The sequence below is a fragment of the Schistocerca piceifrons genome, chromosome 4 (assembly GCF_021461385.2).
Source record: "Schistocerca piceifrons isolate TAMUIC-IGC-003096 chromosome 4, iqSchPice1.1, whole genome shotgun sequence".
NCBI lineage: Eukaryota > Metazoa > Arthropoda > Insecta > Orthoptera > Acrididae > Schistocerca > Schistocerca piceifrons.
In genome coordinates this window covers 813,363,444-813,507,622 of record NC_060141.1, presented here as the reverse complement: position 1 = coordinate 813,507,622, position 144,179 = coordinate 813,363,444, and the positions used below count along the sequence as shown (strand labels likewise).

The 144,179-nt window shown below is 43.4% G+C and overlaps 1 protein-coding gene across 1 annotated transcript; it reads left to right on the top strand.

Moving 5' to 3' along the window:
• The first annotated feature begins 57,605 nt into the window (after positions 1–57,605).
• On the top strand, positions 57,606–132,211 carry LOC124796219 (vegetative cell wall protein gp1-like). The gene is made up of 2 exons (XM_047260310.1): positions 57,606–57,652; positions 131,500–132,211. Exons 1-2 carry the CDS (start codon positions 57,606–57,608, stop codon positions 132,209–132,211), a joined length of 759 nt encoding a protein of 252 aa, XP_047116266.1.
• Positions 132,212–144,179: the final 11,968 nt, after the last annotated feature.

Sequence of the window (144,179 nt, the reverse complement as noted above, 5' to 3'; positions counted from 1 at the left end):
TTTGAACTCATTGATACGAATATATTGTGTGAAGCTCTTGAAAACAGTTTGTGCTGCAAAAAATGTCATGGAAACGTTTCTCTGAAAGTAGAATCCCATGTTGGCCTGGCTGCCCAGTTTAATTTAATATGCAGTGTTTGTAAATACAGCTGTAAGTTTCCAAGTTCGGTTTCAGTAACTGTAAATAATGGATACAAGAAAACTGAACTTTATAGTGTAAATATTAGGTTAGTTTATGGATTGCGAGCAATTGGTAAGGGCAAAGCAGCTGGTGATATGCTATGTGGTGTTCTAAATCTTCCAAGTGCACCTTCAAAGTTTGAAGCTTACAATTATGTACTAGGATCTGCAGTTGAAGATGTAGCACAGAAGTCAATGCAGGTTGCTGTGGAAGAAGGAGTGGAAGAAAATGACGGCAGTCGTGACCTCACAGTGGCGTTTGATGGCACGTGGCAGAAAAGGGGCCACACCTCCAACAATGGTGTTGTAACAGCAACTAGTGTTGATACTGGCAAGGTTATTGATGTTGCAATAATGTCTAAATACTGTAGGTGCACAGGCAGGCTGAAAAATGAACACAGTGATGACTGTATTGCTAATTATTATGGTAGTAGTGGTGGCATGGAGGTTGCTGGGGTGAAGAAAATTTTTCATCGCTCTTCACAGTGGTATAATGTTCGCTATGTCAAATATCTGGGAGATGGTGACTCTAAAGCATTCAAAGAAGTTTTGGAAAGCAAACCATATGGGAACAGTGTAAATATAAGCAAACTTGAATGTATAGGACATGTGCAGAAGAGAATGGGTGCCAGGCTGAGAAGGTTAAAATCAGTTATGAAAGGGAAAAAACTAGATGATGGGAAAACCTTGGATGGCAGAGGAAGATTGACTGATTCCATAATAGACCACATTCAGAACTGCTATGGCCTTGCAATCAGGCAAAATACAGGCAATCTTGAAGAAATGAGGAGAGCTATATGGGCTTTATATTTCCACACCGCATCCACGGATGAGCATCCACAACATGGTTTGTGCCCCAAAGGTGAAAACAGCTGGTGTAAATACAATAGGGGACTAACAACAGGAGAGAAATACATTCACCACCACAGTCTACCATCAGCCATCATGGCAGAAATAAAGCCCATTTTCAGAGATCTGGCTGACAGAAGTCTTCTGATGAAATGTCTTCACGGAAAAACGCAGAACCCCAACGAGTGCTTGAATAGTGTGATATGGCATCGTCTCCCAAAAACAGTGTTTGTCGGAATTAATACACTACATTTTGGTGTGTATGATGCTGTGGCAACCTTCAATCTTGGAAATATAACTAAATGCCAGGTCCTTCAAAAGTTTGGTATGTGTGTTGGTTCCCTTACGGTACGTGCTATGTTCTTTTTAGATCAGCACAGACTAAGGCATGCTGATAATATAATCAAGACATTAGTGAAAAAAGCAAGACAGGTGCAGAGGGGTGCCAAAAGAAGACTTGAAGATGATTATGAAGACTGTGAAGGGGGTATTAGCTACGGATCAGGAATGTTTTAATCTTCTTTCTCCGTTTCCCGTAAGTTTACTTTTTACTTCATCTAGGAACATTATCTCAGGTACTGGTCAACCTAGAAGTCTGAAATTTTTATGACGTAGTGACATAGGTCCCTATTACATACTGAAACAACGATTTTTTAATTACTTGATTTACAAAAGACTTAGGGGTGATAGTCTAGTAAAAAGCGATGGAGAAAATTTACTTAAAAATAAATGTACAATATCTCTGTAAGAAAATACTTTGACAATAAACTGTTGTTTCAGTATTGTTGTAACATATGAATGCACATACAGTAAAATTTTTACCTCTCTGTCTCCAGTAGTTTGTGAGAAAATGTTCCCTATAGTAGGCATATATTAACATTGCGGGGATAGGTGATTCCGTATCCCCTTAAATAAAACAAATTTTATTAACATTCTACATATTTGTTCTTCACGTCTACGTATTTGTTTCTCAACATAGTCATCCTGGCGACGCACATACTTCTTCCGACGTGGACCAATTTGTTGATACGGTTACTGTGGAGTGGTTGACTTTGTTGACAACCTCAAGTCTGCTTGTACTGCTTCACCACTACCAAAGTCAAGTTCGCGAAGGTGTTCTCCAAGTTCTGGAAACATACAAAATCGTATGCGGCCAAGACGGGACTATATGGAGGATGGTCGATGACTGTGAGCACTAGACACCGGGCTGTTGCAGATGCAGCAGTGCTTGTGCGTCGTCTGGCATTGTCATGTTGAAGAAGGGGATTTATCACTGAGTGCAACGTTACTCAGATGAACGTAACTAAAAACTGATGCAGTTGTCGAATGGATGGCCGATAGCCTTTGTTAGGTTGTGGGTATGAGAGAGCAGAGTAATGGACGTATTATGATTACTAGTATTTATTCGCCTATCAAATGTCAGGCAATCCACAATTAATGCAAATGAGCCTTTAAATACTTATAATAAACATTTAATTATGAGGCCCTGTGGCAACGCAAATCTGATAAATCTTACATGAGAGTCGGGAGGGGAGAAGAGGGAGGGGAAATTGAGTATAATCGTGTGAGTATGTAGTGACTGTCTTCTGCACAGACCACTTTTACGACAGTTTCTCAAGGTAATACATAGGACTACAGAAGGTAATACGTCAGAGTTTTTCTATATTTTGCAGGCAAATTGTTTGCGGTGTCACACGGCAGATGTTCAGAGTGAGGCTCTGACACCGTAATATTATAAATTACCTCAAAATTCCCTACGCCTCAGACGGCAGCAGCTGTCGGCGACGGAAATGCTGCGACGTCAGTCGGTGGCGGCGTCAGCGGCCCTCGCCTGCGGCTGGCAAGGGGAAGGTCTCAGACACGGCCAACCGATTCGGCTCAGATTTGGCAGGTCGCTTGTGTACAACCTAAAACGAAAGACTAGGATATTTTGGGTCAACACCCCCGCGTTTCTGAGAAAATCACCTCTAAAGGCTATGACTAGCAGTCGACTCAAAACTGGAGGGATCGATAGATAATTGTAAGTAGAGCATTTTTCATCATCAGGTATGGGGTCCGAAAACGCATACATTTCCAGAAATAGAGGTAAGAAACATTTACAACTGCCGCATCTGTACCCACATGGTAAACGCTTTTCACCGACAGCACCGACAGCATAGCCAGCATGGTAGCTCAGCGTGTTCGGTCAGAGAGCCGTTTGGCCTCTGTAATAAAAAACTAAGTGGAAGGATCAACAAACGAACTCTAACGGGTGTCAAGTGACGTCCGCAACGACCAAAAACGATCATCAACGAACAAAAACGCAAAAAAAAATAAAGAAATAAAAGATGGCCGTTGCGCTAAGGTAACAGGCTGGGAATCGGAGAACACGGGTTCGAATCTTGATGAAACCTAGCGGATGTTTTTCTTTTCGTTTGTATTTCTCCTTATCTCAATTGATAGTGACTGGAGGGTTAATAAGGTAAGTAAATCAATAAGGAATGATGATAATAATAAGGTACGCAAATAAATTTCTCAAACCTCTTGGCATAGTAAACAACTAACATGTTACTCCTGGTTACTTTACAATGGCTCTTCCAGTCACTGTTACGTGCCCTCACTTTTCTTCTAACAACTAGATGGATGGCACTTGTCATATAAACATTCGAAACAAATATACTCACGGCACCAACAACATTTAATGAACGCCTGAAAAATCGGTGCTGAAATTTGGTTATGAATTATGCTGTGAATAGTTATTGCATCCGTGCGGTTGTGCAATTCCCGCTGGGTTTCCAGAAGCACACTGCAATTCTGAAGCCTGGAAATGTTTATTTCTATCCCCAGGTGAAAAACTATGACACGGTTGGCATACAGGTGTGCAGTTTGGCGGTATTACTTTTACTCTGCACGTCGGCTGACAATCGCTATCTATAAACATTATGTCATATTATAGTATTGCTTTGTCCACTGCAGGAATCCACTACAAGGCGAAACTTGGTTTAAAACCATACGTTTCTGACAACATTCTCAAGAAATGTTTTGTAAATCGCATTCGTCAATTTCCCGGATTTGGAGCAGGTAATGTAAACATTCATCGAGTCGGTTAAACGCTTGACCTCTTCTATAACCCGAGGACCGAATGTAAAATTCGTTTCTTGTAAACACAGGAAAACCTTAGGCAACACTTTTCCAGAGGCTCTGATGGCATATTGCGCCGTGTATGTAGGTGTTACTTTGTTTTTACTGCCAACTGCGACAAGGGTTCGTTTTTATCCCTTCTGCGATAACGTGCGTCGAATGTTCACTCGACACTCGCATCCTGTTTGATCGGTGTCGATCACGTATTCACGATTAAAACCGGTCATAAGTGACGCCGTTTGCGTGTTGAAAAGAGCTGCCACTTTCTGTATATCTTCTATATTTTGTACCTCCTTATGAGAGACGTGCCGTTGACGAATTTTATACTCCGATTTAAAATTTCTTGCCCAAGATAATGATTCAGCAAACGCAAAATCCTTGTTGGCCGTATATTGAAGCGCTGCACCTGCAGCCCACTCCTGAAGTATTCTCGTTGTTACATTCTCGTTGTTACATTGTCGTTACGACAAAGAAATTCGATAAATCGGTCGAATATCCACTTATTTATCGCCCGGTATTTGTATCTTGTCCCTCCTTTAACGATATCACTTTCCCACAATTTCAAGTCCTTCCTTTTCAGGGCTGTTGTTGCTCCATTCTTTTGCAGTTTTTGTAAGTTCCAATTTGGATGATTCCTGGCTAGCGCTACCTCCTTTACTTTTACTTCAAGGGGTGTAGCGCCGTAGTTCAATCGTTTAATAACCGGTTCGTAATACTCATCGGGAACAAATGAAGCACATATTCCCAATGACGTGGAGATTTCCAAACAGTTATCCCGACTAGTGAGTCGCAAAATGGTCATATCTTCCACTGAATCACCTGCTGCTTCGTCTTCGTGGTATACTACTTCAGTATCAAGAAAAGTCATTCCTTCGTCAGCTCCAAAGATCGCTCGAAAATAGCCGCTCCTATCAATCTGGAACGCCGAGAAACAGAACTGCCTGCTTCCGGTAGTGCATTGGTTCAAATGGCTCTGAGCACTATGGGACTTAACTTCTGAGGTCATCAGTCGCCTAGAACGTAGAACTACTTAAACCTAAGTAACCTAACGACATCACACACGTACACGCCAGAGGAAGGATTCGAACCTGCGACCATAGCGTTCGCGCGGTTCCAGACTGTAGCGCCTAGAACCGTTCGGCCACTCCGGCCGGCTACGAACCCGGGTTTTACGATTCCCAACCAGTTAGCTTGGCCGTTGCGCTAAGCTTTTTTTATTTTATTTTTTTTATTTATTTTGTTCGATACTGTTCGTTCTGTTCGGTCTGGGTGGACGTCACAAGGCATCCCTTGAAATTGATCGTTGATTCTTTGACTCAGCGTTTCGGTCAGAGGGCTGCGTGCTCTCTAAAACTGAGCTACCGTGCCGGCAGCTATCGGCGCTGTCGGCGAAAAGCGTTTACCATGTGGGTACAGAAGCGGCAGTTTTAAGAGTTTCTCACCTCGATTTCTGGAAGAGTTTGCATTTGCGGACCCCATACCTGAAGATGAAAAATGCCCTATTTACAATTATCTATCGATCCCTCCAATTTTGAGTCTATTGCTCGTCATAACCTTTAGGGGTGATTTTCTCAAAATTACGGGGGTGTTGACCCAGAATATCTTATAGTCTTTTGTTTTAGGTTGTACACAAGCGATCTGCCAAATTTGAGCAGAATCGGTTGCCCGTGTCTGAGGCCTTCCCCTTGTGAGTGTCGGACGGCCCTAACAGTTTCCAAGATCAGCTGCTGGCTGAAGCTCACCAATCTCGCGAGTCAGCAGTCGAAGCTATGAAGTAGAAGTTATAAGATGAAGTTACATCTCTCAACTAAATTTCGTGATTTCTTTCCAACAACGAAACTTGAATCTGATTGACTGGGCTCTGAAGGGTCTGAGCTCTGAATGATCACAAGCGGACGCGAGCTCTCCGACGAGAATTCTCTGGGCTACGTTTTGCTCGGTTAAGCTTACGAAGCTCGAGGTTCCGTTTCCACTTGCAAGATACGGATCTCCAGCGCCCGTCCCTACGTTTGGCGGACGATTGCGCCGCTCGCCAAAGCTTCTGCCTCACTGCAGCTCGTCAGACACTCCCCCCGCGCTAACCTCCCACCCTCTCGGAAGGACGCTGCAGGCTGGCCGCCTGTGTTGGCCACTGTGCCTCCAAAACGTTTCTCTTGTTCCCTGCTATCATGTGAATGTCAGCTGTCGTATTATCCTATAGCACAATCACTTGTAATCTACAGCTGCAATTTATTATTCAGTTCGGTTGTGGACTAATGTGAGGTTATGTGAATCTGTATATGTTGCAGGACTGTTTCTGAAAACCGTTCTGTAACACTGTACAACAAGCAAACACTGAACTGTGTTTTAAATCACAGGTATGAAAGAGCTTCGAATTAAAGAGTACTCTCCATGTAAAGTGTAGTAGTTGCCTAACGATAATGACAAACCCAATAACTCTGTATTCCAAGCAGTGAGTGGAGGCAGTCAAGTTGTTGTAGCAGGAAATTCACATGAAATTAGTCTCCTCATTCTGCTTCTGCACAGAGACAAGTAACAAGTAGGAAAGTTACTAAACCTTTTGGATAATTGCACGACCGTCAGCCGAATACACTGACACCGTACTACCGTAAAGTTCGGGTGACTTTTCTTGAGTCAATCACCTACACACTGACTAAAGAAAGCTCTGCAGGTGAATGGGACCCCATGCTCTTCAAGATATTCTGGTCGTGCGAATTAATTTCAAATACAGGGTGTTTCAGAAGTGATGGTCAATAATTCACACATTGAAAGCACAGGCAAAAACTATTCAAACGTCCCAATACACATGGGTACATGAATCAACCGTTTTAGACATATAGCACATTGACTGTTCCAGTTCATCAGTGTCAAGGAACATATGGCATCTCTAAGCGTTGAAGTAGGTGTTCAAAATGTGGTCCATGCGTCTGAATGCAACAATGAACTCGTGTCTAAAATGAGTTACGAATCCTCTCAGGCAGTTCTACGAAATCCTCTACATGCTGGAGCGCTGCTTCAATCCGCAAGTCTAGTTCCTCAAGAGAGCTGATCTCGTGGGGTCATGTCAAAAGCCAGGTCTACGCTAACCACAGCAATCCGCGAGATTTAAATCCGGAGACTTTGAAGGCCACAGCATAGGCATTACTCTTCCTAACCAATGTTGACCGTACTTCCAAATTAGAAGCCGGCGCACTCTTAGATGAAAATGTGGCTGATGCATGACGGCGCCACAGCACATGTTCAGGCGTTGGTTCAGTGGGACATCATCGTGTAAATCTGGAAGTATAGTCCGCAGAAACCGCATGCACTGCTGTCCGGTTAGTCTTTGTGGTATGAAGAGTGGTCCAGTTACAAGTTACACGGTGTCCCAGCAGTCCTGCCTTGACTGTCAACGAATAATGCTGCTGATTATGTGATATATGGGTTCCGTTAGGACTAAAATCCGGCCCAAATGTGACACTTATCGTAGTTAAAAATACCCTCACGGGTAAATGCAGCCTCATCTTTGAACAAAATACTACTTGCAGGCAGGGGATTCAGGATACAATATTGTTTCACCCATTATCAGAAATTCTCTGTAACAGGGAAGTCTGCACTGTTGAGGGCTTGCACTCGCTGGAGATGATATGGATAGATGTAAAATCCGCCACACACTGCTACGGCTCACGACACACTCTTGGCTAGCAATCCTCCTCGTTGAAGTACGCATTGTACACGTACATATGAGTAACACCCTTTCCTCAGCATCGGGTGTTATGGATGTGGATCGACCTTCTCGTACATGTGCAAAACTCCGGGTTTCTCCAAGGCGTTGATATAGCCAGCTTAATGTACGCCTGTTGGGCTGCCTGCAGAAAGAGAAAGATGCTTCATAGTATACCGTCGCGTCCGCTGTGTTGTGAGGCGCCTCGTATACCTTTTGTATATGTATACGTGTATGATATCGAAGAGGGAAAGAAGAGACGACAACGACGACAGAGCATGAGAAGAAATGTTTTTGTTTGAGTTTACCTATTTGTTGTGCACAACACAGAACTACACGGCCACGGTATCACCTGATTCCGGAATAGCTAGCTTAATATATTAAGGTAGTGGGTTTCTATGCAGCGTTATTTAAGTGTGATATTATTCTTCACTTAACCTTTGAGACTTTAAGAACCAGCTACTCTTAATCAGGCCCAATACTTGACTTGTAACGAGAGCACGTACGATCAGTCTGTCACAATATTAAAAATACGTAAGATTCTACACCACTATATGAATAAACTTCTTTATATTTTGTTATTTCATGAACAGTGATATTTTCTTATATTTTTCCACAAAAGAAATAAACATTTGAAAGCATTTGATAAAAGAAATTCCCATTTTGCGCCCACAAATCATCCACACCTCTATATAGTTTGTAAACGTGTGCATGAAAAATAGTACACTGTTTCTGCTGATCACCACGTATGAGCATTTGGGTTGCTAGGCTACTTCGATCAACAGCATTTATATTGGATTTTGGAAATGATCTTTGGATACAAACTTACGTCCTCCACAATGGCTCATCAAATATTCCACACTTTAGCGATAGTTAAAAATTCGCGTAAATTTGCTTTCGCGCCGCCGTTGGTTTGCTTTAAACTCGCAAAAATACGTCTTGATACCGCGGCACACTTGCGACGCTTACTAGCCTGTCACTAAATTGACCTGCATACATCTACAACCAATTCCAAGGTCATCATTCGCCCTACAAGATTATGTGCAATTTAACTTCGTCCAATCATTTCTGGAATCGTAATCACTGATCCCGACTTTCTATGAGTAAACGAATGACGTCACGTCATCTACATAGTTATTAAACTATTATTCCAAATGATAAACATTTATCGTCATATTTTAACGGTAATCAGAAAAAAGATATTATCGTAAAATAACACAACAGATCGCAAATCGCACGTACCGAAATGATAGCTTTACATAGCGTCGGGACTCAATGACGCAAAACTATATAAAGGAATCCCCAAATCTCAATTTCTCCATACCAACTGACCGATATAAATAAGATATTCAACACCTCAACTCATAGATCAATCCCGACTTGTAATGTTATAATAGGATCGTGCTGCCTCAAGGACACTGCCATCCGCTTTGCACCACATGAAGGCCATTCCAGCGTATTCTTCATTGGTGTAACCTCTCTCTCCATGATGCCTTCATATTCGTAACTGATTGTGAGAGCCTGTACATCAGAGTGCACGGGGAGGAAGGGGGGGGGGGGGGGGGAAGTAGTTGGGTATGCATAAACGGATAGTAGATTCCAAACCTTAGGATACCAATCTAAATATCGTGGCATCCATCGGCATTAATAGTTTGGTGCGCATATCATCCCTTGCCAAGGCATCATATTAATTAGATATGGCAACAGTGTTCATTGGATGTCTTTAGCTACTTTTGGCCCGTACTTTCCATGTGCACTACTGAAACACCCTGTATATTGGTATGAAGTAACATCGCTGCTGTGCACAACAGTGATCCTTGCCGCTTGTTACTTGAGGATAGAAACGTAGGGTTCCCTGCACGTCCCAGTGCAAACACGCATGCATGCATGCATGCATGCCCTTACACTTTACTTCAGCTGGTGGTTTTGGGTACGATCCTCACGACTATCCCCTCAGGGGCTCGCCGCTCTTTGGCAGGTTGGTGCAAGGCTACCACGGGGCCCCAGCCTTTGCAGCATCTCTTCCTTTCCCTGCTATGTGTCTATCCTCTTGCTTTTCTTTTTCCCGTCCCTTGGGGAATATGTTCTGCATATTCAGTAGCCTGACATCGTCACTTATTTTCGTTCCTTTCTTTGTTTATTCCCCTTCTCTCATCCATCCTCTGCTTCGGCGTTTGAGGTTCCTCTTTTCGTTCTTCCACCCTCTCTGCTCCCAAAGGCCGACCCACGCATCTGATGCATAACAGGTGATGTGTAACGCGTAATTCCCAGCCCCAGGTGGAAAGGTAGAGTTTGCACATACCCCTTTGTACAGGCCAGGCCCTGGGAGGGGTGATTGCCAATTGGTCCCTCTGAGATGTTACCTTATCAATTTGCTTGTCAGGTGTTGGCGAGGTGTGAACAATCACCTAAGGCGGGTAAGCCCCCTACTGAGGGGTGGCCCCCCAGTTGGAAAGAGCGCACCGTCAGAGACACTGCCTCATTGTGAGAAAATCGCCAATGATTGCCAATCATCTTCTTCACAGTCTACACCTACTACACACAAACGAAATGTGGCTAACGATTCAAAGACCCTACCAGCTGCACCACGGTTCATTGTGGTTTCCTGTACCGAGGGTGGTCAGTCCTCCATTTATTATTCAGAGAGGTGCTGATGCAATTGCTGGTCCTGTGAAATCCTGCTTTAGTTTATGCATGGCACTTTGCTTTTGGAGACTACTTCTGATTCTCAAGCACAACAACTGCTTGCTGCTTTGCTCCTCCATTGCTATCATATTCGTGTCAAGGCCCATCCGATGCTCAATTCTTCACGTTGTGGTATTTACTATAGGCTGCTCGATGGTCTAACCGAGGCAGAAATCCAAAGATACCTCTCTGAGAAGGGCGTCATTGCAGTACATCGAATGATGGAAAAGGTAGTTGCCCATAGGCTCTCTTCTCACTTTTGATAGAGTAGTGCTTCTAACAAAGACCAAAGCAGGCTATGAAGTTCTCAGTCTATCTGTACATTCTGAAACCGAGTTTTGTTGTAACAATGACATTGGTAGCAGTACCTCAAACATCCTGCCAACTCCTGGTCATATGTGTAACCTGTCGTAAGCATGCTCATGAGAGCGATTGTCTACCTCCTCCTCTCCACTGTATCAATTGCTATGGCGACTTTGCAACCTCCTCCCGAAATTTTCCTTCACCTGGAACTCCTGGATGGCCTGCTCATTGAGATAAATGGGACATAGTGCCTTACCCTGACGCTCGCAAGTTGTTGACTAGTCAGTAACCCAGCGATTTACCATCTGGCACTTACAGTACTCTATGTGGCCATGTCCTTCATGGAGCAAGATGTAGCAGAAAGACATGCAACCTCAAATTCACCACCGTATTTGTAAATGACAGCATCCCAGTCTTCTCCTCCTCCTCCTCCTCCTCCTCCTCCTCCTCCTCCTCCAGCTGCGCGGCAAGCCACGAAGCTTTCGCCTCATAGTGCGAAGTCACATGCTACACTACCAGCAGGCCGGAAAGGACAGAAGGAATACTCCTGAAAAACCTTTTTACGTCCAGCCAACAAACATCTGAATCATCTGCCACCCACAAAGGTTCCAAAAAGTCAAAGTCGCCTTCGCCGACTCAGGCTCTTTACCTGTGTCACCACTTGACACCCTCACCCAGCCGACCTCCTTGTCGCCGGTGCGCACTGCCAACAGATTTTCTTCCTTGGACTCTGCAGACCAATGGAGGGAGAATGCCGACGCCTCTGTACATCTAATGGAGCACGATCCTCGAGCCTCCTTGCTCCGTAGCAGTGAGTCTCTCAAGTTTGACTCTCGGCAAATGGTGGCTTTCTAATGCTGAGAGGAGACTTTACTCAGTGGCGGCTTTTGACGAACAGTATCTCCCCAAGACCAGGCAGAATACCTTACGAACGCTGTCATTACCACTACAGAATGTTCCATTCCTCGCACTTCATCTTTACCACGCTGTGTTCCGGTCCCTTGGTGGACTGAGGCATGCCCCGACGCAATTTGCGCATGACGACGTGCTCTCTGCGTTTTAACTGTCATCCTAAAATCGTGAACTGCACACACCACTGTTTACAACGAATACAGTGTCGTCGCGTTTCTGGGATAGCAAAAAAGCTAGCTGAATTACATTTACTAGTTCTTTCAACAGTTCCACTCCCTCTTCCGTCATGTGGGCCTACCTCCCACGGCTCTCCGTCACCAAGGTCCATTCCCCAATATCTATGCTGACAGCAGCAGATGATAGCAGTGTTATCACCAACACCTGCGATCGCTGTTTTAACCAATATTAAGAACGCTGCTAGCTTCATGCTTCCATCCACTATCACCAAGCCTTCCTCCATCGGAAACGAGTGGAGGAGGCTCAGATGATACCCATATTTTCTCTCAATCGTGAGCGCTAGGACGCCGCTTTCACCGTGACGGAGCTAGGTCATCCCAGTCCTCCACGCCAGGTCCAGAAGATGTTAACATTCAGGAGTTACAGCACCTTTCTATTGCTGGCAAGAACATTCACCGCCATACTTACAATCGCATATGGGCAGAGGGCACATTTCGCAGATGTTGACGTGAAGCCACTATCATCCCTGTACATAAGCCAGGTAAGGCTTACCCATTCTCTCTCACCAGCTGTGTTTGCAAGGTGCTGGAATGTATGATTCATGAGCGGCTGGTATGGTGGTTCAAGTCCCGCAATTTACTAACCACTACGCTATGTGGATTTTGAGCATGCCGTTCTGCAGTTGACCATTTCGTCACTTTGTCAAACGCCCCCACTCTGAATGGTTTTCTACAGAGATACCAGACTGTCACCGTGTTTTTTGATTTGGAGGAAGCCTGGAACACTTGGTAGAGAACTGGAATCCTCTGTACTACACGTGGAGCTTCCGACGTCGCCTGCCCCGTTTCTTTCTGGAATTTTTTAAGGACAAAGTTTTCAACGTACGTGTGCGTTCTGCCTTGCCTGACACGTTACCCAGTGTCCAGTTCTGAGCGTCGTCCTCTCTGCTATCGCCATTAATCCTATAATGGTCTTGTCTCCCCCCCGGGAATCACCAGCTCCCTTTTCGTTTGAAGATTTTGCCTTCTATTGCTGTTCTCCACGGACCTGTCTCATTAAGCAGCGTGATTAGTGCTTTCTCGATCGTCTTTACACATGGAGCATCGACAAAGGCTTTCGTTTTTCCTCTGACAAAACCGTTTCTTTGAGTTTCTGGCGGCCCAGTTGGTTTCTTCCAATGACTTTACATCTTTAATATGTCGCTCTTCCGTTCGTTGAAACTATAAAATTCCTGGGGCTCTTGCTCGATAGGAAACGTTCTTGGTCCTCCCACGTGTCTTATCTGGCCGCCTACTGTACGCAGTCCCTGAACGTCCTCCGCGCTACATCCAGAGGAGCGGATCGGACCACCTTACTCCGTTTGTACCTGTCTCTTGTCCATTCGAAACTAGACTACAAGTGGATGTACGAACGTGCAGATGCATAAACCATCTTATGCTGCCTCAATACAGTCCGTCACCGAGGTATTTGGCCACTGGTGCCTTATGCACTAGCCCAGTTGAGTATGCAGAAGTTGTCAAACTGCTGAAGAGAAAAACAGTGGTGTGGCAGCAGTTGATATGCATACTGTTTGTCTGCCATTCCTAGCCACCCATCCTATGCCTCCTTCTTCGATGACTCCTTTGATTACAAGTACAGGATGCATCCCTCTTCTCTGTTACCTCCTGGTGTTTGCTTTTGGCTCTTGCTCCAGCGGCCTAACTCTACATTGCCTGCCACTTTCCCAGTTGGTGGGAGCCCTTCACCACCATGGCTTAGTGCAGTGACCCGTGTTCACCTTGGACTTCATTTGATTCCTAAGGACACTACCACAGATTCGCTTTACCGCCCTATGTTTATCGACCTTCGCACGGAACGTCGCAATATTGCCTTTGATTACATTGGAGGCTCTCGGACCGATCGTTTTGTTCGGTGTGCCTTCGTCATTGGCACTGACGATATGCGGTATCGGCTTTCGAAACACTGCTCAGTATTTACAGCGGAGCTCTTCGCCCCAAATGGCTCTGAGCACTATGGGACTTAACATCTATGGTCATCAGTCCCCTAGAACTTAGAACTACTTAAACCTAACTAACCTAAAGACATCACACAACACCCAGTCATCACGAGGCACAGAAAATCCCCGACCCCGCTGGGAATCGAACCCGGGAACCCGAGCGTGGGAAGCGAGAATGCTACCGCACGACCACGAGCTGGGGACTCTTCGCCCCGTGTTGCGGCTTTTCACGGATGATGCTGTAGTATACAGAGAAGTTGCAGCATTAGAAAATTGTAGCGAAATGCAGGAAGACCTGCAACGTATGGGCACTTGATGCAGGGAGTGCAAACTGACCCTTAACATAGACAAATGTAATGTATTGCGAATACATAGAAAGAAGGATCCTTTATTGTATGATTATATGATAGCGGAACAAACACTGGTAGCAGTTACTTCTGTAAAATATCTGGGAGTATGCGTGCGGACCGATTTGAAGTGGAATCATCATATAAAATTAATTGTTGGTAAGGCGGGTACCAGGTTGAGATTCATTGGGAGAGTCCTTAGAAAATGTAGTCCATCAACAAAGGAGGTGGCTTACAAATCACTCCTTCGACCTATACTTGAGAATTGCTCATCAGTGTGGGATCCGTACCAGATCGGGTTGACGGAGGAGATAGAGAAGATCCAAAGAAGAGCAGCACGTTTTGTCACAGGGTTATTTGGTAACCGTGATAGTGTTACGGAGATGTTTAACAAACTCAAGTGGCAGACTCTGCAAGAGAGGCGCTCTGCATCGCGGTATAGCTTGCTCCCCAGGTTTCGAGAGGGTGCGTTTCTGGATGAGGCATCGAATATATTGCTTCCCCCTACTTATACCTCCCGAGGAGATTATGAATGTAAAATTAGAGAGATTCGAGTGCGCACGGAGGCTTTCAGACAGTCGTTCTTCCCGTGAACCATACGGGAGTGGAACAGGAAAGGGAGGTAATGACAGTGGCACGTAAAGTGCCCTCCGCCACACACCGTTGGGTGGCTTGCGGAGTGTAAATGTAGATGTAGATGTAGGCCATGCAGTACATCTGGCAACACAGGCTTTTCGATTGTGTCATTTGCTCCAACTCTCTCAGGGGCCTTCAAAGCCTCTGTGTGCTGTACACCATCCATCCCTTAGAGCGAAAGGATCCCTGGACCCGTTGCACAGTCACTCTATATTGTGCCCCTGCGATGCTAGTGTGGGTTCCTGGGCACGTCGGTCTGACGGGAAACACGCACATATCCATCCACACATACAGACACAAGCAGAGCGAGTGTATACCTGTCCTTTTTTCCCCCTAAGGTAAGTCTTTCCGCTCCCGCGATTGGAATGACTCCTTACCCTCTCCCTTAAAACCCACTTCCTTTCGTCTTCCCTCTCCTTCCCTCTTTCCTTATGAGGCAACAGTTTGTTGCGAAAGCTTGAATTTTGTGTGTATGTTTGTGTGTCTATCGACCTGCCAGCGCTTTCGTTCGGTAAGTCACCTCATCTTTGTTTGTATATATAACCTAGTGTTTAATTAGTCTGATACAGAAAATGGAACATTCACATGAATGCCACCAATCCTTGTTTTCTAAAGAGTTAATCTATCTTGTTACTTTCACCTACCTTCACTTTGCAAATGGAGCTGTTATTTTATTTTTTGTTTCATGCAGTTTGTCTGATGTCCTGGACTTAACATTGACTTTTCTAAATTTTTAGAATCCATGATATTACTGGCCCGAGAGTTTGATTATAAGCTTACATGGATGTCATACTTATGACTTGAATCATGATTCCTTATGTAATACATATTTTAGAGTAGGTTTATTAATTTAGACTGTGGGGAACAGACCACGCTTCCTTGTCTGTTTCAATTCCACATAACTAGCTCTGCAGACCCAGCTTTGTTATGTATGCATACTTAATGTATCTGCTATACCCCTGAACCATAATTAATTTTATACTCTACACAAGGAGAGAATCAAATGGACCATGAAATAAGGTCATTTTATATGGAAGACACCTGAGGAATAAACTACTTGTCAAGGAAAATTATTCGGGATAGGAATTTCGCTGTTGAGTCTGATACTTTCTGAAGGTAGGCTCGTCCTGTCTATTAATGTCTGGACATGAGGAATAACTTTTTTTACTCAACTCTTCATTTCATCCCCCAGACACAATGTCAGTTTGTGTCCTTCAAATAGATCTGGTAGCCCGTATCTCACTCCAGCTGGCTTACAACCAATGTTTAGATTTCTGTGGGTGCATAATGACCACCAAACTTCACATTAGAATGAGTGTCTGGTGCATCTATCGTTTGATTTCAATGTGTACAACATCTAAGAACCACAACTGTAAAACAACTGTCTCTACAGCATGAGATTTGTCACCTAAATCTCTTCTTGGTTTCCTCCACTTCCATGAGATTCCCACTCCATGACATCCTTCAACCGCCCTGCATCCCCTCTGCCTCTTTATCCCATGTGTTTCATGTTGGGAAAAGTCTCTTCTAGTTCTATGTTATAATTATTTGTTCCCCATTTGGTATCTTGCTCTATCTTTTTTCTGATGACTCTGCACTTTTCTGTATATTGACAAGACACTCTACTGGGGTGGAATTCCTGCAGGGCACATTTTACATGGTTCATTCACTGATATGTTTATTAGTGAGGCATAGTGGACTACTCAGCATTTTTTTTTTCTCTTTAGTTTTGTTAGATTGTGGGCTGCTTAATCAGAAAATATTTGAAGCTGGTGCTTTTGGTCTCTTCTTGAGCAACTAAGGAGGGATGACAGTTTAAAGTTCAGTAGGCATGTCTGTTGTGACTGAAATCTGACAGTTGCCTTTCCAGCCCCCCACCTCCACACTATCCTCCTCCCCTTCACCACCCCATTACCAAACACAAGCACACACTAGAATAGAAAGACTTAGTAATTATTAATACAGGCAACTTTCTAAAATTAAAACAGTGAATACTTGCAAATAGTGTCACAGAACATGTTCTTTATTTCAAGTGTACTTTTAAGGTTTTATTATTTAAAATGTAATTACATTTGAATCACATTTCAGTTACCTATTTGGTTTTTTTACACATCAGCTGTGTTACCGGTGCATTACTTTTATTTTTCAGAATTGTTTGTTATACATGTGAATTAATTTACATTTTTTATTTTTATCATAAATAAACTCATAACTAAGTAACAGTACACTAAAAAGAACATTTATGCAGAATGTGCCTTTGTCTTATAGCAAATGCCAGCAGTGTTTTGGACGAGGCAACACTGCAAGCTGCTGGCATCAGAACAAGCAAACGTGGCCGTCCACAGATCAGGTGCTTGAAACACTGGCTAGCTAGTAACAGTATACTAATTTACATCTCTTTGTTAATTGTAAACAACTCTGACAGATATTCAGAGTTATGTCATAGGTTTTACAAAAATTACTCCTCAGATTCAAATTTTGTTGACTTGTGGTAAGTGTTCAATACCTGTGGCTTAGGAAGCTATGATAAATGTCCCCATAGTGAATATTTCACTCTCCAGTAGTGTGTGCTGTGATATGAAAATTGGTGGCAGATTACAACTGTGTGGAGCTCTCCAACTTGCACTGTGAACCTTTGCCTTTAGCTTGCATATGCTCTGTTGACTGAGCTACCCAAGTAAAAGTCATTTCTCCCAATAAATTTCTTTCAGAAATGTTCTCATCTGTTTCTGTCCACATTTCAGCTATTCTACATACATCTGTTCTTATACATAATGTTCTTTGTGCAGGTGAGGATAGTGCGACATATATAGAGCAGAGGGTGAAGAGGTTGAGACAAACAGAGGAGCAGAACATACTATAGAGGTATGAAGTAGATTATTAAAATATCCTTAAAATAATGCAAAGTAATTTGGCCAAAATTTGTTGTTTAAAGCAGAAGTTCTCATTAATCTGTCCAACTCTCAAAGCTCTCTTTCTCCTGGCTTACTTTCAGGACGGTAACTTGATTTTTAGGATCTGTTCAATATCATAAACATGCAGGAACTTTTTACATTTTACACTAGTAAAGTTTTGTCCATTATCAGAAATGATTACTTCTTGATGCCCAACATGTGGAGTGTAATTTTTAATCGCCTTTCATATTGTCACTGCACTAGTGGCACTTTTCAAGATATGTAAGTTGACATATTTGGAAGATAGCTCTCATATTCCAACAATGTTTAACACGTGCACAGCACCAGGAAAGGGGACCACCTTAAGTGAATGGAAACTATTTGCGGGGATTTCTTGGTAATGATTAGGTGTAGCTCACCTTTGGAACCATGGTTCAAAGATTCAACATTGTGACAGACTAGGCATTTCTGGATAATCCATTACATGCTGCTTTGGAGGAAAGGAAAATAGCAATAGTCATTGATGTTCTCAGCACATTTAGCCACTCCAGGATCCCCAGTGCTCTATGGGTGCACAAGCTTAGCTTTTACCAGTTATCATACCTCATGTGACAGCAATAATGTAATACACTATTGTGAAGCACACAGTATGTAACTAGTGCCTCAGGTGGGTTTAGGGTAAATTGTATTCAGATCTCTCTCTCCACCTGGGATCTCCGTCACGGAGATGAGACACGTAACTAAAGATATTTAATGCAGATGAGAAATGTTATCTGGCATCAATAAGACTTTATATTTAGTACTTTATCCCTCGGATCCCAAGTTACTACATCATTCTCTCCTTTTACGTAAACTATTTCAAAACCGTATTGTAGAACTGAACCAGTGTTCCATGCAGTAATTTTCAATTGAGAAGGAAGCTTAAAGGCTGGTTATCACAGTATACTTTGGTGTGATTACCAACAAAACAGTGATGGAATTTCCCAAAAGTGCATATAATTGTGAGAACTTCTAACCCAGTGGCCGTGTAGGCTCACTAGCAAAGAGTATGGCACAGACAGTTCATGTACTGTAAATGCCTCTGATTTGGAAGAGACAAGCTCCCAACCTGGTACTTATCCAGATGGTACAATTATTGTGAATTAGCTAGTGCATTTTTTATTTTACTGAAAGCAGATTGGCATACTTCTGACCAAATCTATGATATCTGTTTGTGTAGAAAGTTCAGTAATAGTTCTGCATTTAATAATTGCTCTGGAATGAAGTTACACTAGAAGTAGGATAAATCTAACGGTATTTTTAATTGCCTCTTTGTCTGGGATACTGGAAAGTAATGAAATGGTTGTATTTTTGTTGTCAGTTAGGACACTAAGGCATAATAATGTGCTCCAAGAAATTCATTTTTCTCACCACCAAATTTCATTTTTTGAAATTGCCTGTAACATCATGTTGCTGAAATTGATATAAAACTTTCTCTACCATTTCCTCATGCTCTTCCAAAGGTAGTGTGGCAGTCAACAAATCATCCACAAATAAAGTAATTCTTTTTAGTAATTCCAGGCCTAATAAATAATCCATTGGTGCTATAATCAAACCACCACTCACATTGAGAGAAAATGAAATCATTCTAAACTGCTAGGTATGACCTGTAAAGATAAAAGCATGGTCTTTCTAGAAGTATCTGCGAGTATGACAAACTCAAATTAATGGAAATGAAGTACTTGATCCCTTGGATCCACTGGATTTGTTCATTTAAAATTTTCTGGTCAGATTCACACAGGATTACCATTTTATTGATTTCCCTCAGGGGAAACACCAGCCTAATACTTTTCACAGCCTTAGCTGCAGCTAACAAGAGGTTACAGATTGGGCTGTTTTATGGCCCAATTGCTTCCCAATGTGTGTACCTCTTTCACTACAGCTGTCCATTTCAAACAAGGAATGGGCAGAAAGGTAGACAGAATGGTTCATGTGCTAGAATATTCAGATAAAACTAGATTTTTCTCCAAATATCTCAGCTCATTTCCCTGAAATATTAACTAAACCTTTTCTCTGAATTTATTTAGACACTGAGATTCTCATAACTTCAATTTAATTTTCTGTTCAGTATTCAGTCGAGTGAGTATTTCGGTATGCTGGTGTCAAAATCACAGTTTGTTGACAGATAAAAAAACAAATCTTATCACCTGGCAATTTTCATCCCAATGAGATGAAACTGTGCTTCACATTTGTGAAACTAATATAGAATTTCCTCCATGTAGGCATCTACTATAGCCTCCTTCTCACAAGACAAATGAACATCTATTAGGCAGTCCATGATTATCGCCTTTATTATGAGCAACATGCCTATCATTGCTACATTCCCTATCACCAGCAGAACACAGGTCTGCCATTTAATTATCTGAGATTGTGTGCTATGCTATAGCTACTAAAATCCTGCCATAAATTAGGCAGGTTAATCAGATGACACTATTTTCCAAACAGGCCTTGGGAAATAACACTTGCTGCATCACCCGTGTCAATTGTCACTATCGTAAGTAAGCCTCCCACCACAGCATGTATGGCAGCCTGCAACAGAGTTTGTGATAGTGTGACACTTTATGTTTCCATTAGATAGATAAAAAAATCTGCTCAGCAGGGCAGGAGGGGTCACACACTTTTGGAGCCACTGTTTCCATCCTCAGAGAAGGGTTGAAAGAAGGAAGAGGGATGAAGGGAAAGGAACTGGAGAAGTTTAGGAAAAGGGATAGAGTTTGGAAAAGTCACCTAGAGCCTTGGGTTAGGGAAGACTTACCAGACAGGATGAGAAGGGAAGACTGACTGACTGGGGCTGTACTGGATGAGATTCAAAAACCTGAGAACTTTGAGGTGGAACACAGAGTAATCGGCAAGAAAGAGGTTAGTGCTAAAACATTGCACACGGGTTAATAAGAGCAAAAAATTGAGTGCATTGTATATACCAACAACAGATGGGACAAGGACGGGGACAGTGGAAAATAGCTCAGAAAATGAAAAATGTAGAAAACTAAAACTGAGTGAAGGAAGTAGTAATTAGTGTGAAGAAATGCTGAGATGCAAGACACTGATGTGTACTCACGAACTGTGTTTAACTTTCCTGGCTGTGGCCTGTTCAGTAGCATACACTCATTGTATAGTTGGAGTTGTCTGCTAAGCAGCAGCAGTTATGACAACTTGCCTTTGTCTCACCTAAATGTTAGTCAGCCAATTTTACCCTTATTCACCTTTTGCCATCTACACTTCTAGTATTTTAATTTATCTATTTGTCTTGGTTGATACAATTTCATTGGTAGCAGCAAGACATGAGGCGGCCATAGACATCTGTTGTTGTTGTTGTGGTCTAGTCCTGAGACTAGTTTGATGCAGCTCTCCATGCTACTCTATCCTGTGCAAGCTGAATCATCTCCCAGTACGTACTGCAGCCTACATCCTTCTGAATCTGCTTAGGGTATTCACCTCTTGGTCTCCATCTATAATTTTTACCCTCCATGCTGCCCTCCAATACTAAATTGGTGATCCCTTGATGCCTCAAAACATGTCCTACCAACTGATCCCTTCTTCTAGTCAAGTTGTGCCACAAACTTCTCTTCTCCCCAGTTCTACTCAATACCACCTCATTAGTTACATGATCTACCCATCTAATCTTCAGCATTCTTCTGTAGCACCACATTTCTAAAGCTTCTATTCTCTTCTTGTCCAAACTATTAATTGTCCAGGTTTCACTTACATACATGGCTACAATGGATACAATACTTTCAGATACGACTTGCTGACAAATTTATACTTAATGTTAACAAATTTCTCTTCTTCAGAAACGCTTTCCTTGCCATTACCAGTGTACATTTTATATCCTCTCTACTTCGACCATCATCAGTTACTTTGCTCCCCAAATAGCAAAACTCTTACTGCTACTAAGTGGCTCATTTCCTAATGTAATTCCCTCAGCATCACCCGATTTAATTCAACTACATTCCATTACCCTCGTTTTGATTTTGTTGATGATCATCTTCTATTCTCCTTTCAAGACACTGTCCATTCTGTTCAACTGCTCTTCCTAGTCCTTTGCTGTCTGACTGAATTACAATGTCATTGGTGAACCTCAAAGTTTTTATTTCTTCTCCCTAGAATTTCATACTACTCCGAATCTTTCGTTTGTTTCCTTTACTGCTTGCGCAATATACAGATTGAATAACATCAGGGAGAGGCTACAACCCTGTCTCACTCCCTTCCCAAACACTGGTTCCCTTTCGTGCCCCTCAACTCTTATAATTGCCATCTGGTTTCTGTACAAATTGTAAATAGCCTTTCGCTCCCATTTGCCACCTTTATAATCATATTGAGAAGTAAACATATGATCTATTGGATTAGACAGCTTTTTGGATTCTGTCATTTAGGAAAATGTCTACTGGTTTGTTCTTTTGTTGGTAAGGGATTTATTAGTAACCCGATTGCAGAATTTTGAGTTGTGCTGAGGTTCTGCCAAAAGTCTGCCGAGTTTCTAGGATTGACACTGATTCCATTGCTTTTTCAAAGACCAAGCAGCAGGACCCAAAGCAACAAAATCCAGAGTCTGATTGAGAGTTGTTTTGTACAGTGTATCGATATGTGTTTTTTGTTTAATGATTGCCAAAACGTTTCTAGGGATTAGAGTTTCACCTTTTCTTACTTCTTTAATGTAAGCACTGACGATCATTGTGGTACTTATTGTGTTTGTAATTTAGGTATTTTGTTTCTCTAGAACATTTACGTTACGTGCTTTTTCAGTTACAGGCTGTATCGTATGTAACGGATGAAGTTTTTTTGCAAAGTTTTTTGTGGCGTCTTAATTTTTCCTTAAATCTATGATAAGTGCTGATGTTAGGAAGATTGGGAGATGATGTCCGACAGTGCTCATTGAACTCGTGGAAGGTAATGGGCTCATAAACTGATGAAATTACTTTAAGAATTTTAACTACTAGCTGCTTAATGTGTATTTTTATTTATACCAATCTGTGTTTGACTTTTGACCATTTTAATTTGATGGAACACACATTAGTCTTCAGTTAGCACAGTGTTAAAAAACAACAACTATTCTGTATGTTATACATCATTTATAATCGTGGAAAATGGGAGTAACAACACATTTTCTTCACTCTGTTGCCAACTGATATGTTTGTTAACATTGGAAAATTATGTCCACAGTCAGTTACATATTGTGTACAGGTCCTGAAGGTATTGCTGACGTCAGTTCTGTGTATGCATTAAATTTTTTTATTTTAATATTAAATGTGTGAATCATGGGGAAAAAGTACTTAAAAGACATTTTCCTGGAGAGCTACTACGAGCTGACAGTCCAAGCATTGGATCGAATGTCACGAAAATTCCAATGAAGAAGTGCCATTGTGAGAAAAAGAAAAAGGAGAAGCAAGAAGGGGTCCCCTCTGAGGCCGCCAAGGGCCTGGCTTCGAGCGAGCACTGCTGCCGCTATCAATAGGCAGAGCGTCATCATCAATTTTTTCAATAGGTTCGTCAACTACCATGTTAAGTTGGTCGGGAGTGGGAGCTTCCTCCGCTGGTGAACCACATGTCCGGCTACCCCCGGTGTGGCCAGGCAAAATGGATGACGGCAACTGCTGTGTGGCACAGGAGAAGAAACGCACAGGGGCAGAGAACGAGAACTTTGCTTCCTATGAGCCCTCTTGTAAGGTCGTTTGGTCAAAGTACTGGTCGATGGCTGGGTGTATGTAAGGAGTCTTCACGGGACGGTTCCTTCTTGAAGGCCCGTGAATATGACTTCTGGGTCTTAGTCTTGGCAGAAGCTGATGAAGGTGTTTGTGGGCTAGGGGTGACAGGATGAAGAGGAGACGTTGACCAGGCGATCTTAGCACTGGCCAAACGGACGACCATACCGCTAAAGGTCAGATTGCATGTCTGCATCGACACCACCTTGGTCGTCCGAGGAGAGGCGAGGACAGTACTGTATTTCCCCACTGGGAGCAGCGTGGGCTTCCTACTAGCAAACAGCTTGTGAGCAGCCGAGGTGGACACTCTCTCTTTGACCCGAATTTCCTGTATACAGTGTTCATCCTTTTACATGGGGGCAGTTGCAACAAGGAGACTGAGGCGGACAGTTGCCTTCATGGGCGTCCCTGCCACAAGTGATGCATTTAGTCGCATTAGAACAAGACTGGCGGGTGTGCTTAAAATGCTGATACTGGTAGCAGCGTGTAGGTGTCGGGACTTAGGGGCGAACACAAATAACCTCACAGCCCGCTTTGATGCGCAAAAGCAGCTGAACACTATCAAAGGTCCAAAACCATGTCCGGGTCGGTACAAGGTCATTGTTGACCTTTTTCATGACCCTGTGGATAGCCGTCACGCCCTGCTCAGCAAGGAGAGACTGAATCTTCTCGTCAATCCACTGAGTGATCTATTAGATACCACACCACGCGACCAATTCAAAGTGCGGTGAGCCTCCACCTGGACAGGCAACGTGTACAGGAGTGTGGCCCGAAGGAGTCCAACAACAAGGTACCGTTACGCATCCTGGTACAAGACTTGACAGATGCATCTATGCCCTTCTGAATAACCGAAGGGTTGACAGATGAAAAATCCTTTCCATCTTCAGATGTAGAAACTACGAGGAGCTTTGGGGCAGGCTGTAGTACATTTATCACTGGTGGCTGGTAAAGTTTGTTTTTTGGGCAGAAGTCGAGGAGGAGGAGGAGGAGGAGGAGGAAAATCCATTGTGGATGTATCCCCATGATTGCCAGCATCTCCGATGGCGCGCTCCTTCCTTGTGGGGACTCTCCCAGAGGGCACTCCCACCTCAGGTGAATGTTTACACCTCAGGTCACACCTCCCGAGAAACGGACGGAGGGCCAATCGGCATGGTCTGAAAGTGTCAGCTCGGGCAATCACCCCTCCCCAGGCCTGGCCTCTACCATAGGGTATGCACTGGCCCTACTTGTCTACCCAGGGTGGGGAATTACGCTTTACCCCGTCACCAGCAACGCATGCAAATGCATGGGTCAGCCTTCAGGCATGCACAGGGAGGAAAGAAGAGGAAAAAAGAAGGGAGAGAGGGAGACCAGGGAGAGGGTGGACAAGCAGGCAAGGAGGACAAGGCAAGGTAAAAAGTAGGGAAGACAGCGAGAGAGGGAGAAGGACAAAGAAAGGAAACAGGAAGGAAGAAACCAGAATAGGCGAGAAACCAAGATGACCACAAATGTAAGTCGTTGAACCGTCTGTCTCTGGACGCAGGAGCGAACTACCCCCTTTGAGGGGGAGGGACTCCTTTCAGCCGCCTCATACGACAGGCAGGAATACCTCAGGCTTATTCTTACCCCGGACCCGCAGGGGCAGTCTCTCATTCAGTGTGTATTCTACTACATGCTACTGTGTTTTTATTATATTGTGGAAAGGAAAGTTGCAACTCACCATATAGCGGAGATGCTGAATGGCAGATAGGCGCAACAAGAAGAATGTCTCAAATATAGCTGATAATAGTAGACTACTGGCCATTAAAATGGCTATACGAACAAGAAATTCAGATAAACAGGTATTCATTGGACAAATATATTATACTAGAACTGACATGATTACATCTTCATGCAATTTGGGTGCATAGACCCTGAGAAATGAGTACCCAGAACAACCACCTCTGGCCATAATAACGGCCTTGATATGCCTGCGCGTTGGGTCAAATGGAGCTTGGATGGCGTGTACAGGTACAGCTGCCCATGCAAGTTCAACACGATACCACAGTTCGAGAGTAGTGACTGGTGTATTGTGACGAGCCAGTTGCTCGGCCACCATTGACCAGACATTTTCAATTGGTGAGAGATCTGGAGAATTTCCTGGCCATGGCAGCAGTCTAGCATTTTCTGTATCCAGAAAGGCTCGTACAGGACCTGCAACATGCGGTCGTGCATTATCCTGCTGAAATATAGGGTTTTGCAGGGATCGAATGATGGGTAGAGCCACGGGTGGTAAGACATCTGAAATGTAATGTCAATGCGAACAAGAGGTGACCGAGACGTGACCAATGGCACCGCATACCATCACGCCGGGTGATACGCCAGTGTGGCGATGACGAATACACATTTCCAATGTGCGCTCACAGTGATGTTGTGAAACACAGATGCGACCATCATGATGCTATAAACAGAACCTGGATTCATCCGAAAAAATGACGTTTTGCCATTCGTGCACCCAGGTTCGTTGTTGAGTATACCATCGCAGGCGCTCCTGTCTGTGACGCAGCGTCAAGCGTAACTGCAGCCATAGTCTCCGAGCTGATAGTCGATGCTGCTGCAAACGTTGTCAAACTGTTCGTGCAGATGGTGGTTGTCTTGCAAACGTCCCCATCTGTTGGCTCAGGGATCGAGATGTGGCTGCATGATCTGCTACAGCCATGCGAGTAAGATGCCTGTCATCTCGACTGCTAGTGATACGAGTCCGTTGGGATCCACTATGACGTTCCTGATTACCCTCCTGAACCCAGCAATTCCATGTTCTGCGAACAGTAATTGGATCCCTACCAACACAAGCAGCAATGTCACAATACGATAAACTGCAATCGCGATAGGCTTGGTATGCTTTTCTCCTCGCCACACAAGGCATCACAAAAAAGTTCCACCAGTCAACATCGGTCAACCGCTGTTTGCGTATGAGAAATAGGTTGGAAATGTTCCTCATGTCAGCACATTGTAGGTGTCGCCACCGGCTCCTACCTTGTGTGAATGCCGTGACAAGCTAATCATTTGCTTATCACAGCATCATCTTTCTGCCTGTAATTTCATGTCTGTAGCACATCATCTTCATGGTGCAGAGATTTTAACAGCCAGTAGTGTAGTTCCCGGTACTCCTTTTAGGGTATGCAGTATTTTAGTGCAGTGTAACATAATTGAATACTGACAGTTACCACAGATTTGTGTTTGCTTGTACTTCCAGTTCCAAGAACATCCGCCAGCCAGGGCAAGTAGTTGCTTTTTATGCTGCAAAGTGGTGGGAACGACAGGGGCACCCATGACTGTCCTCACCAGCACCAACAGAATCAGCCTCAGCCAGAGGCTGGCCGAAATTATATACATGTGGAATGTGGAAATTGACAGGAAAGGAATGCTCTGTTAAGTGTGCTGTTCACAAAGTAATGAGGTAGACAAAAAGGAAATGTGGGTAAAGCAGCTGAAGAAATTAATTATACTCTGTGTGCTCCCCAGCGACCCTGATTTCGGTAAGCATAGCAGACACTCCACAAATGAGTCACATTACCTGATTTTTAGTATTTATGACAAATTTGTCTTTAAACGAATTGTGATTTCAGCACAACATGGGAAAAAGGGAGGGGGGATGGTGTGATCATTCTAGTTGAGAGTAGTTTATGGCTGTTATGGAACACAGAGATCCCTGCTATTTCAGTAGACCACCTTGCTTATTTTGAATGTTACTAAATGTAAAAGACTGAGGATCCTGTTTTATTCAGGGAGTGGAACGTTTGGCAACGCTGCTCTACGAGTATAATCTAAGCTTTCATTGTTGTATAAAAACTCAATGCATTGTTGAAGCTGTTGTAAGGTTGTGACAGTCAGTCGACAAGTTACTATGGAAGTGTGATGTGATTATGTAGTGTACTATGTGCAGTCTTTGTCAGTTTATAACATAAAAAGAAGTGTTAGTGCCAAAACACAATGTCGAAACAACAAACCTTAATTTCTTTCTTTTCTAATAAAGACAGTGTATTGCAAAAGACAGATGAGTGTGGCTACTGAAAAGTGCTAGTGATTGTGATGAACTGCATAGGTCTACCAAGTCATCAGTTTCCCTTCCACAGTTTTCAAACAATACATGTGCTATTTCTGGCACATCCATGAATTGCAATTCTAAACGAAGTATTGAATGCGAAATTAAGTATCAGCAAAAATGGGAGTGTAAGTACAATTGGTTGTACTTTGCAGAAAGCCCCACCCCGCTCATGATCAAATTGTGTGAAATGCATTTAAAAAACTATATTGAAGCTCTACAGAATACAGGAGGAGTGTTCATTTCTGTAGCTTTCACTAAATTTAGAAAAGCTACTGGAAGCACGGGAAAACCAGAAAATCATACCGACCCAGAAAAACATACAATTTTCAATTGCAATGGCTCTTGCATATTACAGGGATAAAATGCTCCAATTCAATTCATACACATATTTAAACAAAATGGAACTTTAAAGATTTAAATTGCAAAGCATTGTAATCATTAACTCGAAGTCTGTATTTCCTTAGTAAGGAAGAAATACCCCACACAACAAAATATGAATCTCTAATTAGTAAGGTAGTACTCAAAAGCGACATTAACCGTGAAAAGTGGTTAAAATTTCAGAGCAAAAGCTCCACATATTTTAGTAAGTATACTGCATCAGAATTTTTGACTTGTTTGGGAGAGTCTTTACACTTTGAAGATGAGATACTGCTCCACGACAAATTTTTCATTAATGGCAGACAAATCAACAAATGTATCCAACCAAAGTCCATTGTCTTTAGTAGTCTGATATGTTGCACCGTCTCCATCGTTTGAAGTGAGGAAAACATTTTTATGTATCGTTGAGTTGGAAAGCACATCAGCCAAATCCATATATACAGCAATTGATACTGAACTAAAGTAAAGAAAACTTTCTTATGACAGATTATTTTCTTGTTATTTCGACAGTGCTATTAATTTTAGTGGTTCTATCTCAGGAGTCAACGCTCAATTGTCAGAGAGGAAGGGCCATAAGCTGCGATACATTCACTTTAGAGCACATGTTTTATCAATTGCTGCCACTAACTCTAGGAATAAACACCATTATAAAACGCACATTACATGTTATTCAAGACAAATTTTTTCATGGTTCTTCCAAATGAGAAGATGTTTTGCATGAAATGCAGTATGCATTAGAGCAACCTCTTAAAAATACCCAAAGCTGTTGACATCTGATGTTTTAGTACCTATCCCATAGTTCACATGCCATTGTAATGGACTTTTAGGTTAGGAAAATAGCGTGAACATATACAAAAAGATGGCACGGATTTACCAAGTATAGCTGGAGGAATCTTGTTAGAAATGATGAATTCCAATTTCATTGTAGGTGTAGTGATATTAGACGATAAGTTAAATGCAGTCTCAAACTCCCGTAAAGTTTTGTAGAGACAGTCACTTAAAATTTAGCGAATCCCTCTACTTGTTTTTTGAACTCTCGAACATTTAAGACACATTGACTGTCTTTGTGACTGCAATGGACACAGTGCAGAAAATGAAACTCTTAATGAAATTAAGAAACTGCAGGAGGATGCAACAGAAGTTAAGGGTGTGCTATTCATGAATGTAGAGGAGCAGATTCAAGCTATGAGAAGTGCAAGGAAATTTGTTGAAAGTATGATTGATGAAATTGAGCAACAGTTTGATGAGAAGGCAAAACTGATATAACTAAGAGCATATTTTGAAAGTTTTAAAGAATTTCTGGATTTTAGTAATAATGATTGTAAAGAACTGTGCTTGATTTTGGGGCTTACAAACATCAACACTGTTACTAGACGATACGACTTCTCATGTTGCTTCATTCATTCTGAGAGCCGACATCAGCTACAAAGCACTACGGACACCCACTGAATGTGTACTGTGCATTCCAGTTTCAACTTGCCATGTGGAAAGGTCATTTAGTACTATGAATAGGGTGATGACAAAATTAAGGAATAGGATGGGTCGGGAAACTCTCCAAGCTTGTGTGAAGATTTCATCTTCAGGGGACAACAAGCCAACAGGAAGTTTTATTGATGACATCATCTAGAGAGATGATGTAAAAAAAGCCTCTACATATTAGTTTGATGTAAATGTCAGTTTTTGCATGCAATAAAATTATTCTATCATTTAATACAATTAACTTAGGCTTAGCCCAACAGCTTAGTATTTAACCTACATATTCTTTAATTGTATATTAGCTACTCATGAAAAATTGAAACTATTAATAGTGCTGCAATGTCTTTAGAAGGCCATCACTTAAATTTTAAGCCTATAATTTTGTCCTGTTTTTACTAACTTATTTCTGTCTCAAGAATGGAGGAACATACGACAACTCAGAAATATTTGTTTCAGGAAATAACATTAACAAATTATATACAAAGTCCATGCACTTCTGCGTGGTCCAATTAACTGATATTAAAAATGGAAGTTATAAAACATAACTTGATGAAATAGAAACTGAAGAAAATCTATGTGTAGTTCGGCATGCTAAAGTTTGTTAGAGATTCAGGAGCTTGAGTGAATGTCGCAAGTAATGATTGTCAATCACAAATTGTGCAGGGTAGGTCATTGTATCCTATTTTGTACTGCTTCAAACTGCTGGTAATAGTAGTTACAGGTACTCCTTTTAGGGTATGCAGTATTATAGTTCACTGTAACAAACGCATATTGAGAAATACTTAACACAACCATGTATTTGCTTTTACTTCCAGTTACAAGGATGTCTGTCAAACAAGTGTGTGGTGTGCGGTGGAGCAGTTGGTGCAACAGGCTCACCCCTGATGGCCTGTACTGGAACCACAAAAATGCGGCTGTATCAGAGGCTGGCAAAAATAAGACATTCTGGACATCGCCATAGAGCAAGCCGGAATGCTGTGTCAAGTGTGCTGTGCCAGAATTAATAAAATAGATGAGCAGGAAACCTGGCTGAAGCGAAAAAAAAATTATAATCCTCCTCACGTTTCCCCGGGACCGTGGTTATTGTAATCACAGCAAACACTCCAAAAATTAGTCGCATTATCTGATTTTTAGTCTTTGGCACTACTGAACACACATGTTATACTGTTGTTTATTACTTCCAGTATCCCTGAAAGAGCTGTGTCAGTGTGGTTTTCTTACAAATGTGGTGCTTTAAATGAGTGATTCCCGACTGGAAACAATAATAAAAAGTAGCTTATGTGCAGTATGTACCAAGTAGACCTGATGTTCCCATCCACAACCATTCAAAATTTGTTCTACGCTTCCGTGATTAAACTTGCCACAGCGAATTAAGCATGTGACCGAAGGTAAGTCTACGTCAAACAGCAGCTGTCCAACATGGACATTAATGTAATGAAGTGGCTGTGACTGCTTACATGAACACAATGGAAAATGTGTGTGGAAGTAGCACGAACACTGTCAGAGAACTGGCTGTGAAACAAACCATTTATAGCTCATGTTCTTTGGGATTGATTTTTGACACCTCCGAGGAAGTTGCCTCTTCTGACAGACGCATCCAATGCCTCACAGATTCGGCACCAGGGTGCACGACTGAAGTTGGAAATAATGGAGCATTCTGGATAAAAAATTAAGGCACTGAAAACGTTTTACTTTTTCTTTCTTCCTTTGGCCCGCTGCACAGTTTTCTGTCAGTGACAGCAAGCACATAATATCGAAGATGAGAAGAAAATTTGAGATAGTTGTAATTGACATTACCCTTGTAACTGAAATTTATTTCAATTTAATATTTTGAGTATTACGATCTCTTACTTTCTTTATGTCTATACACACAATACACTGAATGAATCAAGAGTGCCCCTTTTTAACACTATTTCTTTTTACTTAAAATTTATCTCTGTTACCATCTGTTGCCACCCATCGGGCTGCCAAAAAATGTGCAAAACATATCTTCTGATTATATATATAAAATCAGTAGGATGACTTGTTTATATATTGAAATTGGTCTGTGCTGCATTTATTTGCTAGAGTGCACGTGTTTTCTCATGGTGGAAATAGAACAAGAAACAATGACATTTCATTTGTGTTGGACAGAATGTGTGTTTGTCTGAAGCACTTTTTCCAGTGATCATTCTTCCTATAATGGAGGAAAAATGCAACTGCGGACACTGCATCATGTAATTTCCCATTGCATCCTCCACAGTTACACAAATAACAGCTTTGATAGAGACCATCTGATCAACAATTGGTCATTTGGCCCAATCAGTGCTACCTAATAATAGCAAGACCATGCACTGAAATTACTTACGAAGTCACAATCTACCTTACATCACTGCACACTTCAGAAATAGCTATGGACTCCAGTTATCGTTATCTTCAGTCTGAAGGTGGGTTTGACTTCAGTGCCGTCACTCGTAACATTGCGCGTGCGCTAGTATGTGGCATTGCTGCTTTGTTTGGACTACAACATTCCTTTCTATTATTTCCCTTACATTAGCATGAAGACAAATTTTCTAGTCATCAGTAATGATATAAGACAGAAATGATACAGGATAGAAATGCTCAGTAGCGTTCACATACTAATTGGTGCAAGTGAGTAATGCACATACGGCCAACAATTGATTTTTATGGTTTAGCATGTGGTACCTAAATGTTTTATTGTTGAACCTTCTCCGTTGTATTCAAATGCTGCACAATGATGATATGATCATACTTCATCACATTGTCAGGTTCCTGAGTGCAGTGATTTGGATCATCATGAATTAATGCATTTAGATGATCATCAAATGCTGAAGGTCTTTCCGAAAACGGAAGGTCATTAATGTCAAAACAATCATGCTTTAAATGAGAAACACATTTTCTTGTCATGCTCTGTCCCATTGCATTATCCCCATTCATGGTGAGAATGTTACCATTGAAAACACTTATTCATATACACCACTATTCTCATTTTGTCCATTTAGCAATTTTAAATTTAAATTTACCAGTGCTTCGCGTCAACCCAATATTCATGGATTGACTCTTTACCTAAAGATGTGTCCATATTAAGTGGGAACAAGGTAATGTACTTTATAAAAATGTTGAAAAAGCACACTGTATCCTTTGGGCCCTAGGCATAAGAAGGTAAGACAGTTCACAGCATTTGCCATGAAAATGGGAATGAATTAATATTGAAATACATGGCCTGTTTCATTTTGATTGTAACTGGAATGAGTATGTCCACATTATGATATGAAAATCAACTCCAGCTTGAACTACACTCTGCAGGTTGAACACTCCATTTGGCCACTGTTGCAATGTATGACTCAGTACTTTGAAAAAGAGGCTGAATTGTGTCTCATGTTGTGCTACATGCCTCCAATGAGCTAAGTTTCCGTTTCATTGTTTGGCCTACTGATAATGTGCAGCCATATGTGCCACTGTGACCAATAGCCCTTTGCAAGGTACAAGACTGATCTTACATTTTATGCAGCTCGCAAGGGAACAGGTTAAGACAGATTAGCATTCACTGACAGCACTAGTATTTGTGGAGTATGGAACACATTGTCATAAGAAAAGTGAGACACCCATGTCTGGTACCTTTCAGGTAGAACATTTTTATGATACCTCTTCCTATATTGTCTGAAATGGCTGCGAGTTGAACGTTTTAGTCATGTTACGTAGCCCATGTCGACACAAATTGGGGAATTTCTTCATGGTGTAGTCACGTTCATCTCCAAACATGATACCTCCTTTATGCCATTCTCTTGCACCTCCCATGAACTGGTTCCTCTGTGGTGATTCCATATGTACCACAAGACTCACCAGCTCTGGGGATAAGAGCAGAACTGGTAACAGTTCTAAATTATGTCAAACATGTTATTTTAAGAGTGTGACATTTTCCTTGTACGAGCTTAGCTGGAAGTAAGCATCTATTTCTAATGGCAAATCTTATTTGTAGAGCATTGGAGCACCAAGTGATTCCAGGTGACGAAAGCTGCACATGATGTATCCTTTCAAGAACATTTGCTGCGAAGACTAATCTGACATCAGTACGTTTTAGAATTGTGGAATATTTTTTTGCACATGTGTTATGACCTCCTTGGGGACATGTGACCTCAGTAGGTATCAACACAGTGCAAAATGTAAATGAGCAAATACCAAAGAAATTGTAAATGTCAACTCATTCTGTTCATAAGATATCCAGATGGTACAAGACACTGGCATCCAGGTTTATGGTATGTCCCTTGCCTTCAAGAAGGCTTTTGGTACACACAATGACAAACTGAACAAAATACAAGCTTACAAGATTATTAGATAAGCTTTGTCGTCGTTTGATACTTCTTAGCGTGTACGAGTCAACAATATGTTCTTGGTAAGTAGTACTTGTGATCTGTATGAAATTAAATTTCGTTGCATCCCAAGAAAGTATGACAGCCATTGTTCACGATACAGAAATTTCTGTACCTATTCTGGAAATATGTACTATTGTTTCTCAGCCAGCTGAACAGCCTCCAGTTTGAATCAGTCCTGAAAGAGCACTAACTGTAGGAACCACAGACATTCTGCATGGCCTCATGCAAGTATCTGAAACTTATCTTTTTATGGTATAAACTGCCAAATTAAGTAATGAAGGATCTATGTTGGCTGTTTCTGAGCTTTGTATACATATTTTGATATTCACCCTAATGCATATGACATACAAAAGACAGTATCATGCTTTTACTACTTTGAAAAAACACTGACGGCAGCACTTGTTCGTCTTGACAAGAAAGGCATACAGACAATGTTTGCTACTTGCTTCACAATGTTCACATTCCCATTGTTGCCATGAACTATACTATGCAACGCCATGTGCAGTCCGAAGACCATTATTTTCTGCATTATGTCACATGTTTATTTTCTAGCTGGCCTTACAGCATAGAACTGAATAATAGGACTAGCTAAAGCTCTAATTGCCCAAAAGGTGAAAAGTGAACTTTCATTTCACAGAAAAAGAACCTTTGCAGGTTGTGAACTGGAAAGAGACTAAGAATTACTGCATCCAGGAACAAGGTTAGGCAAATGATAGGGGAGATGAAATCTGTAATTTGCAATATTGTAAGAACAAGAATGGGTGGCTCACCGTGACCACCAGCTAACCCCTTTCAGAGGAAGTAACTGATGGGGAAAAAATATTGTGGATTCCCATGTTTTCTGTAAAAATCTGAGCTGTACTAGCAAACAACTAGCTTAATTCGTTACTGATGTAGCACAAAGACTGTATTCAGTCAGAAATGCGCAAAGTAGGATGTACTTTGCAGCTGAACCACCAGCAGGTGGGCACTTATTATGCCTTACAGAAACACTACAGACATTGTGCACCAAGCTAGCCAGGCAACCTGTGGAAATAGTTGCCACAGCTGCACCTAAGCAGAAGGAATCCCTTCCACACCAGCAACTGCAAAAGCATTTAGCAGATGTGCCACAAAAAAGTGCAACCTGTGAGCATATACATTGATCAGCCAGAACATTTACCACCATGCATCCAGGTGATAGCAACACCACCCGGTGAGGAATGACAGTCACATAGACGCACAGCGCATGTAGAATCAGTGACCGTGCTGTCCAAATGTAGAATGGGAAGGTGCGTGAACTGATAATGTGAAATCCCAACTAGTGTCTCCTGACAGTAGTGTGAAAAAGGGCAATGATTCAATATTAGAGATCCCTATAGTAAAGCAAAAATCAGAAAGTGTTAAGTTATTGGATGATAGTTTCCCTGATGAATTAAAAATGAAACAGTCATCTGAGATGATAGAGTTTAAAAAGGGGAAGTTAGATATGACTGAGCAATCAGAAGTTTCACTTAATTTTGATGATTCTGGTGTTCGAGCTAGTTTTTCGTCATCTGAGTGTGATAAAAAGCCAGCTAGTGAGCAACCCAAAAGATACTGGGGCTATTGATTTAAATGTAATGTTGCAAGCAATAGCTGCCAGTAATGCAAAAATGTCAGCCAGTAATGTTAGAATGACAGCTGAGTTAAAATCTGATACGATTGAGGTAAATAACAGGATTGTGGCCAGCCAAACCGATTTTAATAAACAGTTTGAGGCAATGAACAATAAATTAGAATCCAATAAAGCTGAATTAGAAACTTCCTTCAAGACTGGCTGCAATAAGTTGAAAGAGGATCTGAACAGTTTAAATTATAAAACTGATTACAACCATGAGGATATTAAGAAAAGGTTGCTCAACAGTTATCCGAGATGTATGAAACAGTAAAATCCGAAGTTGCTGAGGTTTGCAACGACTTCCAAATGGAAGATGCGAAGCTGGAGCACAAGTTAACAGAAAAGATCGAGGCGGAATCTGAACTGTGCTCAGATAGGTTTGAAGACGTTAATATAAAAGTAAACATATGTCAAGCAGAAGTAGACGCAATCAAAACTATCTACTCTTTGCACAATATGAGTAGTATCAATGTTGAAATGAGAGTAGAAATATTAGTACTAACATTGCTAACCTTGAGAGTAAAGTAGCTACAGTAACTTCTGGTAATGGTAGTATACAACAAGTTGTAGCTGCAAATGCCGCATTTATCGAATGTCAGCAGTTCTTGCGGTTCGATCCAGATAAAAATATCCACCCGCTACATTTCTGGAACAATTTTGAAGATGTGATTCCACCAACTTGGCCTGAACAAGAGAAAATCTCATTTATCAGAAGCCATTTAGCAGGTGACTCCATGCGTTGGTCAGCTGATGTTATGTCTATGTGTAAAACATTAGCGGAATTTAAAACAGCTTTCATTATTTAGTATTGGTCTAGCAATAAGCAAAATGAAGTGTTGAGAGAATTTTGGAGTGGAAAACGATTCAATGCAGGCAAGGAATCTATTAAAGAGTTTGCCAGGTCATGTATCTCACATTTGTCACATATGGCTGAAAAGCTAAAACCTGGAATGATAATACTAGGTCTTGAATCCAAACTGCCATGGTATTGGCAAACTAGAATTATATCTGCCCCTAGAGACAATCTGGATCATTTCATTGAATATTTTGAACGTGTAGAGCGTGTGGCTGCCAATGAGGAGCAAGCACGTAATAACAGAAATGGTAATAACACTACTAGTAATTTTAAGAACGAGCAGAATGGCAATATAAACATCAGAACAGTAGGTGTTCGCCATATTAAGAGAGGTAGGAATTGGAGAAATAATCATCAGAACCAACAATGGCATCCAAATGATAGTAATTTTGTTCCGAACAAAATTATGCAGGTAAACGGAAGTGCGGAAAGCAATGCTGTGCCAGTTAACTGTAATGGAAATAAAGGAAACAGTAGTAGGTCGAGGCAGGAAAACTAGTTCCTGTCTATGAGGACACTGGCATTCACCAGGTGGTTACTTTTCCTAAGCCAGTAATTACAGTAATTGGTAAGACACATCACAATACTCAGACTGAACATGTGGATGAGGGGTCAGTAGCATCTAAGGATACAGCAGAAATATTAAACCACTCACAGTATTTGATAGATACCATGTTAGAGACGCTTTCTAAGTGGGAAGAGAAAGAGAAGGCGCAGCAGTGTAACAGTAGGGAACAGTTACAAAATACTGAATTGTCGTGTGAAGAAGCAGAAGAAGCAGAAGAAATTCATGCTTATATTTACGATGAGGATGATGTGCTCTTATCTAAAGTGCCTGTGTAGGATGTTGATACTGTACTAATAGATTTAGGACAGGAGGTAAGTGAGAATGTAGAGGGTAGCCTGTTGGGGGTTTATGAACCCAGTAGCTGTGACCAGTTGTCACTTGAGAAGGAACCCGATGGTAATAGTGGAAGTGGTTTAGCTGTAACTCATGTTATGTCCGGTTTGGAGGCGCAGTATATCTCAGACTAAATTAATTTGGGTCACGTTCGGCAAACTAAATGTAATGAAGTCGTGCGGTGCTTCGATTTGGAATTAATAGACCGACTGGAAAAGGCAGCTGAAAATGTAATTCAGGAAACCCCTACACACTTTGACCTAAATGTAATGAACACAGATGTTTATCACTTTAGTTGGAGACAAATACAAAAGGAACTATTGGACGAGTTTGATGAACCACCTGTACAAACAAGAATAAGCCACCCTATAATAATAGTGAATATGTTGGGTATGAATGTACATTGTCTCTTAGACAGTGGAAGTGAGGTGAGTGCGATATCTCTGTCCTCCTTTGATGCAGTGCCTAGTAAAGACAAGCTTATCGTAATGATGGTATCAGGACTAAGAATAATTGGTGCTACTGGCAAGGCGTCACAAACAGTAAAGCAAGAGGCTTTACTGCCCTTTGTTTACAATTTAGCATGGATGATCAATTAAATTACCATTAATATCAATCTCGGTATTGAGGTTTTAATTGGTATAGATTTCTTGTCAAAATATCAGTGTTGTTGACTTGGAAAGAAGCCAGTTAAAATTGGTCTTGCCAACAACCAGAGTAATTACGGTACCTTTTATAGATAAACATGTAACTAATGATGAAACCTGGGAGCTGCCTATATGAGTTCTGGAAAATAGGAGATATTGGGACAAAGGTGTTAATCTTAGTAAAAGTAAGCTAAATGCAGAAGAAGCAGCAATTATTTTGGACAAAATACAAGCTAAATTGCAGGAAATCGATAAAATTTCAGCTAATCGGAAGGAAGAACAGACGGGTTTTAAAAAGGCATCATAAGGTATTTTCAAATCGACCTAGCGTGGTCAAAGGTTATGAATGTCAATTAAAGGGGAAACCTGGCAAAGTGTTTTCCAGGAAGCCATACCAAATACATGTAGCTAGGAAGGAGGCGGTTCGAAAGGAGATACAGAGAATGCTAGAGTGGAGTGTGATTGAAAAAGCGGTCAGTGAGTACAATAATCCTCTTGTTGTACCAAAAAGAGACGGGAATATCAGATTGGTTTTGGATGGTCGTTGGTTGAATGAAATAGTGGTTAGGGAAAGTGATAGACTGCAGAACATGGATGAGTTATTGCAAAAATTCCGGGGAGTAAAATTCTTAACCTCTATGGACATCACGTGTGAATATTGGAATTTGCCACTGGCGGAAAGTTCAAGGAAGTACACAGCTTTCTTGTACGAAGGAGTTTGTTACCAATACCATGTGGTACCTTTCGGACTTTATATCTGTTTGTGCCTTCGTACGTGTGATGTGCCATATTTTAGGACCAGCCTTAAGTAATAAAATAACAGTGTATGTAGATGATGTGTTAATAGCAACTCTTACCTGGGAAGAACACAGTTTTATTAGAGGAAGTGTTAGAGGCTATTGAGAGAGGTGGCGTGAAACTAAAGATTGAAAAGAGAGTGTGTCAAAGAGGAAATAAGTTTCTTGGGATATATGATACGTGGAAAAGGTATTCTGTCTGACCCAGGCAAACTAGCAGTCATTGAAAAATTTGAGGCTCCCAGAAACAAGAAGTAGTTGAGATCGATGTTCGGTCTTTTCGGCTTCTATAGGTGTTTTTTTAGTGATCAGGCTTTTAATGCACCCTGTCTTCAACTCCTGCTGAAAAAGAATACCCCTTGGGTTTGGACAGCAGAATGCCAACAGGCGTTCAAGGTGCTTAAAGAATCTGTAATTAATAGTCCTATTTTACATCATCCTGATTTTGAAAAACCATTCTGTATGTCTGTTGATGCTAGTGGCTATGGTATAGCTGTGGAGATATTCCTAGTAGAAATAGAGAATGAACAAGAAGTGCACAGGACTATAGCTTTCGCAAGTCGATCTTTACAGGCAGCAGAGGGAAATTATGGCATCTCAGAACTGGAAGCTTTGGCAATTGTATTTGGGGTGCAGCAATTTGAGCAGTATCTATTAGGTCACAAGATAATTGTTTACAGCGACCATAAGGCGTTGACCTTTTTAAAGACCTGTAAGTTGAGGAATGCTCGTTTGGTAAGATGGTCATTGTATCTCCAACAGTTTGACCTTGAGGTTAGATATATTCAAGGGAAAGACAATCTGGTAGCTGATGGGTTATCTAGAAGTGTGGAGCTTGTGATGACACGGGAATTATAGCAACTGATCTAAGTGAAGTACGAATGTTTGCATTGCACAAAGTAAAGAAAGAAAGTGCATTAAAGAGGATGGTTAAGAACTTGAGACATGAGCAGAATGCAGATGAGCAGCTGAAATTAGTGGAAAGCTATTTAGAAAATATGAACTATCCTTAGGTTTTGCAATACTATTGTCTGCATAAAGGCATTCTATTTAGAAGGAAAAATGTAGGAGTTTCAGAGTGGAAGCTGTGCTTTCCCTCACAACGTGTAGACTTACTAATCGACTATGTACACCTGAGGTATGGGCACTATGGTGCAAAGAAGTGCATTGCCAAATTAAAAGAGAAGGTCGTGTCTGACAACATGTACTGCCGTGTTGCCAAGCGTCTAGCATCTTGTGTAGTGTGCCAGAAAGTCCGTGCTGCCAACACCAGAATACAAGGGGATATGCATTCAGTAGAGCCAACTGAAACCCCACAATTACTGGCTTGTGATTTGTTTGGCCCTCTTCCTGCTTCGAGAGGTGGGTGTACCCATGTTTTTGTTGTGGATGGATTTAGTAAATATGTTAAGCTATACCCAATTGAACGAGCAAATGCAACAACGTTGATAGGAAAATTTCTTCGTGAACGTTGGCGTTCCGAAGAATTTGCTGTCAGACTATGGGCCTCAATTTACTTCTGATAGATTTAAAGAATGTCTGTATAAGGCCGGAGTGAAACATCTGAAAACATCTGCGTGAACGTATTATGAGAGAATTGAATAGGCTTTGCAGGACTTATTGTGATCGGGAACACTCAAGTTGGGCAGAGCAAATTGAGTATTTTGAGAATGTAATTAACAACTTAAGGCATGATGCAACTGGTTTTGAGACTTGCAAATTTATGTTTGGCCAGGAACCACACAATGTGATTGCAGGTATAGTAGAATTCCCTAATCTAACGCAAATATCTACAGACAAAAAGACATGAAGGGGTAGGGCAAATATAAGGGAAAGAACATTAGATAGAAAGAAGCGTCATGACAGAAAAGTTGTACCCACCAGTTTTGAAATAGGGCAGTTAGTCCTTGTCAAAACCAAGGAAAAATCAAAGAAAATAAATGCAGAAACAAAGAAATTCATTTTCGTGTACTAAGGACCTTTCAGGATCATAGGGTTCTCTGGCCTATATGCATTGGCATGTAGTTTTCGTAAGAGTAAAAAGCTATTCGGCTTCAGGAACATGATCGACCGAAAGAAGTTCGTAGGTAGTGAATGAATTCTGTAGGGAGGAGGTTGTTCTGTAACCTCTACACAGTGTGGCAGCTGTGCAGTCCCAGCTGTGTGAGATCTTATTTCCTTTTCAGGTCTCACTCATTCTTCATCTTTCCTCTTTTGTTTGTTCTACAGGACAAACCAGATAGTGGCAGCCTGGTAGCTACATGAAAGCGTGGAGTGACTGACAACTCACAGTGACCCCTCCCATTTACCCACGTAATTTAGAGTGAACATGAAGGACGCACACCACAGCAACTTCCCCTCCTCTACCCTTGTGAATGGAAGTGAAGAACGCCAGCCAAAGCGGCTACAACCACATGTGTAAAAATGAAATCGTCATGATTTGTCAAATTTTCTTTCAGGTTTAGAGAATACTGCTAAGATATAATTATCTGTTTGTGTATCATGAATAACTGTGTTATTTTCTTTGAATTTGTGTAAGTAAGAATATTTACAGACAATTTAATGGATTTAAGATTTTCATAATTTGACATTTTTGTGTGTTTGGCATACATATTGCCTTAGACAGACAAAGTGTCATTGATTTTGCTTACATTTTGTGTGATAATGTTGCTTAAAAGACAGTGAACATGCCAGCAATTTAAATAATTGAAGTACGTAATAAGTTCTCTTAATATTTCTATATGTTTACATTTCAATTTTAATTTTCATAGGGAGTTAAGCTGTACTCTCACTTGCCTTTTTGTAATTAATTTTTTCATTTACAGTCAACAAAATTAAGTAGAGGGTGTTTTGGGGAAGCAGCATACTCACACCTTATAAAATTCACATCAGTCTTTCCATTGTGTGCCAGCCTAGTCTGCTGTAACTAGCTCTGACGTCATAAATATTGCGCAATACTTTAAAATTAAGTAAATAACCTGAAACGTTTCTAGAATGTCAGGAGTAATACAAAATAAATGTGTGTTGAATAACCATTTTCGAAATTTGGATGTTTTGCTGTCTAAATCATTGGCGCAGCAGAAAAGAGCTAGAAACTTAAAAATTTGTATTTAGATACCTTTTGCATAATAATTTAGTAGAAACAATATTCGGGATCTCACAAATTAAAATTTTAGTTAAGATTCATGATTTTCTGGTTTTTGTCTTAGAAATTAAGGAAGTAAGATAGATTAAGTAGGCGAATAAATAAAGCTAGGATGTTTGAATTTAAGTAGAAGGGAGATCCATTATAATGATAATGATGTGAGAAGTTTTAATTGAATAACTATGAAACTATAGCGATAGCGTATCTCCAAAGGGCAAGTTCAGAGCTCGTCTACTGCATGTAGTGTAATTAAATTAATTTGCTCGCCCAAAATATTTGACTTAGCCACGTCAGACTTATGATTACTTACCTGTGTGCTCAATGCACATTTAAATTGAAAGCTTCATTAGCCATCAGCAAAGGAAGCGATGATTTATTCAATATCTTTAAGTGGTACATTACTAGCCCAGCGGCTAGTCGGGAGAGCAGATTTGATCAGGTGTTCCTCAGCCCTCCGCACCGCGGCTTTATATGTAAGAACACTGCGCGCGCGCGTGTGCGCGCGCGCGTGTGCGCGCGCGCGTGTGCGCGCGCGCGTGTGCGCGCGCGCGTGTGCGCGCGCGCGTGTGCGCGCGCGCGTGTGCGCGCGCGCGTGTGCGCGCGCGCGTGTGCGCGCGCGCGTGTGCGCGCGCGCGTGTGCGCGCGCGCGTGTGCGCGCGCGCGTGTGCGCGCGCGCGTGTGCGCGCGCGCGTGTGCGCGCGCGTGTGTGCGCGCGCGTGTGTGTGCGCGCGCGTGTGTGTGCGCGCGCGTGTGTGCGCGCGCGTGTGTGCGCGCGCGTGTGTGCGCGCGCGTGTGTGCGCGCGCGTGTGTGCGCGCGCGTGTGTGCGCGCGCGTGTGTGTGCGCGCGCGTGTGTGTGCGCGCGCGTGTGTGTGCGCGCGCGTGTGTGTGCGCGCGCGTGTGTGTGCGCGCGCGTGTGTGCGCGCGCGTGTGTGCGCGCGCGTGTGTGCGCGCGCGTGTGTGCGCGCGCGTGTGTGCGCGCGCGTGTGTGCGCGCGCGTGTGTGCGCGCGCGTGTGTGCGCGCGCGTGTGTGCGCGCGCGTGTGTGCGCGCGCGTGTGTGCGCGCGCGTGTGTGCGTGTGTCATAGGCTGGGCAGACTGGTAAAACAGGACAGGTGGCAAACTGACAAAACTACAATCGTTCTGTAGTGCTGGGAAGAGTACAAGTTTGAGAGACCACAGTGCACTGAGCACTCCTAGCAATGGGCCTCCACAACCAACGAACCATGCATTTGCTAATGTTACCACAGCATCGGCAACTACAACAAATGGGCATGTGACCCTCGGTACTGGAGATTGGTGCATTAGCGGAGCATTGGTTGGTCTGACGAATCCTGACACCACCTCTACCATGCCGATGGAAGCACTGCAGGACAGAGACAAGCCCTGGGACACAGTGCACCTGATTCAGTACTACTGCTTTGCGTTACTGCTGCCAAAGCACCAGAGGCATCGGCAAAGTCTCAACCACCAAGCAGGGAGAACATCGCAAACAGAAGTACTAGTGTTACAGTATCCCAGTGGAGAGCCATAATAATGGAATTTGAAAGCAGAACACAAATCTTCCAACTAGTCCTTTTTAAATGTGGTGGCAATGTCTTTAAGAAGCAAAGGAGGCATTACTGAAGTAAATTTCGGTTGAAATAGTGCTTCCATCAGCAGAGTCAGTGGAACAGATGTTCCTTAACTTATTTCAGCTACAGTGATGTCAAAATGGTAGAGTAGTAATTGTGTGTAAAGCAGAGCAAATCTGATTTAAAATGTAATGAAATCTTTCAAGGGAATTCAGCATCACAAGTGTGACAGATGGTGTTATTTCATAGTTTTGTCACAGAGGAAGTCATTTAAGAAATCAAAGGGTGGAAAGGTTGAGTTAAATGGGAGAACACAGTTATTGGGATATGCAGCCAACACTGCAGATCTAGTAGAGAGAGAAAGCAATTGTCGGAACAGCAAGATATTTAGCTAAGAAACCATTATATTAGGCTGTGGGTTAATGTGGAGAATGCTGTTATGGAAGTAGAAACATATGTGAAACTTTTCAACAAGCTTAATCAGAAATTAACATATTTCAAGACGTCAAATTTACTTCATCCACTAACTTATCAGAAAGTCTGCCAAGTAAGATCAAACTTTTATCCTATAATCCAGTGATCTGTTTAATATGGGACAGGAATCTGAAGCATTGCAAGATATAGATGAAGAGAACTTTTAGATGTTTGAACAGAAAAATACAATGAACAGCTTTGGGTGCAATCCCTGAATAAAACACCTGGACATATAGAAAAAAAAAATAGTACAACCTGGTTGTACACTGAATGTCATGCTGAAAATGACCATGCAGAGGTTAAGGCTGGCAGTGCACATTGTGAGGAGGAAAGACACTTGCCAGGCCAAAGCTGTGCTTGTGAAAAATCCTGGTGGATGTGTCCGATTACAAGACCAAGCAGGCAGTGCAGACATGAGCTGCAGAATGATTTTCAGCAATTGGTGGGTCTATGAGAACTGGATCCAAAATGCTGAGCTGCGTATCTATGGAGAAGAATTGTAAACCCTGTGCACCATCTTAAGGGTCGACAACCACCCAAATCTGCATGCATGTCCATGTGCCTATCTGTACAGGGTGTTCCAAAATTACACTAACCTAGAGGGGATTTGGAGAGTGCCTTAAGGAAGAAAATGAGAATATGAATCCATTTCCAGAAATATCATCCAATGCCATAAGCAAAGCCAGGCTGGATTATCTTGTCAACATGTGGGTGAAGCAGTCATTAAAGGTGTAAGACCGTTCCTGCACATGTGATTTCAAATCTAAAGATTTGGGAGTTTTTTCATGGAGAACTTATATTAAGTAGAGTGACTCCACATTCCATCCAGGAAACCAATGCTCCAACGGTCTAACTTAACTGCTTTGATCCAGGTGTCTTAATATCATTGAAGATCATGCTATACAAAACATTGATCCTACCTATGGTACTGTATTGCTGAGACATCTAGTATTGATTGGAGACAATGGACAAGGGAACTTTTAGCTGCATAGAGTCCATTGGGTTTGACTGCATGGAAGCAAATTAAGGAAAAACTTATTCACTTGTTTTTGCTGAAAGAGTGTTGTGTGCATGTGTGTGGGGGTGGGGGATATTGTCAGTTTCCCTAAATCTGCTATAGCCAGATTCATTTTTGTTCACATAATAGGGGCATATGAATACTTAACTGTAGAGAGGTGGGGGTGAAAGACTGTAGAATGTTCGATACCTGAACAGCATAAGTTCACATACCAAAATTTTTTTGAAGAAAGGGGAATGAGGATTGAGCAGTTGGTTCCTCACTTTTCTCGTATTGTTTTACAGAGGAACATATTCACCTTTTTTCACTCTGACAGGAGAATTCTTACAGTGCTTGCGTAGTACTTTAACATGAATACAGACATCTGAAGGGAAATCTGTAGCCAATAATTGGTGTACTAAAAACATAGAAGAAAAAATGAAAATGCATGGACATTAATAACTCAACATTTATTATGTTTATGTCACTATGCAGCCAGAATACTGTAATTCTAACTTTGCATTCTTATGTCATCAAGTATTTGGCAACCACTGTTCCACTAACTGGTATTCAGTTCTATCTTCCATGTCCCTGTATGTGACTGTGTAAGATTTGGTCAGTAAGTAACTAGCCCAGAGCCACTACCAGCCGCAGATTACTTATCTCACAACTTTTAAGGACAATGAAAAATTCATAATGATTATTTCCCCAAATTGACAAAATTCTGAAATTTAGAATGCCCTAATTTACTCTTTAAGATGTGCAACATAGTAGAAGTTCGAGTGAATAAGTCAAATAGTACTGTTAGGATCTGGAGAAAGTGAGTGCTTGCCTTAGCATGGATTGCACCCATCTACCTTGACTTTATCCAGCCAGTGTTGTTGAGAGAGCACTTACCAACTTCCAACAAACTTTATGCTTAACATCAAACCTTTCCTAAATTACTAACACATGAACTAATATACAGAGCAATTAGTCTGCAGCTCTTAAACATGGGTGATGAATTCTTTAGACAATACGGATTTACCAGTACATTTGTAAACTTGTAGAAGGCATAGAATTTTCAGATACAGTACAGAAACATGGTAATATCATTGCAGTAATATGTCTGCATTCAAAATAACAATGCAAGCACACTGCGTAGTAACTTCCAACAAACTTTGTTCCTCATGAGTGTCACTTGCAAACCAATATGTACATAATACTTTACTTCATTCATAAACATTATCTGACTGCTAATACTAATATGAAAAATGGCAAATGTTTTGTTCACATTCATAAGCAATGAAGTCATCAGTTTAATTCATATGGGGAACTATGTTATACATTTTACAGACTTGAGGTTTCATTGTAGAAATGTTATCAACAGACAGTTCTATGAGCATTACAGATTAACAACATATTTATATTACTGCATAGTAATATTCATTAAGGAAGACTGAATGAAAGCTGGTGACATGCAAGCACATTTTTACACTGACAAATAATTTGCTCCCAAGCTTGGTTAATTAGATCAGCATCTATGTCAGCTTTTCAATAAACAACATACTTGCATTGAACCCAATTGACAACACAGGAAGAAATAAGGAAATTAGATGTTAACATTATGCATAAATTTATGTGTAGTAATTGCACACGATTCCACTATCTGTATAGTAGCAGATGTTTGAAAACTAGATATGCAAGATGCTGTATTACTGAGGCACAATAATGTATGCGAACCATTTTCTCTTAATCTGGTAACTAACAAAAACAGGGTATTTCACAATTCCTATCACACATTTGTAGAACAAGTTTAGTAGATGAGGTTTTGGTAAGGAGGCAATGTCGACAAATATACAAAGTCTCCTGTACAATCTGTGAAAGCCTGGAATAGGAATTGTGCAACACCCTGCACACTGAGGAGAACAGTGAGAGCGAACAACAGATTATGTCTTTTGGTTGCGGTGGTGAGGTGAGGATTCCTTCACATTACCTTCACTGCATCCCAACAGTGAACAGTAAGACATCCTTGATGAACAGGTGAAACTGCCTAACTGTCTTTCTCAACTTTTTCAGGAGAGTTCACAGTATACTTCAATTTAACTTTTGTATTAACACAAAATTACAACTGCTCTTCAGTTCTTGTACAACTAGGCAGTCTTTTAGCTTTAACTGCAGTGCCACAACCAACAAGTGCATTACAGCAGGTATAGTTCAAATTCTGGGACATTATTTTAATAATTAAAAACCGAGTGGTAAACTTGACTTTACAATGTTTATACAAGTGTCTGAATTTTCATGATGTAAAGAGGTATTACATAACTTTAATAATAATTTGTGAAACATAATATGAATGTAAAGAAACTTATTATTCCACTATCATCTGTTGAGCCAATCACTTAATTCACAAATATGACAGTGGAAAACATAGCATCCTATATAAAAATTGTGCAGCACAGCTTGCATGGAACTCATTTTGGTGTGAAATATCTATACAAAGCTATCTGCAGAGTAATAAAACATTTAACAGCTTGGTGTGGTTTTTTAACTGCAAAATACACCTCTCTTTCACATATCTATCAGCACTGAACATAAGCTGAGCATCAAACTGGTACAGCATTTTTTACTATATAATAAATGGCAAATATAGTGACATTGTGATTTCTTTCAGTACATTTAATTTTAATGATCAAAATAATTTGTCATATCTCTAAAATATTTGTAGGTTTCTGTTACTGTATATTATAGATGCCAATTAACTTCATTTACTTGGTACATTCATTTAAATCTGCTTATTACATACAACAGAAGTTATGTTACTTGATACATTGCAGGCAGTAGTGTTAACATTTCATCACCTGTGTCAGTTGGGGCTTCCACAGCTTCTGTCCTGCACTATTGGTGCAGAACAGAGGCAGGTAATTCTCAAGTAACAAATATATATGTACACAATATTTATCGTTAAATATAATTGACGAGAAAAACAGCAAAGCTTCAGGAAAGGTACATACATAAATATGTTAGGAATATCTCAAGCGAAACTAAACCCAGGTTTATTTTATCCCAGTGACACTGCCTGTGCTAGTAAATTGTTTTTGTCCTGCTCCTGGTCACAACTGATTTCATGGCACATACGTCACACCAGTGGTAACTGTGGCTGATATTACACTGAAGACAGGGTAACAGCAGTGACTAGGATGCAATTTACTCCTCATAACAGGTTACTTTGTACCCTTTTACCTCATATCACAAATTCTGGATAGTATTTTTGTGAATGTAGTTCACTGCAAAGTCTACACAGATCTTGGAAGACAGGTGGTAGTTTCTTGTGCCACACAACATGCTGCATTCTTCTGGTTATCCTGTCTCCCTCAAGAAATATCGTGATATAAATCCTCAGCCGGGCCAACTTAGAAACAGCCACTCAGAGGTACCACTATTCTTTGAACTTTTTCAAGAACACTCACTCACAGTTCCACCACATCTCACTGATTGGTCCGTGAAACATCAGAATGGGACTTCCACTAAGACTGGCATCTCTCACTGTATTTATTATAAGCTGTCCATTTTCTCACCAGACGAAATTAGCCGTCCACTGGTATGTAAGACTGCATTCAGCTGAATATTCTTTGAGATATGACGATGTGTTAAAAGTGACTGATACACTTCTACATCAGAAAATCCACAGCATGCAGACACAGCAGTCATTGTTTACTGTTCGTTCCTTGGTTTCTTGGCTCTAATGGTAAACATGTCAGCAAAGGTGAAGGAAATGCACGACAGGAGGAAACGTGCTGGCTGGTTAGCAGGTAGAGCTACTTTGTCACAATTTTAACATTTTTGTGAAACTGTGTTGGCATACAGGTAGTTCATGTCCCTCTCCCAAATGGAAGATTGCAGGTGAAGGTGCTTCAGATCTCTTGACAAGCTGACCGAACATCATGTCTTCCTGTTAAATGTCCAGAAACATCTTCAGTAACCGTCATATTTCTCGTAGTGTGGTCACCAAAATACAAATGAAGACTATTAGTGCAGATGTCCATGAGGTATGGGATGACAGTCAACTCTGGAATCTTTTATCATCTGAGAGGCTATGTAATGTGTGTTTTGAGATGAAGTACATTGGTTCATCATTACAGCAACAGTCCCTCACAATGTTTAATTATTTTCACTTCAGGCTTCTCTTCACATTAGGCACCAGTAACATTACTTTCATTCTGTCCCTCAGCAATATCCAACCTGTGCATATCACGACATGTATTTTCGAACACCAGCCTCCTCTGTTGCGCTTTGTCACTTGCCTCAGTGCAGTGGTGAAGTGCTGTGCTTCTCTTCAGGATTGTCCTTGTAGGGACTGCACCAGCATGGGGTTACAAGTTTACATTATTCCTCATTACTTCTTATGATGATAATTCTTTGAAAATCTGGAACAGTTCCCATTTTATGTGGTCACCTACTTTATTTTCCATGCAGAGCAATGTCTGCGACTGCAGACCACATTGTTCCCAAATGAGTGTCATTGTGGGTGAATGATGGTAGGAACACTCCTGTCTACACACCCATTATGGTCTATTCTGTTCTCGCCATCTCTTTGCTCTTTGTCAGCCTTCATACCCAGGGCTTATTCTGAAGCTTGTGAGCACTAAGACCCTTGCAAGGATGGATTACCAGCTATCACATAACTCACAGTTTGGAGGGCCACATTTTCCTTACAGGTTCACACCCCTAGGAGGACTGGCTTCACTCCATCTATGGAGGCCCTCCTCCCCATGGAATGTAAGATTAGAAAGAGAAAATGAATGACACCCTCAGGCCTCGCAACCTAATACCGTCGGGGTCGAAAAAATCAAGAGTTGGCCAAGGGAGGCCGACAGGAGAGAGAGAGAGAGAGAGAGAGAGAGAGAGAGAGAGAGAGAGAGAGAGAGAGAGAGAGAGAGAGAGAACCAGATGTCTGCAAGTAAGCAGAAACATTGTCAGAGCAGTTAGACATGTGATTATCTTTTGAAAGATTGTCTATGGTTATTTGACACACAGAAGCAAGATTCTTGCAATAAGGGTTAGACTCCAACTATTACTTATATTTTTCTTACATGGATTGTTGAGTAACAGTTTTTCCCGCCAGTGCATAGAAAAAATAAAGATTAACATCTAGATTAACAGTGCTGCTATCCAATAGCATTAATTTTTACAACATGCATACACTTTACAGAGACTTTTTACATGTTGCATCGAATTAACATTGAAAAGTTTATGTTTACCTGCTACAAGCAGGTTACTCCTTGGCTAAAAATAGAAACTACTACACATGAAAGATTTTCTCATTTTAATAATAGTTGAAATAGCTACACTGTATGTTTGATGTGGTAATACAAAATATGATATTCATCATAACCAAATTGAAATCATTCGATAGAAATGTTACAATCTTTCTAAATTACATATTCAATGTGTATCTATAGAAAAGCATCGTACAGCAGTAATACGCTGCATGTTTAGCACAAAGCTGGGAGACTTTACAGATGAGTCACCATCAATTGAAACAAAATGTTTTGTCATGATTTTAGCTCCTGCATGTTTGGATAATGACTGATTTCAACTAAGACAATTTATAGATTTTTTACATACCTAGGTTATAGAACACAGGTAAACATGAAAGGAACTCCTAAAAATGTTGTTTACTAATACTTAGAGGCAGTGTAGGTTTCCCTAAATAAAGTTTAAATAATGACATTTAGAAGCTCTAACACAGTGTACACCATCTTAGCTAACAATTTTTTCATCTACAGTTTACCAATTTTGAGTAACATTTGTTATATGTGAGGACACAGTCTTCAAATATTCCACAAAAGGAAACTTTTTTAGCCTGTACATTTATCATATTACTGGCCAGTTTGGACTACCTCACTGCTGTCAAGTGCCTATAAAAAGATATACCGCCACAGAGCAATACGTAATTTCTACCGTCGAGGTATGTCAAAAATGTATTAATGACAATTCAAATTTCAATTTTCATTATCAGCCATTAGTTAAAACTACATGAATAGTGTACACTGTGTCCCACATGATGTGGCACACAAATTATCAATCTACATATGAAGCCATGTATGCATAATAGTACACTTCTTATGAAATACCTACTGAAGGGCATGAAGAAGCTGAAGATCTGTAAGGCAACGTGACTTACAAATATTCTGTCCTTTCACTTCAGAACAACATTGTATCATGTGCAAATTACAACAAATCTACTCTTAACATCAACATACAGAGTCAAGTTCTAGTTAGCTGTCTTAACTTCTGCCAAAGATACAAAGACAACATACAGGTCTGTCGATAATATATGAACGCGTGGCTGATGGTATAATATACATCTTTAATGCAAACAAAGCATGTCTTACATCTAGCTGGGTAAGAGTTTCTAGTAACTGAGGAATATCATTTTAAATATTTTCGTATTATGGAACATGCAACCTAAATACTGGATGTTACATTAAGGGTAGAATACATTTTCTACATCAGTGCTTTACAACTTCCTGTAGTTCATAAATCTCCAGATACTGTAATGTATGTTGGAAGTACAAAATATGACATTGTGTCGTTTAATTGAACTTCATGAAGCTCCAATTGTTGCAAATATTTGTACCAGACATTTTACAATGCTTGCAAGAATCAACAGTAATGTAGGAGCTTCAGTAATGGCAATATGAAATACTTTTGCTTCCTTTCAAAGAGACGCAATTTAAATGTCTAATAGTTACAAATGTGAATAATGATACATTTTTGGAACACAAAATGTTTTGAAGGGTGCTTCTGGATAACAGTCCAAGCACAGAAATTCTGATTTCAGTAACTACTTTGACAAATGCAAATTTATACTACTAATTTAACAATGTAAACTTACATGAAATCTATTTTATTTTTACACACTTAAATACATATCATACAACTGTAATAGAGGGTGAACAAGTCACATCAGAACAGTGGAGATGTCAACAGAAATGTTTAAGTGAGGAAACTATGGCTTCTTGAGCTAATTATTCTTTCCTCAGACAGGTGAGATTAGTGAGAGGTTACTTTATTACAACTGGTTTCAGTCATTTACCATCTTCACAGTACCAGTATTGGGTAAAAAATAGAACTGAAGAAAACTGAATAAAAAAGGGCACACACATTCTTGACGTATATATGCCATAACGAAAAAAGCAGTGTACCAACCGTAACTTACGTAAACACACAAAACTGCCATGCCATAAGCAGCTCACTCGCTAAAGCTAGTCAAGTCCAATATAATTACATCATGTCAAGGAACGTAAGCTTATTATTATGTCTTATTGATGAAGTCTAATATTATGAAGAGATGGTAATCTGTGTGTCAGTCAATCTTAAATAAGTGGCCACCCCTAAGCTTATACATAATCACATTAAATTGCCAGACAAAACATACAATAAGTGCTTTGTAATGTAACCATACATCAACCTAGTTATTAGTCTGTTTAGGACAAGACATGGGATGTCAACATTAACTGGCACTCAGTATTTCAGATCATATTAGGAGTGCGTCTAATATTTCTATATGCACAGTTGTTCACTTCAAAGGAAACAATTTGCAACTGAATTACAGTAGTATGCACAAATGTATATTTACAGGAAAATATATCATAAAAAGCCCACAAATTTGTGATTTAAGTTCTCCTAGAGAGATTAAAATGCACAGGAGTAACAATACAATCTTGTATAGCTGTCCATGAAGATCAGAGCATATTTTTCTACTATGTATGTCTACAAACTACCATGTCATGTACTTAATATAACCTATTTAACAGCATGACAGGAACTAGAGTCATATCACATTACAATTATTTCTATGTTCTTAAAGCTTCAACAGTATGCAATAAAAACCTTGGATGGTGAAAAGGCTAAAGGACACAAAGCAGGAATGTAATACATATGTTGCTTTAAGTCTTAATTTCAAAAGCATGTGACAGAATTCAAAGGAAAGTGAAGTGTGGTAAACTCACATTTGTAATATAGTTTTCATAAACCTGAATTTATTGTAGCTCAAGCAAACCTTGAAAATGTTATGGCAGGCCACAAACAAACTAAGGGAAAACGTTTGCTATTGGCTTTCTAATTGCTATTATTGCTTCTAATAACTAAACTTCAAATTGTTTGGAGTTGTTTTACACACTGCAGTTTCTTTGAACTTCTGTTACTTTGCAAATGATGATTTAAATGTCTGCTATTAAGACTTTTGAAAAGGTTTGAATTTATAATCAATGTTCGTTGGAAGCAGTTGAGTGCTCTCATTATTAAACACTGGATGAATATAGTGTGTGTTTTTTTTGTGCATCTTTATCTGCACTGGCTGAAGACTTCCACACCCTTTCTTAATACTTCTCTTCCTATGTTTAACCTCTGCTTCAAGATCATACCTCTTACTGACTAAATTCTGACAACAGTTTCATTTTCAGTATTTTTGTAATTACTGGCTGCATTTAAAAAAAAAATATTTCTGTTGACCCAGGACACTGTCAGATAAGCAATATGAAACTGGTGCTGCATGTCATGAAGTTAGTCTTTTAGTAATATCAATGGAACAGGGTTTCATGGGAAAAAATGCGTTCTGTGGCTGTCCTCTGATTTCTGGTAAACATCTGCCTGCTATTGTGAATGGTGTTGAGTACAAATTTACCATGTTTGCAGATGGCAGCAGTATTCTAACGGAATATCTGTTTGAGGACAAGTGGCGCATCTGAATTATAGCCTCCTTGAGCTGTACTGCTGGTGCCATGGGAATCAAAGGAGTGCAATGTGGAATGAAGTGAAGGAGGCCAGTTCAGCAGGACAATGTCTGCAGTATATAAGCAGTGCTGGCTTGTTTTGAGTAAATGGCACTGGTTTTACTTTGCTGATATACCAGTGCTTACCCAGAATGATGTTCTTACTTGCATGGTAAGACTTCTTACAATTGAGACTGAGACCAAGATTCCTTAAGATTATTAAACTTCCTTCTGGAGTAATATGGTGTCATTTGTGGCTGATGAAGGACTAATTCTGTAGCTCAGCTTGTACATTCCAAGACATTTCTTTAAGGTAAGAGGAAGAAGTAGTTAGCCAAGCCACGAAGAGGTTTAATTCCCTGGAGCTTTTTCCATGAAGGGAAGACCTGTATTAATCCAAAGGCGATACCACTTCCTGACAGCAACACAAAGAGCTGAAGGAATGGAAGAACTAGCAGGCCAAGGTATGAGGACAGCTGCCTCAGCAGCAGTATCAGCAGCCTCATTTCCTATCAGATTGTTGTGACCTGGGACCCACAAATATATCACAGTGGCTCCATAAAGGGTTAGCAAGTGAAAGCTCTCTTGGATCTGTTTCACTAAGGGATGGACAACATACAGCACAGACTCTGAATGGCATAGAGAGAGCAGACGATGCAACTGAAAAGCCTGTGTCACTATGTGGCCTGATACACAACAAAGAACACTGCTGTAAATACTGAGGAATGTTTCGACAGCTGATGCTGGAAATAGTCTGTGCCAATGAAGAATAGACACCCAACACCACAGCCTGAGCCATCCATGTAGACAAAGGTACTACTGCTAATTTCTGCATGAAGGTCAAGAAAGAGGTTTAAAAAAAATCAGCCAGCAAGTCGCAAATAAAAGTTGTGAGTAAAAGTTTATTATCTCTTCACCATGGTTTTGCTATTTTTACAAATATTCAGAATAGCCCAAAAGGGATGGTGCACATTGAAGTGCAAAAAGTGAGGAAGTTTCCCAATAAGCTGAAGGACGTCTGCACTGGTAACACCCAATGATGGAGAGACGTGGACAATAGAAACAGGAAAGATGAAGTGATGACTGCAACAGCTTCAGTCTGGTGTTCAGTGAGACAGAGTGACAATGAATGTCATTGCAGATGAGCAGTGTGACTCCTCAGATGGAATGCCATCCCCAGGAGGAAGGTCAAAGAGGACTGGAAAGAATACCGAGAGGTTTGAAGCAGTTGTGAGGACAATTTGGTTTCCTGGAGAGAGAAAACAAGTGGACACTGCAATTGCAAGAGCAGCCATAATTCCTCCTTGTTGGATCTAGTGCTGTGACTGTTCCACTGAAGGGAAGTCACGGTGGAGAAATGGGAAGAGGGAAAGAAATGACGGGTCATCACCTCTGTCACCTGTAGTAGTGAGTCTTCGAAGGCTGGCACTTGGCAGCTACAGTCACTGTAGGGTCCTGTTCCATGTGAGCTACATGTGTGTCAGCATTCTATCAGAGTCAGCGTGGAGATTCCAGGGTAGCCAAATGGTTAGCAGTGTGCACTGGCAAAACGGAGGTTGGGCACGTGAGGGTATTATTCGGTGACCCTGCTGAAAAGGACCTGTGAGTCAGTGAAGGAGAAGACTGTTTGCCTTTGTTTGGTTTCTTGCAAGCACTGGGCAATTTTACAGCTGTAGTGCTGAATTTGAGGTCACACGTCTGCATGGCTATGTCCTTTGTGGAGCAAGGCGTATCAAGAACAGTACTGCAAGTGCTGGATGGTAAAATGCAGGGCTTTCAACTAGCCAATAACTTGCAAGCCTTCACTCAGATCTGCTGGATGACTTTCTGATCTCGGGATGAAGCTGCATGGTCGCCACTGCAATTTATGCAGGAGGGAGGAGAAGGCAGGCAATCACTCATGAGCATCCCTACCAGAAGTAACATTTGGCTGTGTTGCGACAGGAGGGTGGTTGTTACAGTAGCAGTGGTAACAGCTCATCTGGTTTCAAATGTGTGGTTGGACTTTGTCAAAGATAGAGCAAGTTATGAAGTCATCAGAGGCACTACTCTGTCAGAAGTGAGAGTATGTATGAACAAAGGTTGCATCAACCTGTTTCATTATCCAATGGACTGCAGTGACACACTGATCAGAAAGGTACATTTGGATTTGTCCTTCATTCTGACCATTGAGCAGTCTGGTGTAAATACCACTACATAAATTCAGGATTCGATGCGCCTTAACACTAATGTGATAGCTTTGGAGGAGTGAAGCTGCAAGCAGTTGTTGCGCTTGAGGACCACACTTGGTCTCCAAAAGCAAACTGCCATTACATAAATGAGAGCAGGATTTCACAGGGCTGGCAATTGTTTCAACACCTTTCTCAATAATAAATGGGTTAACTGTAGCAAAGAAATGAATGTAAAGTATGTGGTATGAGCAACCAATGTGCAAGCCAGAAGAGTGAGTCTACTAAATGTAATGGGAATGAGGCTAAACATTCAGATTGGAATTGCCTCATTGTGACAGAATCCCAAGACCGCATATTCCTTCCTGCTGAGGGACCCTTCCTCAGAAGGGAGCTCACACTCATTAGGCGATTGTCTACACCTCCCAAACTTCTGACAGAGGAACTAAATGGCAACCAGGGAGCATGCTATAATACCATATAGCACACACCAATTGTGATGTCTGTTCAAGTTATCTTTGTCTGTGTACAAATTGAAACAGCAAGAACTACTGGATTTTAGCCATATGAGGTGGTATATGGTCATAACATGCATTCAATTATTGACATAGGAAAACAAGAAGGGAAAGACAATAGGTTAAGGCATTTGTGAGGGTGGCAAGAGAAGAATTGAAAAGGTTGCTTAAGGCAAATAGGCTGGCACTGTAAAAGCAAGAGGAAGCAGTGACTCACAGAGAAAGATCACCCCAAGACAATGATGGCCAATTTGTAATCTATCGACTTCACACACTGCAAATGGGAAGACACTACTTTTTATGCAGTGTCAAGGCCAATATCAGGTTCTGAAGCTGTCACCAGTGACTCTCAAAATGCAGTTATCTATGAGAATTCTGCCTGTGGACGTATGAAACTTTTGTGACAAGTCCTTGGATTAACCCAAGAATTGGAGGGCTGAGCCAGAAAGAAAGTGGGAAACAAATGTTGAGTAGCGAGCAAGAAGTTTTAAGTGAAACAGCAGTAGTAGGTCTACATGGGAAGACTTAGGAGGTAAGGGAGTTTTCTTTGAATGTCTGGTACAAGGAAGATTACCTGCTGTGCAGTAGCAGTGGATTTTCGCACGAGAGATGCATAGTAGGTAGTTCTGTCCTCAGATTAGCTATGCCAGGAGAGAAGATAAATCCAGTCTCAAGTGGACTACGGCTTGTCACTGCAGTGGGAAGCATTGCTGAATGACCATGTTAACAGTGAGCACTGTTCACCAAGCACATCAACAAAATGAGGTTATCACTGGGTGATACAGGTGTTATTTAATGCAGGATAGGCATAGAATGAGGTAACATGGTTAGAAGAAGCCCTCTAATTTTGAACTGATGGTATATCATCAAAGAATGTTTGAAGGAGTTTCCAGGGTGTGTAGGAGGAAACATGGGAGGAATTGAGGGATGAGGTGACTCAGGCTTTGGGGAATATACCACATACCAGAAGCAGAGGTTGGATCACTGTGTTAGGATGACATGTGGAAACAGTGGGACAGCTGATGAGGGTGATAGAGTGAATGATATAGTAGAATAAAACAATGGGTGGAATAAGTAAGGTAGTAAGTGAGTGCTACAACACAAAAACTAGTGTCTGCAGAAAGATACGCTCTTACTGCACCAGCTGAATGGAAGTGTTTTTTTACACAACTACGGAAGAAATGGTGGATCTTAACTTAGATGTTGCTAACTGAAGCACAAAATTGGATAAAGAACTAATATACAGTAATCTATGGAACAAGTGAGATAAGCCAGCTAGGAGTGAAATTCCTATCACCAGACAATGCCTGGAGGTGCAACATCAAGTGCAAAAGGAGCCACCACCGGAGAGTGAGTTTGCCCTTTAGCATCATTGTAACAGCTAACCTTTTCGTTATAGCCTAGCCACAGCAGAGGAAATGACCAACAGGTGAAGTATAGATTTCAATTTCCTTTCCAGGAGCAGTAAGTATGCATGGTACCTACATTATGCAGTTCACATTTATCCTCATAAGTGTGAGATGCTGAAGAAATTTCTTGAAGTAAAGGAATAATAGTCATTGGTTACGGAAGACAAACACAGGTTTGTCTATATGGAACAAGGGGTTAATGAAGTATTACAGGGTCAGAAATCCCGTGCAGTTAATGTTAAAGTAAGACAGGGGAAATTATAAATGAACAGGACACCATGTAAAACAGTATTTATTTTTGCTCCACCTGCCACAATTTCAGGCACAATCCTCAAATTGTATAGGCCAGGGGGAACACATGGAAGTGCTAACAGCCACTAATTTGACTGTGTTAAACAGAACTTTGGGGCCCGAGCTTATATAGTCCACAGACAAATTCATTAGCCGGAAGGCTGGGCCCATCTCCATGGAGACACTGGTGCATCATGCAAGTCAGTACAGGGAGAGTCAGAACCAGAGGGAAATAGCATTGACCAAAGTAATACCAGTTACTGCTGTGACACTACTAACTATAATTCTTGTTTACACATACTGGAAGTGGATCACTAGACAAAGCCTGGATCCAGCTGTAGATAAGGAGCCTACTCACGCCTTATAAAATTCTCATCAGTCTTTCCATTGTGTGCCATCCTAGTCCGCTGTAACTAGCTCTGACATCATAAATGTTGCACAATACTTTAAAAAATCAAGTAAATAACCTGAAATGGTTCTAGCATGTCAGGAGTAATACTAAATCAATAAGTTTTGAATGTCAGTTCAATAACTTTAACCATTTTCAAAATTTGGACGTTTTTCTGTAAAAATCATCGGCGTAACAGAAAAGAGCTAGAAACTTAAAATTTTATATTTAGATTCCTTTTTCACAATAATTTAGTAGAAACAGTATTCTGGATCTCACAAATTAAAATTTTAATTGAAATTCATTATTTTCTGGTTTTTGTCTTAGAAATTAAGGAAGCAAGAGATTAAGTAGGCGAATAAATAAAGCTAGGATGTTTAAATTTAAGTAGAGGGGAGATCCGCTATAATCTTAACGATGTGAGAAGTTTCAATTGCGTAACTATAAAACTATAGCGATAGCATATCTCCAAAGGGCAACTTCAGAGCTCGTCTACTGCGTGTAGTGTAATTAAATTAATTCTCTCGCCCAAAATAATTGACTTAGCCACGTCAGATTTTTATTATGATTACTTACCTGTGTGCTCAATGCACATTTAAATTGAAAGCTTCATTAGCCATCAGCAAAGGAAGCGATGATTTATTCAATATCTTTAAGTGGTACATTACTAGCCCAGCGGCTAGTCGGGAGAGCAATTTTGATCAGGCGTTCCCTCAGCCGTCCGCAGCGCGGCTTTATATATAAGAACGCTGTGCGAGAGAAGAAGGCCCCAGTTCTCTCCAGACGCTGATTAGCGCACCACCTGTGTTGGAAGTCGCGTCGTGTTGGTATCATTGCTAAAAACAGCCTCTGATACCATAATAAGTTACTCGAGATACGCGTAACAACGAAAACTTTTTCGAGTTAAGTGCTAATTCTGGGATGACTTTAATGATCTATCTTCAGTTTGCATATGTCGTATTTTCACGTGCCGTCGCGGGACAGACATTCTACCATTATTTAGCGTGGTGTTTGATGAACATTATCATCAAATTATGGCGAACATTCACTTAAACCTTTAATTTGAACAGATAGTTGCATCAGCGCATTAGACTCTGAACTGCCCTAGTAGTTGGATTGTGTGGATTCTTTTTGGTCCGTGACTTTCAGAATATAGTGAACATTTTTTGAAACTCGGTTTTGATTATGAATCCCAGACAATCTCCCAATTCCTCAGAAATATAAGCTGTAGCTATAAGTATATTTCTCAGATGAAGTGGGCACTAGAAATTCTAATTACAGGCATCACGTTTTGCTAATCACTTTCTGGTTGCCAATATTGTAGTTAGAGAGCCAGTGTTGAGAAAGGCAAAAGACAGCATAAATAATAGGAACAACATTTTATATAACAAATTCCACCCGCCGCCCCACATATGGTGCATTGGCCGGGAAATGCATCTCTTCTACATTACATTCTACATTTAAATAAATTCCACCAGCTGCCCCACACAGCCAATGTTTCATCTCTTGTGGACTGGATTCCCAGAGACTAGGAAGCAGCAGAGGGAGGGCTGTAGCAATAAACTGAATCATGAAACAAAGACCTCATATGAGTAGTGTTTAAGGGAACACTGTGGCGAAAGTAATCCTTAAAAAGCTGACTGGAGCCATTTGTGGCAGCCAACAGGATCAGTCATTTTGGTGTAATGAAGTCCTAACTATGAGGATCCAAGAGGCCAGGTCTTGTCAAGGAGGAGGGCACTGCAGCACAGTAATCATATACTGTCTTCCAAAACACGCGAAGTAAGAAGTAGGTCACAACTGAGCCTTCCACTGGTGAACACACACGTTATGCCTTATGTAACAGCCATTGGGTGTTGTGAGGTGAGCTGGTCAGGCACAGTGTTGAAATAGTTGACATAGCAGCATGTAACCTGAAATAAGAGACATCCTAACAGATATCCTTCCCACACCTCCTGAAGTAGTCTTCCATGCCCGCACAACCTCCACAGGATTCTAATCACCCCTTTGACACTCCTAATCCATCACCTCTCCACAGGGGTATTATCTCCATGCGGGAACTAGGTGCATAGCCTCTCCAATCGACGAAAACCATGTTTCTAGGTCTGTCACAGGATTATCCCAACCTATCAGAGGAAACGCTACATGTGAAAACAGCTTTATCAGATACCAGCTCTCAGATGAACCAGACAGACTGACTATGATTTACTGAGGGCAAATATTAAATTTGAAGGATCTCTGGGTCCACACACATTTCCCAAAGATACAGAGAGTGTCGTGGGTATCTTAAAAAGATCTTTCCCAATATATAATTCTAACACTCATAGGTTTCATTGCTAATATACTCACAGTCAACATTGCAATAGAAGGAAACTGGACTTTAAAAAATGCCAAATTTGTCAACATTATAGGATCCGAACTTATAAAATGGTTAGGGCTTGCTATCCTTATGGGAATTTTCGAAACAAGGATCTATGATTACTGATCAACAAATCCATTGATAGACACCGATATTTCGCGAAACTATGTCTGCAACCAATTCAGACAAATATTTTTACATTTTTCTGACAACAACAAACCAGATAATGCTCACTGGCTGTTCGACGTGCAATTTCCAATTGCTAATTTTTTCAAAAAGTTTAAAGAAATGTTTAATCTAAGTCGAAACATCTCAACTGATTAAGGAATGAAACCACGGCATGGACAGTTAAATTTTAAAGTTTACAATCCATCAAAAATTACCAAATAAAGCATACTCATTCGGATGCTGTGTGATTCGAGTACGGGATACATTTCTTCATTCAAGATACATTTCGGCACTGGACAACCTTTAGCAAAAACATTGATAGAACTATTGAGATCATCTTATGGAAAGTGGCATCACCTCTACATTGATAATTATAACAGTGTAGAACTTGCAGAGAAGCGACTCAAAAAGAAAATTCGACTTTGTGGAGCAATATGGCAAAATAGAGGATTTCTGGAAAAATTAAAGTGCACAAAGGTCAATATGTTTGAAGCTTGTTATCAACAGAAAGGTGACAAGCAGCCGGCGACAAGCAAAGTAATTGAATTAGTGCTGCCGGCACCAAGCAAATAACACTTTGCTGTCCACACGTCTCGCACAAATTTAAGTGCTACTTCAAAGGAAGTGTCGTGTCCCAAGGTATTCTCGTTGCATGTTATGATAGTCTCCCTCAAAATTGAGATCAAGGGTTCTGTGTGTCAGTCTGTTAGACACATCAAAAAATGCAATTTCAATTTTAGCTGTGGTAGTTTGTAAGCACCCTTTATAGAAGTACAGGGTGAAGATGTCTATCAGAAGTTGTTGCCAACTTCTGTGTTGCATAGATGTTGACCAATCATCTGCATAGCCAAAGTATATGGGCTGTACTGGATAAATATCACCTACATTTAAATTTAAAAAAAAAGACAGAAATGAGGACTGATCTGTGTGGTAAGACATTATGCAATACTTCTGTTCAGATACTGTCATTCATTTTAGTTACAGAAAATGTCTTTCCAAGAGAGCACTATATAATGGACACAACAAACCAAGTCTAAAACAGAACTTGTACCAGGTACAGAGACGTGCACAATAACAATGAGGTAACACGCATGTCAAGGTAAACATGACTGAGCTAGAGGTGGCTCGTCCTATATCTAAAAGATGTCAGCTGGACAGCAGAGTGCATGGATGAGAGGCTGTGTGCATCCACAAGCAGCAACCTCTATTGTTTACATTCTAACCATCTGACTTGCACAGTGCACACTGCAACTGCTTACAAAGATTTTGGGTGTGGATGTGTGGGTCAGTACAGTGGACAGTTCAGTAATAAGATTATTCGCATCAAAATTGACACCAAAAAGCGAACGGTTATGTTTCAGGTATATCCACCAATGTCACAATCTGATGAAGAGGGAGTAAACGTTTATGACAAAATGTGTATGTAATGAGGATGTAAATCTAATAATCATGAGCGACTGGAATGCTGTAACAGGCAATGTAATATGTGGCAGAGTTTAAGAGTATGAACTTGATAATAGAAGTGATGAGTATAAACAAATTCGATTGTTCTCTAAGTCTGTTATTAATTATGAATATGCTATTTTAAAATTACTAGAGGAAGCGGTATATTTGGGGAAAGTGAGGGACATGTGGAGATTCTAGCTGGATTACATCATTTTGAGACATTTTGTAAAATCTGGTATTGGATTGAAAGGTACACTCAGGAACAGATATAGATTTATATCACAAGTTAGTAATGATGAAGAGCAGACAGGTTTAAGAGAATAGTCAATAACTGTTAGTGGTGAAGTAAGTGGGGTACTGAGAAGAATGGTGTGTGTTTAAAGTTCTCTGAAGCAATAAATAGTGTGGTAATGAATACTGCAACACACAGGTCATTTGAAGAGGGAGGGATTTATCTAAAAACGGCAGTCACATAAGTTGGAGAGAAAAATTTAAGTATGCACGAGGTAACTGTAAAAAATCTTGTTACAGAATAAATACTGAAATTGATTCGTAAAGTAAGGAAGTACAAAATGTGCAATAGGAGACAGAAATACATCAATGTAAGTCACTTATGTGTGGAACAGGAAAGCAGAGAAGGCAAAGTGAAATGATGCGAAAGTAATTCCACTGTTGAACTCTGAGGAATGAGCTGACATGTGGTAAGAGTACATTAAGGCTTCTATGTGGGGTAGGATCTGTTTGATGACGTGACACATAGGTGATACAATGAAAATTAGGAGTTGAACAAATTATTGGGAGACCTGCAAGCAAATAATGCTGGAGACACACAAAGTAATGTTTGAAGTCCTAAAACCCCTAGCAGAGGAGGGGGTGAAGCAGGTGAGGAGGGAAATTTTACTTTTGGAACACAGAATTATATTTCTTTATGTGTAATTCTCTCAATCACTTTAATTAGACTACATTCCATTACACTTTTTTTACTTTTGTTGCTCATCTTATGACCTCTCAAAGACACTATCCACTGTGTTCAACTGCTGTTCCAAGTAATTTGCCATCTGACAATTCACAGCCAAAGTTTTCCTTTTATCTTTTTTAACTTCTTTGTTCAATGTACAGACTGAATAGCATTGTTGGTAAACTCCAGTCCTCTCTCCCTTCCTTAACACTATTCCCCTTATGCGTCTTTCAGTACTTAACTGCTGTGTGTCATCCATACAATTTCTTAACTTTTCTCTTCATGTACAGAATGTCAAACCAAACACCTTTTAAGCATCTAAATTTCCAAATTGCTTTGTTATTGAGGAAACAGTTTTGGTGATATATTATGCTGTCTTCAGGCCCCATGCCCAATGTGCTTGAAGTTTTCCCACCTCTAGCCCAGTCACAATAGGGGCCAGTATTCAATGACCGGCATCTAGATTTTTGATACGATGCTGCTCACTACAAACATCACCTGCCGACTACTCAGTTGTCCTAAAACAGTCTGTACCGAAAAGCCAAGGTCCCACAATCATCTGTGAGAAGATGGGTCATTTGAGCTCAATAAAACACATGGAGCGAAATATGTCCATCTTGTGTGTTATGTATATGCCATTCTTTACGTGGCTAGTTTTCGAAATAGCACTATAATGCCTACTTATTGTTTTTCACTGCAGTATATTTGTCCTATTCTCTGAGTAGGAAGTCATGTTTGTCAGTAACTGTATCTATTTAAAATTGGACCTCTCCCTACCACGTACATCTTTGTAAAATATTCTGCATGCCTCCATTAGTGTGGTGAAGGCCTTCAAGATAGGCACCTTTAACTAGACTGACTTCGGTACTTTCCACATATTACTTTTATCATATTCTAAAGATGCTCTGTCTGGCCAACATTTTACAGTATATGCCCCTGTGTGTATAGTATTCATCACGTCTTTTCCTCATTTCTTTAATTAACCTGGCGTCTAACTAGGCTGACAGAGAAAATTGAACCTGCAGATGAATGTCACCAATTCTTGTTTTCTAAGGAGTTAACCTACCTCATTTTTACCTATCTTCACTTTGCAAATGGAGGTTTTTTTCTTTGTGTTATGCAGTTTCTCTGATGTCTGACTTAGTGGGCTGTTCTAGATTTTTAGAATTGATGGAATTACTGGGCTGCAGGTTTGATTTATACGCTTACATGGATGTCATACTTATGACCTGATTCACGATTCCGTATGTATTTTAATGTACATTAATGTAGACTGGGCAACAGACCATGCTTCCTTGCCTCTCCCAATTCTACATAACTATGTCTGTGATCCAGCTTTATTTTGTATGCATACTTCCTGTATCTGAAATTTATTATGATACAGGAGTCTAGCATACTACACACAAGTAGAGAATCAAATGAACCATGAAAAAAGGTAGTTTTGTATGGAAAACACCTGAGGAACTACTTGTCAAACAAAATTATTCGAGACAGCCAAGTCTGATACTTGCTGAAGGTAGGCTCATCCTGACAATTCATGTCTGGCCACAAAAAGTAACTTTCTTGTTGACCTCTTCCATTCACCAGGCAGACCTGACAGCAGTTCGTGTCCTCCAAATGGATCTGGTAGCCCGTATTTCATTCCAGCCATAATGATCACTAAACTTCAGATTAAAATGGGTGCCTGGTGCATCTTGTGGGCAATTTGAATGTGTACAACATCTTAGAACCACAATTGTAAAGAAACACTATTACGTTGAACTGTCACCTAAATCTCTCCTTTGTTTCCTTCACTTCCATGAGATTACCACTCCGTGACATTCCCCCTGCCACTATCATGTGTGTTTCATGTTTGTTATACATCTGAAATAATTTACATTTTTTTTATTTTTACCATAAACTCATAACTAAGTAACAGTACACTATTAAAAAGTACCATTAAGCAGAATGTGCCTTTGTCTTGTAGCAAATGACAGCATTGTTTTGGACAAGGCGACACTGCAAGCTGCTGGCATTAGAATAAGCAAACGTGGCCGTCCCCAGATCCGGTGCATGAAACACTGGCTAGGTAGTAACATTATACTAATTTACATCTATTTGTTGGTTGTAAACAACTCTGATAGATATTCAGAGTTACGGCATAGTTTGTACAAAAATTACTACTCAGCTTGTGAAAGAGGAAGATCAAGAAATTTCGCCAAAATATTACGTTGAATTACGTCAATTGAGGCATTACATTGTATTCTGCAGCTAGAAGGAAATTAATAATAGAGTAATATTTCTGGTAATATTGATATTTACATCTATCGTTTCCTGCGGTTGTTGCAAGTAAGACTGATATTTACCTGCAAGATTCTGTAATTGCTTTTCCTCGAACATAGCTCGTACAAAAGCACTGCCTTCTAGAGGTGGCAAAAAATAACGTAACTGATATAAATAACCGGTTACTGAGAAGTAACGGTGACTGCGATAACCGTTCCTCTGATTCTGGCAGTTATTTCAATAACTGTTTAGTGTCAACAGTGCCTCGCGCCATCTGTTGACCGAAGATCGTACTGCGCATTTGGAAGGCGTTCTATAGGCCATGGGAATAACAGACTGCGCGCCATCTGTTGATAAGAACTGTGTACTATTTCGTGGGCCTTTGTTACTTTTAGCATAAACAATTAAATAAAGTTAATGTCCGAGCCGTGGCTGATAGGAGCTGCAGTACAGCCATTAACAAGTACGGTCGTTCCCTTAAGCCACCGCCTTACGTGTTAATTTAGCTTGGACGGGAAGTACCAGGAAAGTTACTAAGGAATTCGAGCGACTATGGAAATAACTGTCAGAGAGCGGTATTCTCCTCTGACAGTTATCGTTATTGGCTCTTAGTTCTAGTTCTCTGGTAGTTATCGGGGTACCACCACAGATAACCTGGAAGCTGGTAACGGAATAACTGTGTCTAGACGTTCCTGACTCGGTGCCTCCAGTTTAAGGTCGTAGTTCCAGGTGATATTTCTAGAGAGGATAGTAACTGGAGCGAAAAAATATTTTCGTACTGCTACGGAAATAGCCGCTGGCCATCGCGAATGACAAATAACATGTCAGAAAGTATAACATAATACAGTGGAATATAATAATTATTATCCTCATCATTTGTCAGGAGATTGTCAAAATATGTGAATATATCACAGTAACTGCTAATATTTACATAATTGGTACACTGACAAAATAAAGCACTGTTACGTACTTTTAATAAATTTATCGTACACAGAATACCTGATCTTGACTGTTGCAACCAAGTGCTGTCAAAACTGAAATATAGCAGAATTTTTACCGAAGCTGGTCTATCAGTCTCTGTTACGGTATTCATCTACAGGGTAGAAAGAGGGGTCAATGGAAGAGTCTGATTTCACCCGTTTGCTTCGACGTAAAGGTGTTGTGGTGTGTGAATGTCATTAAAGCACGGTGTTTACGAGTTGGTTCGTGTGTGTGTGTGTGTGTGTGTGTGTGTGTGTGTGTGTGGGGGGGGGGGGGGGGGGGGGGGAGGGGGCTGTCGATCTAGGTTGCAGTGCCAGAATTTGCCGGTGGTAATTTCTTTTTTTCTAGCTGTGATGTTTTGTGTATTTATAAAGTATTGAATGTGATTTAATTTATGTAGGGATGATTGATTTGTGGACTTTTGGGATTGTGGTTTTATTTTTCGCAGTTGTAGGTGTTGGTTTTTTGGCATCAGTAGCTGTGGTGGACCTATATAGGTCACCAGAAATGACCTATTCCCATTTTCATAGTTGTGTGTGGATGTTTTAGTATCGTCATCTAAGGTTGACCTATGTAGGTCAAGGGAAATGTCTGATTCCAATTTTCGTACTTTTAGTTGTGGGTATTGGTGTTTTGGTATGGTCACCTATAGTTGACCTATATTGTTCAAGGGAAGTGTCCGATTCCTGCAGATTTTTGTTGGTGTAGCAGAATGCTGTATTTATTTTCTTTTTGTTCATTTTGTTTTGGGATCATGGTGTGTTTTTTTTACTAGCTTGTCCTCACCCTAAAACCCCCAACTTCCCGCAGTTGTCCCATTGGTTTGATTGTATTTTTGGTGGGAAATGTTATTTTATTATTTATATGTATCTTCGTGTTTGTTGCCATGTGTATGTAGTGACGTCATACACACTTAAAATAGCCATTTCCGGCATATTGACGATGGGTGGAATCAGACACTTCTGTATCAAATAGTCTTTCAAACACACTGTAAACCGTGCCTTATCTGAAATCAAGTTTTTAATGGTTGCTGACTTGCTGGCAGTTTATTGAAAATGCATGTTCCTGAATATTGGACCCCTTTTGGACCAAGGTAAGTAATTTTAGGTCTTTATGTAGATTGCTGTTCCCATTTATAGTACTGATATGTATTAAGCTATTGGTTGGAAATACTTTTAACAAATTTCATTAAGGAATAAATATACTAGGAAGCAGTAGTTAGAATACAAAGTTCCTTGAACAGGTTCCTACATGATGTTCTTGAATTGATACCACAAACGATTTTTATTACACGCTTTTACATGCGAAAAACTTTTGCTACGTTTGGTAAGTTACCACAGAATATGCTCCCTTATGAAATAATAGAATGAAAAAATGTGGTATGCCCTTCCCAACTGAATTTATTATCGATTTGTAGTCCCAGAAATGTAACACTGTCAACCTTTTCGATCTGCATGTCTTCATATGTTATAAACATGCTGTCGCTGGAGAAATCTAGCAGTTTGCAAATCTGACATAAAACTTGGATTAGCGTACTCACACTTTCCCCAATAGGACTAGCTTTTACAGCACAGGAGTAAACGAATCTGTCACATTACGTATATTTTTTTGTTGTATTACAAGGCTGTACACTTTATTCTATTATGTGAGCAGCACAAGAAATTAAGCTTCGAATTTAACCTACAGTACTCCGTCTACATATTACTTCATACTTAAAAACGCACGTTGTTAACATTTTACTTAAACAGTGCTTTCGCGAAGTTCCGCGTACTTTCTGTCGCAGCTGCGAAGATAATATTTCTAATAGCGACCGATAACCTACAAACATATAATATGGAACACTAATAATCGTTCCAACATCAACTAAAATGTACCCGGAGTTAATAAGCTAAGGTTATGACACGATTCATACGACATTCCTGCTATTTCACACTACTCGCAGTTATACTGATAACTAAAACAGATGGATTCCAACTATGTCGTTATTTAACTGTGAGTATTCGGTATTCGCTAGCGAAAAATAACTTGGCAGTTATTAATAACGGTTAACGATAATGGTTATCAAAGAATAACGAACTGTGATAACGGTTACTCCAGAATAACCGTTTGGCCCACCTCTACTGCCTTCTCGAAATTACAGAGATTGTCTTCACCTTATTTCCACCGTAATCTGTAGTACTATTCTTCTTTTGGAGCCATAGTAGTACAACCAACTGCCGCACAATGAGCATTAAGTGACTGTTAGTGCCACAACAAAGGAATTGGATGTAAACTATTGAAGGAAAACAGGCTGTGTGCAGGAACGAGCAGCATCTGTTTAAACGAAATAAGTCAGTGACTTATTTGGTTTCACCAACAAACAGCGTAAAATGCACTACTTTTTCTACCATTTGTAGAAGTACGACTTGTTTCAACACCAAACGACACGCTACACTCTTAAATGACTTCAGTGAAAAAACGAAAATTGAAAATTGACAATTTGCGAACCAGTTTCTTGCCTCGCTGTTTTCGGTCAAAAATCCATGATCTTAAACTTACAAGATACATCCTGGGAGATGATGGAACAGGCTTTACTGATTTTGAAAGTTTCATTGAGGTGACCTAAGAGATGTCTTCAAAACTGTCACATTCAAGAACGAGAATCTTGCCAAGATTAATGGAACGACAATTGATATCTTAAGGACAGAAAGAATGTCGTCAAAAACGAGTCACTGGTTTATAATTTCCTCAAAGGGTTATCTGAGTGCTTTGGCGTTATCTCCGGGAACGAACTGGTCAGGCAACGTTACTGGACCTCCGATTCAAACAAGGATTTTCAGCATGAGGGCTATTGAAGGGAAGTAAGCGTTGGTTGTTCAACAACACAGCCCATTTCTGAACCATTTACCACTGTAATGCCAGAGCAACCTGGAAGGAGTTTGGTGAAACCAAGAAATGCACCACGTGCAAAGTGCGGCAATTGTAGACTCGGATAAATATTTAGCGGAGGGATATTTGCCTAGAAACATCGATCCCGTGAACTAGTGAGAAACAAAATTACAGTGGCCGACGCTGTATCAATTTGTTCCATAAGTGTTATGCATCAGAGGAACATCAGTGCCCTGTTAATGAATACTTTTAAAAGCAAGACAAATATCCCTGTGAAGAGAGACATCGACTAAAGAGCGTCAAATTTTAATTATAAATTTCTGTTTGAATACACATATGGTAATACTGACTAAATGAAAGCAGAAACACTAATTACGGTTTTAATTTATATACTGTATTTTTCCAATTAAAATATCAAAACATAAGAAGGATCACTTGATAAATATTTAGTATTATTTTGCAACATTTGTAACTTTTACAGCAGACGATGTTTAAAGCTTTAATATCTCACCATTAATAGGGCAGTAGCAATTACTATTTTTAAGTTCTTTAGAACTAGGATCAAACCAGATAAAAATACAGGTTTAGTGACCTGAATTAAAAAGGCAATGTGACTTCCTTTCACTTATTTTGTGAGTGGTGAGTCATGAAAAAGAAATAGTTCCTCCCAGTGGTTGACCAGTTCTGATCCGATTTCTGAGAAGTTTTGTCCATCTCTAAATCTACCGCAGCCATTTCCTTGGCTGGAAGAAGGGGGGGGGGGGGGGGGGGAAGTCTAACAGTAGCGAATTACTAGGCGACGGATGCAGTATTTGTTTCACGCGCACGGGCAGGAACAGGGGAGTTAATTCTTCTTACCTAATTATTGAAACAGTCACTAGAAATGTCGGCTGACCATTGCTGTCTCAGACGATCAGCTTATGGAATTGATATCCGAACAGCGTATTCTGTGGAACATAGCTAACGCTGAGTTGAAAAACGAAATACAGGAGTTGAATTGGATACAAATCAATAAAACTGAATGAAACATAAGCAGTAATTTCTTTTGTCCAAAGCACTGGGCGTGTGAACCCATTTGTTCGGAGGGGTAGACCAACGCAGTCCGCCCGTTTTCTACTGGTCAGCAACACGCTGCAATGACGGAATCCAGACACGCCCTGCAATCTTTCTCAAACGACTTTACAGAAAACATTCGGCAAAAAATTTCTTTACTTTTATCTCTTATTATGCTAATGTTCCATTTAGGTTCATAGTTATAGTCATATTTACGAGGAATTAAGGCACTGCGCGAAATTCGAAGAGTTTGAAATGAAAACTATAGCTTGCTATAATTTTTTGTCTATTGAATATTACATAATGTTACTGCACATGGAACTTACCTGATGCACTTTTCAGGAGACTTGAGCGGACGTCTGTCACCAATCTTGAGGAAATTTATCTGGGGCAGCACACTCATTTAGTATCGCACCGCGCCAGCGATAAAGTCGGAGTGAAATATCGAAAACATCTCCCATATTTCATAAACGGTTTGTGATATCTAAACGAGGTTTTGGCAAATGATACACACAGGATTTTGCCTTACGATTATTATGCAAAACATTGCCGTGTTGTTCCACTAACTACAGACTTTTCGATGAAAGTCATTTTTTAAGGCAATCGATGGCTGGTGAAACGATAAATGCTACGGATTTTGTGCAACTTAAGTGAAGACGTTACATGTTTTGTACTGAGGATGTGCTTTTCCATAAGCTACTGACCTTGCTTTTCCTCAGTTCCTAACTTCATGAACTTACGAAGCCACTGTTTTAGAATTCTGTCACAGTGATGTCTGTAACGTGTTACAGGGATGATACTGTTGAAAGAAGCTAATTTCAACATCGAAACCAGTTAATTGTGATTAGTTTACTCAATATTCGCCATTCATGGCGTTTCTCTAACCGTTTCGTACGGTCAACAAACCAGGCTGCATTTTCGGCGAAGTTATTTTTACGTACTAACCAAAGCAGGTGACAGATCTTATTGACCGTCCACCTATCGAGTGTGGGTGTAGAGGGGCCCCACTTCGTATTTACAGAAATGTAAGCGTAGGTTTCAGATCGGAACGGCACTTCCCCTACAGCGCCTGCCCTCAACCTCCACCACTACTGCTCTCCTCACACGTACCCTGCCATCTACCGGCCACTGTATTCTGCGCGGACTACCGAGCCTTTAACCAGTTATTTTGAGTTGAGTGCTTTGTGGGCAATACTATGAACGACGATTAAAACTCAGCCTGTTGAAATCTGTGAACTTTCTTCTCATAGTCAATCCTGTAAGGGTCTACGGATTGTGCACAACCGTACGGTACGTAACGTGTGCTCGCCAGTCGACCTATCTGGAATGCTGACAGTTTGCTTGGTCAATAGACGCGCATCCGGCCGCAGTGCGACGCAGAGTACGCCACTGGCCACTGTCTGTCCACAGCGCGTGGTATTAACTAGCGCGGCCTGAGGCGCGAGTATGTCTCTTCGTAGCTCACCATGGAGCCTTTCGATATGACCGCATTACCCACTGTTAGGATGTCTGACACAGTGACGATGGGCACGCGTAGCGTGCGTGTTTTATAATCCGCCTTCACTAATAGAACTGTTTAAACTTCCTTCTCGGTGTTCGCATATTGCTGTACCCCATGGACCGACTGCTTAAAAATCCTGACAACTATTTCGTCTAATTATCATCTTGGGCAACAACACAAACTACCTCCCTTATAGAAGTGGCAGCATGAGGATAATTCTGGAAAATCTACAGTTCTGAAGATGGGCAGCACAACGTGAACTTCGAGGAGCAGCAGCAACATAAACATCTTTCAACTACGCGGGGACATCCAACGCTGGAACTCGGGTTGGTCTCCTCCAGTTTGGCTAGAATACGAACGGCAGTGATCTATTTTTATTCTACATTTGAGTGACTCACTGGCGTTTAGTTAGACGAAATGTCGCAATCCAGTCAGAGTAACATTGTCGATCTACAAACACATTATGAACTCAAGAGAAGATTCGGCAGTTAAAAGCAGAAAGAAGCGAGGGTAACATTCCGAGAGACCTGGCAAATGATAGTTCATGCAGTACAGGTAGAACTACAATGAATTTATTATTGCTATCAGCATCACTGTTTAGCGGGAAACCCGAACGTGATGTGTAGGAGTTTTTTCGGAAACTTGAAGGTGCCGCCCTGTTAGGATCATGGACAGATTCCGGTAAGCCAGTGGTTGCCAAATTAAGAATTCAGGGAGCAGCACAAGATTTCATTAGCACAGAGCCTACTTGAGTGAAAACAGAAGATTACAATGAGTTTAGAACGACTTTTGTTCAGAGATTTAAACGTTTTTACAGAGAGCAGCTTTGCAGTCTGCAAATGCGACGAGACGAATCTATTGAGCAGTTTGCCGACAGAATTCGAAACATCAACGCTCTAACGTACGAGTTAGAAGATGAAAGTCGCATTCAGTTGTTCAAAGCTGACCAGAGAGCCTTGGACACATTCATTCATGGATAAGCAAAGCTGTTCGATTGGCACGATGTAAAACGTTTCAGAAAGCAGTAGAATCAGCTGTTTGTTTCGTTGAAGAACTAAGACGATCGAAAGAGATGCAGAAACAAGAATGCAGTTTTGCAACACAGCAGTACAATGCTACAGGTGCAATAAGCTGGGTCACAAGCGTAGTGATTGTAAAGAGAATCTAATTTATCAATTGCGGGATGCAGGGTCAGGTTTTGAGAGATTGTCGCAACAAGAAGAAAGGTAATGCGAAGAACAGACAATCTGCGAGATATTTAAACGCGTACGGGGATATACGGACCACCACTCCGTCTGCCCCTTGCCAGGGACTGTTCCTGTTAGTTCCAGCGAAAATCAGGCCGAAAATGACTTCGATGTTTTTCCCGCGATATACAGCACCTATCACGAACTACTTATTGACACAGGACCACAGACAATGTGGTGTGCCATAGATGAAGGGGGTAAATTGAAACTGCCGCTATTAAAAGTGCGTTGGTTAAACGCATGGAAACTACGTAACTATGGAGAAGTTGACGTAGGATTAATTCTTGGCCAAGGCCAAGATTAAGGCGAAAATAAAGATAAATACACAGCAAGGGTGCAAGTAGTTTCAAATAACGAAACGCGTTACGATGGTGTACTTGGATTTGAGTTCTTGTCCGCTAACGAGGCTGAGATTGTCGCAGGAGAAAGAGCAGACTAGGCCGTAGCAACAACCCAGAAATTCGCTCTTCAGATCGTACTCAAAGGAGCAGCAATACTGACGTCATGAGAATGGACCACCCAAACGATGCATCAGTTCACAGTCCGGGTCCATGTTCAGATTGATCAACCTCAGCAAATTCCCAGTGGAGCAGGAAAGACAATCGACGTTGAAGTTCAGTCACCCCGATGCAAGGAACTAACTTATTGAGGATCCGAGAAGAGTGAGTTACTGGATAGAATGCATTGTCATGTTGCTAGAAGTGTAGGTGAGAGAATGTCGCAAAAGTCCTGGTTACAATAGCGAATATGAGCAATGAGGATGTTTTTGCCAGGAGGAACGAAAGTTGCTGAAGAGTCGAGCGTAAGTAAAAGTGATGCAATACAGATTCCGGATGAGGTAACAAACGTTGCAGTTATGAACACATTTTTGTGACAGTACTGCAAAATTGCTACGAGGAGATGAAGTTAATATTGAACTGAAGTCCAAGATTTGGGAGAAGATACATTTGACAACTGATATACAGAAGATTTTAGCACCTGTTTTGTTGGAGTATGCAGATTTATTCACAGAACGTGCAAATTTACCTGTCACTCGATTCAGCATCGTATTCATACAGGGAATGTGTCATAGAAACCTTACCGAATACCATTTAGTCAAAGATAGTTGATAGAAGACATCGGTAAAGAACAATTAGAAGCCGGAATTATAAAACAAAGAGATCCTTCAGACCCACCGTGGTGTTCACCTGTTGTAATTGTAAAGAAGAAATCAATTTCTGGAAAACAACAGTTCCGTTTTTGTGTTCATTACTGTTCTTTGAATGCTGTGACCACACCCGACGTTTACCCCTAAACTGGAAACGGCGGGCTAGAGCCCATGAGTGGGCCTTGTGAATGGCTCCCTGGAGGCGCCGCTCGGCCAAAGTAGTACTAGAGCAGCAGTACGAAATGCAGAAGTGATCTGCATACAGAGAAGGTGAGCCAGAGGGCCGAACAGCTGCTGCTAGATTATTAATGGCCACTACAAAGAGACAATACAGAACCCTGTGGAACTTCTCCTGGGTATGGAAGGAACTATGAGAGGCACCAACTTGGACATGTAAAGTATGGAGCGACAGGAAGTTTTTGATAAAAAATGGGGGTGGGCCCCGGAGACACTACTCATACAATGTGCTAAGCATATGATATCGCCAGTTTTTTTTTTTTTGTTTTAGGGCGCAAAACTGCTATGGAACTGCTATGGTCATTAGCGCCAGGTCCGTTACTTAGGAAACAGTAAAAAACCGAAAATGGAAACCAGCAGCAATGGGAACGAAACTCAAAAAATTGGATAAACTAAAAGCAGAAGGAAGGCTTAAAAATTCACTACAGAAAGGGGTTGATTGTCCCCAAAAAAGCTTCAAATGACTGACGTCATTTCACTGGCACTAATAAACTCGAGAACGCGATCGGCCGAGCGCGTGTCATCTGCTAGAATGGACGATATATCGGGCGACAGCTGTAGACGGGCGCGTAACGGAGTAAAATAGGGGCACTCAAAAGGTGTCTTACCGTCCACAGCTGAGAGCAGTGGGGACAGAGTGGGGGAGGATCGCCGATTAAAAGATGTCGATGGCTAAAACGACAGTGTCCTATCCGAAGTCTAGTTAAAATTACCTCCTCCCGACGACGCGTTCAGGAGGAAGAGGTCCAAGCACAGGGAAGAGCTTTCACGTCACGCAGTTTATTATGCTTAAGTGCCGACCAATGTGCGTACCATAGAAGAACACGACGACATAAAACGCTCCGTAGATCGGCGAAGGGAATCGATCGAATAGCTGGCCGAAGAAGAGAGACTGCAGCCTTGGCCGCTATATCGGCCGCCTCATTTCCAGATACCAACGTGTCCTGCGAGCCAGAGGAACGCCACCGAGACGCCCCCCAGGTGGAGCAAGCGCAAACAATCCTGAATCCGGTGGACCAGAGGGTGAACAGGGTAGAGAGCTTGGAGACTGAGGAGAGAGCTGAGAGAATCTGAACAGATAACATACTGTACCCGCTGATGGCGGCGGATGTAGTGGACAGCCTGGAGAACAGCGTAAAGTTGGTTGGTTTGGGGAAGGAGACCAGACAGCGAGGTCATCGGTCTCATCGGATTAGGGAAGGAAGTCGGCCGTGCCCTTTGAAAGGAACCATCCCGGCATTTGCCTGGAGCGATTTAGAGAAATCACGGAAAACCAAAATCAGGATGGCCGGACGCGGGATTAAACCGTCGTCTTCCCGAATGCGAGTCCAGTGTCTAACCATTGCGCCACCTCGCTCGGTGAAACAGCGTAAAGCTCCGCAGTATACACCGAAATCGATTTGGAGTGTCGCCAAACAATATAGGCACTCCCTACACCTAACGATGTTTTCGAGCTGTCGGTGTAAATAAATGTGGCGTCCGTCATTTGTGCACATAGAGCAGCAAATGCCCGACGATAAACAAGTGAAGGGGTACCATCCTTGGGAAATCGACAAAGGTCACGGAGCAGGCAGATACGGGGGCGGAGCCAAAGCGGTGCTGTACCCCAAGTTGTCAAGAGGGTTTTAGGAAAGCGGAAGGAAAGAGAATGGAGCAGTTGACGGAAGCGGACTCCCGGTGGTAGTAGGGAGGAGGGGCGGCCTGCAAACCCTACATCAAAGGGGGCGTCGAAAAAAATGTCATGGGCTGGATTAGCAGGCATGGAAGACAGATGGCTAGCATAACGACTCAGAAGGACTGCTCGCCAATTGGACAGTGGAGGTTCAGCAGTCTCAGCATAAAGGCTTTCCACAGGGCTGGTGTAAAAAGCTCCAGACACTAAACGTAATCCACGGTGGTGGATAGAGTCGAGACGCCGAAGAATAGACGGCCGAGCAGAGGAGTAGACTATGCTTCCATAGTCCAATTTCGAGCGCACTAAGGCGCGATAGAGGTGGAGAAGGACCACTCGGTCCGCTCCCCAGGAGGTACCATTCAGGACACAGAGGGTGTTAAGGGATCACAGGCAGCGAGCCGAAAGATAGGAAACGTGGGAGGACCAGCTCAGTTTTCTGTCAAACATGAGACCCAAAAATTTAGCCACGTCCGAAAAAGGAAGGTTGACCGGTCCTGGATGTAAGGAGGGTGGAAGAAACGCCTTACATCACCTAAATTAACACAAACCGTGTTACTGGGAGAAAAACGGAAGCCGGTTTCGATGCTCCAAGAGTGGAGGCGATCGAGACATCCTTGAAGACGTTCAAGAAGGCTGGTCCGTTGAGAGCTGCAGTAGATCGCAAAATCGTCCACAAAGAGGGAGTCCGAGACATCAGGAACGAGACAATCCATAATTGGATTTATGGCAATGGCAAACAGTACAACACTCAGCACCGAGCCCTGGGGTACCCCGTTTTCTTCGGAGAAAGTACAGGAGAGAGTAGCGTTCACCCGCACTCTGAACGTGCGCTCTGCCATAAATTCGCGAAGAAAAAGGGGCAGCCGACCTCGAAAGCCCCAAGAGAACAGTGTGCGGAGGATGCCTCTCCTCCAACAGGTATCGTATGCTCTCTCCAGATCAAAAAATATTGCTATTGTTTGGCGTTTCCGGAGAAAATTGTTCATGATAAAAGTGGAGAGAGCAACAAGATGGTCAACTGCAGAACGATGCTTTCGGAATCCGCATTGGGCAGGTGTTAGAAGACAGCGGGACTCCAGCCACCAAGCTAAACGGCAATTCACCATATGCTCCAAAACCTTACAGACAGTACTCGTGAGAGAAATGGGGCGATAGCTAGAGGGGAGATGTTTGTCCTTTCCAGGTTTCGGAACAGGAACGACGAAAGCTACCCGCCATCGTCTGGGAAAAGTACTGTTGGTCCAAATTCGATTATAAAGGCGACGGAGGGAACACAGACTATGGGTTGATAAATACAGCAACATTTGGACGTGGATACCATCCGGTCCTGGGGCGGAGAAGCGAAAAGAGTGCACGTTGGAGTTCCCACATGGAGAAAACCGTATTATAGCTTTCGCGACTTTGAGAGAAGAAGCAAGTGGTTGCACTTCCGCTGCACGTTTCTTCGGGAGAAACGCTGGCGGGTAATTTGAAGAGCTCGAAATCTCAGCAAAGTGTTGACCCAATGAGTTAGAAATTGCGACAGGGTCCACTAACATGTCATGCGCGACAGTGAGCCCAGAGACCGGGGAGAAACTAGGCGCGCCAGATAACCGTCGAATCAGACTCCAAACTTCCGAGGAGGGAGTGAAGTTGTTAAACGAGCTAGTAAAGAATTTCCAGCTTGCCTTCTTGCTATCGGGGATGACGCGCGGCATCGCGCACGGAACTGCTTATGGCGGATACAGTTGGCCAAAGTAGGATTGTGGCAGAAAACGCGAAGAGCAGCACGACGCTCACGTATTGCGAACACGGCATGCCTCGTTCCACTAAGGAATTGGGGGGCGCTGGGGCAATTTGGAGGTGCGTGGTATTGAACGTTCCGCAGCTGTAAGAATAACGTCTGTAATATGTGTGACCATCGTCGACGCTAGGAAAGTGACGGTCATCGAATGTCGCTAGATACGAGAAGTGTCCAATCGGCTTGGGCAAACTTCCAGCGTCGCAGGCGCACATACGGTAGTTTTTTTTGTGGTTTTAGGGCGCCCTGACTACTCTAAGAATGCACCGCGAGGCACAAGTTGACCACAACAACTAAAAGGGAAAACACGATAAAAGACAGACTGACAGGCATAGGATTAAAAAACAGCATCATCAAATGTCCTTAGCGAGGTTTGTCAAATTGATAAAACGAAGAACACGAGCAGCTGCTCGTGGGTCATCCGCTAAAATGGCATCGAAAGTATTTGGCAGGTTATGATCGAGGCGCAGTGTGTTAAGATCTGGACAGGACATTAAAATGTGTCTAACCGTCAGCAAGTGCCCACATGGGCAGAACGGCGCCGGCGCAGCCGTCAGCAGATGGCGATGGCTGAACCGGCAGTGTCCAATTCTTAACTGGGCTAAAACGACCTCCTCCCGCCGAGAAGGGCGTGAGGAGGACGTCCAAGCCACGGGAAGAGGTTTTAAGGCCCGAAGCTTGTTGTCGGTAAGTGCAGCCCAATCGGCATGCCACAGAGATAAGATGCGCCGACAAATCACCCTGCTAAAATCGGACGAAGGGACACAACAAGAAGCTGTCCGAGGCTGGAGGACCGCAGCCTTGGCCGCGGCATCTGCAGCTTCGTTCCCAGGGATACCGACATGGCCAGGAACCCACATAAAGCTAACTGGAGAACCGACGTCCACCAGCTGCTGAAGAGAGCGTTGGATCCGGTGTACGAAAGGGTGAACCGGGTACGGATCACTGAGGCTCTGGATGGCGCTCAGGGAATCTGAGCAGATGACATAAGCAGAATGTCGGTGGCGGCAGATGTAAAGAACAGCCTGGTAGAGGGCAAAGAGCTCAGCTGTGAAGACCGAACAATGGCCATCGAGCCGGTATTTGAAACTTTGTGCCCCGACAATAAAGGAACACCCGACCCCGTCATTGGTCTTAGAGCCATCTGTATAAATGAAAGTCATGTCGAACTTCGAACGAAGTTACAAAAAACGGGAGTGGTAGACCGAACCGGGGGTGACCTCTTTTGGGAGCGAGCTGAGGTCAAGGTGAACGCGGACCTGAGCCTGGAGCCAAGGTGGAGTAAGGCTCTCGCCCACTCGAAAGGTTGCAGGAAGTGAAAAATTAAGGTGTTGAAGGGGGCGACGAAAGCGAACTCCAGGGGGTAGCAGGGCAGAGACATACAACCCATATTGACGGTCAAGAGAGTCGTCAAAAAAGGAACGATAAGACGGATGGTCGGGCATTGACAGTAGCCGACAGGCATACCGACAAAGCAGCATATCGCGCCGGCAGGTGAGTGGCAATTCGCCAGCATCAGCATGAAGATTCTCTACGGGACTGGTATAAAATGCTCCGATCGCAAGTCGTAAACCCCGATGTTGTATGGAGTTGAGGCAGCGTAAGATGGATGGCCGTGCAGAGGAGTATACGAAGCTCCCATAATCCAGCTTGGAGCGGACGATCGACCTATATAGACGAAGTAGGACGGTTCGATCCGCTCCCCGAGACATACCACTGAGAACACGGAGGACATTTAAAGAACGGGTACAACGGGCGGCCAAATATGACATGTGGAGACCAGCTAAGTTTCCTGTCAAATGTAAGGCCTAAAAATTTGGTTGTCTCCACGATTGGGAGAGCAACGGGACCGAGTCGTAAGGACAGTGGGAGAAACTCTTTGTAGCGCCAGAAGTTAATACAGACCGTCTTCTCGGCAGAAAAACGGAAGCCATTGGCGACACTCCAGGAGTAAAGACGGTCAAGAGAACGCTGAAGACAGCGCTCCAGGACACGTGTACACTGCGCGCTGCAATAGATGGTAAAATCATCCACGAAAAGGGAGCCTGATACATCAGCTGGGAGGCAATCCATTATTGGATTGATCGCGATGGCGAAGAGAGCGACGCTCAAAACTGAGCCCTGTGGCACCCCATTCTCCTGGCGAAAGGTGTCGGACAGGACAGAACCCACACGTACCCTGAACTGTCGATCCATTAAAAAGGAACGAATAAAAACAGGGAGGCGACCGCGAAGGCCCCATGTATGCATGGTGCGGAGAATGCCCGCCCTCCAACAGGTGTCGTAAGCCTTCTCCAAATCAAAGAACACAGCCGCGGTCGGGCGCTTCCGCAAGAAGATATTCATAATGAAGGTCGACAAGGTAACCAGATGGTCAACAGCAGAGCGGCGCCTACGAAATCCACATTGTACATTGGTAAGTAGGCGTCGAGACTCGAGCAGCCAAACCAATCGAGAGTTAACCATTCGCTCCATCACTCTACAGACACAGCTGGTAAGCGAGATAGGTCGATAACTGGAAGGCAAGTGCTTGTCCTTCCCCGGCTTAGGAATCGGGACAACAATAGACTCGCGCCAGCATGTGGGAACATGTCCCTCAATCCAGATGCGATTGTATGTACTAAGAAGAAAACCTTTACCCGCAGGAGAAAGGTTCTTCAGCATCTGAATATGAATAGAATCTGGCCCTGGAGCGGAGGACCGTGATCGGCCAAGTGCGTTTTCGAGTTCCCGCATGGTGAATGGGGCATTATAACTTTCACAATTCGAGGAGCGGAAGTTAGGTGGCCTAGCCTCCTCTGCCTGTTTGCGGGGGAGGAAGGCAGGGTGGTAATGAGCGGAGCTCGAAACCTCTGCCAAAAAGCGGCCGAAGGCATTGGAGACAGCCTCAGGGGCCACAAGGACGTCATTCGCGACCTTCAAGCCAGAAACTGGTGAGTGGACCTTAGTGCCAGATAGCCGGCGCAGGCTACCCCAAACAACAGAAGGAGTAAAACTGTTGAAGGTGCTTGTGAAAGCAGCCCAGCTGGCTTTCTTGCTTTCTTTGATAATACGACGACACTGAGCACGTAATCGTTTATAATTGATACAATTCGCCACTGTAGGGTGGCGTTTAAATGTGCGTAAAGCACGTCGACGAGCACGTAAAGCGTCTCTACATGCTGCGGTCCACCAGGGGACCGGTACGCGACGTGGAGAAGGAGGGTGAGGGATGGAATATTCAGCAGCAGCGAGAATGACTTCCGTGAGGTGTGCGACCTGACGATCGCAGCTTGTGAAGGTTTGATCCTGAAAGGTCGCCCTGGAAGAGAAGAGCCCCCAGTCTGCCTTGGAGATGGTCCAATTAGAGAAGCACGGAGAGGGGGTATGCTGCAGGAGATGGATAACACACGGGAAGTGGTCGCTCGAATATGTATCAGAAAGCACATACCATTCAAACCGGCGTGCAAGTTGGGGAGTACATATAGAGAGGTCTAAATGGGAATAGGTGTAAGATGTGTCCGAAAGAAAGGTAGGGGCGCCAGTATTGAGGCAGACAAGGTTGAGCTGGTTGAAAAGGTCTGCTAACAGGGAGCCCCTCGGGCAGGATGCTGGAGAGCCCCAAAGGGGATGGTGGGCATTGAAGTCTCCAGTTAACAAAAATGGTGCAGGTAGCTGAGCAATAAGTTGCATCATGTCTGCCCTGGTAACGGCAGATGACTGAGTGTAAACGGTACAAAAGGAAAACGTAAAAGTGGGGAGAGTAATGCGGATGGCAACTGCCTGCAGGCCGGTGTGCAACATGATGGGATCTTAGTAAATATCATCCCGGACCAGCAACATAACCCCTCCATGAGCTGGGATACCTATCACAGGGGGTAGGTCAAAATGCACAGAGGTGTAGTGTGCCAAGGCAATTTGATCGCATGGGCGTAGCTTCGTTTCCTGGAGGGCTACAACGAGCGGACGGTGCAAGTGGAGCAGCAACTTCAAGTCCTCTCGGTTGGAGCGAATGCTGCGAATATTCCAGTGAATAAGTGCCATCGTAAGAAAAGGAAGATGATAGAAGTGGTCACCTCGAAGGCCGCTTAGGGCCTGGCTTCGAGCGAGCACTGCCGCCGCTATCAGTAGGCGGACAGTCATCGTCCATTGGGTCTATAGGGTCTTCGGCCATCTCGGGAGGATGGCCGGGAGGGGGAGCTTCCTCCGCCGGTGAACGGCCAGATGTATGGCTACCAGCGGTGCGGCCAGGCGAAACGGATGACGGCCTGGGGCGGCAACCGCTGGGTGGTGCAGGAGAAGAAATGCGCCGTGGCGGAGAAGGAGAACTGTGCTGCCTATGCGCCTTTTTGGAAGGACGTTTAGTGGAAGTACCGGTCGAAGGCTGGGAGGTCGAGGTACGGAGGAGTCTGCACGGGATGGTTCCTTCTTGAAGGCCCGTGCATCTGACTTCGATGTCTTCGTCTTAGCAGAAGCTGAGGAAGGGGCTGGTGTCTGTGGGGTGATGGGAGGAAGAGGAGACGTCGACCGCGCGATCTTAGCACTGGCCGAACGGACGACCGTGGTGCTGAAGGTCAGATCGCATGTCTGGGTTGCTAACTCCCGGGTAGTCCGAGGAGAGGCGAGGACAGTACTGTATTTCCCTGCTGGGAGCAGCGTGGGCTTCCTACTAGCCAATAGCTTGCGAGCAGCCGAGGTGGACACTTTCTCTTTGACCCGAATTTCTTGGATACAGCGTTCTTCCTTATAGACAGGACAGTCGCGGGAGGATGCGGCATGGTCACCCTGACAGTTCACACAACGAGGAGACGGAGGTGGACAGTCACCCTCATGGGCATCCCTGCCACAGGTGACACATTTAGCCGCATTGGAACAAGACTGTCGAGTGTGATTGAAACGCTGACACTGGTAGCAGCGCGTAGGTGTCGGGATATAGGGGCGAACAGAAATAACCTCGTAGCCCGCCTTGATGCGCGATGGCAGCTTAACACTATCGAAGGTCAAGAAAATTGTCCGGGTCGGTACAAGGTCATTGTTGACCTTTTTCATGACCCTATGGACAGCCGTCACGCCCTGCTCAGCGAGGAATGATTGAAGCTCCTCGTCAGTCAATCCGTCGAGGGAGCCAGTATAGACCACACCACGAGACGAATTCAAAGTTCGGTGGGCCTCCACCCGGACAGGGAACGTGTACAGGAGGGTGGCCCGAAGCAGTTTTTGTGCCTGAAAGGCATTCTCAGTTTCTAGTAATAAGGTGCCGTTACGCAACCTGGTACAGGATTTGACAGATCCGGCTATGGCATCTACACCCTTCTGAATAACGAAAGGGTTGACAGAGGAAAAATCCTTTCCGTCCTCAGTTCGAGAAACTACGAGGAACTGTGGGGCAGGCGGTAGTACTTTTGTCACTGTTGGCTGGTCACGTTTCCGTTTTTGGGTCGAAGTCGAAAGAGATGGAGTAGAATCCATTGCGGAGGAATCCCCCATGATTGCCAGCGTCTCCGATGGCGCGCTCCTTCCTTGTGGGGACCCTCTCAGAGGGCACTCCCGCCTTAGGTGAATGTTTACACCTCAGGTCACACCTCCCGAGAAACAGACGGAGGGACCAATCGGCATGGTCAGAAGGTATCAGCTCAGGCAATCACCCCTCCCCGGGCCTGGCCTTTACCAGGGGGTACGCGCGTGCCTTACATGTCTACCCAGGGCGGGGACTTACGCGTTACCCCGTCACCGGCTACGCGTGCGAACGCGTGGGTCGGCCTTCAGGCACGCACAGGGAGGAAGGAAGAAGAGGAAAAAGAAGAGAGAGAGGGAGAAAGAGGACAGACTGTCTCAAACGCCGAGGCGGAGACCAGAGAAGGCAAGGAGAAGAAGGCAATGAGAAAGCAAGGGGAAGAAGGCAATGAGAAGGCAAGGAGAAGAAGGCAATGAGAAGGCAATGAGAAAAAGGCAATGAGAAGAAGGCAATGAGAAAAAGGCAATGAGAAAAAGGCAATGAGAAGAAGGCAATGAGAAAAAGGCAATGAGAAGAAGGCAATGAGAAAAAGGCAATGAGAAGGCAAGGAGAAAAAGGCAATGAGAAGGCAAGGAGAAAAAGGCAATGAGAAGGCAAGGAGAAAAAGGCAATGAGAAGGCAAGGAGAAAAAGGCAATGAGAAGGCAAGGAGAAAAAGGCAATGAGAAGGCAAGGAGAAAAAGGCAATGAGAAGGCAAGGAGAAAAAGGCAATGAGAAGGCAAGGAGAAAAAGGCAATGAGAAGGCAAGGAGAAAAAGGCAATGAGAAGGCAAGGAGAAGTCAAGGGAAAGAGTAAGGAAGACAGTGAGGTGGAGAAGAGCAAAGAAAGGAACCAACAAAAGGAAGGAAGAAACGAGAAGTGAAAAACCAAAAGGACCACGATTATAGGTCGTGGAACCGTCCGTCTCCGGATGCAGGCGCTAACTACCCCCATGAGGGGGATGGACTCCTTTTAGTCGCCTCTTACGACAGGCAGGAATACCGCGGGCCTATTCTAATCCCCGGACCCGCAGGGGGACATACGGTAGTTGAGGCTGCAGTCTAAGGACACATGGAAAGTGGTCACTCGAGTGTGTATCATCAAGGGCGAACCATTGGAAGCGCCGAGCTAGCGGAACAGTACCGACCGAAAGGTCCAAATGAGAGAAATTTGCCGTGGAGGCAGACAAAAATGTAGGGACCCCAGTGTTGAGGCAAACTAGATCTGCTCGGTGGAAGACGCCTAGCAATAGTGAGCCACATGGACAAGGATGTGGAGATCCCCAAAGCGGGTGGTGGGCATTGAAGTCCCCAACAAGCAAATAGGGGGGTGGAAGCTGACCAAGATGGAGATCAGCTTGTGCCATTGGTTTAGACGATGAAATGTATACGGTACAAAGAGAAAAGTTATATCCAGAAAGGGAAACACGGACAGTGACAGCTTGGAAGGAAGTATTCAAGGGGATTGGGTGATAATGGAGAGTATCATGGAGAAGAATCTTGAGTCCTCCATGTGCTGGAGTGCCTTCAACAGAGGGGAGATCAAATCGGACAGACTGAAAATGGGGGAGAACACAGCGGTCATGGGGACGCAGCTTTGTTTCCTCAAGGCAGAAGATGACCGGCGAGTTGAATTGTAAGAGGATCGACCATTCATCCTGATTGGCTCGAATGCCGTGGGTATTCCAGTGGATAATGGACATAATGAACAGAAAATGGAGGAATGTGACCAAGGTTGCCGTCAACTCAGCGACTGCTCAGAGCTTGAAACCGACAGCTTGGAAAGGCAGTCAGCCGAAGGCAGAAGATCCTGATCCATAGGTTGTTCAGGAGCAGCTCCTGCCACCAGCGATCGGCTGGTTGATCGGCCACCAGCAGTGCGCCTCGGCGATACAGAAAACGGCCGAGGGCTATTTCCGCCAGGTGGTGCTGTAGATGAGACACGCCTTGGCGGAGAAGGAGATGAACTGGGTTTCTTACTAGCCTTCTTTTAAACGATGTTTAGATGGAGGAGTAACTGATGGTTGTGAAGTTGGGGTATGTAAAAAATCTTCACAAGTATGCACTTTTTTCGAAGTCTTGGTGTCTGACTTTTGGGCTCGAGATTTAGCAGAACTCGACGAAGGGTGAGCCATAGAGTGCGCAGGCGAAAGTGGGGATGTTGAACGGGCGATCTTTGCGCTGGCGGATCTGATGACCGTGGCACTAAAGGTGAGGTCGCAAGTCTGCGTGGCCACCTCCTTTGTTGGACAAGGAGAAGCGAGAACAGTGCTGTATTTTCCTGCCTGAGGCACGGTGGGCTGTCGACTGGCGAATAACTTTCGAGCAGCAAAGGTCGACACCTTTTCCTTCACTGTGATTTCTTGGATGAGCTTTTCGTCTTTAAAAATGGGGCAATCTCGAGAGGAAGCAGCGTGGTCACCCATACAGTTGATGCAGCGAGGGGATGGAGGTGGACGAGCACCCTCATGGGCATCCTTGCCACACTTAACACACTTGGCCGGATTGGAAAAGGATTGGCTGGTGTGATTGAACCGCTGACACCAATAGCAACGCGTAGGGTTTGGGACGTAAGGGCGAACGCAAATTATCTCATGGCCTGCTTTGATTTTCGATGGGAGTTGAACTTTGTCAAATGTCAAGAAGACAGTGCGGGTTGGAATGAGGTTCGTGTCAACCCTTTTCATAACTCTATGAACAGCTGTTACGCCCTGGTCAGACAGGTAGTGCTGAATTTCGCCTTCAGACAATCCATCGAGGGAGCATGTATAAACGACTCCACGCGAGGAATTTGAAGTACGGTGCGGTTCCACCCGGACAGGGAAGGTGTGGAGAAGTGAAGTACGCAGCAATTTTTGTGCCTGGAGGGCACTGACCGTTTCTAACAAGGTGCCATTTCGTAATCTGGAACTAGTCTTTACAGGACCTGCAATTGCGTCGACACGTTTCTGGATAATGAAAGGGTTGACCGTGGAGAAGTCGTGACCATCAGACAGAGGAACAACAAGGAACTGTGGCAACGATGGAAGAACTGACTGGCTGAGACGCAGTGAACTTACGCTTGTGAGCTGACGTAGTGGAAGGTGAGGAAACCATTGCGGAAGAATCCCCATGATTACCGGCGTCTCCGATGGCGCGCTCCTCCCTTGTGGGGGCCCTCACTGAGGGCACTCCCGCCTTAGGTGATTGTTCACACCTCGTGTCACACCTTCCAACAAACGGATGGAGGGACCAATCGGCACTTTCGGAAGGTATCAGATCGGGTAATCGCCCCTCCCTGGGCCTGGCCGTTACCAGTGGTACGTACGTGTCCTACCTGTCTACCCAGGGCGGGAATTACGCGTTACCCCGTCAACGGCTACCCATGGAAATGCGTGGGTCTGCCTTCAGACACGCACAGGGAGGAAAAAAGAGAAAGGGAATGGAAAGAAGAGAGGTCTCAAACGCCGTAGCGGAGAAAAGGGCAAAGAGAAGAGGTAAGGAAAAGAGAAGGACAGAGAAAGGACTAAGACTTGCAAGCAGAGAAAGCAAGGAATTGGTAACAGTTCGGAGCATCCGTCTCCGGACGTAGGCTCAAACCATACTCCCAGAGGGGGAGAAAGGGAAGGAAAGAGCCAGAGGTGAGGGTGGGGGGGGGGGCGAAGATGGGAGATGGGAAAGTATGCGGAAAGGGAAGTATGCAGCCCAGAAGGGAAGGAAGGCCACATTAGCTTGGGGTGCCATGCTCGCTACCCACATATCCACAAAAGAGTTGTGGACCCCCTGGGGGGTCGTCCGGTTGTGTGGTATGCTTTATGTAAGTCAAAAACGACGGCAACCAGGTGTTGCCGTTTGGAAAAGGCTGTTTGGACGGCAGACTATGGACAGAAGACCATCAGTGGTAGAGCTACCCTGGCGGAAGCCACGCTTACTTGGAGCCAGCAAGCCACATGACTCCAGGACCCAATCCAACATCTGACATACCATACATTCCAGCAGCTTGTAAAGAACGTTTGTGAGGCTGTTGGCCGATAGTTATCTACATCAAGTAGGTTTTTACCGGGTTTGAGCACCGGAATAACTGTGCTCTGCCACCATTGCAATGGAAAGGTGCCATCACGCCAGATTCAGTTTAAGATAGTGAGGAGAAGTCACTTGTTAGATGAGAGATGTTTAATCATCTGAGCATGGATCTGATCCAGCCCAGGAGCTGTGTTGGGGCAATATGCAAGGACACTGAGGAGCTCCCACTCTGTAAATGGGGCGTTATAGGATTCACTGGGGCATGTAGTGAATGAGAGGATGTTCTCTTCCAGCTGCCGTTTGAGAGTGTAAAAAGCTAGGATGTAATTCTCCGACACAGAGGCTTGAGCAAAATGGTCGGCAATCGCGTTTGCGTCCATAAATAACACGCCATTCATGCTAACACTGAACATCTGTTGGGGTCTGGTTTGATCTTTGCCCAGACTTGGTAAGGTGACACATGGAACCCATTGGTCGAGACTTATCTCTCCCAACACACCTGCTTCCATCATTTGGTAAGTTGCTGAACGAGGGCACAGAGCTGTTGTAAAGGCTATGAGTTGCTCCAGGGAAGGGTGCTGCTCATGCATTGTAGAGCTCGCCGACGCTCCGTAACTGCTTCAGCGACTTTGGCGACCACCAAGGGACTACCTTACACCTCTAGCACCCTGAAGAGCGAGGGTCCACGTTTTCTGCCGATAAACAATTTTAGTCACCTGCTCAACCATCAGATCGATGTTACCGTGTGGGGGGAGCGTCAACAGTAACAGCAGAGGTTCAAGTTTCCCAGTCTGCCTAGTTTAAAGCCCATCTGTGCAGGCGTCCGTATGTCTGATGCTGGGGCAGTAACACTAAGATGGGGATGTGGTCACTACCATACAGGTCGTTATGTGCTCTCTTCATCGGATTAGGGAAGGGCGGGGAAGGAAGTCGGCCATGGCCTTTCAATGGAATCATCCTGGCATTTGCCTGGAGCGATTTAGGGAAATCACAGAAAACCTAAATCTGGATGGCCGGATGCAGGATTGAACCTTCGTCCTCCCGAATGCGAGTCCAGTGTGCTAGCCACTGCGCTAGCCACTGCGCCACCTCGCTCTGTCGTTAAGTGATCACCAGTGGATAAATGGGTAAGTCCTGGGCTGCAAATTGATAAATCAATGGCCGAGTAACTACCTAGAGCCACATTGAAATGGGTGGCGGCCCCAGTATTTAAGAGGTAGAGGTCGAACTGAGAATGTTTCGGTATCTGACTGCCAGTAAGCACACTGCCACCTCAAGGGGTTATGGGCGTTAAAATCTCCTAGTTGTAGGAAGGTTTGGGGAGTTGATGAATCAGTGCAGCTAATACAATCAGGGGTACTGCACCATCTGGAGGAAGATATACACTGCACACAGTTATTTCCTGTGTCGTCCTCATTCTGACAGCAACAGCTTCAAGAGGAGTTTGAAAGGGCACAGGTTCACTACAGAGTTTAGGACAAACATGAACACAACCCGACACTTATAGACGCTAAGGTTGCTGTAACTGCGTATAGCAGGGGTCCACATTGCTGGAAACCAGGTTTCCTGGAGGGCAATGCTGATAGCAGGTGTAAAGCTTAACAGTTACCGTAGCCCAGCCAGGCGATGGAAACAACTGCCACAGTTCCACTGGAGGATGACATCGTGAGACTGGGAAGGCATGAAACATTCAGTGAGGTAGTTTACGCCTCAGTGTCACCTGCTGCCACCGATTTATTGCCTGAGCAGTCTATATCCATTTTGTTTTAGGGTCTGGCGAAATCTAGGTCCTCAGCAGATGCCAAAATCTGCCACTCCATCTTCAAACACAGCTTGTAGGTAGCAGTGTTGTGGGTGCGACCACAATTTCTTTGGTCTTAGGGGTTTTCTTTTTGAATTTGTCTCGCTGTTCCTTGGGCTTCCCTGGCTGGGAGGTCTTCACAGGCTCAAGTGTTCGGATGAGCGTGAAGCCCTACGACCAGCTGATTTTGGGCTCTTCAGCCATTGGCAGGTGTCATCTTTCCCACTAGCAGAAACCTGGGAGGAGAGTGACCCAAATGACTCCGTCCTAGCAAGAGGAGCCAAAGAAGCCTTGGCTCAGAAGTGGGGACTGAAATCCCATATGGTTTTGGGTGGGGGTGTTGCTCCTGAAGTAGGTGGTGCAGGGAGGGAAGTGCTCCCACCATCAGGGGGACAGGTGTAGCCTCAGATCTGGGAAGCGACAGGAATTCGAGGAACTGCTAGGGCGACAACTGTTCTTGTAGCAGTAGCATATGACGTGGTCATAGCCACAGGACGTAGGCGCTCAAATTTCCTCTTAGCCTCCGTGTAGGTAAGTCAGACCAGGGTCTTATATTCCACGATTTTCATGTTTCTCTGTAAAATCCTGCAATCTGACGAGCAAGGTGAATGATGCTCTCCACAGTTGGGACGCGGGGCTCATGGAGTATTGGGATGCATGGATGGATGGATGGATGGATTGATGTCCACAACCTTGACAGGTGGGCAGGAAGTACAGTGGGAAGACATGGCTGAACTTCCAGCACTTAAAGCACCCTATCAGATGAGGGATATATGGTTTGGCGTCACAGTGGTAGACCATCACCTTGACCTCCTTGGGTAATGGGTCACCCTCAAGAGACAAGATGAAGGCACCCGAGGCAACCTGGTTATCCCTTGGACCCCAATGGATGCGCCAGAGGAAATAAACACCTCGCCACTCTAAATTGGCGCACAGTTTGTCATCTGACTGCAATAGAAGTTTCATGTGGAATATAATAACCTGGACCATATTTGAGCTCTTATCAGGTCTGATTGCAACAAACATCCCCAGCTTGTTTCAAGTGGGTAATGCCTGTGACTGGGCAGAAGATGCTATTTTTATCAAAACTGACCCTAAGCGCATTTTGGACAACCATCCTTCTCCACTAACTTGTCCACCAAATGCTCCACATAGAACCGAGGCTTCATGGACAACAAAGATTCACCATTAACTCTTGTACATACGAGGTACTGGCGCAAGTAAGCTTCAGTGCCATCGCTAGCCTAGCATTCCTGCCATGGAGTGGCCATGGAAGGGAACGACATGGTCTCATATTTCTTAGCATTGAAATTTGACTTTGCCCACTTAAAGACTGCTGGCGGCTGACCACCAGCAAGGGATGATGTCTTATGCTTCATGGTGTGCCATCCACCTTTATGCCACCCACTGACAAGGGGGTCCTCCACACAAGTGCCACCCAGCCACAGCAAAGGCCACCTGGCGGGATGGCCATTACCAGGAGTCCCAATGCCCCAGGTGGACTCCTTGGCATATGTATAGAGTTAATGGCACAGGCATCAGCAGAGATATTGCTGCCTTGTCAAGGAGCTACAACCAACAGGGTACATGGCGACCCCACCGCAACAGACTGGATACCGTGCTGGATATGAGGAACAAAGAAGTCCATGGTCATCATCAGCACAAAGTTACACTGGATAGAGTGTGGTGGAAAATGCACCCAGGAAGGTTTCCTCGCCCAAGAGAGAACAGGTGGGACTGCAATGTGATGATAAAGTGGGCTAAAGATCTCAGTGCATGATGGACACTGATGCACCATGTAAGGCGCCCTTCCCCAATTGGCTAACTTCAGGAAAGCATTGAAAAATTGAGGTCAAACCCTATAGGGCACCATCACATGAAGGCCAAAAAGTATGACTCCTTTTCGTCACCACCTATGACAGGCTGAAATACCTCGGGCCTATTCTAAGCCCCAGACCTGGAAGGGGTCTTATGTTGCAAAAATTTCTACAAAGCTGCTGCCACAAAAAAGAACAATGCAACATGAAGGACTGTCTTGTTAAATTTACAAGTTTTCCAAGTTTTCAAACCAGAAGCAGGGCTCTCACAATTTCAGGAGCTGTTTCCCAACACTAATGCCTCTTATTGAAGTGATTCCACTTATAATTACACCAGATTATGATACAAAAGAAGTAAGTAGACGATCAATGGAGACAGCTGTCGAATAAACAAGCTCAGTATCCTGAAGGATTGAATGAAATTGGTGAGCCTGATATGTTTTGGGATCTTCTACTGAAAACTGAATATTTTTCTGAGCTGGCTCTTTCTGCTTTGACTGCACCGTCCTTACCTCATGCAAATGCTAACTATGAGCTATTTTCAGTAAGGTTAATTTGATAAAAACAGACATAAGAAACCGGCTAACTGTGAGAATTGTGAGCGGTACACTGCATGCTGCAAAGAGCATACGGAAAATACGTCAATTTTGAACCGACAAAACCTGTACAGCCGTATGACTAGAGAAAAATTATACGGCAACATAAATAAGAACGATGTCAGTGGGCTGAGGATATACCTGATATTTGGAGACTAGAAAATACCACTAGAAATTTAATACTCTTATGCAAATGTGGGTTATATGGCGCCACAGTTTAGTGTTCTGTGGTGGTGTCGTGGCCTGAGTCGCACATCTAATGGCAGACAAGGAACGAAAAACGTTCCAGTGTCTTCAACGATTTTCCAAAGCAACGAAGAGGTTTTTTCCCGCCAATGACAGGGCAATATATTCCCGTCAGCTAACAACACAGTTAAGTAAAGTGCCTTACAGATCGAATATTATGTACCTATGTAATTTTAGTAACTACTATATTATCACCTGATTGTTATATCACGTTGTGAAATTTATTAATGTGCATTCTCATTTAATACCAATGAGTAATTCGCTTTTGTGAATCCTTGGTACTGCCGAGAGTAAAATATAGTTTTAGCCTATCGTAGTTGTTACTGGAATGCGTGAACGCTTAATATCTAATTTCTTTTCACTGCCTCTAACCCCTCCTAACCACCCTCCCATTTCAGAATAATTTCCTCCCATCTTAAGTGTTTCGCCTGTCTTAATGCTGTTTTCAATTTCAAGCTCACGGCGTCTTCTGTCCACAGTTTTACGTTGCAAAATGTAAAACACGATATTTGTAATGGAGGGAAATCTAATTGTACATCTGCAGTAGAAAAAGAAGTCTGGTCATCGAGAACCTTTAGCCCAATTGCTCGATGTAAGAAATTGTCCCACCCTTCATTGTCTATCGCATCATTAAATGCTGATCACGTCTATAGTGAATAATCGTTTGTATAGCGCGTGAATGAAAATACCTTGTTTCACATGAACCTGGTAGTTCAAATCCCTATTCCTCAGTAGTTCACTTTTTACTGTAATGGCTAAAAATGCGTGAAATCCTGGTTTGCCACAAAAATGTTTAATCTATTAATTTTTACAAGCACAGAGGAGGGTTTAACTGATGTGCATAGCAGTGGACAGAGAGCGCATGAGGATACGCTTGTTTCACGATAGAATGGACAATTTTTCCGTGCCACTGCACTGCAGCCGCCGTATGTTTGCGATACTTTTTTATCGGTATTGTAACTGCTTAACACTTGCAACGAAACAGTGGCTATGCCTTGTGCACTCCGGTTTATGGATAAGTCATAAAATCTTATCTCCTGATTCATTATCTGCAGAACGATAATTCACATTTGACTTCCAGTTGAGACATCCGTTGTTTCGTCGGTTTGTACGCTGCCACTTAACCACCGTTTTGAATTGTACCTTTGTGTTTGGAACCATCTAACAAATTTTCCTGGAGATTTTCTAGTGAAATGAGATGTCCTGTGGCTAGGGTCTCCCGTCAGACCGGTCGCCTGGTTCAAGTGGACGCCACTTCGGGGACTGGCGTGTCGATGAGGATGCAATGAAGAAAATACCCAGTCCCTGCGTGGAGAAAATCACCGGCCCAGCCGAGAATCGAACCCGAGTCCCTTTGCGAGGCATGCAGTCGCGCTGACCTCTCAGCTATGGAGGCGGACAGAGTTTTAAATAGACAAACTTTACATCAGCTTTTATTCTTCCACCATTTTATTTTCCAAAGAAAGGGGAGGGAAAAATGCAGGATTTTCAATTGGAAAATTCTGTGGGTCCTGTGATGAAATAAATGCGTGCATGGGAGTTGTCGGAAATACTATGCCTTGCGACAGATTGATTTAAATATTAGACATCGTACCGTTTTCCTTTCGACAACAGAGTCAAGACATAGATGACACCTGAGGTGACTGGGCACACCGGAACATCACTAGTCAGTCACTATCACTACTTACATTTTAACTACTTAATGTTACAGCTTTCACCATAAGCATGTCTACGTTAATTTCCGATTTACCCTGTATTGCTCGAAATATCTGCATTCGTTAAAATTCAGGAAAGAGCTTAATTTATTCCTCTATAGCGACACTCCTCAGGCGACGTGTCCCACAAACATCTGCAGATTTCTCCAGAAACACCGACTGAAACTATGACAGGTGGTTGGCACAACCGCCCAACATCCCGACATGGAAAGTTGGTCGGTTGGCCAAAACGCCTACACGCGTTCAATATGTCGCTTGGTCGGTGCGTGTGCAAGCTGATTCTCTCACATCTATTACCTTTGCCAACTCATCTTTCAACCTAATCTAAACCTCTAGCTATGCTACAGGTCAATCGGAAGCCATTACAATGATTTCAGGGTGGCGGTAGGATGGAGGGTTCGCAATATCACAGTCTGCACTTCATACATGGTAACAATTTCTCAGGCAACAGTTGTCACCGAAACCACCACTCCCACCTATAGTTCAGACGCCAAAAGAGGCAGATTGTCGCGAGCGTAAAAGTGAATTTAATGCTTCCAACAAATGTAGGGGAGGAACGAGATAGACCATGGCGCACATCCACTTCGTGGCGTTGGCTGCCTACAGCCTTGTTCTGCGCTTCTGCGATAGCTGAATGAGTCATTGTCACATGGAAATCCGATCCCCTGTGCTGGAAGTTAAGCCCTCATAAACGACCAAACTTTAACGAATCCTCAAACAATGGCAAATTTGACAACCAAACCCGTACAGAAACGAAGTTTGTCACTTTACTCTCACTTTGAAGTATACACTGCTCGTATTTTGACACTGAGAATGGCACTAATGCAGATGAAGCAGTTGTGGCTTTCACTTCGACGCTGTTTAGTGATGAGAAAACTGGCACTTATCGAGATTTTGGGGACAATTTTCGAAAATCTCACTTTTTGATCAGTTAGACTATGTTGATCTAAGATGTCTGTTTTCATCCCCGATTAATACTTTATAATATATCGAGAAAAAATTTTAATGAAAAATCTCATTTTTTGACCGGACCACGATTATGTTATTTGCAAACATCAATCGAACTAAATCGTAGCACATGAAAGCACTAGGATAAAATCGCCTCATTCAGTTTACACTGAAGTCAAGTAACAGTGTATTTTAGTGTTAGTTCGATGTTTCTTCTGTGGGTTTGTTCTAGCTCGCAACGATTAGAATTTTCTCTGATTTGGCCGAATTTCGTATGGCAAATTTGTTCGACGTTTGCCGTGATAGTGATTCAGCTATTGAATAGGCCTTTGGTCATGGTTTGCTTAAATGTGAGAGATTCAGTGAAGATGGACAATGCCTTGGCGGTGCGAATAAAATGTTCTTAGAACGCAAGCAATCTGCCGACGGGGGTACTTTGAGACGCATTTGCCGGAAGATTTCAATTTGCAAAGATTCTTTTTTTACAAGTAGTCATCGGTCTATCGAATGCATTATAAAAACGGTTTACTTCTGTAGCTTCGAACTGTATAAACAGGAATTTTTGATGAGTGAACTGCAAATCTCTGCTAATACGGCTGTGGATTGGAAACAGTTCTGCAGAGACATTTTCCACGAGTATTTCGTGCAAGAACCGATTGTTTTAGGCGCTCAAGGGCGTACAGTTGAGGTCGGCGAAAGCTGTTTTGTCCGAAAATACTATCGAGGTGACAAGGTTAAGAAACAGTGGTTATTCGGCGGATACATGCTGCAACTCTGCTGCCGATTCTACAACAATATGTGCGGCCTGGGACCACTATTGTTTGCGATTTGTGGGGAGCGTTAACAGTCCAGAATCTAGGTTATCAGTATTTGACTGTTAATCATTCCATACATTTCGTTGATACAATTATTCACGCAGCTACTAATCATATGGAAAGCGTATGGCAGAAAGCAAAACAGAAAAACAAGCGCATGTTTGGTACTCATCGCAATATGCTGTCCAACTATTTGGCCGAGTTCCTATTGCGGCAACGCTTTGGATCACACCAATTTCACAATTTTATTAATCACATCGGGCGCGTTTATCCGAATGCTGCGATTTAGGTTGTTGCAATTTAACTTTAGTGATGTTTACGCATTGTTATATTTCGATTACATGAGAATGTTTTATTGTTTCAATCACATTGTTACGTTGTATCGTTACATTTTGATTAAATGGCAATAGGTTACTTTACTGTTTCAAAACTGATGACAACATGTCATTCGTGACCAGCATAGTGAAAGTGACTAACCCGTAAAAAAATCAAAGATTTCATGGGTATCCCCTAAACTCGATAAGTGTCTAAAAACGTTCAGGGAATGGGTTAAAATTGGAAAAAGGTTTATCAACGACACTCCCAGTATACATAAATGGTAGAAACTGGTGGAAAAAAATTCTCAAAAGCATCAGTGACATTTTCTGCCAGTAGTTTCACCCTGAATTTCACGTTCATTTCCCAAAAAACTTGCTGTAAGAATAGTATGTGGCGCTCACCCGCGATCATCTTTTAGAAATCTGTTTAAGGAGCTGGGCACCGACTTCTACAGAGTCTACTAATTCCTAATGAAGTTAACAAAGAGCTACATAATTACAATACCAGAAGAAAAAATGACGTTCATTAATCAGCATTAAGATTGTCTTTAGCACAGAAAGGTGTGCACAACACTGCAACAAATCTTTGCCCACTTACCCAATGATTTGAAATGTCTGATAGCAAGGTAAACTGAAATTGAAAAAGTTTATCCTTGACAACTATTTCGTACAAGAATTCCTGTGTTTGTAATGTGTAAAAGCCGGTCGGTTGGAATTGCTAACTCAATCTGTATATCTTCATTTCGGGAAAGGGGGGGGGGGGGGTGGAATTATATGGTAATGTTTATAATACAAATTTGCAATGTGAATGTAAAATGACTCGTTCCACATGATGATTTATCGTGCGAAATGATCCGTGAACATTTAAAGCACTAACTCTCCGAAATGAAATAATTTTCTTAAAACCTGAATACACGAACTTTCTTCGAATTGTTGATGAAACCGTTAATAACTGTTTACGCTGCTTCGTCCTCACAGTGCAAGAGGCACACTGATGCGAAGATTTATCCCCATATTTGGTCCTCTTATGGCAGTTCCTTAAAATACAACGTAAGAAAAATACAGCCCACATTGTCCGTAGACGAACCAGAGAATAATATTACTATTTCACTGCGCTTCCACTTTTATACTGTGGGTGGAATACATTCCCATCTTCATCTCTTCATGAAAGATGCGACATCAGTCCCCTTTTGGTTATTAAGAGTGATACTTTCTTTTTACCTTTGTAGTTTTTACAGTTGTGGAAACTCGTGACACGCTGGGTTAAATTGTAATAAAACTATTTTCATTGAACATAAGCAGCGAAACTTCGATAACTGCTGGCATCTTGTTAAGCTTTTATCGAAAAGCTCTCGCCAACACGATCTATGCTTGACAAGTTGCACAGCACGGTAAAAATATAGTTACGTTTATTAATTGTAGTGAAATGTTTAATAGTGTACGAGGGAGGGGGATCTTCAAGCTACCCTAGTGTACCCGCCATAAACTAAAACGTTCTAGCAGCCACGCTATTTGTAGAAGCGGTGACCGGCTCAACGCGTTACGCAACATTATTTCCTTGTAATTACGGGACACCCTTTGTGCTCGTCTTCCAACACCGTTGCCAACTGTGGTTAATCTTTCCAGTAAGTATTCTATGCAATGAAAATTCTGCGACATTTCGCTACAGAGCGCAACTACGAAGTGAAATGTCCCTAAGCAATTATTGCACAAATCGTCAAAAATCCCGAATTAACATTTATTCAAACAAGTTTCACTAAGAGTGTGCTGAAGCAACTAACTTTTGACCTTTTTCCTAAGTATCAGTGGAAGTGAAAATTCTCTAAGGAATTAAAGTAAACCAAAGTTCGCTAACACAGCAAACACTGACATCACGCATTAGCTTCTTCGTCGCCCGCAGATAAACAGGGAATGTTCTCTAACAGCTGCGCTGTGAGGCGTATCAGCAAAGAATGATCCGTACTTACCGAGAAATGCGCAGTCAGACAGCAGACAGCAGAGAGATACAGACCCAGGAGACACTGCTCGCGAAATACGGACAATCGCCTTCGTAGCTGTCGTCCTCGTCTCCATTTCGTTATCTACGTGCAAGTCGCCGAACTGCGGTAAAATAAAAAATATTCGCGGCAGGCGGCCGAACACCCAGAAACGGAACTCCCGTCCAGAATACGCACATTTTACCATAAACTCTGGTACTACTCACACTCTCCACGCAAACGGACGCCTCGCGCCGTAAGGCAGAACTGCGGCACTCAACGTCAACACAGACGGAGTTAATGGGGTACTACCGCTTGCACAGACACCAAGTGAATCGACCCTAGCGCCTTCAGTACCAGCAATCGACACGAATCACATGTCGATATCAGACACAAGTCGCAATCTACAAATTGGTAGATAACTCTCAGAGCAGGTTTTCCAGTCATGATTGTCGATACCGGATGTATATTTTAATATGAAGAGTCTTGGTTTCTGGCACTGTGCAGCGTATTAAGTTATGGATGAGGTGTTACCTGTAGTAATTCGCTGGGCTATGGAAAATAGTTTCAGTTAACCGCTGAAGGAAATTTAATCAACGCGATATTCGACTTTAGTAGGGAAGAGGGCACACTAGCTTCCACCGCAACGTTTCTTTCCTTATTGGGAGGTAAAACTGAGAGAAATATTCAAAGTAATAAAAAATATTCTTCGCATGGTTATGAGTTTGCCACGGGAAAGACGCTTCACAAATACAATGCCATGATGTGGTTAGTAACATTACGCATACCTAGGCAAATATAATTAAACCTTTCAGCATACTGAGTCGTTACTATGTATTTTAACCTTCAAGCCGTCGATGTTACATTCTTTCGGTGTATTAGACCCTGGTTGTTACTGCGCATAATCGACCATCGCTGTTTGAAGGCTCGTTGACCGTAAAACACTACTCTGCATTCCACGTAAAAAGTAAATATTCCATCGGACTTCGTAAAAATAGATCTTCAGGTCCGACCTGTGGAGAATAATATGCGCAAAAGGCACGTCGCAATAAGCAATCGTTCGTTTCGCCTTCAAATAACGTGACCACAATTCCGTGATACATCTACCTGGAAAATATAAAACCATTAAAGAAATTCAATACGGTAACGCTAAAAGGTTCACTACAATAATTGCAGACTCCGATATTTATGAATCATAACCTTATGTTCCAGAAAAATTACGTAACATACGGATTTCGGCAACCTACCTTTTAGTACATCGAATGTCACAACAGAAGTGAATCATAAGAAGAGAAAGTCTCCGTTTCTTCCCAAAATCACTTGTTTCTTTCGAAAAATTAACGTAGTTTTTACTACAGAGGTTTCCTTTTTAATTTTTTAAAATTTTCGTTAATATCTGTTAGTTAATCATTGACATTATATGTACTACTCGTGAGGCAGGAGGTTTAACGATTTGAAAGTTTCTGCGTAAAGGAGCGACTGAAACGTCTTTTTTTTCTTTTCGCTTCACTGACCTCCTGAATTCTGCATGTTTCCGTGTAAGAGCACCTCACATCTAGGATTTGGCTGGAATTATTAAAATGGAAATTTGGGGTGGTTACTTGAGTAGAGTACACGGAGTTTCCTACGTTCACACAATCTTACAAGATAACAAAAACTGATTATTCTCCGCAAAACATTTGAGCATTTAATGACTCATTCAGGAAGTGTGGAAACATTTTGTCCTTCGTCTGGACAGATATTTTGGTTTTTTAACCCGTTTGGCTGCGTATTGAGGAAATCGGACTAAAAACACCAATCAGAATCTTCAGACTTCCTTATTTTCAATATTTTTGATTACATGACTTTCAGTGACTGGTACATTTTTGTAACTTGGGAAACGCCATGGAATAAATGCTCGGTTTGTAAAAAGGCAAAGAATAACTTTAGTATTTTTAGTTGCAAGATAAGTAGAATTAATTTTTGAGTAGGTTTTCATGATGTTTTGCAACAGTACTTTGAAATTAAGAGTTCATTTGCGTTAAGGAAGTGAATTTAAAGGTATTTTCTAGAACGACTTTTCTTTATGTTTCATTGTGATCGTATAATACAGTTTTGATTTCAGTTTGCAGATTAGATAAGTATGTTTTACAGAAGCGGGTTTAATAGTGAATAAGAAAATAGGAATGCAGGTAAGCTACTGTGAACATCATAGTGAACGTTTTACCATAGCCAAAATAGACACGAAGCCCATACTTACTACCTAGTACAAGTTTATATGCCAGTTAGCTCCGGGGATGATGATGAGAATGAAGAAATGTATGGTGAGATGAAAGAAATTATTCAGGTAGCTAAAGAAGACGAAGATTTAATTGTGTTGAGGACCGGTTTTTGCCAGCAGGTAAAGAAAGCGAAGAAAGAATAGATGGTGAAAATGGACTGGGAGATAGGAATGAAAGAGAAAGCTGGCTGGAAGAATATTGCACACAGCATAACTTCATGATCGTTGATACGTGGTTTAAGAATCATAAAAGAAGGGCATATAAGTGGAGACATCGGAAAGTTTCATGTTAATTCTATAGTAGTAAGAGAGATCTAGGGGCTAAATACTGAATTGCAAGATTTTTCCAGGGGCAGATGTGCACTCTGGCATTTTATTGGTTATGAAATGTCGATTAAAACTGAAGAAATTGGAAGAAGACAGGAAATTAAGGTGATGGGACGTGAATAACGTAAAGAAAATTAATAATTTTTTATTACTGATGTACAGATTAATAATTATTCAACACTCATACCAAAGATCAATTTGAAAAGGATTTTACACTGGCAGACAAAGGAAGATTTACGCTCTTCGTTTATTAGTTTTAGTAACCGTTACCATTCGTAGTTCGTATGTCCTGGTAATTATACGTATAAACGAAGTGCTCGGTATTGTCAAGTGAAATTGTGCTAAATAATGAAAGCAACTTCTGAAACAATATGAGTTTCTCATTTACGATACCATGGATACAGCTCCTGTAATTATTATTAACTTAATTTTGGATGGGGAATTTAGATGATGGCGACGATCTTCATGACGGCGCTGCTCAATTACAGAGGTACGTGAATGTATTCATCCCTTTCCCTTCGTGCCCAATTTCAATATTTAGGTCATATTTGCCGCGACATTCAGAACATGCAATCTTTCTTTTCATTTAATTACGAAGTCCGATCATTTTCTTACTCAGGCGAATAAAAGCATTTTAACCACAATTCTCTTTACGCACGCCACGGGGAATGATGGTACCTAGAATGTACGTGCCTCTATCCCGATCGTGCGTTCGCGTACAACTGAGTATGTACCAACGTAACTATACTTATGACCCATTTCCCTTACAGTATTAATTCTTATTTTGAAGCACTCGCTCGCGAATGTACGTGCCCTTTTGTTTTGTGTAGTCCGCCCTTAATAACGTTACTTTTAATATTCAGTGGCTTAGTTTCCACAATTGACCTTTGCCTATGTCGCAACGGCGCTTCAAGCGAAACATTTACTACGCGATATTCGTACTAACTCTTATTTCAAAATTACGACACCGGCTGACTGCGTTTCTAACAATTTAACAGGGCGGTTACAGTAAGTTAACAGAACCAGAGGTTGCTGTAAGTGTCAGAGGCAGCATTAAGCAACAGTTGACTAGAACAGGAGAAAACAACGCGTAGCTTTAAGAGATAAAATAGTGACCAGGCAGCCGAGGATCAGATAGGTAAAGAGATAATGTCTAGTAGAAATCCTTGGATAGCACGAGATACATTCAGTTTAATTGATGAAAGGAGAAAATATAAAAATGCAGCGAATGAAGCAGGCGAAACGGAATACAAACGTTTAAAAAATCAAATTGACGGGAAGTGCGAAATGGCGAAGCAAGACTGGCTAGAGGACAAATGTAAGGGCCAAGGGAACTAGAACCAATCAGATAGGCCATTCCGGCGTGTCGTGCTGCTACTGGCTAACGCGAATGACGTCAGCAGGTATACTGCTCTAACGCGGTACTGATGCACATTTTTAAGCATCGCTTGAATCTAAAATTATAATAAATGAACACCTCCATGTCACAATAACAGCCACCTTGAAAGGCTTAAAATTAAGAGCTAGAACTCACCGTAACACACACTAATTCAGGAAGATCACGAAGCAACTCACTAAAGATTTTACTTCATGGGGAATTTTAAAGTTCCCTGTTTTAGTTTGTGTGTACATATGCCTTTTTCTAAAGAAGGTTCTTTGTCTTACGTAGAGAGAAACCATTTTATGATGCATTTCGGTAAACTTTGAAGATATTGTAGAAATAATGTTTTCCATCAGTCCGTCACACTTAGCAATATGTCGCCCATGAAAACTGCAAAAATCACTTAAAACTCCATTAATTTATTGAACCGATCAATTGAAGGAGAAGAGAGCTTATACCAGTCATTAATGGTGATGTAGTCTGAATCCGGAATATGTTTCTCTGAGAGTGAACCCAAGAAACTGTCAGTGTAAGATCGAATCTGGCCTGGTCTGAAAAACTGTCTAATTTGTTGTTTTATTGCAGAAAAAACTGACGATTGACTCTAAATAACTGAAAGTATGAAGTCATCCAGGTGAGTACTAAATGAAATCCTCTAAATTCCCGTTACACGATAAATCACGCAAATCTAAAGGCTGTAAATTCAAGTAAACACTTAGAGACTACAATTACGAATAACATAAATTGGAACGATCACATAGATAACGTTGTTGGGAAAGCAAACCAAAGACTGCAATTTATTGACGCAACTCTTAGAAAACGCAACAGGTCTATTAAAGAGACTGCTTACATTACGCCTATCCGCCCTCTTCTGGAGTATTGCTGTGTGGCGTGCGATCCGCTTCAGACAGGATTGACGGAGGACTTCGAAAAAGTTTGAAGAAAGGCAGTTCGTTTTGCACTATCGAAAAATAGGGGAGAGAGTGCCTTGCATATGATACGTGAACTGGAATGGCTATCATTAAAACAAAGGCTTGTTTCGTTGCAGTAGAATCGTCTCGTGAAATTTCCAACACTAACTTTTTCCACCGAATTGGAAAATATTTTACTTGGCGCCCATCTACATAGGGAGAAATGAGCAGCGTAATAAAATAAGAGAAATCAGAGTTCTCACGGAAGTATTTACGAGCTCGTTTCTCCCGCGATCTGTTTGAGAGTGGAATAATAGAGGAATAGCTTGAAGGTGATAGGATGTGTGGTGTCACCGCCAGACACCACACTTGCTAGGTGGTAGCTTTTAAATCGGCCGCGGTCCGCTAGTATACGTCGGACCCGCGTGTCGTCACTGTCAGTGATAGCAGACCGAGCGCCACCACACGGCAGGTATAGAGAGACGTCCTGGCACTCGCCCCAGTTGTACAGCCGACTTTGCTAACGATGCTACACTGACGAAGACTCTCTCATTTGCCGAGAAGATACACTCCTGGAAATGGAAAAAAGAACACATTGACACCGGTGTGTCAGACCCACCATACTTGCTCCGGACACTGCGAGAGGGCTGTACAAGCAACGATCACACGCACGGCACAGCGGACACTCCAGGAACCGCGGTGTTGGCCGTCGAATGGCGCTAGCTGCGCAGCATTTGTGCACCGCCGCCGTCACTGTCAGCCAGTTTGCCGTGGCATACGGAGCTCCATCGCAGTCTTTAACACTGGTAGCATGCCGCGACAGCGTGGACGTGAACCGTATGTGCAGTTGACGGACTTTGAGCGAGGGCGTATAGTGGGCATGCGGGAGGCCGGGTGGACGTACCGCCGAATTGCTCAACACGTGGGGCGTGAGGTCTCCACAGTACATCGATGTTGTCGCCAGTGGTCGGCGGAAGGTGCACGTGCCCGTCGACCTGGGACCGGACCGCACCGACGCACGGATGCACGCGAAGACCGTAGGATACTACACAGTGCCGTAGGGGACCGCACCGCCACTTCCCAGCAAATTAGGGACACTGTTGCTCCTGGGGTATCGGCGAGGACCATTCGCAACCGTCTCCATGAAGCTGGGCTACGGTCCCGCACACCGTTAGGCCGTCTTCCGCTCACGCCCCAACATCGTGCAGCCCGCCTCCAGTGGTGTCGCGACAGGCGTGAATGGAGGGACGAATGGAGACGTGTCGTCTTCAGCGATGAGAGTCGCTTCTGCCTTGGTGCCAATGATGGTCGTATTCGTGTTTGGCGCCGTGCAGGTGAGCGCCACAATCAGGACTGCATACGACCGAGGCGCACAGGGCCAACACCCGGCATCATGGTGTGGGGAGCGATCTCCTACACTGGCCGTACACCACTGGTGATCGTCGAGGGGACACTGAATAGTGCACGGTACATCCAAACCGTCATCGAACCCATCGTTCTACCATTCCTAGACCGCAAGGGAACTTGCTGTTCCAACAGGACATTGCACGTCCGCATGTATCCCGTGCCACCCAACGTGCTCTAGAAGGTGTAAGTCAACTACCCTGGCCAGCAAGATCTCCGGATCTGTCCCCCATTGAGCATGTTTGGGACTGGATGAAGCGTCGTCTCACGCGGTCTGCACGTCCAGCACGAACGCTGGTCCAACTGAGGCGCCAGGTGGAGATGGCATGGCAAGCCGTTCCACAGGACTACATCCAGCATCTCTACGATCGTCTCCATGGGAGAATAGCAGCCTGCATTGCTGCGAAAGGTGGATATACACTGTACTAGTGCCGACATTGTGCATGCTCTGTTGCCTGTGTCTATGTGCCTGTGGTTCTGTCAGTGTGATCATGTGATGTATCTGACCCCAGGAATGTGTCAAAGTTTCCCCTTCCTGGGACAATGATTTCATGGTGTTCTTATTTCAATTTCCAGGAGTGTAGTTAGCATAGCCTTCAGCTAAGTCAATTGCTGCGACCTAGCAAGGCGCCGTATTCAATTGATATTTATTATATGAAGCATGTATCATCAAGAGCGATGTTATACAATTATGGATTAAAGTTAAGTATTCCAGAAGCTACGTACTTTTCTTTATAGCATTCATTACGTATCCTGTTTCAGACCTCACGCCAGCCTGCGTGAGTTTAAGCGCGTGCCTTTCGGCTTCCTCTCATTGTGTCTAGGCTGTCTTGTCTAGACACAACAGGATGAACCGTCAGCTTCTTAATTACGAAATGCAGTGTAGTCACGTAGATGTAAAAGCACGTCTCTCTACTTCCACAACATACTTCGAATACTTTGCTTGCAGGCCCTTCTTTCTTCTTTCAAAAAATGGCTCTAAGCACAATGGGACTTATTATCTGAAGTCATCAGTCCCCTAGACTTAGAACTACTTAAACGTAACTAACCTAAGGACATCACATACATCCATGCCCGAAGCAGGATTCAAACCTGCGACCGTAGCAGCAGCGCGGTTCCGGACTGAAGCGCCTAGAACCACTCGGCCACAGCGGCCGGCCTTTACTTCTTTTCAGAGTGTAGTTTTCTCTCTTCTACAGTTGTATCTCAGTTTTTAAACTGCCAATTTCGTGTTTAACAGCAACGTCTAGGTCAAGAACTACCTCTGTACCGGTCAACTGATCTAATTTAGGTTTCTTCGGAGATAAAGCTTTCAAGGCAGGCATCGTATGCTTCTCTTTTCACATCGGCGATCCCTTGCCCATGATACTTATTAATACACAATATTTTAGAACAGCATTGTCATTGGTATAGAAATTAAACTGCAACGCTATGAAGAATCAATTCGCGAATAATTCTATAAGCGATAAAACACAAACGTTTTCTAAACAGGCAGTTACCTGTACGTTGTCCTTGCCGGTGCTTGCGACAGCCTCGAATGAATCTCCATGACAACTTGGAATTTTTTGTAATGGCAAAAAGGCACCCTGTAATTATCGTTTCATATGAAACCCCCCAAACTCATTCTCTGATTCCCGTTCATAATTCTGGTAAGGAAATTATTTTAACAAATCCGTGCGTTATTCACATTAACAAGATTAGTTCTTTTAAAGCAAGGCACCCATTTGCGCTGAAGTTACCTTACCTTTTGGAAATTGGTTGTAAACGACGTAAGCAGTTTTATGCGAAACATTTTAGTATTCAGCAATAGCACAATGTCTTCTACTTTCGCTCATAACGCGACAAAACGACCACCAAGAAGAACAGCACATCAAAACGACCACCAAGAAGAACATCAAATAAGCAGTTACTGCATTCCATCTATTTCAACGCAGGGATCTGGGAATTTGCATTAGCAATGCTCGTGCAGTGTTCACGCATAGCGCTTCTCGCTTCCTATATTCCTTATAACGTCACGGCGTTTCACCAGCAGTCTGCACGGGAAGCCGATACGGTATGCGCTGTGTAAGGATTTAGAAGCTTATTTCACTAGGGGAAAGATAGATACCGCCTACAGGAAAATTAAAGTGGCCTTTCGGGAAAAGAGAAGCAACTGTATGAATATCAACAGTTCAGATGGAATGACAGTCCTAAGCAAGGAAGGGAAAGCTGAAAGGCGGAAGGAGTATACAGAGACTCGTTACACGGGAGATGAATTGGAAGGCAATATTATTGAAATGGAAGAGGATATAGATAAAGATAAGATGCAAGATATGACACTACGAGACGCATTTGACGGTACTCTGAAAGGTCTAAGTCGAAACAAGGCCCTGGGTGTAGACGATATTCCATCAGAACTACTGGTAGCCTTGGGAGAGCCAGCCGTATTAAACTCTTTGATCTGGTGTGCAAGATATGAGACAGGCGAAATAGCCTCAGACTTCAAGAAAAAGGTAATAATTCGAATTCTAAAGAAATCTGTTACTGACAGATGTGAATATTACCGAACTATCAGTTTAATGAGTCATAATTGCAAAATAATAACATGAATTCCTTGCACAAGACTGGAAAGACTGGTAGAACCTCACCTTGGACAAGATTAACTTGGATTAGGAGCGCGCGAGTCAGCACTGACCCTACAACTTATTTTAGAATAAAGGTCAAGGAAAAGAAAACTTATCTTAATAGCATTTGTAGACTTTTGACAATGTTGACTGGAATTTTCTCTTTGATATTCTGAAGGTAGCAGGTGTGAAACACAGGGAGCGAAATGCTATTTACAAATTGTACAGAAACCAGAGGACAGTGTAGTGGGTGGTGGTGGGATCACTCATGGAAAAATTCCTATATAGTTGGTGTTAGAGCTGCACCTTCTTTAGATTGAAGTCAGCTGATAGCCATCTCTGCTTAAAGGAAGTTCCTCTAACGAAGGAATCGCTGATAAGTCAGATATATGTACAGTTTTTAACAATCAATTTCTGAGCATTGCTGATGCATTAAATAAAAACTTAGTTCCTGTAGAGAATCATATAAGTGTCTTGGCAAATTCCTTTCCGAGATGGATGTCTGAAATACTCCTCTGTCATACTGACTAGGGGGAGACTGAATCAATAACCACATCACTGAAGACTAAGGACTCATGGATATGATTCAGTGCCTAGCAGAATATTAAAGTACTGTGCCGCACATGTTAGCCCTGTGCTTAGCTGTATTTGTAATTTTTCTTTAGGAATGGTCAGTTTCCTGAACAATTGAAGTACTAAGTGGTAAAGCCATTTTATAAAAAGGGAGAAAGGGATAATGTAGACAATTATAGACCTATTTCTGTGCCATCAATGTTTGCTGAAGCTATTGAAAAAATGGTTCAAACGGCTCTGAGCACTATGGGACTCAACCGCTGAGGTCATTAGTCCTCTAGAACTTAGAACTAGTTAAACCTAACTAACCTAAGGACATCACAAACATCCATGCCCAAGGCAGGATTCGAACCTGCGACTGTAGCGGTCTTGCGGTTCCAGACTGCAGCGCCTTTAACCGCACGGCCACTTCGGCCGGCAAAGCTATTGAAAAGGCTGCATATGTAAGGATAATTAGGCATCCTATGGCACAATTTGCTGTCAAATGTACAGTTCGTCTTTAGAAGTTGTTTAACAATTTAAAATGATGTATTCTCTTTTCTCTGTGAGGTACTGGATGGATTTAACAAACGCTTTCGAACGCTTGGCATATTTTTTGATTTTACTAAGGCGTTTGATTGTGTTGATCACAAAATATTTCTCCAAAAGTTGGAGCATTATGAAATATAGGCAGTAGCTCACAATTGATTCACCTCTTACTTTAACAACAGACAGCAAAAGGTCATTATTTACGGTGTTGAGAATGGCTGTGATGTCGGGCCTGAATGGGGCACAGTCAAATGGGATCAGTGTCGGGGCCACTCCTGTTCCTTATTTATATAAATGATGTGCCCTCTAGTATTACAGGTAACTCTAAAATATTTCTGTTTGCTGATCCTTGGTAGTAAATGATGTGTCCAACATTGGCCTGTTTCAAATAGTGTAGTTCATGATGTGAGGGTCTACGGATTGCGCGCAGCCGTACGGTACGTAACAAGTGCTCTCAAGCCGACCTGTCTGGCATGCTGACAATTTGCTTGGTCAGTAGACGTGCGTCGCGCCACACTGCGATGCAGATCACGGATGGCCGCCGTCCGCAGCGGGCAGTATTAACTGGCGAGGCCTCGGGAGCGAATATGTCTCTCTCTCTTAGCTCGCCATGGAGCTTTTCGATGCGACCGTAATTAGGATGTAGGACCCAGTGATGATGGGTGCGCATAGCATGCGTGTTTTATAATCCGCCTTTGTTAATAAAACTGTTTAAACTTACTTCTCGGTGTTTGCGTATTGCCGTGCCTCGAGGACCCACCACATTCAAATCCTGAGAAATATTCGTGTAATCAGCAGCAGGGGCACCAACACAAACAATCCACCTTATAATGACATAAGTTTATGGCTTGTACAAAATAAACTAATGCTAAATCACAGTAAGACTCAGTTTTTATAGTTTCTAACGCACAATTCAACAAAACCCGACGTTTTAATCTCACAGAATGGGTATACGATTAATGAAACTGAACAGTTCAATTTTCTAGGTCTTTACAAGATAGTGAACTGTTGTGGAAAGCCCACTTTGGGATCTTGTTCACAGATTTAATGCTGCCATTTTTACTATTCGAACAGTATTTGAAGTACGTGATCGTTCGACACGAAAATTAGTCTACTTTGCTTATTTTGATTGTCACACTGTATTATATTTTGGGTAACTCTTCCGATTCTCAAAGGATATTTTTGGCTCAGAAATGGGAAGTTCAGCCAATGAGTTACGTAGGTTTGCGAACCTCTTGTCGACCCCTGTCCACTAGTCTGGGTATTCTGACATTGCCTCGCTCTAACTCTTGTGCAGAAAGGTGTCCAGTATACTGCTGCATCCATTTTCAATAAGCCACCAAAAGAAATCAAAAATCTTAGCAGTAATCCACGCGCTTTCAAATCTACACTGAAGAGATTCCTCATGGGTCACTTCTATTCTGTCGAGGAGTTGCTTGAAAAATTAAGCTGCGTCTTGTGTTATATTGCTCAATGTGTTAACTAAATTAATTGTTTGTCGATTCAAAAACATTTTATTTTATCTCTTATTTTTGTGTTTTAGTTTCATGTAATGACGCGTTCCATTACCTTTAAGATTTGCTCCTCAATTTGGTCCAGCGAAACTAGTCGTGTAAATAAAAATAAATAAAATAAGAGTCGAGCGACATGAAGGAGATGCAGTGGTTGCGAAGGGAGTAAGATAGGGCTGTAGCCTATTCCAGATGTTATAAAATCCGTACATTGAACAAGCACTAAATGAAATCAAAGAAAAATTTGGAGTAGGAATTAAAGTTCAGGGAGAAGAAATAAAAACTTCGAGATTTGCCTATGAGATTGTAATTCTATTAGTGACAGCAAAGGACTTGAAAGAGCAGTTGAACGGAAAGAACAGTGTCTTAAAATGGGGTTATAAAACGAACATCAACAAAAGCAAAACATTGATAATGGGATGTAGTCGAATTAAATCATGTGATGCTAAGGGAATTAGATAAGAAAACAAGACATTCGACGTCATAGATAAGTTTTGTCGTTTGGGCAGCAAGAAACTGATGATGGTGGAAGTAGAGGGGATATACACTGAGCAGCCAGAACATTATGACCACCTACCTAACGGCCGGTATGGCCACTTTTGGCACGGATAACAGTGGTGACACATCGTGGTATGGAAGCAATGAGGCCTCGGTAAGTCGCTGGAGGCAGATGGTACCATATCCGCACACAAAGGCCACCCAATTCCCGTAAATATTGGGGAGCGGGGCAATAAGCTCTGGCACCACGTTCAATGACATCTCATATGTTTTCGATCGGGTTCAGATCTGGCGAGTGGGGGGGGGGGGGGGGGGGGGCTGCACATGAACTGGAACTCACCGCTGTGTTCCCCGAACCACTCCATCACACTTCTGGGATTCTGACATGGCGCATTCCCTTGTTGAAAAATGCCACTGCCGTCGGGAAACACGATCGTCACGAATGGGTGTACGTGGTCTGCAACCAGTGTGTCACACTCCTTGGCCGTTATGGTGCCTTGCATGTGCTCCACTGGATCCACGGATGCCCACGAGAATGGTCCCCAGAGCGTAATGGAGCCGTCGACAGCTTGTATCCGTCCTGCTGTACAGGTGTCAAGGAGCTGTGCTCGTGGAAGACGAAGAATTTGCTCCTTCCCATCGGCCTGCTGAAGAAGGTGTTGGAATTCACGAGAGCATGCAACTCTCTCGACTGCGGAAATGTCCAATGCCGATGGTCACGAGCCCATTTCAGTCGTAGTAGCCAATGTCGTGGCATTAACATTGGCACATGCACGGGTCATCGGTGTGGAGGCAGACTGTTAGAAGTGTTCAATGCTCTGTGTGTTCAGATACACTTGTACTCCGCCCAGCATTAAAGACTTGTGTTAGTTTAGCCACAGTTCGTCGCCTGTCCTGTTTTACCAGTCTGCCCAGCCTACAATGTCCGAAATCTGTAATGAGGGGTAGGCGCCCAATCCCAGAATGTCTGGACGAGGTTTCACCTCGGTTTTGTCTTGTTTTGAAGACACTCACCACAGCACTTCTCGAACACCCTACAAGTCGTGCAGTTTCCCAAACGCTCATGTCAAGTCTCTGGACCATCACAACCTTCCCTCGATCAAACTCAGATAGATCGCGCGCCTTCCCCATTCTACACACGGTCAGGATGCTTACTGATACAACGTGGACTGTGCGTGTGTCTGACTAGCAGTCATTCCTTTCCAAGTGATGTTGCTATAGCCTGGAAGGGTTTATACCGATAGTAGGCCGGTATTCATAATGTTATGACTGATCAGTGTAAAATGTAGATTGGCAATGGGAAGAAAAGTATATCTGAATACAGATTTGTTAACATCCAATACAGATTTAAGTTTTAGGTAGTCTTTTTTAAGGCATTTGTCTGGAGTGTAGCCATGTATGGAAGCGAAACATGGACGATAAACAGTTTATACAAAAAGAGAATAGAAGCTTTTGAAGTGTGATTTTGCAGAAGAACGTTGAAGATTAAATGGGTAGATCACGTAACTAAGCAAGAGGTGCCGAATAGAAATGGGCAGACAAGAAATTAGTGACACAGCTTGACCAAAAGAGTGGATCCGTTGATAGGATTCATTCTGAGACACGAAGGGATCGCCAGTATAGTAGTGCAGGGAAGTGTGGGAGGTAAGTAAGCAGATTCAGAACGATTCAGGTTGCAGTTGTTATTAAGAGATGAAGAGGCTCGCACAGGATAGTGAAGCATGGAGGGCTGCATCAAACCAGTCTTCAGACTGAAGACCACAACAATAACAATTTACAAAACAAGATTTTGTTGTATTTCTATGTCGGAAGGTTGAAATCGTTATTATGTGATGGATGGCGCGTGTGCGTGGAATTCTGTGAAATCAGGCAGGCAGGAATCGCGGCGTTCAGGCGATCGCTGTTGCTACTATGCTGCCCCTTTTGCGGGGTCGTCATCCGTTGAAGTCATTATCGCTCAGCTGTTCTTCATTGGTAAGAACAGTCGCTCATCCGGGTTTGTATGCAGTTCACTAGTAGGCTTCTGGTCGTGCGTCTAGCAGTACCTGAGGGGAGAAAAGACCCGGAAAGTCCTGTTCCGCACACATGATATTACAATATTTCCTGACTGGGAGAGGACTATAGTGGGCAGACTGACTGTCCAGTTCGCAAAATGCGGCTACATGGCACTAAGAGTGGCAAGTCAGTTATGGAACACACCATATTCCGACTCTAAATTGAGTTCTCATTTCACAAGATAAACACGAATTTGACACATAACAAAGTGAAAACGTAAATTCCAAACAAGAAAAAATTTAACTAGTGACAATATCAAGGCATATAAAAATTAAATAATATAACAATTATAATACACACACCAACAAAATATTACTATCACATTTCATATGAAACGTGAAGGGTACTAACGTGTAACACATAAAAAAACAATATCAGTGACATATTGCATAAGAGACATTAAAGGTACTAACATTTAAGAAATAAAAGCAACAAAAGTATTACTTTCACACAGCACATGAAATTTAGGAAATCAATATTGACAACAGATTTTGCTATATGCAGTTTTCACCACAACTACACGGACACACTTGTCAGGTCCAGGGAACAGCTGCCTGACGATACCCAACCCAGCCCCCATACCAAGGGAGCACATGATCGCCGATCTGGTGCTACCACGCGTCTTCCTATGCCGATCTACTGTGTTGCTGCAGCTGATGCACGTACTCAGTGAACCACCTCTTCAAAAAGGGCTGATGCAGCTGCTGTACAAGTTGTCACCTGTGAAACCTGTTCACAGAAATCTCAAGGATACGTCATGAGAGCGAGCCCACAACGGCATTGAATTTAGGCATGCTTCTGCCTGTCAGTTCTTTAGATGTCAGTACTGTATTGCCAATAACACGCTTGAGATGTGACTATACATTTGACTACTGATTCCCACAATCGGCCAAAGTGGGTGACACGAGGTGGAGTAAAATATTAAATTATACTCTGAGGCCGAGAAGTTCACCACACTTTCATCTGTAGCCTCTTCACAGAGGAAGCACCTACAAATGTGGTACCATTATCACTATACTTGTGAGAAGGATTTCCTCTTCTCGCAATTAATCCCGTGAGAGCAGCCAGAAATGATCTGGTTACCAAGTCGCTAACTAGCTATAGGTGAATGGCTTTGTTTCCCACGTAAATAAGCCGGCCGGAGTGGCCGTGCGGTTGTAAGCGCTACAGTCTGGAGCCGAGCGACCGCTACGGTCGCAGGTTCGAATCCTGCCTCGGGCATGGATGTGTGTGATGTCCTTAGGTTAGTTAGGTTTAATTAGTTCTAAGTTCTACGGGACTGATGACCTCAGAAGTTAAGTCGCATAGTGCTCAGAGCCATTTGAAACAAGCCCACATAAATAAAGCAATATAGGCTTTGGTAGTAATATTAATCCGCCGTCCTCCATGCTTCACCGTAACACGGCCTGCATATTCCACTCCACTGGAATGGACAAGACTGGTTTACTGTAGATGCTGGTAGGTGGCCCATAAGTTGAACTGCAGCCTGGGACTTCAAGCATTTCAGTCATTTCCCGGTAACTCCTTTGACTGTGTTGCGACCGAGGGAATTCAAAACATCCTACGCAACATAGGAAGTTAAAACTATGGCACAGCATACAACAAACGTTCATATACATACACGATGAGAATTTATGATGCTTACGTGGTGTGAAGTCGCTCATCATACGGTGCGTTGGCACTCATCAGCCTCCCTCCCACTCGTTAAATAGCTTCTGGATCAACTGATGGATGCATACCTCTTAATTAGATATTATGAGGAATAGAATAACTGGCCTTCAACAATGCGATCTCACTAGCGTAATCACCATGTTGAACTATGCCAAAGGCTCTTTTGATAGCGTTTTGGTATTCCTGTGGGGCGAGTGTCCCAGTTATCCTCTGTTTGTTGCAGCCTTTTATTGTTAAACCTCAGTGCATAAGCCAAAACCCTGTACGTTTCCTTGAAATAGGAATACTTACACTACAATTCAGCATCAAGCTTAATAACGGACATCAAAGACACCTACACACCTTTCTGGCGCATCTTCTATCACACGTGAAGGACAAGTGCTGTAGTCCAGGTCACAGCTGAATAGCCATGATGGGGCAGAGCACCACTGCAAAAGTGAATCCATTTGTGCTGCGCTGATGCCACGTGATAAGCAATCAGTGGGAGTGTCTTCTGATTTGACGTGTCTCCAGTTGGAAACAACTCAGTTCCTGAATTTCAGAGACTCTGTTGACAACAAAGGTTTTCCAATGACAGACCACGTTGCAGCCAGCTGAGAACTATTGGAGAATCCGTCCAAATATGGATATCACTAATGTTTACAATGTCTAAGTCAGTGGCCAAATTATGAATGAGTCGAGCAAGAAGAAGAGTATCTCATAATTCCAGTCACGGAAGAGATTGTTCTTTGACAGGGGCTAAACGAGATTCGGCCACAGCCAATGAAATTACAATCTTTTTGTTGGGAAGAAAACATGTGATGTATGCCAACTATGAAACATCACAGAAACATGAAATTTCGAATTTAACGTATTGAACACAGGGAATTACATGCCTCCTAACAAAAATATCAGTTCGAGAAGGCAGTTACATATAAAGGACATTCCATTCATCAGCTAGGTTGGATAGAAGGACTTCATCCAAATGAAGGCTTAGTTGACACGAGTGCTGCAAGAACAGTTCCATCTTGTGACTAGTGGGTCCAAAAGGCCTAGTGGGTCAAAAATGAATGCTATTGTAGACAGGCAATCTTTGAGCACCGATTATTCTTCAGCTGTGCGTGGCACTGAAATGGATCAGAGCTGTAGTACCGTAAGATTACCAACGTTTTTATTGCTTCTCCATTAATGAGATTACAATGTACAAACGTTTCTGTGTGCCGCACTGGAATTTGTTCCACAACCTTGTGGCTACTGGAGTTCCATTACCTCAGTGAAAACCAATCAGAAGCAGATAGCTGAGTCACCTGGGTTTGAAGTTTCTGAGTTTCAGATTCCATATCTGACTCGCCTAGGAAGTCGTCCACATAGAAACTAGACAACAAAGTTCATGCTGCCACTGGAAACCTGTCTTGATTTTCGAAGCCCAGCTGTTGGAGACATCTAGTCGCAATAAAGGCAGCAGCAGGAGCAGTTCCATAAGTGGCTGTGGACAATCCATATTCTTGTATCAGCTCACACAGTGATTCTCACCACAGAATTCTCCGAAAGTTACTACTATCAGGATGGAGAGACAGTTAGTGATACATGGCCTCGTAACTGAATGAGAGAAAGAGCTCGAAAATCTTGATTTTGCAGCAGCAGATTCCGACATCTCATCTCATAACATGCTTCTGACTTAAGTGTTTCAATACTATACCTTACCATATATGTAGTATATCGATGCGAAAAGTACGACAGATCACTGGCGACATCCAATGGGGAGTTACTGGCAATGCTTGAGGGAAGTTCGGTTGAGTGGCTGACCAAGATTTCTCGCGGAGGTTTGTTTGTAAGCTCAGGATCGTTCCTTGAAACTAGTATGAAATTATCGAGCAAGGTAACGCAGTAGTTACCACAATGTACTCGCATTCGGGAGGTTGACAGTGCAAACCTGCGTCCTGCCAGTTAGGTATAGGTTTTCCGTGATTTCCCTTAACTATTTACTGCGAAAGCCATGATGGGACTCTTGAAAGGGCACGGCCGAATTCCTACTCCATCCTTCCATATTCCGAGCTTGTGCTCCGCCTCGTTGTCGACAGGACGTTAAACTATAACCTCCTACTCCTCCAGCTACGAAATAGGAGTTAATATTTGCCCAGATCTGAGGGAATTAGATTAGGAAATGAGACGCTTAAAGTAGTAAATGAGGTTTGCTATTTGGGGAGCAAAATAACTGATGATGGTCGAAGTAGAGAGGATATAAAATGTAGACTGGCAATGGCAAGGAATGCGTTTCTGAAGAAGAGGAATTTGTTAACATCAAGTATAGATTTAAATGTCAGGAAGTCGTTTCTGAAAGTATTTGTATGGAGTGTAGCCATGTATGAAAGTGAAACATGGACGATAAATAATTTGGACAGGAAGAGAACAGAAGCTTTCGAAATGTGGTGCTACAGAAGAATGCTGTAGATTGGATGGGTAGATCACGTAACTAATGAGCAGGTATTGAATAGAATAGGGGAGAAGAGGAGTTTGTGGCACAACTTGACAAGAAGAAGGGACCGGTTGGTAGGGCATGTTCTGAGGCATCAAGGGATCACAAATTTAGCATTGGAGGGCAGCGTGGAGGGTAAAAATCGTAGAGGAAGACCAAGAGATGAATACATTAAGCAGATTCAGAAGGATGTAGGTTGCAGTATGTACTGGGAGATGAAGCTTGCACAGGATAGAGTAGCATGGAGAGCTGCATCAAACCAGTCTTAGGACTGAAGACCACAACAACAACAACAACAACAACATGGATACCACAATTTTCCCACGGAACGTGGTGTCACTAAAAACCTGTGCGCCATATTTTGCGAACGATTCTCCGCTGTTCATCAGGAAGTAATTAAAGTTTGTGCCAGAACGAAAACATTTATCCGGCTGTGTTGGCTATCATCAGAGACCAGGTAAAGGAAACAGAGGCAGCTCAGCGCCGGAAAGCAGGGAAGCCTCATTTTTCATTGGTTTAAGTATAAACGAACAATATTTGCGTACATTAGGGCGTATGTAACACCCCTTCACACGCACCAATTTACTGGCTGACAGACGACCAATTCCCTGACAGCCTACACACGTCCCGACCGACTGAACTCAGCGATTACAGTTCGGGCCTGCTGTCGTAATTTGTTTATTTTATGTTTAGTTCATTGTGTTTGCCCTATGGGATCCCGCTCGGTTTTTCACAAAAGCAAAAACGGGTGAATCGTGCATTACGGAACTGCTGAACATCATAAAACCATTCTTAAGGGAAAATACTGCAGTCCTGGCATAGGTTGTAAACTCCGAGGAGAGAGTGTTAGCTACGTACATTACGATTTCTCGCCAATGGCAGCAGACGTAATATTCAGTGCTCTTCTGCCGCCACAATTATTAACTAAAATTGTTCCTGAAATGTGCAACTTGATTTATAGTTGACTGAGAAAATACATCGTGGTAAAGCAAAATAAATACAACAAAAGACGTTCGTGAAATCATTTATTTATGGATGTAGCAGAACAAGATGACCCGTAAATTTCAGAGACTCTTATTCGAAGAAGAAAGATTACACATGGTGGCGGCGTGCGTCATCTAATAAATACAACAGATGCGTAAGAAATGAAGCATTTGGCGACTGTTAGAATTGAAAAAAAAAAACTACATAGTTGATGGCTGGAATTTTTCAGTACTTACAATAGTGAAGCAAGTACATTTTATTAATTAATGTCCATGGAATGTCGATAGTTCCGTTTTTAGATTTCATTTCCGATAAGTGTCGGAAATAAAACCTAAAAACAGAAAGAAGATCGACGGACTTAACCTCGTGTTGCACATAGAGAAACCAATATGTATTCGGTAAAAAATGGAACAGGTGCTTCATTTCTTGCACCTCTATTGTTAATACTCCTCGCACGACGTGCCACGAATACATCAGCATTCTTTAAATTTCTTTAAAAACTCTGTCTTTAAAGTTTCATCCGCCTCGGACGTCGACATGTATATTAGAATAGTATTTAATTCCGTCAGCTGTGACAAAACACGAATTTTAGTCGGGCGGTTGGCACGATTGCACTACACTCGACACAATCTGTTGCGTCGGCTGTCGAGTGGTGGGACGCGCCCGACAGTGAAAGTTCGTCGGTCGGTCAAAACACGGACACGCAGCCAATTTGTCAGACGATCTGTGGTTGAGGCATCACGTGAGGCGCTGCTGGCGAGTCCTGTGATCAGGCTGACGGCTGCGACAGACGAAAGGAAGAGCTGTGAATCATTCGTCCTGCTTTGCTCGTAGAGATAAAGTTCGAAATTCTTTGTTGAGTTGTTTGGTGGAGTTGGTGGAGTAGTTGTTGTTGGAGTAGTTTTCGCTGTTGGAGTTTTTCAATAACGTGACCAGATCTATGTGTGTAATGATGTACAAGCTTTAATTCCTTCTGAACAGAGACCGAAAGCCATGAGAAGGTGTTTGTTGGAGATAAATCTTGTGCAGAATTAAGCACAATTTGAGGTGGCTTGAAGAGCTACCCTGACTACTCTGAGAAGAGCAAAGGGGAAGTATATCAAGGACATCATCGTGGAGGCAGAAACAGATGAGAGCAGACAGTGTCAGTAATGCTTATAACGGTGAAGGGTTTTATTAAAGGGTCAGAGGCTACAAAGTATTTTGTCAAAGAGGTTGCAAAATAGTTGCAAACGACTGAAATCGCCAGAAGATGGAAGGAGTACTTCTACCATCCCCAATTGTAATGAAACCAAAGTAGGATTCTATTTCCAGTCTAACCACGGCTGACCCACACCACTTTCGTCTCTCCCCCCCCCCCCCGCCCCCCCCGGTCCCCCTCCCCCCCCCCCCCACACACACACACAATCCAAACGAATCAAATAGCTTAAGAAGGGTGGAAACAATACAAGCCAAGTTGATCCAGACGGGAGGTGAGAAACTTGCAGCAGACTACACCAGCAGATAATTGTAAGGACCAAAGAAGAAATACCAGAAGGGAAAACGCTGCTAATCTATGCAGTCCATAAACGAGGATGACAGACAAATGTGTGCGTTATTGTTGAGTGGCCCGGCTTAGTCAAAGGCACGTCATCCTGTCCAACTGCCCGTATACAGAATTGAAATCTTGAAAATTAGTAATTGGTGAATTCTGGGAGATTTGCAGCCAGGGTTCTGAACAGTAGATCAGATCTTCGTTCTCTGATAATTCACCGTAAAACAGATGACACAGTAAGGAACCAGAGTTAATCTGTCGACTTCACGAAGTTCTATGATTGCGTACACCACAGAAGCCTGTTCATTAGCACTCGTCGACAAGGTCAATATACTGGTCAAGTAGTTACTGTGGGTGGAAGACCGGTCCCGCAACTGCGTTTCTCAATGGGAACCCTTCATATTAAGTAGAGATCAGCATCATCCATGCAGGGAACCACTCCTCCTACAGCCCAATGGAACTGTTTTGGCCGAGGTGAATGTCAAGACCGTTAAGGATTCAGATATAAAAAAATATTGATCCTACAAATAGTACTATATTCCTGAGACAAGTCGAGTATCGACTGGACACAGTGGAGAAGGTAACTCTTAGCCACATGCTGTCCTTTGCGTCTGACTGCATGGAACTGAATTAAGGAAGAACATATTCGCATTTTTGGATTGAGAGACAGTAGCAGAGAGACTGTGGAACAGAGGCGACAGTGGCAGTGGTAGACAACAGGTGGAGACAGCTGCAGCGAGTGAGTGGAGCCTAGATTTTCTCCCGTCATCGTCACTACTTTCATGTGGTGGGGGGGGGAGGGGAGGTGGTAGGGGGAACTATTTTCCTCTCTTCCACATCCCTATAGCCATGTTTTTGTTCCCCATTCTACCGGAGTATGAATACTTAGAGAGATTGGATGAAAGGATGTACAATGTTCCATGTTAAAACAGCGTACGTTCATGTGCCAAAATGTTTGGTGAAGAAACGAGAATGAGACTGAGCAGTTACGTCCCCACTTTTCTGTCATTGTTTTACAGAGAAACATATTCACCTGTTTGTGCTCAGGGGAGCATTTTTAAACTGCTGGTATACTACACAAATGTCAGTGTAGTGGGGACACCCTCTTACATGAATGAATACGTACATCTGACTGGGGGGAGGGGGGGGTGACATCTGTAGCCAGTAGCTGGTGTAATAAAAACGTTGAAGTAACACAAGAGAACATGCAGTGCCAGTAACTCAGGGTTCAATATGTTAAAGTCACTATGCAGGCAGTCAGAGCATACTGTAAATCTAACTTTGTCTTCTTGTTATGTGAGTACTTTGATTACAACGATTATAATAACTGTTCCAATAACTGGTATTCAATCATGTCTTCCATGTCCCTGTATATCACTAAGATGGTGACACTAATAACAATCCCAGAGCCTGATACCAGTTTCAGGTTGCCTACATTACAGCTTCCAAGGACAACAGAATTTTTATAATTATTATTTCACATAATTGACCAAATTCAGACATTCAGAAAGCCGTAATTTACTCATTAAGATGTGTAATATAGTGGAAGTTCAACAGAATAACACAAATAGTTAGGAACTTGAGGAACCGAACGCTTTTCGACTCTCCGTAGATTGCGTGCGTATACCTGGACTTTATCCATTCACTGTTGCTTCCATCAAACTTGACACAACTTCAGACCTTTCCTGAACTTTTTCTTGATTACATGTTTCAAGTCAATTAACACAATTTACAGAGCGATGAGTCTGCTACTCTCATGCGTAAGAATCTTTAGGAAATCAAGTTTTACTGGTACACTTAAGACCTGTGTAAGGCACAAAATTTTCAGATACATTACACAAGCACGGTAATATCACTGCAGTAATAAGTTTGCATTCAAAATTACATAAGCGCGCATACTAACTTTTAACAAACTTCTTTGTTCTTTATGAGAGAATTAAAGTGTCTTGCAAACCAGTATTTCCATAACTCATTACTTCATTCATAAACATTATCTGAGTGTTAATACTACCATGAAGAAACTAATTGTATTGTTCACATCCATAAGCCGTAAAGTCATTGGTTTAATTCATATGGGGAACTTTGCTATAAATTTTACAGACTGGTAATATTTCTACAATGAAACCTGGCCAGAGAATTTTATGGGCATCACAGAATAACAAGGTGTTTTTATTACTGCATACTGATGTTCATTAAGGAAGATTGAAGGAAAGCTTGTGAAGTGGAAGGACGTTTATTCGCCGCAAAATTTCTCTCCAACAAAAACTCCATCATTTACAACTTAGTTCATTACGTTAGCTATGTTTGCTTTCCAATGAACAATCAACTTCCAAAGATCTCAACTGGTAACAATGGAAGAAATATAGCAATTAGACGTTAACTTCGTAATTTTGTGTGTAATAATTGGACGTAGTTCCACTTGCTACATAGTAGCAGATGCTGCAAAACTAGATATACAAGACACTGTAATACTGAGGCTCAGTAATCTATGCAAAGCATCTGTCGTCAGTCTCATCACTAATAAATGCAGGGCATTTCACGATTCTTGTTACAGGTTTTGATAGAAAGCTCAGTAGACGAAGTTTTGGTAATGCGCTCATGTCCAGAAATGTACGCAGTCTCCTCTACAAACCGTGAAGGCCTGTATTAGGAATTGTGAAACACACTGTACACAGACAACAGCGAGAGCAAACTGCAGATTTTGTATCTTGCCTGCGGTGGCGTGGAGACAAAGTTAATTCACATCACCTTCAGTGCATCCAAACAATGAGCAGTAAGAAATGCTTAATGAACAGATGCAACATCCAAATTGGTAGTCTCAATTTATCAGAAGTTGTTCATAGTATACTTCAATGTACCCGATTTGTAGACACTAAACTGCAACTCTTCAGTTCTTGTATAGCTTGGCATAATAGCAAGTCTCTTGACTGTAGTGCCAAAACTAACGAGTGCATTACAGCGGATGTTCACATTCACGGAGATACAGAGGACATTAATGAGATGAGGCTGCATGGCCGCCATTGTAATTTATGCAGCAGGGAGAAGGTGGTGGGCAATTGCACTCATGAGCATCCCTACACATTCGGCTGTGCTTCGACAAGATGTTTGAGTACGGTTGCAATGTAGACACCAGCAACGGCTCATTGGGCTTGTCATGTGGCACGTGATGAACTACTTAGCTTGGCCTGATCTGACAGAAGCACTACTATATCGGACATGGAATAGTGTGTGTAGGCACTATGGTTTCATCAACCTGTTTCATTGCCTGATGGTCTTCATCCACCCAGGTAACACTCGCTGCAGGAAAACCAGAAATATCCGTGGAAGATCGAAAAAATGCCTCCCACAGGTGAGAGTATTAAAATCCTAACGGTAAACTTCATTTTCAACTAAGTGCCAGAGTTTGAGGTGCTCATCAAAAGCAGTGATGCTCACATTATGGTAGGTACAGAAACCTGGTTCAAACCCAAAATTGTAGATTTTAGGGAAAATTTAGGTGTACATCGAAAGTATAGCCAAATGACAAATGGAGGACGTGTATTTGTCGCAGTACAGTAACTCAAATACACAGAGAGAAATTGAAGTTGCATTTGAGTGACTGTGCAAGACTGAGTATCATGAGTGGGTATCACGGGTGGGTATAAAACGATCCTATCGCCCAACAGACTCCTCTCCTGATGTAACCAAACACTTTAACAAAACTAATTTTCCCAATTAATTGTTGGATGATTAAAGTCTCCACCAATGATTATAGCATGATTGGGGAACTTGTTGAGAAGTGAACTGAGGTTTCGTCTAGTGGTGGGTGTGGTAGGCCGTCCTGTGAAAGTTCACTAACAATTATGTATAACTGACAGTTAAGAACCCCAGTGATGATGGAAATATATTGGATTAAAATGCAACGAACATACCTGAACTCTGAGGATATCTACATCGAAACTGGGATCAGTGACCATGGTGGTGTTCTGGCAACAATGATTATTGAAGAACAGAGGTCAACTAAAGCAGAAAGATATGTATGTTCTGTAAACTAGATAAAAATGAATGTTGTCATATGTCAATGAGGAAGTTTCAACAAGGCAGGAGCATGTAGAGGAAATATGGGTCAAATTTGAAAGGGTAATTGACCACATGTTGGATAGATGTATGTCCCACAGAACAGTTCATAATGGGAGATAACCTCCATGATATAGAATCGCTGTAACGGAACTTGTAAAGGAACATTACTGCATAATAGGTCTGAAAGCGTAGGTCTATAGATAGATGCTGAATGAAATGTTTGCCTGTCAACAGAGCAACGCGTGATCCCTTCAGTGACTACCGTAGCAAAATATGTGAATGTAGCCTTTCCCGGCGTATACTCCTGATGAAATCTTCTCGGGCTTCCATCCGGGTATCTGCGTCGAAAACCCTCGACGTTTCGATGAGTGTCATTCTCAAAATCTTCTGGCGAAATTTCGATGGACCCCGGCCGTCCTCTGTAGGTTGTCAGCGGCCTGCAGCCTGCAGTGGCCCACTATAGGTTTTACGAGGAAGCGAGGCTACATGCTTTGCTACTGCGTATGTAGATGCATTAATGTTGCTCACTATTGGGCAAAGAGGCACCCTATCGTTGTGAACCATGGGCAGTCCATGTAGCCGTGGAGGTGCTGGGGCCCTGGGCTAGAGTCGTCTCATCATCTTTTGTTAGATCCGCTTGGTTCAGCAAGGCTATGGTTTTCCTTGTTATCTTCGGTGTGGGATCTTACTTTAGCTTCTTGTAGACCGAGTCCAGCAGCTAAGCATTTACCTTACGGTGATAGTCTTCAAACAGACAATAGAACTGTAGCATATCTTTTATCAGCATTAAGGACTAAGGTGTTTTCATCATCTCTTAGCGCCCTTAGTGCTTTCCGTTCTGCTAACTTCATATTCCGTTTCGGAAGCCGGGATTTGTCAATTATTCTGCATGTTTCACAAATGATTTCTTCCGCTTTTTCCGCAGGCAATCCACGGATGGCTTCTTCCACGCCGACTATAATGTCCTGTTTCGGTATTGTCTTCGGAACAGGAGGGCAACTCAGCCCTTTGCACAGGGCAGAGGTTGTAGCAGCGTCAACGCAGAAAGAACCGAGGGTGGGGAGGCACGGCCGCCCCGTGCCGCTGATCAGTCATATATAGAGGACAGTCGTGGTCCATCGACACTTCGCCAGAAGATGATGAGAATGACACTCACCGAAACGTCGCGGATTTTCGTTGCAGCTACCTCATGGAATCCCAAGAAGATTTCATCTACCGTAGCAAAATATTGTCAAATGGCATTTTACAAAATCCAAAGAAATTCTGGTCATATGTATGTCAGTGGTGCCAGAGTTAGGGTCCAGTCCGTGGAGAAAGAGAGAGACTGAAAATGAGGATAGCATAGCAAAAGTTTAAATGCGTTACTCCGTTTCCAAATCTCCTGTACAACGGAAAACCTAGGAGAATTTCGGGATCGTTTAAATTTAACGAACCTTCAGGCTCGCATGTTATCTCTGACTGCTTCGATACTGAATTTGCGGCTGAGTTAACCCTCTTCTTATGATTATCAGTCAGATCCCTTGAACACGAAACTACCTAGTTCTTGGAATAAGGCACAGGTCATACCCATCTACAAGGAGCGTAATAGAAATGAACCACAGAACTACCGTCCACTACCCTTGAAATCTATTTTTCGTAGAATCTTAGATGATGTTCCGAGCTCAAAGATAATGGGTACTTCGTTTTGAACAGAATGGCCTTAGTTCCAACTAGCATGGCTTTTGAAAAATCTCTCGTGTGTGACCCAACTTTCACTTCTCAGATGACATACCGAGCTTTTGATCAAGGCGACAATTTTTTTTTTTTTTGGTTTTAGGGCGCAAAACTGCTATGGTCATTAGCGCCTGGTCCGTGACTTAGGAAACAGTAAAAAACCGAAAATGGAAACCAGCACAATGGGAACGAAAGTCATAAAATTGGAGAAACTAAAAGCAGAAGGAAGGCTTAAAAATCTACTACAGAAAGGGGTTGGTTGTCCCCAAAAAAAGCTTCAAATGACTGACGTCATTTCTCTGGCACTAATAAACTCGAGAACGCGATCGGCTGAGCTCGTGTCATCTGCTAAAATCGACGATATATCAGGCGATAGCTGTAGACGGGCGCGTAACGGATTAAAAGAGGGGCACTCAATTAAAAGGTGTCTTACCGTCCACAGCTGAGAGCAGTGGGGACAGAGTGGGGGAGGATCGCCGCTTAAAAGATGTCGATGGCTAAAAAGACAGTGCCCTATCCGGAGTCTAGTTAAAATTACCTCCTCCCGACGACGCGTTAGGGAGGAAGAGGTCCAAGCACAAGGGAGAGCTTTCACGTCCCGCAATTTATTATGGGAAAGTGTCGACCAATGCGCGTTCCATAAATGAACAACACGACGACATAAAACGCTCCGTAGATCGGCGAAGGGAATCGATTGAATAGCTGGCCGAAGAAGAGAGACTGCAGCCTTGGCTGCAATATCGGCCGCCTCATTTCCACAGATACCAACGTGTCCCGGGAGCGAGAGGAACGCCACAGAGACGCCCCCCAGGTGGAGCAAGCGCAGACAGTCCTGAATCCGGTGGACCAGACGGTGCACAGTGTAAAGAGCTTGGAGACTGAGGAGAGAATCTGAGCAGATTACGTACTGTATCCGCTGATGGCGCCGGATGTAGTGGATAGCCTGGAGAACAGCGCAAAACTCCGCAGTATAAACCGAACTCTGGTCGGGAAGCCGAAATTGATTTGGGGTGTCGCCAACAATATAGGCACTCCCTACACCTAACGATGTTTTCGAGCCGTCGGTGTAAATAAATGTGGCGCCCGTCATTTGTGCACATAGAGCAGCAAATGCCCGACGATAAACAAGTGAAGGGGTACCATCCTTGGGAAATCGACAAAGGTCACGAAGCAGGCAGATCCGGGGACGGAGCCAAGGTGGTGCTGTACCCCAAGTTGTCAAGAAGGTTTTAGGAAAGCGGAAGGAAAGAATGGAGCAGTTGACGGAAGCGGACTCGCGGTGGTAGTAGGGAGGAGGGGCGGCCTGCATACCCTGCATCAAAGGAGGCGTCGAAAAAATGTCATGGGCTGGATTAGCAGGCATGGAAGACAGATGGCTAGCATAACGACTCGGAAGGACTGCTCGCCGATTGGACAGCGGAGGTTCAGCAGTCCCAGCATAAAGGCTTTCCACAGGGCTGGTGTAAAAAGCTCCAGACACTAAATGTAATCCACGGTGGTGGATAGAGTCGAGACGCCGAAGAATAGACGGCCGAGCAGAGGAGTAGACTATGCTTCCATAGTCCAATTTCGAGCGCACTAAGGCGCGATAGAGGCGGAGAAGGACCACTCGGTCCGCTCCCCAGGAGGTACCATTCAGGACACGGAGGGTGTTGAGGGATCGCAGACAGCGAGCCGAAAGATAGGAAACGTGGGAGGACCAGCACAGTTTTCTGTCAAACATAAGAACCAAGAATTTAGTGAACTCTGAAAACGGAAGGTTGACAGGTCCTAGATGTAAGGAGGGTGGAAGCAACTCCTTACGTCGCCAAAAATTAACACAACCGGTCTTACTGGGAGAAAAACGGAAGCCGGTTTCGATGCTCCAAGAGTGGAGTTGATCGAGACATCCTTGAAGACGTCGTTCAAGAAGGCTGGTCCGTTGAGAGCTGTAGTAGATCGCAAAATCGTCCACAAAGAGGGAGCCCGAGACATCAGGAAGGAGACAATCCATAATTGGATTTATGGGAATGGCAAACAGTACCACACTCACACGGAGCCCTGGGGCACCCCGTTTTATAGGGAGACAGTATGGGAGAGATTAGTGTTCACCTGCACCCTAAATGTGCGCTCTGCCATAAATTCGCGAAGGAAAAGGGGCAGCCGGCCTCGAAAGCCCCCCAAAGTGAACAGTGTGCGGAGGATGCCTGTCCTCCAACAGGTATCGTATGGTCTCTCCAGATCAAAAAATATTGCTACCGTTTGGCGTTTCCGGAGAAAATTGTTCATGACAAAAGTGGAGAGAGCAACAAGATGGTCAACTGCAGAACGATGCTTTCGGAATCCGCATTGGGCAGGTGTTAAAAGACTGCAAGATTCCAGCCACCAAGCTAAACGGTAATTCACCATCCCCTCCAAAACCTTACAGACACTACTCGTGAGAGAAATGGGGCGATAGCTAGAGGGGAGATGTTTGTCCTTTCCAGGTTTCGGAACGGGAACGACGATAGCTTCTCGCCATCGTCTGGGAAAAGTACTGTCGGTCCGAATTCGATTATAAAGGCGAAAGAGGTAACGCGGACTATGGGTTGATAAATGCAGCAACATTTGGACGTGGATACCATCCGGTCCTGGCGCGGAGGAGCGAGAAGAAGAAAGTGCATGTTGGAGTTCCCGCATGGAGAAAACAGTGTTGTAGCTTTCGCGATTTTGAGAGGAGAAAGCAAGATGTCGCACTTCCGCTGCACGTTTCTTCGGGAGAAACGCTGGCGGGTAATTTGAAGATATCGAAATCTCAGCAAAGTGCTGACCCAATGAGTTAGAAATTGCGACGGGGTCCACTAATGTATCATGCGCGGCAGTGAGCCCAGAGACCGGGGAGAAACTAGGCGCGCCTGAGATCCATCGGGGCCGACTCGAAACTTCCGAGGAGGGAGTGAAGGTGTTAAATGAGCTAATAAAGAATTTCCAGCTTGCCTTCTTGCTATCGCGGACGACGCGACGGCATCGTGCACGGAACTGCTTATAGCGGATACAGTTGGCCAAAGTAGGATGGTGGCGGAAAACGCGGAGATCACATCGCCGCTCACGTGTTGCATCACGGCATGCCTCGTTCCACCAAGGAACTGGGGGGCGCCGGGGCAATTCGGAGGTGCGTGGTACTGAATGTTCCGCAGCTGTAAGAATAACGTCGGTAATATGTGTGACCTCATCGACGACGCTGGGAAAGTGACGGTCATCGAATGTTGCTAGAGACGAAAGTGTCCAATCAGCTTGGGCAAACTTCCAGCGTCGCGGGCACATATATGGGAGTTGAGGCTGCAGTCTAAGGACACATGGAAAGTGGTCACTCGAGTGTGTATCATCAAGGACGAACCATTCGAAGCGCCGAGCTAGCGGAACAGTACCGACCGCAAGGTCCAAATGAGATAAATTTGTCGTGGAGGCAGACGAAAATGTAGGGACCCCAGTGTTGAGGCAAACTAGATCCGCCTGGTGGAAGACGTCTAGCAATAGTGAGCCACGTGGACAAGGATGTGGATATCCCCAAAGCAGGTGGTGGGCATTGAAGTCCCCAACCAGGAAATAGGGGGGTGGAAGCTGACCAAGAAGATGAAGGAGATCAGCTCCTGCCATTGGTGTGGACGATGGAATGTATACAGTACAAAGAGAGAACGTGTATCCGGAAAGGGAAAGACGGATGGCGACAGCTTGGAAGGAAGTGTTTAAATGGATTGGGTGATAATGGAGAGTTTCATGGAGAAGAATCATGAGTCCTCCATGTGCTGGAGTGCCTTCAAAAGAGGGGAGATCATATCGGACGGACTGAAAATGAGGGAGAACAAAGCGGTCATGGGGACGCAGCTTTGTTTCCTGAAGACAGAAGATGACCGGCGAGTATGATCGCAAGAGGATCGACAATTCATCCCGATTGGCTCGAATACCGCGGATATTCCAATGGATAATGGACATAGGGTGAACAGAAAATGGAGGAATGTGACCAAGGTCGCTGTCAACTCAACGACTGCTCAGAGCTTGCGACCGACAGCATGGAATGACATTCAGCCGAAGGCAGAAGATCCTCATCCATAGGTTGGTCAGGAGCAGCTCCTGCCACCAGCTATCGGCCGGTTGATAGTCCGCCAGCAGTGCGCCTCGGCGACACAGAAGACGGTCGAGGTTCCGCTAGGTGATGCTGTAGATGGGACACGCCTTGGCGGAGAAGGAGGGGAACTGGGTTTCTTTGTATCCTTCTTGGAAGTATGATGTTTAGATGAAGGAGGAACCGATGGTTGGGAAATTGCGGTATGTAAAAACTCTTCACGAGTATGCTCTTTTTTCGAAGTCTTGGTGTCTGACTTATGGGCTCGAGATTTAGCAGATCCTGACGAAGGGTGAGCCAGACAGTGGGCAGGCGAAAGTGGTGAGGTTGAACGGGCGATCTTTGCGCTGGCCGATCTGACGACCGTGGTACTAAAGGTGAGGTCGCAAGTCTGTGTGGCCGCCTCCTTTGTTGGCCGAGGAGAAGCAAGGACAGTGCTGTATTTTCCTGTCTGAGGCATGGTGGGCTGTCGACTGGCGAATAACTTTCGAGCAGCAAAGGTCGACACCTTTTCCTTCACTCTAATTTCCTGGATGAGCTTTTTGTCCTTAAAAATGGGGCAATCTCGAGAGGAAGCAGCGTGGTCACCCATACAGGTGATGGAGGTGGACAAGCACCCTCATGGGAATCCTTGCCACACTTAACACATTTGGCCGGATTGGAACAGGACTGGCTGGTGTGATTGAACCGCTGACACCGATAGCAACGCGTAGGGTTTGGGACGTAAGGGCGAACGGAAATTATCTCATAGCCTGTTTGATTTTCGATGGGAGCTGAACTTTGTCAAATGTCAAGAAAGTGCGGGTTGGAATGAGGTTCGTGTCAACCCTTTTCATAACTCTATGAACAGCCGTTACGCCCTGGTCAGACAGGTAGTGCTTAATTTCTTCGTCAGACAATCCATCGAGGGGGCGTGTATAAACGACTCCACGCGAGGAATTTAAAGTGCGGTGCGGTTCAACCCGGACAGGGAAGGTGTGGAGCAGTGAAGTACACAGCAATTTTTGTGCCTGGAGGGCACTGAATGTTTCTAACAACAAGGTGCCATTCCGTAATCTGGAACAAGACTTTACAGGACCTGCAACTGCGTCAACACCTTTCTGAATAATGAAAGGGTTGACCGTGGAAAAGTCGTGACCTTCGTCAGACCGAGAAACAACAAGGAACTGTGGCAACGATGGAAGAACTGACTGTGGCTGAGACTCAGTGAACTTACGCTTGTGAGCAGACATAGTGGAAGGTGCGGAAACCATTGTGGAAGAATCCCCCATGATTACCGGCGTCTCCGATGGCGAGCTCCTCCCTTGTGGGGGCCCTCTCTGAGGGCACTCCCGCCTTAGGTGATTGTTCACACCTCAGGTCACACCTCCCGACAAACGGACGGAGGGACCAATTGGCACTTTCGGAAGGTATCAGCTCGGGTAATCGCCCCTCCCTGGGCCTGGCCGTTACCAGGGGGTACGTATGTGTCCTACCTGTCTACCCGGGGCGGGGAATTACGCGTTACCCCGTCACCGGCTATGCACAAAAATGCGTGGGTCGCCCTTCAGACACGCACAGGGAGGAAGAAAGAGAAAGGGAAAGGAAAGAAGAGAGGTCACAAACGGCGCAGTGGAGAAAAGGGTAAAGAGAAGAGGCAAGGAAAACAGAAGAACAAAGGAAGGATCAAGACATACAAGCAAGGAAGGTGAAGAATGCGGTACATTTAAGAGCGTCCGTCTCCGGACGTAGGCACAAACCATACTCCCAGAGGGGGAGAAAGGGATGGAAAGAGCCAGAAGTGAGGGGGGGGGGCGAAGATGGGGGATGGGGAAGGATGCGGAAAGGGAACGTATGCAGCCCGGAAAGGAAGGAAGGCCACATTAGCTCGGGGTCCCGTGCTCGCTACACACGTATCCACAAAGGAGTTGTGGACCCCCTGGGGGGGATCAAGACGACAGGACAGATGTAGTTTTTCTTGATTTCCAATAAGCATTTGACTCAGTATCAGCTACAGGTACGGTCCGAAGTACCACCATGTGGGGGTATCAAGTGATGATTTGTGACCTGCTTGAGGAACGTTTGGTAGGGAGGCCCCAGCATTTTGTTTTGGATGGAGACACATCGTGTGATGGAATAACGTCCAGTGTGCCCCCAGGGAAGTGTGCTGGGACCCTTCCTGTTGGTTTGTGTATTAATGAGCTCGCAGACGGTACTAGTAGTAAAATCAGACTTTCTGCAGATGATGCAGTCGTCTATAATGAATTAATATATGGGAGATGTTGCACAAATATTCAGTAGGATGTTAAGCCTTCAACATGGTGCAAAGATTGGAAACTTGCTCTAAATGTTCAGTGAAGTTTAGTGAAATTTAGCACTTCACCAAACAAAAAGGTTAGTACCCTTTGACTGTAATATTAGTGAGTCACTGTTGGAATAGGACAGCTCATACAGCTACCTGTGTGTAATACTGCGCAGAGATATGAAATGGAATGATTACAGGTTCAGCCGTGGGTAAAGCAGGCCGTAGACTGGTTTATTGGTACAATACTGACCAAGTGCAATCTGTGTACAACGTAGATTGCTCACAGATCATGGTGCGACCAGTTCTAGAATATTGCTCAGTATGTGGGACCTGTACCACATAGGATTAACGGAGGGTATTTAACGTATATAGAGATGGGCAGCACGAATGGTCACAGGGTTAATTTGTGGGAGAGGTAATGAAGGAACAAACACTCCAAGACAGAAGCTAACTATCCTGAGAAAGTCTGTTAAAGTTTCAAGAACCGGCTTTAAATGATTACTCTAGGATATACAACCATCCCAATTGCTCTCATTGGGATCGTGAGTATATGATTAGAGTTAGTACTGCACGCACAGAGGCATTCGAACAATGGTTCTTTCCGTGCTGTATACGTAAATAGAAGAGGAAGAAACCCTAGTAACTGGTACAGTGGGATGTAACCTCTTCCATGGACCTCATGGTGGTTAGCGGAGTATGGATGCAGATGTAAACGTAGACGATACAATCTTGAAACTCATCTGCAACGTCCTCTCGTTTCCTCCCATACAAGCCAAGCTTTTCCTTTTGGCAGTCAACAATTGGCGGAACTGTTGTCATAGCTCTCTTCTTTTTTGACATGTCCTCTTTACTTTGGCGCCCTCACTTTGATTTCTCTTACCCGCCAACAGTCCCCCCGCCAACAGTCCGCCCGCCAACAGTCCGCCCGCCAACAGTCCGCCCGCCAACAGTCCGCCCGCCAACAGTCCGCCCGCCAACAGTCCGCCCGCCAACAGTCCGCCCGCCAACAGTCCGCCCGCCAACAGTCCGCCCGCCAACAGTCCGCCCGCCAACAGTCCGCCCGCCAACAGTCCGCCCGCCAACAGTCCGCCCGCCAACAGTCCGCCCGCCAACAGTCCGCCCGCCAACAGTCCCCCCGCCAACAGTCCCCCCGCCAACAGTCCCCCCGCCAACAGTCCCCCCGCCAACAGTCCCCCCGCCAACAGTCCCCCCGCCAACAGTCCCCCCGCCAACAGTCCCCCCGCCAACAGTCCCCCCGCCAACAGTCCCCCCGCCAACAGTCCCCCCGCCAACAGTCCACCCGCCAACAGTGCACCCGCCAACAGTGCACCCGCCAACAGTGCACCCGCCAACAGTGCACCCGCCAACAGTGCACCTGCCAACAGTGCACCCGCCAACAGTGCACCCGCCAACAGTGCACCCGCCAACAGTGCACCCGCCAACAGTGCACCCGCCAACAGTGCACCCGCCAACAGTGCACCCGCCACCAGTGCACCCGCCACCAGTGCACCCGCCAACAGTGCACCCGCTAACAGTGCACCCGCTAACAGTCCACCCGCAATTTCCGCTTTTAATTTGCGCAGTGGAATGTGTCGTTCTTGAAGTAACCACTACAGCCGAGTAACCTGGTGACTACCACAGTTTTAATTGTGTGCCGGAAGCTGTATAAATGCTACATCATCGATGTTACATAGTATTTCTATAGTGATGATAATTTGTCGATCAGATCAATACCACCCATACAGGTGTTGTAAGGTGTAATAACCTACCTTGGGACTTGCACGTATTGTCTTTGTGGTATGTTCCACCCATGTCTCATCCTGGGTCTCAATACCAACGAAGAATACAGCAGATTAAGACGTTTGTTATCATACCATATCACTACAATGGATCTCCCTGTGTCGTCTATTGGTCATGCTATTGCTCCTCGTTCTCCAGCCTTCATGTCTTTTCGTTGGGGAGGTCAATCTTTCAGCCTATTTGCTCTTAGTGTTTCAATCGAAAAGATGCCTCTATTCAATAGGTACTAAAGTGTATCACTCGTAAAGAAGTTGTCGGCGTGTACCTTGAAATTGGGGTTTTCTGTCGACGTGTTTACTTTACGACTACTTCACATGCGAGCTCTTTCCATGTTATTCTGTTCCATTTTACATTTTCCCTGCTACACCCTGAGAAATGTCAGTCATGTAAGTAGCCAGAATTTCGTGCCCTACCCTTTGAATCCTCGCCTTATATGTTTGTGTTTACGTATGTTGTTTCATGGTGCGTTTGCCTTTAAAAGCAATCATTACTTCGACTCCGAAGTGCTGTTCTGGAAGTTTTTCAAACAATTTTTTCTTAATTGATTCAGTCATGGTCGAATTTTCCAGTGGTTATCAGTTTTAGTGTCTTAAGCCGCTAATGAATTTTCGAAGTGGAGGACACTCAACAGTTTCTCTAATCTATTTCATGTCATAACGTTACAAATCAATGGGTGGGCCATACGAGTCTCCCAGTAGCAGCGAATGCTAGGCATTTGCTCAAGTCCCATTCTGAAATACATGCCTAACATTTGTTCCGGTTCCAAGTTGTGTATGACCACCGTTATGGTCTTTTGTATGCTGTACTGATATGATTGGTGTACCAAGTAATGAAGCATGTCATCTACCTAGTGAGTTCTAAAATATTCCAGAAGAGTCAAGTCCAGCAGCCGCTAATGCAAGAAGAGGATCAAATATCTGTGTGACTGGAGGAACATCCCCTTTTTCCAGAAAAGTATCATACTTTTCTGCAGCATTGTCGTCCACTGTATGGATACTTCCTTAGCTAAATAATGTTCAGCATCCTTTTCAGCAGAGATTGGAGTGTAGGGTATACTTGTTCACGTCCTGGCGAGTCTTGTCAGAACTGCAGTGGTTTCATCAGTCATCAGCATCATCTGTATACAAATCTGTTACTGACATCAGGCTCGTGGATATTAGAAAGTGTATCTTCGGTGGACTGCTACAAAGCGATAGAGCGTCACTTTTAGTTTGATTGAATCACGAATTCAAATGTTTCAATGAAATGAAATATGGGCTTCATCCACAACTACGTTATTCATTGCCCGAACCAACATTTGTAACATCCATTTTCAGCCCTGTTACAGCACACTACAGAATGGTTATTATATTCTGGAACAATATTTACGGTTTGTGGAATGACAACATAAAATATATTAAAATATTCCAAAATTGGAAGCAATAGAACGAGAATGAATGTACCTATGTTACATGGTGTGACGTGGCTATTCACAGCAGCCGTCGGATGGCGAAGCTATTTTCGTGCGCCTTGTCCTCACCACTGATTCATGTGAATGACACCAGAGGTTGCTAGGGAGGCTGTAACATGTATTACGCCATGCATTAAGCAGAAAGGAAGCGAATTTTAATGTCTCCAGTACTTCAAACCCTGTGTGACGTGTTTCACGCAGGGCACTGGAGGGTTATGTGAAGACCAAGCAGCATAGAATCTCCGCTTGAACAATAACTGAAAGTAAGTGGTACTTCTCTGTTGGGGTTTGATAACAGTTTTGCGCAAAGCGTGTGGTACTAGTTGCCCAACGTTTCTCAGTACGTCTAGATGGCCAATTAAGCCTTTATGGGTGCACAGGGAAGCCCGTGCTGTCGTGTCACCAGAAAGATGTTCTTGTGTTTGTAATCGTTTTCAACGAAACATCCTAGCAGTTTGGATCTGCGTACCACAATGCGACTAACCTGCGATTTTGGTCTACCGAGCTATCAAAGTACAACTCATGATCCGTCCTCAGCGTTCCCTAGTACACAGTCTTCCATGCTTCACAGAATTTGTCCTGCATACCTTGTGGAACTCACGATAGCCAGTAAAGTTGATGTGGACACGTAGCTTAGCCACAGCCTGAGAGATTGTTTGCAGGAGTGCTAGCCCACGAGGTATGCAGGAGAACTTCTGTGGAGGTCGGGAGATGGGAGTTGAGGCAATGGCGGCAGTGCAGCTGCGGGGGCTCGTGAGCAGCTCTCTAGCACCTCAGAGTACTCCCGCCAGAAGCAAGGTCCCAGGTTCGAGTCCCAGTATGGCACACAGTTTTACTATCTCAGAAAGTTTCGTTTTAGCCTACAGTCCACTGCAGACAAGAAACTCATTTCGGAACTCGCGCTGTACTTGGTAATTACGAAGGTTCCTCAGATATTGAGACTGCTCGATATTTCTGAATGTCAGGCACTGGGGAACAGAGGCAAAGGGAACACTAAAAATTGTACATAGCCTTGAGAAGCAAAAGAAATGCTCTCTGACCACGCAATGAGCTCCTAAGAAAGATTACTGCGAACTTGACATAGCCTGCATGCAGTTTGACGCACGGCTGCCGGCTTAGCATTAACCTAATACGAGAAGGTGCAACTAATCGCAAGGAACGAGTGAACAAAGGTAAATTCATACACAGTATGAAACAACCCTCAAACCTAACTCTGGAAAATCAGTGGAATGAAGTTGTCCCCTATCAAACACCAAATAACAAAATTCAAAACTTCAATCCTAGACTTTTGTTGGAATTTGTAGAGAATCACTAGTCAACAACAGAAAGAAGATCCACCAGTAATTAATGGAAATGTGGCAGCTGTCTTCTTAGAAGTACTCCAAGTGGTAAACTCACACCTAGAAGACGAAAATTTTGACTATTTACACGAAGGAACTACGGAAGCGGAAACAAATTAATGCTTAGTTGGACATGAGCCACAGCATAGGATGAATAATCTCAGAAATCATCTCGACTCAACGGAGAAAGACTCATTGCACCCCGTGCGGACAGAACCATCCCCTAGTCCTGAGGCTAGTGCCATCACACACATTAACACCCTGGACGATAATGCATTCAGACGCTGGAGTAAAACTTGTTCCTAAAGCCTAGAAGACAAAAAAGCCACAAAATCAAACAGACGGATCACCCTGCGAAAGGATTACAAGATTTAACAGTCATAAATTGTGGAACTCATTTTAAACTATGTGGAACGATAAAATATTAAGAAGAAAACAGTCATCCGAAGCTTACACCTCACGTGCTGGAGTACCTCAAGGCGTAATGACTTGGCTCTTCGTTTACAACTTAGGTATTACGTATTTCTCAGACCGGTAGCATCTGACGAGAGACAAGACCTGTGCGGCCTACAGGCGCCACGCTGCTGCCAGCAAATTTATATCCGCCAATACAAGTAAACACACTGAAATATTAGAAGCGTGTACCGCGAAATGGCGCGGGAGGCCGAAACGTGCCAAGTGAGAATGTCGACCCGGGTGGGTTGCCCAACTTACCTTCTCAGTCGCTGCTGGTTTTTCATCTAAACTCAACTGTGCGATCACAGAATACAGTACTGAGTAGGCCAGGTGCGCGCAGCTGTTGCACGTGGCTTGTGAACGCACGGTGGTGCACGTGAGCATCGCAGTTTCTGAGTTGTTTTCGAGGGTGTTTGTTTCTGTAAATGAGGCGCTTCACTATTTGCAGGTTAAATTAAGCAATATACAACGTAAATGTGATCAGAGACGATTGCAGGTGGAAGTTTAATAGTATTTTGTCGAAACTTTCGACACCAAGTGTTTCCTCGTCGAGCCGCCGAAGTATGAGTACGTGATGTGGAAACCTTTGAGTGGTGGCGTCCGTGGTGGGCAACCGGACGTGGGTTTGGTCTGGACTTTGCTCCAGGCAGCTGCAGCTGCTGCTGCTGCTTGTGCAGGAAGCTGGGCAACACCAATATTGGATACCGTGGCCCCTACGAGATTCCTGCATTTGTCGTCTTTCATCGGGACTCCGTAGCACGTGTAGCGCACAGTATGTGCTGCAGTCTACGAGGACCTCGTCAGCTCACAGCTTTATGTATTCCACGTCCCCTCGCAGTTCAAAGTGACTGCGCCAGTAAACTTACGCATTATGACTGATAAAGCGCTTCAGCAGCTATTCTGCTAAGTTAATAAGAGAGCAGTACCTGGTTGCCTGAGTGCCCTGGTATTTCTGCAGAGTTGATGTAGTAAGCCCACTGGCAGTGTTGCTCCGAGATTCACTGCACCACTTTCCACTGAATATCAAAGAATTCTGATGGCTGCACACAGCACAAACCACGCTGGTGTTAATCGGGACGACGATGTACATTTCTCATCAGTTGATCAAACGGTGAGTTAACGCATGGAAGGCTGTCACCATATTCAACTGTGCATGTAGCACCATTACACCTGCAAAGACGACTTCAGATTATCGAATACGAACCGATCTTCGCTTGTTGCTTCAACCTCTTCCTAGTGCATACACATAATGCGAGCCGCATTCCACCTTGTCAAGCGAGAAATATCTAAGATAATTTTAGCTTCAAGTGCCACTATTTTTATGTTGTCATTTGGTTCAGTTTGGTGCCACGCTTCGTAAAATCTATGTTATATGGTTCAAGCTAGGAATTCTTATTAAATTCGGAAAACGTCACATTACCAAATTGACTCGCCGCTTCAATCACTGTTTATTAACTCAGTAACTGGTTGTACATTGGAATCAGATTTAACGTTTCAGCCACTGAAACAGTAAAAAACACCCGTTTACTATTATCTAATTAATCACAGCTGTTGCCAAAGACTCTATAATGGAAGGGATTTCTTACGACCAGCAGGGACCCACATTGTTCAGCTAACATCTACATGAAAAACTGCAGGTATTAAATCAATTACTCTTTGCAAAGGAAGTATTACATACTCCTTTCTCCCAGAACTGACTCCTTACTAACTTTTATAAATAAAGAATTCATTAACATTACTGTCATCAAGATAGATACTGCCTACAGAAAAATTAAAGAGACCTTTTGAGAAAAGAGAACCATTTGTATGAATATCAAGATCTCAGATGGAAACCCAGTTCTCAGCAAAGAAGGGAAATCATAAAGGTGGAAGGAGTATATAGAGGATCTATACAAGGGTGATGTACTTGAAGACAATATTATGGAAATGGAAGAGAATGCGGATGAAGATGAAATGGGAGATGTGATACTGCGAGAAGAGTTCGACAGAGCACTGAAAGACCTGAGTCGAAACAAGGCGCTGGGAGTAGACAACATCCCCTTAGAACTACTGACAGCCTTGGGAGAGCCAGTCCTGAAAAACTCTACCATCTAGTGAGCAAGATATATGAGACAGTCGAAATACCCCCAGACTTCAAGAAGAATATATTAATTCCAATCCCAAAGAAAGCAGGTGTTGACAGATGTGAAAATTACCGAACTATCAGTTTAATACGTCATGGTTGCAAAATACTAACGCGAATTCTTTACAGACGAATGGAGAAACTAGTAGAAGCCGACCCTGGGGGAGATCAGTTTGGATTCCGTAGAAATGTTGGAACACGTGAGGCAATACTGACCCTACGACTTATCTTAGAAGAAAGATTAAGGAAAGACAAACCAACGTTTCGAGCATTTGTAGACTTAGAGAAAGCTTTTGACAATGTCGACTGGAATGCTCTCTTTCAAATTCTGAAGGTGGCAGGGGTAAAATACAGGGAGCGAAAGGCTATTTACAATTTGTACAGAAACCAGATGGCAGTTCTAAGAGTAGAGGGGCATGAAACGGAAGCAGTGGTTGGGAAGTGAGTGAGATAGGGTTGTAGCCAGTCCCCAATGTTATTCAATCTGTATATTGAGCAAGCAGTAAAGGAAACAAAAGAAAAATTCAGAGTAGATATTAAAATCCATGGAGAAGAAATAAAAACTTTGAAGTTCGCCAATGACATTGTAATTCTGTCGGAGACAGCAAAGGACTTGGAACAGCGGTTGAACGGAATGTACAGTGTCTTGAAAGGAGAATAGAAGATGAACATCAACAAAAGCAAAACGAGGATAATGGAATGCAGTCGAATTAAGTCGGGGGATGTTGAGGGAATTAGATTAGGAAATGAGACACTTAAAGTAGTAAAGGAGTTTTGCTATTTGGGGAGAAAAATAACTGATGATGGTTGAAGTAGAGAGGATATACACTCCTGGAAATGGAAAAAAGAACACAGTGACACCGGTGTGTCAGACCCACCATACTTGCTCCGGACACTGCGAGAGGGCTGTACAAGCAATGATCACACGCACGGCACAGCGGACACACCAGGAACCGTGGTGTTGGCCGTCGAATGGCGCTAGCTGCGCAACATTTGTGCACCGCCGTCGTCAGTGTCAGCCAGTTTGCCGTGGCATGTGGAGCTCCATCGCAGTCTTTAACACTGGTAGCATGCCGCGACAGCGTGGACGTGAACCGTATGTGCAGTTGACGGACTTTGAGCGAGGGCGTATAGTGGGCATGCGGGAGGCCGGGTGGACGTACCGCCGAATTGCTCAACACGTGGGGCGTGAGGTCTCCACAGTACATCGATGTTGTCGCCAGTGGTCGGCGGAAGGTGCACGTGCCCGTCGACCTGGGACCGGACCGCAGCGACGCACGGATGCACGCCAAGACCGTAGAATCCTACGCAGTGCCGTAGGGGACCGCACCGCCACTTCCCAGCAAATTAGGGACACTGTTGCTCCTGGGGTATCGGCGAGGACCATTCGCAACCGTCTCCATGAAGCTGGGCTACGGTCCCGCACACCGTTAGGCCGTCTTCCGCTCACGCCCCAACATCGTGCAGCCCGCCTCCAGTGGTGTCGCGACAGGCGTGAATGGAGGGACGAATGGAGACGTGTCGTCTTCAGCGATGAGAGTCGCTTCTGCCTTGGTGCCAATGATGGTCGTATGCGTGTTTGGCGCCGTGCAGGTGAGCGCCACAATCAGGACTGCATACGACCGAGGCACACAGGGCCAACACCCGGCATCATGGTGTGGGGAGCGATCTCCTACACTGGCCGTACACCACTGGTGATCGTCGAGGGGACACTGAATCGTGCACGGTACATCCAAACCGTCATCGAACCCATCGTTCTACCATTCCTAGACCGGCAAGGGAACTTGCTGTTCCAACAGGACAATGCACGTCCGCATGTATCCCGTGCCACCCAACGTGCTCTAGAAGGTGTAAGTCAACTACCCTGGACAGAAAGATCTCCGGATCTGTCCCCCATTGAGCATGTTTGGGACTGGATGAAGCGTCGTCTCACGCGGTCTGCACGTCCAGCACGAACGCTGGTCCAACTGAGGCGCCAGGTGGAAATGGCATGGCAAGCCGTTCCACACGACTACATCCAGCATCTCTACGATCGTCTCCATGGGAGAATAGCAGCCTGCATTGCTGCGAAAGGTGGATATACACTGTACTAGTGCCGACATTGTGCATGCTCTGTTGCCTGTGTTTATGTGCCTGTGGTTCTGTCAGTGTGATCATGTGATGTATCTGACCCCAGGAATGTGTCAATAAAGTTTCCCCTTCCTGGGACAATAAATTCGCAGTGTTCTTATTTCAATTTCCAGGAGTGTAAAATGTAGACTAGCAATGGCAAGGAAAGCATTTCTGAAGAAGTGAAATTTGTTAACATGGAATATAGATTTAAGTGTCAGGAAGTCGTTTCTGAAAGTATTTGTACGGATTGTAGCCATGTATGGAAGTGAAACGTGGACGATAAATAGTTCTGACAGAAAGAATAGAAGCTTTCGAAATGTGGTGCTACAGAAGAATGCTGAAAATTAGATGGGTAGATCACGTAACTAATGAGGAGGTATTGAATAGAATTGGGGAGAAGAGTTTGTGGCACACCTTGACAAGAAGGGACCAGTTGGTAGGACATGTTCTGAGGCATCAAGGGATCACAAGTTTAGCACTGGAGGGCAGCGTGGAAGTTAAAAATCGTAGAGGGAGACCAAGAGATGAATACACAAAGCAGATTCAGAAGGCTGTAGGTTGCAGGTTGCAGTGAGTACTGGGAGATAAAGAAACTTTTACAGGATAGGGTAGCATGGAGAGCAGCACCAAACTAGTCTCAGGACTGAAGACCACAACAACAACAACAACAACAGTCATTGTATGGTAAGACACACTCAAACCACTTTATTCTCCTTCATTTACGTTTTATTTCGCTTCTGTAGATGTGAGTAGTATTCAGTGGGCTCAAGCGGTACTGCAGAACTCATTAGCATTGCCAATATCAGTTCTCACGTTAGCCGAAGTAACCGCCAGACCGTCCACCACAGCCAGTAGGCGGTGGGGCGGCCGTCAGGCATACAGGTACTGTACGTCAGCGACGCCACAGCCCACCTGTCACCAACGAATTTTGTTCAGTAAATATTATTAAAAAAACACTTTTTCCACTACAGGTAGACGAAGCCCACCAGTCTTAAGCACTTGGTCACACCACTGTTGGTACACAAAGGAGTCGGTAGCTTCAAACAAACCAAGTTTTACGAACAGCTAGGGTGTTTCGGGATTGTAACTACGACATATCCACTACAGGCATACACTAATTGCCGTTAGGCTACCTTGCGAGTGAGTTCTGACTTAGAACCAAGCTCCCAAAAAGTACTCGTTGTTAAGTTGGAAAGTGACGTTGTTTCATTGTCAACTGAAATTCAGCTCTATCTGGCCAGCAGGAGGAACCATTCATTACCACATCTGAGTTAACCGCAGCGTAGGTGCAGTTGGAGCAACCGGCAGTTCGAGGAGTTGACTGACCTCTGAAGTGGCCACGTTGTATCTCAGCACTGAACACTGCGACCACTGTGCAGAACGAATTTCCTCTGCAACCCCAGCATCGCTCCAAATGAACTCTTGTGGAAATGGTTCGATCTCGTGTAAGCTCGGTGAACACAGACCCCGACCAGCGCTTACGGTTATCACACCTGCTGAAGATGCTTCACCTTTTTTTCCAGCCCAGGTTCCGTATTTCCGTCTTGTTCCGTATGTCCTGGAACACCTTGCCGATTCAATATTTCAAACTCTTGCTTACTGATATTGAGGATTTCTTCGTGATCGATTTCTTCCAAATTACTTGATTGTGCAGCTTCGGCAGTGCTCCACAAATCCTGATTAGTAGATCACCATAAAACCAAGAAATCTGCTGCAGGCTTCACACTTTTATGTTTGTAGGCTCCCTAGTCATTAATGGATTCGCTGTACTGCATTCCGCTTAAGGTTCCAACTGATTGTATCTGTCCTAGCTGGCAGTCCTGCTCCCCACATTGGCCTCATGGCATACGTATGCCGCAACACGACACTAATTCACTGTGGCTGTTGGAAATACTGTTTCGTTTCCCTGCATTTGGGTGCCGTGTGTGTTTAGTTTCAGTACCATACATCCACACCTATGTGGTGTGAACCATTCCCCACATTATTGTTGAGCTTTTTAATTCAGTCATTGCATTACCTCGACGCAGGATTGAAGTGTAAAGGCTAGTGCGTTAGTTGATTCGTTCCAAACTGGTATTTTAATATCCAAAATAATGGGACTACCTATACACTATGCGTGACAACTCATCCGAATCATTTTGTCGGAAGTGCCAGGAGGGTCTTTTGCTGTTCACCTTCGTGATGTGCTTCTTAATTGTCGCAGACAACTTCTCTCAAATAGTAATCCTTGGAACTGTTGCGTAGATATCCTGAGATTCTCCCATCTTTCAGCCTAGCGAAAAGGTAAGGCCACAAGAGGATGCTGAATTTACCTATCGTAGCATCGCAGATATTTTGCCTCTGAAGTTGTTACGAGGCTTCGCCCTACGGTAATTCCATCTTCGACTGCCCCTCCCCAAGTCCATTTTAATGGTGGTGGTGGTGGTGGTGATGGCCAATCAGCACTCAGGCTGGCTCAGGTTGCGTTCAGAGGCACCGACAACAGTCGTCAGTCACTTGTCAGATGTTCCCCAAACATCGCCCCACAACTATCATGGTGCGTCCAATCTCCTCTGCATTTTTTGGCGGGTGGGGTCAAGGACGTTACGTTCGAATCTATTCTATGACTGAGGCACGTTAGATTTTAATCTGTAAGGGTGAGGTGGGTACCAGGACGCCTCAGCTTTGAGGCGAGTGCTGCAATGCGGCTTTTTCCATTAATGTTTCGAATGCTTGTAAATGAGCTGTATTTGCCTCAGAAAGAACATGACCAGTACTGTACTCACTGTCCCCAGTCACTGGTATTTTACCAGACCAGGTTTACGTGACTGAGATTAAGGGAAAACACAAGACCACGAAAATTGTAAACGCTTTCATTTTGTGATGCCTGTTTACTTCTCCAACCACCGATTAGCGGCAGAAGGGGCCACCGCTTCTGAAACTAAAAAGCAATATCCGATGTATCTGGTATTTGTACATGTGTATTACAGCAATACGTAATTTCAGTGATGCATTGCACTAACGATCTCTAAAACAACTTGTTCCCTTTGTGGTTTATTCTGATACAGTGATATCTTGTGACTTCACTTTACTGCATGAAGGTTTTGCCAGTGAGTCTGGGAGCACATAATTTACCTGGCGAAAGTAGATATTGTGTGTTTTCATGAATGACATTTGTGAGTAACCAACTATTATTTCATTAACGAAAGGTGGACTTGTGTTTTCACAACAGCTTACTATATTCTAGAAAATGGCGAATATTAACGCAAAACTGGAAAGTATATTCAGATGTTCGGATTCTAGTACCGGAAACTTAAATGCTTCTGCACCTGCAACATTCAGGCTGAGTGCAGCTTTTAAGAAAGGAAATCTACTATTACAGTGTACGTGTACTTTAACGAGGTGTAGCTCCAAAATTTGGTATGGAAAAAATAGAATACTTAGTCCTACTTTATGTGGGTGGCAGGAGTGAAGTAAACAGCTTTTAAGTAAGTCTTCAGGGCATCGTAGCCTGAATAGCACGCAACACATGACAAGAGCTTGTCAGAACGTCGTATAGGTCTCAGTATTGGAAAGATATAAACGCCAGATAGCAAATAGAGACTTGTCATTTCCCGTTTTACGTTAGCCAGAACTGCAGCCTCAGATTATTTGATTGTAGTAGACCCTAATCACACCTCTGCAGGTATTCAAAATCCGAAAGTGAGTCACCTACAAGTCTTCGGTGCAACATACGTTAGAGGATTCGTGGTAACCTTTAATATCTCTTACTTCACGGAAGTATTTAGCAGGCATACCGGCCACCAAGCTTCCCATATTGCTGAGCCCTTTTCTGCCGTTTGCTAAAATTATCTTTTTCCGTACTGAAGGCGCTCTTCCCTCTAGCCTTTTAGCACCTCCACGCGCCCGTTGCCATGTCTACGTGATTCCTCTTCGTTGCTGTTATCGCTGCACTGACCCTCTACCGCGTGAAGGGAATTTTGGTATCCTGTCACTACGAAGTATGGTCAATCTGTTGACCCAGTGACTCAAACCCCCAGTAATAAAAACGAGCAGCAGCAGCTCACGGACCAGAGTTTCAGTTGGCAAATCAACTGTTCAGGGCACCAAACGGGCGGCCCAGGTAGTTCATATGTAAGTATACGTGCGAGATGCGCCTATTTTCTCACATCAGGGCCACGGAAGATGGGAAAACTTGATCGCATCGATCCTGGATCCTCTGACGGTCTGTTCGAAATGGTGACGGCTGTACAGACTGTTCTGATAACCTCTCCGACAAAGTGTGATCGCTCTCTCATGTAACGCACCTCC

Coding starts and splice junctions, on each gene's coding strand:
- LOC124796219 (XM_047260310.1), top strand. CDS start 57,606: ATGCCTGGAGGTGCAACATCAAGTGCAAAAGGAGCCACCACCGGAGA. Junction 57,653..131,499: donor AAAGGAGCCACCACCGGAGA/GTGAGTTTGCCC, acceptor ACCCGCCAACAG/TCCCCCCGCCAACAGTCCGC.